We start from the raw sequence: 122380 nt of genomic DNA on the forward strand, positions 1-122380 counted from the left end.
AAACTACCACTTTACGTGGTGGACAGCCACCGTACGCGGTGTTACCGCCACGTACGTTCCTCTGACGCTTAACCGTGATGAGCAGCGAGCGACGCACGGGTTAGCCCGTCGATGGTATAACCCTCTATCTCTAATTATTTACGTTTAAAATAGTTGATTGATTGGATCGTAGAATGCGTAATTAATAATTGTGGAGTTCGCTGCGTAGTTGTGAAGCGAAATGTAGTTGTGAAGTGTTGGGCTTGAATTGTAGTATTGTGGATTGTACCATGAAGTGTGGACATGAGATGGATGCCGTAGTTGTGATATGGCATGATGTGTGAAGAGAGTACGCGTGGAGCGTATTCTGTGTAGTACAGCGACGCGTCATGTGACGTGTGATATAGTGATGTGTGGCGTAGAAGGAAGGGAGTACACGTGGAGTGTACTCTGTGTTGTATGGCGATGCACCGTGTGATGTGCATCGTGATGGTATAACCTTCTATCTATAGTTATTAACGTTTAAAGTAGTTGATTGGTTGGAAACTTTTGGAGTTAGTATGCAAAATCCTTAAGTTATGGGTAAAACGGTCATTTTCCCACATGTAGAGAGTAAAATGAAAATTTTACTCTTTAAGTTAGTATTTTCCATATTTCAAATTATTAGTGATTTAGTTCTAACTTTTAGAATCACTAATTACAGTTCCTCGTGATCGCACTTGAAGTTTTATAAGAAACGCGGAGATCGAGGTAAGTTAGCTTTTAACTTACTAGCAGTCTACTGTGTATGTGTGCTAAGTAAAGGAACTATAGTGTATGTATGTATATTATCATATATGTCATGCCATGCCAAGTTATCACGTAATTATCTATTATACAGAATTTATTCTGTCATCAATTTTTATCTGTTACATAATATATTCTGTCATGTATTACTGTACATTATAAGTATGTCATGTTAAATATGTTGTCTATTATATGTTATGACATGTTACAAAATGTTTCTATCTCAAGTTGGTCATGTATTTCAAGTTATGTTTAAATCAAGTTATGTTACGTCAGGGCTCCAGTCCTTTAGTATTCCAGTCACGTTTCATCTTGAGTACATTAAGTTTGTGTAGAATACATGGGGCCACAACAACTGTGGAGTATGTATTTACACGTAAAATACATGGGGCCACAACAACTGTGAAGTATGTATTTTTCATGTTAAGTCAAGTTTGTGTAGAATACATGGGGCCACAACAACTGTGGAGTATGTATTTTTCATGTTAAGTCAAGTTTGTGTAGAATACATGGGGCCACAACAACTGTGGAGTATGTATTTTTCATGTTAAGTCAAGTTTGTGTAGAATACATGGGGCCACAACAACTGTGGAGTATGTATTTTTCATGTTAAGTCAAGTTTATGTAGAATACATGGGGCCACAACAACTGTGGAGTATGTATTTACACGTAGAATACATGGAGCCACAACAACTGTGGAGTATGTATTTTTCATGTTAAGTCAAGTTTATGTAGAATACATGGGGCCACAACAACTGTGGAGTATGTATTTAACTGCATAGTGATGTGTAGAATACATGGGGCCACAACAACTGTGGAGTATGTATTTTTAATGTTAAGTCAAGTTTGTGTAGAATACATGGGGCCACAACAACTGTGGATTATGTATTTGCACGTAGAATACATGGGGCCACAACAACTGTGGAGTATGTATTTTTCATGTTAATTCAAGTTTCAGAGCAAGTTCATGCTAAGTCAAGTTTCAGATCAAGTTCATGTCAAGTCAAGTACAGTTCATGTTTCAATTTAAGTTATGTCAATTATGCTATGTTGTACGCTAAGTTATTCTTCAATTACTTATGAATTTGATTATGCATTTATGCTTTTACTGTCATCCATGCATCATTAGTCTGTGTGGAAGTTTTTTGTTAACTTGCTGATATTTGTAATCAAATCTCACTGTGGTAGTCCCAACTACCATTCCCCCCGAATGGTAGATCTTGTTACAGGACCTGAAGGAGGATCAGGAGCTGACCAACTAGATACAGTCGACTGAACGACGGTGCGTTGTTAATGTTAATATAGTAGTTAAATTACTACTTGTACGATGGAGTTGCATCTCCAGTACTTTTGGATCATAACTATTTTGGAATAGTGCTGTGATCTTAGTTATTCAATGGATCTTTATATATGAAGTATGTTTTAAGTATTTGGGATATTTTCAGTTTGGTGCATAGTATTGCTAAAGAAAAAAAATTATCCGCTGCGAATATTGCATAATGTTAGATGCATGTTAGGATTATTGCATCTTATATGTCATGAACGGGGGCAGGTAACTTTGTGTTGCATGTCTCGACGCTTCAAATGTCCGTCCAATCCCAAACGGAATTTGGGGGCGTCACAGGAATGATCCTTAGTGATATAAAACATAGGCTTGTATCCTTAACTAGTTGGAGGGTCTCACATATCAAAAGATGTGGCAATGTTTATGCCCATAATCTTGCCAAAGAAGCTGTATTAAGTCCAGATGATGTGGTGAAAAGTGTAGAATTTTCAGCCAATTTGACTCATGTAAACACTTGATAAGTTAATGCAAGTATAAATTTCATTTCAAAAAAAAAAAAATCCACCACAATGTCCAAAAAGTCGAATGTCCACGCGTCCCGTTTCTACTGGGGTTTGATGGAGACGTACGTGCCCCCAAAAACCACCACTCACTTCGGGTCCGTGGAAAGGAAAGGAAACACGGTAAAACCCATTCCTCAGTTCTATCGTGCGCTGTGTGACCACCCGCTCTTCTTCTACTTCTTCCGTCCTGTCAAAACCCTTACACCCAAATCATCACAATATCTGCCAAAAATGTCCAAGAAACTGGACATGTCTCTCGACGATGTGATCATGAATAGTCGGAGATCAGATGGCTACAATGGTATTTCCAGGGGCCGAGGCCGCGCATCTGGTCCCGGCCCAGACCGTCGGTTTGTGAACCGCACCGTGCCTAGAATGGCGCCGTACTACGCTCCACAGGTGAGTTAGGCTGTCGGCTCTCTCTTTCTCTCTCGTTTGCTTACCTGGAAAACGGAGTTACATTTTCATGTCCTGCTGAAAAGGAAAAGGGAAAAAAGAAGCTTAACCGAGATAAAAGGTTTATTTACGTTGTTGTTATTATAAGTGACCGTCAGATCATTTGAAAAAAAAAAAAAATTGTGAATGTAATGCAGCCAATGCAAGTGATGGATCCCATTTTTCAGCAACAAATGGTCTTGGGTGCGGGCTCTAACACGGAGGAGGGCACCAAAATATATATATCAAACTTAGATTACGGCGTTTCTAACGACGATATTCAGGTAGAAATGTAAATTGATTTCGTTCCGCAAGTGCTTTTTTCATCAATAGGATTCCCTCTCTGTTTTTTTTTTGAATATTTTGACTAGCCTTTCTTCTCTCGTTTGTGACTGTAGTACTTGGTCACAGATATGCTGTTTTATTTATTTGTTCGTGTTTAAGGCCTGGCAAAGTTATTTGTTGGAATTAGAAGATGGAATGTTTTGGGGAATTCTGGTACAGGCCCGAGTTATGGAACGCATGATGGGCCAGCGTTTTGGTGAAAGAGCGGAATGAAGATCGAGTTAGTGAGCTATGGTGGTGGAAAAAATAAAGAAAAAGATAGGTTGAAATATTTAGAGCTATCTCAAATCTTCAACTAATACGTTGACTGCAAATAATTCTCTAATGCCTTTATAAAAATAAAAAAATAAAAAAATAAAAAAAACTCTAATGCCTTTTTTCATCTAGCTAGGTAATATTTATACGTACATCTCAACTTCTACTTAAACGAGAACACACTTTCTACTGGAACTCAATCTCACAAATTACTACTACTTCAACAACTAGACACCAACTGGACTAGGACTCAAATACCACTACTCAATACTAGGACTCAAAAGTCAACTAGCATTAAGTAATTGAAATAAATAAACAATTGAATTTTGACTCTAGGACTCAATAGGACGGAATGGACAACCCCTAGGGGTTGGCTCAATTGGTAAAGGCCTTGGGCTTAGGGGTATGCTCCCCCCAGGTCTAAGGTTCAAATCTCCCTGAGTGCAAACAATCTCTAGGGGCTATCGGACTGGGGGATTTTCTTTTTGAATTACCTGAGGTGCATTTTCAGGAAACTCCTTGTCGAGGGTATGTGCACCCTTGGGATTAGTCAGGACGTTGTTCCTGGACACCCGGTACCAATAAAAAAAAAAAAGGACAAAATGGACTCTTAAATCCTACTAGACTAAATGGACTCTGACTTTTACTAGGATTCTTATGGAGGGTTATGATCAACCTCTAACAAATTTTGTGTGGTTCATCAAAGCTCTCGGAATTGGAGAATCTTTTGACATTCTTTAGTGCCAAGGAAGTAGATAGGGGTTGAATATTTGAATCATATTGGGGTTATAGCAACGTGGTTTGATGAAGTGTCTCTTGGAATCGGTGGCGAGGTTTGATGACCACTCTGGCTTCACATCTAGAGTGGGTTTTGAAGGTTTAGCTTTGTTTTTTGGGAGTCAAGGTGGGTTCTCTGTAAGAGTAACGCTTGCCAATGTACTCATTGCAGGAGAGACATGGTTGAACTTGTGTAAATATACGTTAGCATTTTTTCTTGTGGCTTGTTTAAATAATGTTTGTTTCAAGCTGGCTTTAAGAACTCATAATTTGTTTGTCATTCCTTCAGTGATTTCAGTAATTGGAGCCCACTTTTATGTCTTGAAGGGTGCATGTGTTCGTGCACATTCATGTGTGCTAGAAGTCATCATTTCTGCTTGTGAAAACATCATCATAGTTGCTATGTGCTAGTTTTGAACTATTGACAGTTTGTGTATAAAGATGACATTACTGCTCGTTGATAATTCGTCATTTCTCCTTTCTTCTTGATTCATTTAAATTTTAATGGCTACCATTTAACTCGCATGATGGTTATGAAATTCAGTTTATTTCTTACACTGAATTAATACATTTTTATATGTTTCATTGAGTATCTTTGCGTCTCCATGAATCATATGATATTGGCATCTAAATGAAAGACAGTGCATCTTTGCAGGTTCTTTTCTCTGAGGTTGGTGACTTGAAACGATATTCCATCCATTATGATAGGAGTGGAAGGTCAAAGGTATATTTAGAGCATTAAGTTGGTCAGGTTCTTCTGTTATTTCTTTCTTGCTTTTTATCCCAGTGATTTTTAAGGATTGCTTTTTTTTAGGGAACAGCAGAAGTTGTCTTTTTACACCAGTCAGATGCTGTGGCAGCTTTGAAGAGGTACAACAACATCCAACTTGATGGGAAGCCAATGAAAATTGAGCTTGTAGGAGTGAATTTGATTACTCCTGCTTTTGGAACTTCTAGTACAAGTAGCATATTAGGAAAACCAATTGGCGCCTTCAGAAGGTATGGAGTTATATGTGCTATCTCATTTTATATACTTCTTCATGAGCTCCAGATCGTTGAAAGCTTAATAGTAATTAAACAAGGCATTTCAGTTGTTAATTCTAATATTAATTAATTGGGGAAGGAAGAAAGATGGAATTTGATATATGACCAGGCTGTATCTGGGTGAAACATCTCTCTCTCTCTCTCTCTCTCACAGACACGTGGTCTTCATAATTTTTATGCAGTGGACAAGGGCAGGCTAGTCTTGGGGGTTGGGTTCACCGTGGCGGTGGTGGTGCGATTGGACATGGATCTGCTAGGGGTCGCACACAACAGAAAGATCGTGTTGAGAAGTTAACTGTAGAAGATCTTGATGCTGACTTGGAGAAATACCGCCTTGAAGCTCTGCAAATAAACTGAAGTCAGTTTATAGTTGATACTGTTTTTTAACATTCTTGGCGAATGCATCTTCCAATTACACTGGCTGTTGCTCCTGAAGTACTGCATGCTAAGATGTTGGAAATATACCAGGAATATAATTAGGTGGCATGGCTTGGTTTGCTGACGGCTTGCTGCCACTCACTCATTCAGTTGATTTTTGTCATGCAAAGCCCAGGCTGCTTGTCCATGCCATTCCTTTGAAATTAACATACATCATTTTTCTTCAGTTGTGGACCTATGGCGATGTATTTCCGAAGTATTGACAGTTACATGAGCATTGTAGGCATTAATTATGCGGGCATTTGAGACATGTGGGCTGGGTTTAGCGCTCTTCTGTTTCCCATTGAATACGCCAGTACATGAATCACAACTTGATAACTAGAAGATTACGCCCGATAACATTTAGCCGGGATATGTCCAAACCACCCTCTTACGCTTATAGAAAGCGGACCGATGCAACAACTAGTAATTCACAGTTCTATTTACAACTTCATCATAAAATAATATTATTTTGAGATTCAAATCCAACAAATTAAAACAAAAGTTAAAAAGAGCAATTTTTAAAACCAATATTTTATTAGATGGTTGTGAAGTAATTGTGAAATAGTGGTTAGTTTATCATTTCTCACGATATATAATATATATATACACGCACAGTTACTCCCACTATTATTGTAGACACCTAAAACAAAGAAAAGTGTAAAGGGCTAATAAACTGGTGTTTATATGAAAAATCAAACACTGATATACATCGGATCAAAATTTTTCTACAGCCAATGAACCTTCAAAATCATACATGAAGCAAATTTCTCAGCAGCTACTTTACAACAATCGCCAGGGATTAGGAGGAAAAAATAAAAAAGAAATAAGAGTACAGAACACATGTACAAAGTCGAATAAAAAAAAAAAAAAAAAAGATCAAAAGAATATATTAGGCAGGCTTAGGAGATGCCCCTGAAAAACAGACACTCCGTGATGCCGACGGTGGACCCGATAGTCTCGTGTGAGTCAGCCAATCTACCTTCATGCATCATTGTCCTATCCACTAGAAAATACAGGATCTGGAGAAAGGTGATCAACCTCCAAGATATAGCACACTTGAGACATTACCTCAGGATGCGCAATTAAATAAAAATAAAAAATAAAGGTCGCCTTCAACATTGACAAAAATAATAAGGCTCGGAGGAAATCTGATTCTGTACAAGTACTCTTCCACAAATTTCCAGAAAGTCTCCAGTGATTGCGTTGTACATCAACTGCTTCACAAAAAATATTGGAAATATCTCAGCACATACAAATGACAATGTGACGATAAAGTTTTCAACGTTTACTTCATACCTTGAAAACAACTTTTGAACAAGTAAATAACAAAAGAACCTTATATCATTTGGCTCGAATGTAATAATCAATTTGATTATATGTATGAAAAAAATTGATCTCATGTTTTAAGTGCAAGAGGAGTGAACAAACCCTCAACTCTGGATAGACAAACGCTGAATAGTTCAAACTGATTTAAGTTCCAGTGACATATAGAAGAGTTTGAGCTAAAAAGGAAGAGTGAACATAGGATGTCAGGGCACATTTGCTTACAGTATACAGGGTGTACAGGGTGGTTGTCTAATTGTCCGAGTAAATCCTAATTACAGTTTGAGTAAATGACTACTTAATTACAGTTTGAGTACAGATGGAAGTACCTGAAGATACATCAAGCATCAAGCTCTTGATGTAACATATATTGGAAGATTGATAGGTAGATATGTCAATGAACCAATTGCTCAAAAACATTTCCAGGACAACTGCTGTAATGTTTAATGCCGTGCCTCCATTCCCAAACAACATCTGAATATCAAACTTAATATCTTTAACAAAAGAAGGGGTCCCTGAATTAATTCATGATATGAAAGTATTGTATATTCATATGAGAAGCAGAAATCAATGTGGCTCACCATTTTGCAGTAATCTCTGCATAAAAATCTGTGGACATTAACGCCTGATTCTCAAAGCATTAAATAGACTCCAGAAAGAATTCTCTAGGATCAGGTTCCAAATTACTTTTGCACACTTATGAAATCAAGCATATCCCAGTTACAGAAATAATGGAAGGCGCTGAAAGAGCATGAGAATTAGTAATGGTGACATCAACAGCAGTGTCTCCACGCCAAGAAATATGAAGTTCCACAAAACCACCACATCAGATTACAACCCAGATCCAAAATCATTTGCTAGCTGAAGTATGCCACGCATCTGAAGATATGGATTCTCCAACAGCTTTTCATTGTTGCTCTGAACATCAGGAAGGGAAGCAAATCTTTAAGGGACATGCAACTCCAGTATCCAATTAATAGCTTTCATACAATCATAGGGATAGAGAGAAATAAAATCCACCATATCAGGAGTAAACAGATTTGCATCTGTTGACACTGAGTTTCCATAGACAATATCTTACCAGTTCCAATTACTAATGTAAAACTAGATTCACCCTAGTGAGAAATATGCACTCCTTAGATATCATATGAGAATAAATTGGTATAATTTTCCTATCACATGTAGATTCCAGTGAATTTGAAGAGTTAATATACACAAAATTTTCCAGCAACACCAAATTGTAACAGACAGATCTGATTAAAATAAAATAATTCACTAATACGTCCAAATGATAGACACATGCATCCAAAGCTATATCTAAAAAACCGGGATAGAAAATTCACAAGAAGATTGTTCCCCCTGTGTACACGGGCTATGCCTATTTCATTTGTATGAATAAAAATTTTTTATTACTTTTAAAAAAAAAAAGATTGTTCCCCAAGTATATGGAGAATGCCCAATTGAGTTCACAACAAAACAGGTTAGCAGGTTTGCTGCTCATCCAAAACACTAGTAAGTGCATAGAATTATTCACAAGGGATTCCATGTCCACGTGGCTGAATAGTAGGTCAATACACAAGGAAATCGATTCAGAGAAGACCATAATTCCAGGAATTAATCAGTTCATTACCGTACTGCCAAGATAATTAATTTTCCTAACCAATACATAGTGTTGTAATTATGTTCCATCTTTTAATATCATAGTGCTTTTCAGCCACTGTGTCCTGAACTTCAGGGTCTCTCTTCACAAAATGCCAAACTAGGCTGATCTTACATATGCATAACTACATTAAAAGTCTAAATTACCTTATAAATTAATTATAAGGAAAGTTATACATGTGTGTGTGCGCGCGTGCGCATGAGTGCGCGTGGATATTCCAAAATACTTATTCCTTGTCAAAAGTCAAAGGCTATTTTGATTTACTTTTTCATAATATCCATTGGTCTTCACATTTAGCATATAAGAGGTAAAGCACTTTTTTAGTTTTGAGTAATTGGATATCTCATAAAGAATAAGTAGGTGGAATGCATATAACGCTAGTTTCTTAAAGTTTTGTTTACAAAAGGAGACTATACATATGGGAGAGAGGAAATATTGTATTCTCAAACTATCAGTGTTCTTAATAACATAATTTGAACTTCACTGGATAAGGCTATACCTGCTGAGCTCTAACAACAAGATTCTGAAGCATGTGCTGGTACTCTTCAGGTTTTTCTGTCATCATTTGCTGAAGTCCCAAACTTAAATGAGTTAGAAAAGAATTAAAATTTAATCGCTAACCTATGCATGTTTGTTGGTGGAAAAAAAGAAAAAGAAAGTGCTCTTGCCTTTAAAAGAAATGCTGAGGAGTAATATGCCACCCTTGAATCTGTATCATCTAAAAGTTCCCTGCCAAAAACCAAAAGTGCATTGACGTATTATTTTTTTTTTTTGATAAGTAAACAGTAATGAGACTTGACATATTAAAATTCATGCATAAAGAAAAGGAAATATGTTATAGGAAGCAAAAAGATCAATAAGTAAAATCACCTGAAAAATTCTTCTCCACCAACTTCTTGGAATGCAGCAGGATCTGCAGTGCATTTACCAATTAGAAGTAACAGAAGGGTAGCCCGAATATCTGATGTGGCACCAGGGAGATTTCCTCTTCCTTTGCTTCCTACAGCAATGCCTAATGCGATGTTGTCTGTTGCTGCACCAGCAAGCTGAATCAGTGGCCAATAGAATAAGGCAGCAGGAACGCGTGCCACTAACTGCATAGGAACAATGGCATGTCCTCGAAGAAGTAGTGCTGCCATTGAGGCTGTCTCATTGTCTAGCGGATTGTTGGATCTGACATCAGCCTCTTTCATTAAATTGTCTTGGTGCACATCATCTCCATATGGCATTGCAGTTGCAGGAGGAACTCTCAAGCACAACTGAGAGAATAGTATATCACACATCTGACAAGAAGATATATCATATTAAAGATGGCACAAAAGACACAAAATCCTCTCATGAAAGAAAAATGAAACAAAGGAAGTGCAGTTAGCCATTACGAAGTCCCAAAAAAGACTGAGTTTTTCATCTCCCAAGTCTTCAATTTATCAGAAACAAGTGCAATAGAAATAAATCCAAAGTAAACGAAGCCGTTCTACTAACACACATGCCATGACTCTCGGCCTAATTGGGAGATCATTAGTGGCATGTCATGTAAGATAAGAAGATTTATTCCATGCAAGGCTAACTAGACAAGTAATTTGAGGTCCATATGAAATTATTTGTCAATATTTTATCAAGGCTGTGTTTCACCATTTTGTTCTCCAAACATCCAAAGACAAAATCTGTGTATTAAAATGTAAGGCCATTAAACAAAAAGGTAAAGGCATGCACCATCTTAGGTAGATCACATCAATTCTGCCTTTTTACCGTATGCATCTATAATGTTGCAATTAGCCAGTCCATGAGTTTTTGTTTTTGCTGCTTTAGTAGTTGAATGTTCTTAGGTGTTTCTTTTGTATACTTCCTGTGTACAGGGCTTCGCCTATTACATTCATTGAATAAAATTTTACTTACAAAAAAAAAAAAAAATTGATGGGCATGTTTTCTAAGTATACCTTCAAAATATTGATTCGGTCTGTTTCATTTATCTGAAACACCAAGGACAAAGCACTGCTCATTATGTCGATCACTGCATTAGCATTCTCAAGACGACAATCTTTGCCTACATTGCCTTGCTCAGTGCTGCTTGGGTATTGTATTTCGTTCTCATCTAACAAAAATTTGCATCGCATGAGAAGCCTCTCAAGGACAAATAGGAAGCCCCATCTTATGAAGTTGTGCTTTGACTTCAAAAGCCCACACAAAAGCCAAATGGCCAAAGGAACATCTGAAGCAGTTGAAGAATCATGCAGACCAGCAAGGGCAATTTTCTGATGCAAGTTTTTAATATTAGACCAGACACCATCATCCCTTTTTTCACTTATTTCTTCAATAAGCAGATCACCTAACCATATGTAACCATTCCGGCGGTATGCAATTCTTTCTGAATGGAGAAGGGAATGTAAATTGGTCCATGAGAGCTTTGCTCCCATGCCAACACCATTTCTGGGAACTATATCTTCAATGCTTCCCAAAAACTTGTATGATTTGGTTATTTGTATCTTATGGGAGAATTCTTTGTCTACGTGAGTGAATGAACTTACTATTGTATCAAGTTTATCTGCAACAACCTCCAAGAGCTGCAATAACAGAATGAAATTCTTATAACAGTGTCAGCAACGTTAAATGATAAATGGAAATTTTAAATAAATTTATATATAATATGATAATAAATCACAACGTATAAAGTCCATGTAAAGCTGGTGAGATTGTTAGCGCAAAATTCCATAAAAAAGACAACCAAAAAGGGTAGGCAAAACTGCAATGTCGATAACAATTTTAGAAGAGAATATGACTTAATAGTGTAAGAAGCTCAGCTTCCTCCCCAGAAGAAAATAGATCTTACCGGGCCTTGGCCTAGGTATTAGAGGACTTAGATGGGGATAGGACCTTTGGTTCAAACATCACTCCAAGAATTATGACCAAACAGAGAGGGCAAAGTGACAGTGGGATGAAAAATATTCTAACCTAGAGGCTCTCTTGGGTTGGATAACCGAATCAAGTCAAGTTTTTATCTCATCCTAGACAGTGGACGAGAGAGAAAAAATTGAAACCAGCCACATTTGGATTCAGGTAAACCAAGCCCCCCAGGTGCCCATATTCTAGTTGTATCTACTGCATACATCTCCATCACCGTATTATAAATAAGGTGGTAACTTTTCAATTCTATAAATGAGCATTGATACATGCATATACCACTTGTGAATCAGTCAACAGAAATGAGAATAACAACGAATTATGATCTTTAATGAATTCCAGCAAAAAAAAACCCAGCACCGCATACAGACCAAGCTATTTAACCCACACTTTTGAGACATTACCATATGTAGTCGTTCACTGTTGGGATATTTGGACAGCATAGAAGAAATTGATCTTCTCAAAATCTCCCCAATGCCTTCCACCCCAAGTGTAACAGATATATAGAATGCTTCAGGTGCATCTGCAAGAATGAGCAGGACAGCAAGAGGTTGAATCTCATCGTGGGTATATTCATTGTCTCCTGCAGCTATGCATGTTTCATTTGTTTGATGCAAAACATAGTCAAAAAGGACCAAATACAGATTTCGCCTTTCTTCCCTTGAGTTTGCGAGGGAATACTGCATTGAGAAAAATTATAGGTAAACACAGATTGGATCAGAGGATTTTTAGTAAAAAAGAAAAATAACATATAAACTCCAACTTAGGAAATGGAAGAGAATAGGTAAACAAAGAGATTAAGAAATATCCAACATAGCTCTAGCTAGGTGCTTACTCTCGTCTCGTCCTGTGTAATTGGACTTCACCTAGCCTTTTATTCTTATTAATAAAATTCTTATAAAGTAAAATAAATGTCCAATAACTAATAACACATTGGATTGACGCTACCCAACACTCAAAACATTTAGTACATTAGTTCCCTAAATCAACATAAGAAAAAAATATCAAACAAAGAATTATTCAAAACTTAAAATTTGTTGCTGAAAACCTTCCCTAAGTATGAAAAATTGAGAGTATAGACATCCCCCCCTCTAGGGCGTGCAAGCTCCACGCAGACCCTTTGAAAAAAGTGGGGCCCACCTGAAAAAAATACACTTTTTGTGGGGAGTTCCATTTTTTTTCAAAGAGACTGCATGAGACTTGTACAATCTAGGCTTGTATCTGGGATTACTCTTCTTCAAATATGTGACATGCATGCTGGTTGTCAAATCAATAGCAGTACTCTGATATTATCAATAAACTATATTATGCTGATTACTAAGAGCATCCCCAACCGGTTATGCATCTCTTCATTTTCCCTATATTTTGCGGTGGTTTTTAGGATTTTTGATAAAACCCTCACTCCATCCAGTTCCCTATAATGCGGTTGAGGTTTACGGGGTGAACAGAAATTTTCCATCTTTGGGGACCTACTGTACATCCCCAAATCTTATTCCCTCTTCCCTGTCCTGCGTTCATCCCTCTCGACGGTTGGTGCTCCAATAATCGCCTCTCCTGCTGACCGACCCTCTCTCGGTGCGAATCCTCTTTCTTTTTTATGTTTGGTATGTGCAAATCTGATTACCGTTTGAAGGGCATTTGGGATCTGTTTTAGGGTTTTTGAAAATTTATTTATGATGTGCTTGGCTGCTAGGAAATCGGTACATCTTTCTCATTTTCTCACCCCTGTTAATTTCTTGCATGTTTCTTGATGATGAAACATCTAATGCTTAGGAACCGATGTTTGGTTGGTGTGAAAATTTTTAGGGTTTTCTTGTGGCTATTTTCCTGAGTTATCCGTTTGGTTGCTGTGAAAATTTATGTTCGGTTTGGATTTCTTTTTTCCTGAGTTACCTGTTTGGTTGCTGTGAAAATAGATTGGAGGTTTCCTTTGATTTTTTCCTGAGCAACCCGTTTGGTTGCTGTGAAAATGTGCTGCGGTTTGGTGTCATATTTTCTTGAGTAACCCGTTTGGTTGCTGTGAAATGAGATGAGGTTTGGCTTGCGTTTTGATGAATGGTGCCTCTGTTTGGTTGGTGCGAAGTTCAGAAAATGTTCGCTGCCCTGTTTTTCCTTCTGTGATTGTTTGGGAACCCCGAAAATCATCCATGATGTTTCTGTCATATTTTCCTTCCTCTATTGTTTGGTTGCTGTGAAAATGTATACTCTTTTCCTTTGATGATAATAAGACAAAAGAATTAGTAGTTAAGATTGTAAATGGAAGAGAGAGAAAAAAATAATAAAAAAAGAATAGAGAAATATTATTTAAAAGAATAGAGATAGGGATGGGAAATGGGATGTAGGAGGTTTTTAGAAGATAAACAAATTTTAGGAAATAATTTGAGGAAATGAGTATTTGAGTTAAATTATAGAGATGAGGATGTAGAACCAGATGAGGATGCTCTAATGTCATATAGCATAGATCAAGTTATGTCTATCTCAATCTGCCTACTCGTAAGCCTGCCTTATTAGTGACTCCAAATTCGTGTTGTAGTTTGCATGAAAAGTTCTTAGAGAATACAAGGGGCTTGTATAGGCTGAAAGACATTATGATGACTCAAATACCCCAGTACTTCAACCCCGAACAAATCACCCGACAGGGGCTTGTATTGGTGGTGCACGGGACCGGGGTTTACTCTGCAGGGGTGGGTCCAAAGGGCTCTGCCTTGGAGAGGTTTTCCAACATAAAAAATAAATAAATAAATAAATAAATAAACAAATCACCCTTAAACACTGCACGTCCTCAATTTTTCATGAAAGACTTTTTCCTGTCATCAAGGCACAACCCTTGTGGGCTAAGCCCTCATAGGCAGTGCAGCCAGTGAGAAAGAGTAGTCCGACCAAAAACCAATGTCTAAAAGCTCAATCAAAGAGGATAAAATGACTACCAAAAAACAACAATCCACCTAGGCAGAAAAAGAATTTTAAACCCTAGAATCATGCTTCAATACCATGTTGTAATTTGCATGAAAAATTTTAGAGAGAAGGTGGACGCTCATTAAGACTCACGTAACCTCACATACTATAACGCATAGGCCAAAAAGTATTACAATGACTAGAATACCCATGCACTTAAAACCATTTGCAACACTCCCCTCAAGCTGGAGCATATATATCATATAAACCCCGCTAGGAATAAACAAGCAAACAAAAACCATAAGCATATTCTAATGATGATGAATGTTTTGCATACCTCAAGAAAAACGAACTCAATTCCTCCAATCAGATCAACCTGGCCTATGAGAAAAGTTGGAGTACTTGGATTGACCTCAGAAGGTTCATCAGAAACATCATAAAACATGTTTGTTAACATGCAAATAAGTTTGCAATGAACTACTTCTGCCCATGAATTCTTCCTGCTAGTTTCTAGAAGTGCTTTAACAACCTGAAAATAGACACACAATTACTGATAAAATATGAAAACAAAAATTATGTCAAACCTTGACTCAAAGATGTTCACAAAATGGCTAAGTGGATACTACAGCAGCTCTATAACCTATAATAAAACAAACATGAAAGTTTGGTGATAGTCTAAATAGGGGGGGATCAACTGCAGAAATAGAGGTAAGATACATAAAGGGAAGCAAACAAATAGTCGCGATTTTTTTTTTTTATATAAGTGAAAATGGTCATGATTTTAGTTGGACGTTTTCATTTCTATTCAAAAGGCTTTTTTTCCCATGAGCTTTTTAAGATTTTTTGCTACAAAACAATTTGGCAGAACAATTGTTCAGCAAATTGGCTTAAATGGCTTTCTTTCCTAGAGTAATTACTGTAGCATGCCAATTTTCAATCCAAGATATTAGTAAGTTAAAATCAAGTTTGTACAGGTCCCCTCTGGTACTCTTCATTGATTCAAGGTACAACATTCCCCCCTCCCCCCCCTCAACACCACCCCCAACAAAAAAAAAAGTAAAGAAAAACAGCTAAAGGGAGTAAATGACAATACGAATTTACCTTCCTGCAACCATGACATGAGTTTCTATCTAGGAAAAGTAAAGTGCAGCACCTAGGGGAGAAGGTTAACATGAAAAAGAACTGGGAAAACTTCATCACCAAAGAATGAAAAAAAATCTTCCCCACATCCCCCCTAAAGAATGAAACAATGGTTGCAGCATAAACAGAGAGCAGAAGGCATATATCCCGTATTATCCCCACAGTTAGAGCAGTAGAAACACAAAATATCTTCTCCATTTTTGTTTTTTGAATATCTTCTCCATGAAAGGAGGAAAAATCAACTCACCCTTATATCAAGACCATTTAGGCGGTTTTTCAAGATCTTCCCTCTATCACAGACGAAATAAAGTAAACAGCTTAGAGCAGATGCCCAGACAGATTCTTCATTCTCTTCTCTCTGTGAAATATCACGCGAATGAAATGGTTAAAAAATCAGAAGAACAATAGACACATCAGATTAGTTCAAGCAAAGAAGAGATGAGGACAATATCATGGTTAAAATGCATCCCAATATTAACTAGACATTGAAAACCTCTTCTTCTTCTTTTTTTTTTGATAAGTAATAAGAGAATTTTATTCATACGAATGAAGTAGGCATAGCTCGAGTACACAGGAAGTATACAAAAGAAAACACCTAATTACATTCTAGCTAAGGAAAGAAAATCATGGAACCTCTTCTTCTTGAGGGGCAATCAGGCACCACCTCACAATCCATCTTATCATTAAATGCTCACTCACACACACACAGGTTTATGTTTTATATCATGTATATAAAACATAGCTTTGGCACAAAACAAAAAATCATATACAAAACTGTGGGCAAGTTTCTGGCATCTTAAAAGCTTTTAAAGCATCATGGTCCCCATTCATAAAACACCTCACACCTATAACATCAACTCCAATGCTGAATTAACATAGCTTCTAATTTTAACTTCATAATACATATCGTGTTGCATCAATGAAGAGAATGAGATGATCACACAAGACAGCAAAAGTCATCTTCTCAAATTGTTACATCAAAAGAATGTTTGATTCCTTAATGAAACTAAAGATGAATGCCTCACAAAGTTTGTATAATGGTATTATATTAAAGTTATTATCTCCACTATTGCAGAGCGCAGTATATGATAAAATACCAATTATACCTGAACAAGAAGAAGTAGAATCTCATATAAAATGTTTAAAATCCAAGACTCAAAATTATCAATAGCTGAGAAAGCGTCCATTTTCTTAATAGAGTCTTCTTCTCCCTTTCCATGGATTGTAAGTGGACCTTCATTGTCAAAATAAGATTCTTGAGAATATTCTTCTACTATCGTTGCAGCAGTGTCAGTTATAATTGGCTCTAATAAATGACCATGAACACCAAGGTTCAGGATTAAATCAAAAGCACGAGCCCTGCAAGCTGCTTTTGGAGAACTAAGCATTTCCTGGGAGATAATTCAAGTACTTATAGGTTAATAATAAGCCAAACAAAATGAAGAAGTCAGAGAAATATATATGATGCATCACCTCAAGCATTGACAGAGTTAGAGGACCAGCGGTGCCAGAGTCAAAAACATACCTACAAAACAATTTTGTCGATGATCAGTCAACCATCAAAGATATTGAAAACTTTGGTATTTCTTCCAGAATTTTTAGTAAATAAAATGTTTCAGCATTCATAACGAAGATATTTACAAGATAATGCATCATATTCAAAGATCATTTTGCATAAACTATCAGATCATTCTAATTTATAGAATGTCAAGAATCGATCAGCGTGAAAGAAGCAGATAACTGGTTAAATATCTATGCACAAAGATACCATCTGCAGATCCAAACACACCAACTTTGGACAACAAATGCCATCCCAACTGTGGAGAACATGAAACCATATTATGATGAGCAATGAGATTAAAAAGTTTCTATTCCAACACATTAACAATACCCAATAAATAATCTTTTCAAAATTAGTTCTCTCCCCACAATCAAGCAAACTGATGATGTTTATTGGTTGCCTAAATTTTGCACATGTACAGCAGGATACAGGATCAGTCCATCAAATAACACACAGGCGCGCACGCGCGCACACACACACACACACACAGAGATTAAACATAAAAAACAGACTGAATACTGCCAGCCAAAAAATGCATCAAAACATACATGTCAATAACCAGTTTGACAAGGACGCTCACAGCCACGTCCATGGACGGCTTTCCACCGGGATTACTTAATCTAGATGATACTGTCATGAGATTAGCATTTCTTAATGATGTCTCTGAGCAAACTGCAGCCATCACATCGCATACCTCAGAAGGATTCAATCGCAAAGGTTGTTGTTCACTGATCCACATCAAAAGAGTTAATAAGAGGACAGAACAAAACAATAATAATGGATGATTAAAACTAGTGATCAAAATTCCCATTAGGTACACACAAATAAGAAGCAACAACCATTCTAAGTCATCCATCATCTCATTTTTCTTTTAGAAGTAATTAAGATTTTATTACAAGAGCAAAACCATGTCCATAGGTAGCATACTAAAGACAGCTCCCATCTTCAAGGGATGCAAGTAAAGCACAAATTCATGAAGCGTACAGAAGTAGGAAAGCTAAAATTATAATGGGCCAACGTCCAAACATAGAGGCATTTGAACATATCTAGTTCCAGCTCAAACCCTGTCCTTTCTTGTTCATTAAGCATAATGAAATCATTTGCCACTTCTAAATGAGAAACTTTTCTATCCTTTCTATCACACCATAAGCTCCACCACTCCTAGTCAAATGATTCCCTACTCTTTCTGCACATGCAACACCAATTAATCAATATAACAAGCTTCTTTCTTAGGTTGTCCAAGGCTTGGTCTTCCCTAAGGCTACTAACCATATAAAAAATGCTACTGATGATGGAGCCTTGAACTCCAACTACTTTCCAACAAAAAAAGAGTGTCATCATGAGATCAAAGAGCAATATGAGAAGTACGGAACCTCAAAAGTCCGCTTCTTGAGAGGGCCCATTGGATTTTGCCTCCACACCCCCATGCAACCGAAGGGAGTACAAAACGCTGAAGAACAAAGAAAACAAATCCACCACTCAATCAAGTGCGCAAATCCACTAGAGGTAACATTCTATTGCAAGAGGTACAACCACTTACTCAGGAAGAACAAGATAGGAGATCAGAGCTGGTCACAGAGATCGAGAGGTTGATACAGCTAGAAGAGATGTCTTGGCAGCAAAAGTCCAGGGCATTGTGGTTGCGGGAAGGAGATCAAAGTACGAGCTTCTTCCATAGAATTACAAATTATCATAGGAGAAATAATAACATTGAGAAGCTGATAGTTGACGGTGTGGAGTGTAGTGATGAGCAGGTACTTCACGACCATGTAGCTGATTTCTATGAGAACTTACTAACACAGCAGGTGGATTGGCGGCCTCCCCTGAATGGGATGGAATTTGATACCATTGGGTCAAGCGATGTCTCTCGGTTGGAAAGGGATTTTGAGGAGTTAGAGGTTTTTGAAGTAGCGAGGAAAATGGCCAGGGATAAGGCTCCAGGACCGGATGGATTCTCTATGGGCTTTTTTCAAGATTGTTGGGAAGTGTTAAAGGAGGACCTTATGAAGGTTTTTCAGGAGTTTTTCTTGGCTGGAAAATTTGAGAAAAGTCTAAATACTACTTTCCTTGCTCTGATACCCAAGAAGGTGGGGGCTATGGATTTAAAAGAGTTCCAGCCTATCAGTCTAGTGAATGGGGTGTATAAGATAATCTCGAAAGTACTTACGAGCAGATTGAGCGAGGTGATAGGGAAGCTTATTACGAAACCCCAAAATGCCTTTGTAAAAGGCATACAGATACTGGATGCAGTGTTAATTGCCAATGAATGCCTCGATAGTAGACTGAAGGCCGGGAACTCAGGGATTATGTGCAAATTAGATATGGAAAAGGCTTATGACCATGTTAACTAGGATTTCCTTCTACATTTGCTCAGGAGATGTGGTTTTGGGGAACGATGGAGGGCATGGATATACTGGTGTATATCTACAGTAAAGTATTTTGTGTTGATAAATGGAGTTTCAGTTGGTTTTTTTCAGAGTTCCCGTGGATTGCAACAAGGGGACCCGTTGTCACCTTTATTGTTTGTGATAGTTATGGAGGCCCTAAGTAGGATGCTCTTGGCTATGGTTGAAAATGGACTCCTAAAAGGGTTTCCAATCGGTACCCCGGATAAGGGCATTATTATTATTTCTCATCTACTGTTTGCAGATGACACACTTATTATGTATGAAGCTGAGCAAAATCAAATGCAAGTGTTGAAGACCCTACTCTTTTGCTTCAAGGCTGTTTCTGGGTTAAAGGTGAATTTGGAAAAATCAGAGTTGGTGCCAATTGAGGAAGTTTCTAACATTCGCCAACTAGTGAGAACAATGGGGTGTAAGATAACCTCATTCCCTATGACTTAATTGGGACTTCCTTTAGGGAGTGCCTCGAGGGCACCCTTGGTCTGGGATTCAATGATCGAAAAATAGAGCGGAGATTGGTAGGGTGGAAGAGAATGTATTTGTCGAAAGGTGGAAGGATTACATGGATAAAGAGTACAATCTATAACCTACCTACCTATTTCTTATCTCTCTTCCCAATACCAACAAGTGTGGCGGCTCGTATCGAGACGCTCCAACTTGATTTCGTTGGGGGAGGAGTTCAAGTTTCACTTGGTTAAGTGGGAGCAGGTTTGTCGTCCTATTTCGGGGGGAGGCTTGGGGGTTAGAAACCTAAGGGCCTTCAACCGTGCGCTATTAGGCAAATGGCTGTGGAGATTTGCCAAGGAACATGACTCTCTATGGAAATTGGTGATTGAGAAGAAATATGGTGGTATGGAGGGAGTGGTATACTCGAGAAGTAAGGAGGGCTTATGGAGTGGGGTTATGGAAAAATATAAGAAGAGGATGGGGGGTTTTTAACCGTCATGTCAAGCTTTGTGTGGGTACGGGATCAAGTATCAAATTCTGGAGAGATGTTTGGTGTGCTAGCAGGGCATTGAAAGACTTGTATCCTCTTCTTTTCCAGTTGGCTAGTGATAAGGATGTTTCAGTGGCAGAAGTTATGGAGTTAGCTGGGGGTCAAATTCTTTGGAATATTAATTTTAGTAAGGCAGCACAAGATTGGGAATTAAGTAGTTTCGCAGACTTCTACAGCCTCATATATTCCATAAGACCAAATATGCAGCATGAGGATGTTCGGTGGTGGACTCTAGCAGGCAAAGGTAATTTTTCAGTTCATTCCTTCTACAAGGCCCTCACCCAAGAGCCCAATTCTCTGTGTCCTTGGAGAAAAATCTGGAGACATAAGGCTCCTCCTAAAGTTTCATTCTTTGTATGGACTGCTTCCCTGAGAAAGATACTTACTACAGATAATTTGAGAAAAAGGAGGATCATTATTGCAGACTGGTGTTGCATGTGCAGAAGAGAGGGAGAGTCGGTAGACCACCTCCTTTTGCACTGTGATACGGCAAGGGCCCTCTGGAATGAGGTATTCTCGCAACTAGATATGGCTTGGGTGATGCCTAAAAATGTGGAGGCGGCGTTGGCCAGCTGGTCAAACATATGGGGTAGAAACCCAATTAAAGCTATCTGGAAGATGATTCCCCTATGCATTATGTGGTGCGTGTGGCAGGAGCGAAATAAGCGGACCTTTGAAGACCAGGAAAGATCAGTGGAGGAGCTTAAACTTTTATTTTTTAGAACACTTTGTAACTGGGCTATTGCTGTGGATTTTAATGGCATCGTCCTTCATGATTTTCTTGTCTCTAATGTGCCTACCTAGTTAGGGCATTAGAGTTGTAATACTGGCTTTGCCATTGATCAATATAAATTGTTTATTTATCAAAAAAAAAAAAAAAAAGGATGTCATTGGATAATGGATAGTTGTATACAGTCCGCCATTGAAGCCTCCTTATGCTTAGATATGCAAAGCAATCCCACAAAGGTCATCTTCAAAGGTTGCTCGCCGGTCATACATCATGCCAGAATCTGATCTCACTCTTGTCACCCACCTCATAACTGATAAACCCATAGAAATCTCCCCACCTCCGTCTTATATTTTTCCCCATATGACCGACTGACCACATTTGAGCTGCAACCCCCCTAGCTGCCATATTTGATCTCTATGACAGCCTACCGCAAAGCCTATGTTTTGTATACCAAAACCATTTGCCAATTGAAAAGATGACACTTAGCTTCTTCATCATTGCCACCCCAGCAAGAAATCTCTCTAAAGCTTTTCAATACAATTAGCCACACAGATCAAGCAAGGGAAAATACAAATTTAATAGGTAGGCATGTGCAAGAAGTACTCTTGAGTCTTGATTACATCCAATTAACCAAATTTGCATTAAATGATGCCCCCAACAGAAGGCAAAATACTTCATTGGTAGCAGGCAGAGGCAGAACCAGAAAATTACTTTGGAAGGCAAAACTACAGTGTTTTTTAGTGAGGGGAGGAATTGAATTTCATAGAATTTACATTATAAAAAAAACCTTGACAACTAATTTTTAATGATTAAAATTTGGGGGTGGCTAATGGTTATGAGTATTTCTGCGCATGGTAGTAGGCAATAGAAGTCACACATATTGACCAAACCATCACGATCTACCAGCATATCATTTAAACAAAGATGATTAGAATATTAATAAAAAAGCAAAGACGCCTTTTTTCAAATAGATCATCATGATGCAGTGACAAGGAAAATAATTATTTCAAAAGTTCCAATGATTAAAGCAACAGCCATGAGCAAATTTACTAGGAAAAAGTCATGCCTCTTAGAGAAACAAAACCCCCAAAAAAAAAACTAATAATTCAGGTGACATTGAGAATTTTAAAACACCCCCAACAAAACCACCATTGCTAGGAAAACCCAAGAAGTTATGTTGCTAACAACACAAGGGAACTCAGTCCTCCGTCAATAGTATATGCATTGATAACAAGATAAACATGGTTTTATGAGAGAAACATAAATATGCAATGACAATCTGCATTTTGTACCTGTAATGACGATACTGGAAGAGTGTGCGAGCCTTCGGACGAAATGTACTCACAGGAGATTCCTCCCTAAACATTGGAAGGGCAAGACTCAGAATGATCAATTTCTTATATTTAACTAAACTTGTGGTTTTGATTAAATTATAGATTAGTTTTTGTAAGTTTGTTAGATGAGGTTCCGCAAAACACCCTTCACTTCCATAATCATCATAGGTTTAACTCTAACAATGAATTGTTGTTGAAAAAAATTCTTATACAAAATTTAATGCATGAACGCAACTTAAATCCCATGGGCATTATATAATTCACACACATATGCAACAATGAGAAGAAAAGATAGGGCGAATATCAAAATAAATACCTCTCTCTCTCTCAATGAATTGTTGTAAAAATAAATAAATGACTCTCTCTCTCTCTCTCTCTCTCTCTCTCTCTCTCTCTCTCTCTCTCTCTCTCTCTCCTCTCTCTCTCTCTCTCTCTCTCTCTCTCTCTCTCTCGCATTTATGAATGTTTTCTGATCAAAATTTAACCTGAAACAAGTTCAAGCCTTATTATACTTCTTGTTCTTAAGCCCCCTTCCTTCTCTTTTCACTTTTATAAGATATTAGCAAGTGCCTTCATTTTAAATGAAAAAAGATGGATAAAAAATTACCAGGTATCTTGGTCATGTCTTCCCATGTCTTAAAATGCTCCAAAATGTGTCAATTAAAAATTAAACTTTGGTTTCAACATTTTTTTCTCTTGCTTTATTCTTCCTATTGAAATTTAAATTCTTATGGACACATATAAACAATCGTCTCACTTGTTTGAGGGGTGTCTAACACATTGTGCTCAGCAGTGAGTCAAACAAGGGTAAATCCACTCCAAAGGAGTTCCCACGCTTCAAAGGAACCAGATTGCCAGAAAATACTCTGACTCTACTTTAATTACCTTGACAAGCCAGCTTTGTTTGGATTCAAAATTTTACACATAATATGATACAAATTAAATTCACCCTCGCTTTCCACAAGGCAGATCGTCACAACTAAATTAAATTTAAGAGCTCAAGCAAAAGTTTGGGTTCAAAATTTCACACGAGATGATACAAATCAAATTCACCCTCGCTTTCTGCAATGCAGATCATCACGACTAAATTAAATTTAAGAGCTCAAGCAAAAGTTAAAAATTTTGGACTTCATGAACCCCAATTCAACCCACAACATGCAACTCTCAAGTCTCGTGACATCACTGCACCCAGACCATCAACAAGTATGTGGACAGAAAGGCATGTAAAATCTGGAGTAAAACAAAATAAAGTTAGCTAATATCTATCTATGTAAGGCACTAGTTAAAAGAAAATGAAGGGAAAGGATTAAGAACAACTGGGAAAAAAATACATTCAACGTCTCAAAGCAATCATTTGAGAGAGAAGGGCATGCCAATTTTGACAAGTGCCTGTGTAGCAAGTAAAATAGAAATTGTATCATGTAAAGTGCATCACAACACAAAGTAATTATATATTTTTTTATAACACAGCCACACCAAGGCAGGGCCCTTCAAACCAACCCTGGGACAAAATACATGAAAAAATTATGATATGTAAGGAATTTATTTATAAGCAAAATATGTGGGAAAAAATTACAATAATTGGGAACAACAAACTTGTCAAAGCAATTTTTGAGAGAGAAGAACATGCCAAATTTGTCGAGGGCCTGGTTTAGTGCGTTTAGATGCTGTTATTGCTCTCAAGTGGGGCCGTGCATAAACAGAATTGGTGACTGTTGTTACCGGCGAAAGCTGCAATAGTTGATCAAGATAAGGCATATCAGCAGTTCCTAAAAATTTCCAAGGTTGGCCCTTTATTTTAGCTTCCATATCTCCTACAAGCAATGATGCCGCACCAACTTCTAGGAAATTACATTTTCTCATGCCTTGGGGATTTACAGCACGATCACTGTATTATAGAACATGTCGATTAGCCCAGTCACTTATTGAGAAAAAGAAGAAAGAAGATAAATAGCCAAATTGCATTTGAAACACAAATAAACAGCAATTACCTTTCAGCTAGAAAAGATGATGAATGATGATCCCCAAGCCAACGCCATTTCAAAACGTCATGTGCAATGTATACATCATCCACCAATTCATCAACGTTTTCAATGATTGGTAAGTTTGCAATAGATACATCTGTAGCATCTTTCTTCTCTAAATATTCTCCACCAGCGGCGGGGCTTAATTGCGAATTGAAGGATTTACTCAACAGAGATGACAATGTTGGAAGCGGTTGTCTTGATGTAGAAGGCGCTCCAGCAAAAGCAGCTGGTTGGAAAGACCGTTTTGGAATATGTTTAGCCACTAGGGAGCGCACATAATTCAATGATTTCACAAGTGCTTCAGAAGCAAAACTAGATACAGGCAAAGGAGATGTATTTGAAGGTGCTACTGATGCCCCTGCTTGTTGGTCTAAAGATCGTGAACGTGGTAACAATCTTTGGTTTGGAGAAGTATCACATTCAGCAATTGTGCTCACACAAAACCGATCTATCTGCAGTAGTGTCTCCTCACTTGGTTTGTATCTGTAGAAAGTATAAAGAACTTTAAACTCATAAAATGATAAGGAAAAACCAAATTGGAAGGGCTTCTCTCCAATACGTATTGCTATAGCAGAACGACTGACACCACTTGCTTATTCCAGTGACATAAGGATAACGTCTACTACAGTAAGCACCCATTGACTCAAAATTTCAGGTGGCCCCTCAAAGGAGGTAAATCCACATCCAGATGAATCAAATGAGTAATAGTTCAAGAAGTTGAATCATCCAAAGACTTTTTCTTTTTGTTTTCTTTTTTTTCCTTTTTGCAACAAGCTAAATTGAAAGGTAACTTGACAACTCCGTAAAAGGGGAAAAAAATAGAACTGATAGAACATCAATGACGGTTCACAAATTAAGTATTGGGTATAATTGACACCAAACGAACCAAAGAACATACCGTAGAAGATGGCGTTTTAAAAGTGCTACACACCTTGCGACTACAGCGGGACTGGTAGAAAAATGGAAAAGAAAAATAAATTAGTTACAGAAAAAGGGGGGGGGGGGGGAGGGGAGGAAAGCAATATAAAAGAGACAAAAATCTGCTATTTTTGTACCTGGAATGGGATTTCAAGCCAAAAATTTGTTACATACCAAAGACACTACGTGAAAAAAAATTTTGGTTGAGAAAGCACATGCATATGATACATGTTGTCAAGTTACAGAGTTGAAAGAAAGACCGGGCCCTCACCCATCTCAAGATGGATGTCTTACGATTTTTGTCTATCACAAAAAGAGTGTTTTCTCTCATTAAATCAAAAGGCTAAATAAAATATAGTTCTAACCCTTACATGTTAGAACATTAAAATATGAGTTGTCAAGTACTGTGCCCATTTTAAGCAAGAGAATAATGTTAAATATTTCTAGGACTCGACAAAGTGAAATCTGCATGCATATAAAGACCATCAGAAAGATGGCTTTTGCTTCTGTTCTGTGCCCAACTATTGAAAATTTTATTTATTTGTGACCTGTCCACAAAAGACGTTAGATGGAAAAAAGTGCCAAAGATTCGAAGGCCATGACACTAGAAGGTTATAGTTGATTCTTTTTTAGGGGCAAAATTTGAGTCAGAGGCTTAAGAGCTACAAGTCTGCTTATGTTCAGGGGCAGAATTGCAATTTCATGCACAAAGTCCTACTTGCATCAAGTTCATAATAGTTTCTAAAAGCATAAAGCATATACATCCTTGGTACAAATTAAATTTGTAGTTCCCCCAATAAAGAATTCAAGAGGCCCAAGTGGTGAATTGGTCTTGGGGTATCACTCCCTTCAAGGTCCAAGGTTCAACACCTCATGGGTACAAACAATCCTTTGGGGCTACACCCCCTGGTAAAAAAGCCATCGATTTAACTAGTTCCGTGTAGGAAAACTTCCGAGGATGCGGTGCACAGGACCGAGGTTTACTCTGCAGGGGTGGGTCCGAAGGGCCCTACCTTGGAGAGGTTCCCCGACATCAAAAAATATAAATAAAAATTAAATAAAGAATTCAAGAGTTGAAAGCCCAGAGCTATTTGTATATGTTTCAACAATATTTAGCAATTACCGATAAATTTTGAGACTTTGGACTAAGGTTTGATAGTTCATTGTATCATATAAAGAATTTCATAGAAACGTGTATGTCTGTACTTTTGAGAACAGGTTAATTGGACTAGGGCTTGCTGATTGCTTTGATGAAGACACTGAGTAATGGCTATATGCCAGTAAATGTAGTAAACTAAGAAGTAACTAAAATGAGTATTGCCACATACACAACGATAACAGCAACCTACAACAGTTACCTGCGCTCCCTCTCTGCAATTGTATGTTCTAAAATTACATTATAAGCCAGGTCAGTTGTTGCAGGAGCAGCCAGATAGTCCTGTCATTAATAAATTTAACTTGTGATATTCGGAAATAAATCTCATACATGCAGCATATCCATGCAATAAGAAGATGACATGATACACAGATGAAATGTCAACAAAAAGCGTTTTGGGGTCAATGGGATACAACAGCCATAATTCTCAACACATTGACTCTACTTCAAGCAAACGGTATAACTTAAGCTGTGAAAGTCAAGTGAATTCAGTTGGATCCCCAACCAGTCCACATCAACTGACTACCATATGAAAGGCTTATTCTCAAACCAAACTAGGAATTAAATCCAACTCGTCGTGGCAGTCAAGCACCACATATGGCATCATTTTCATTTGAGGGTAGCAGAATTTTATCCCAACTTCACCCAAAGAAAGAAAATATTGATCCTAAATTTGGAAAAAAAACGAAAATTAATAATTCCATGACTACATCATACGTAATGGAGAATCAACTACAGAGATGTTCAGATTTGGAAGACTACGCGAAGCACTCCCATCAAACAAACTGCAACACAATTTGCAGTAAGAATACCACGTTTCAGCATTAATGTTCTGCTTCGTTGCTAAATTTGTAAGAAGCTAAATTTAGAAGTGCTTTTCTAATGCATTCAGTGAGCGAAACACATTAATTCGGCTAGTTTTAGCTGAGCTGCTCACATTTAATAATTAAAATAGATAATCAACAAGAGGCCGAGACGTTTCCCTCCTTTCCTTTTTCTAAGCAATCAACCAGAGCACAAATATTGAACTCAAACGCCGCAAAACAACCATTTGAAAATACAATTTCACGCGCAGAAGCAGTATCGAAACTCGGATTCGAAGGTGCAATGCAACCACAAAAAAGATCCATAAAATCCATAATGAAATCAGTCCCCAAATTCACAAAAATTACGAACCCGGAGATTTCTCGAAGCTTCGGAGACAAGCACAGCCGAGGTACCCCCATGGTGCGGGGTAGAAGCCGATGAGGCAGAAGATGAAAACGAAGAAGACGACGACAGGCAATCGGATACGGCTCGTCGTAGCGGCTCCGGCGGCTTCTTGAGCGAAGAGGATCTAAGGCGTGAGACCCCGCCAACACCGCCCAGCTGTAGCCGCGAGCTCCCGGGGCTCCGCGAGGGACTGAAGCTCGAAGACATGGATTGTGTTGGGATACCGAAGGGTGGTGGGAATCTCACGGAGAATCTTGCGGTGAACTTTAGAATTGCTCAAGAAAACAAAGCCGGTTGTTGTCTCGGCGCCTTTCTGCCCGACATTTGGAACGAAATTGAATATTAACTGTTGGTTGTACTGTGCAAAACTGAGAGAGAGTAGAGAGAGAGAAAGAGGGGGGGGGGGGGGGGGGAAGGGGAAGCGTTTCTTGAATTTCGCAAGTGAGAGTATTGGCTGTACGTATCGGCGTGGTTTTATGAGGCTTATTAGCTGGCAGGCGCTATAATCTGTCACTTTTTTCTTTTTCTTTTTTTGTATTTTTAAATAAGAGGGATCAATGGGAATGGGCAATTTTGGAAGGACAATTCAGGTTCCCAATCCACGTCTAGGGCTGAGTGGGAGTGTGACTGTCACTGACGTGGGATTAGCCTATAAGAGCAGCGGCTTAGCCAAATATCACTGTATCTTTCGGTATAGTTAATAGAGAAATGACATTTGCAATCGTGATTGTACAAACGATGTATAATCGCTTTAAAAAAAATAAATTAATATGGAACCCATACGAAAAAAAAAACTAACTTTTTAATCGTAGACCCCACTCTTTTTCAAAGTGATTGCGCGGCATTTGCAATTCTACGACTGTATGTAGCATTACTCTAGTTAATATCATCCATATTTAGCTCATCCATACGAGCTACACTAATTATATCCTACAAATTAAATATAAAATATACTGTAGCAAGGTTAAATGTATTTTTTTATTATACTCTATAAATCATCTGCAAGAAGGCATCTTTCAAGCGACTCTTTCTTCTTCTTCCTTCCTCTCTCGCACAACTCCTTCCCCCTTCTCCTTCTCTCCAACATGGCAAGCCATGTCGCTAGCTTCTTTCACGCACGATTTTTACAGTATCTCTCTATTGGTAGCTTCTCTCCAGCATGACAAGACTCCAACTTCTTCTCTTTCTCACCAACACAGCAAGGCTCGTCCCTATAGCCATTGTCTCTTCGTCTGGAACTCTTCCCTAACATTGCTCATACTGAAACCCCTTCTCAAAATCGAATCCCACAAGTATAATTTTCTCTTATTCTCTTACTCTTCAGTTTAATTTGTTGGAGTGAAATTTGGGTGAAAATGATAATTTTTTTTCTCAATATTCACTGCCTAAGGGTTGTTTTTGGAACATGTATGCACAGAGTATATAGAAACTCAATCTTATACCTTGATCTTGTTGTTCACCGTGGTGGCTGCTTTTTTGAGCTTCTTTATGGACTCGAACAAAAGGGATAAGCTCTACATGTTGTTTACTTATCAAGGGCTAGGCTCTACATTTTGTGCCATATGTGTTGTTATATAACATGTATGTTGATGTTGGACAATGGGATGATGCAGCAGAAATTAGAACGTTGATGGAAAAAAATAATATCATAAAGCAACCGAAGTTTAATTGGATAGATTCTTTGAATTGATGATAATCTCAGTGATTAAATGACCTGATTAATTGGATTCAGTTGGGTATTTTCTTTACAATGTATTTTAGTTCCTTCTTATTAAAAGAATACAAAATCAGTCTACAAGATTCAATAAAATGGTTGTTTGTATAACCTGGACTTGCAAGAGAGAAAATTAAAATGAAAATGTAGAGCAAGATCAACTTGAGTGTAGTTTTTGAGGGGGCAAACCCTGTGAATATGGAGTATACATATTGCATAAGGGATGTGAGCTGCACAGACTGCTCAAGTTAGATCCATGATGCAGCAAACCATATAGATGAAATCAGAGCATAATAAAGCATGACAGGGATAGCTATTATAGAGTATATAGAGTTTATGCTTCTAAAAAGTTGATAGGGCTAACTATTGGTCTTAGAGTTTTATGGGGCTAACTATTCACCCAAAATTATGTGTTGTCTTTTACTTTGTTAATAGATAAATGCTTTGGAGTCTTCAATAATGCTCAAATGTACATAAATTTGTTCATTTTCCTTATTTTGGGGTTATTATTAGATTTATATACTCAATTTTCTTAACACTTTACTTTAGGATGATTTATTTTGAATATGTATGTCATCATTGTAAGGTAAACACTATAGTACATATTTTTATTTTTGGATCAGTAAACAATAACTGATAGTACAAATAAGACGATTTACATTGAATGCTATAAATTTTGTGTTGCCTAGTTTGAACTTCACGTTGTTATCTAATATTTATGTTGGTGAAATTCCTGTTTGTTTGTTTGTTTTTGTTCTCTCTCTCTCTTTCTTTCTTTTTCTTTTTTTTTTTTTTTGCCTTGTTCATCTATATAATATAGTGCTTGTGATCATGTGATTTTCTCATATCGAATGTAAGAGGCAATGTTGGATTGTAGCAGGCAACTAATAGTCTACCGTGTGCATGAAATAGTGGGTGGGGATGGGGATTCTAAATAATACTAGATTCAATTCATTCACGTTATAAGTACTAGAGTTAGCTTTTTCAAAAAACAAATCTAATTCTTACTGACACATTACTGATGATATAAAATAATTTATATGTTTTAATTAAGTTTTTAATGCTTTATTAGCAAGTCACAATTAATGATTGTTAGAGACTTGTGGGTAGGTATGTGAAGGTACGGTTGAGAAAGAAATGGAGAGAAAGAGGAAGGTTAGAAAAGCTTCTGATGCTGAATTTGTTAATGCCTTAACTCACATAAGAAATGATAAAGCCATATGCACTTTTGAGAGAAGACAAGTGGTCAGCAATTTTCATTCTAATAGGACTGAATTACTATTCAAGAAAAAGATCAAGAATGATATGTAGAAAATGAATATTGATATGGAGATGGCATTGATTGTCAAAAGTCGGCGATTTTGGGTCAACAGATTCTTTGTGTATATCTACCCAATTATCTGCATGTTTTTACCCTTGATCAATTCTGACATTTTGTATATGATCCTCTTAACATGACTTTTTCTCTCCGTACACTTTTTCTCCCGTGATGGTTAGCTTTCAGTTTCTTTAGTTGGGGTAGTTAACGACGGTTCTCACGACGGTGCTTAGTTAGGTTCTCGTTATACGCTATGCAGTGGTGTAAGGAGGTTGTGATTGATTCAAAATGCTTGACTCTCGTAAAGGAGCGGGGCATGGTGGTTATCACAGAAAAAACTTGGAGGATGGTGGCAAAGATAGCTCTGGGTCCATCAGCGGTGCGGTGGTTGGCAAAGGCCATGGCGGTCTGTTCAAAGGAAGAACAAAAGGAATTTTATACCTCAAAAAGGGAAGACAGCAGTAGTTTCATTGCTCAACAGTGTTCAAATTCGAGAGATCGTTATCTGGCAGTGGTAGAGTATGGAGTTGGTGGGAGGAGGAACTTCATATTCATACCAGAGGAGGAGGGAAGTGGGTGGAATAAGATGGGGGAGGCGCTGTGGGATTTTGTTGATGAAAGGAGAAAAGTGCAAACTGAGGACAGTAGGAAGAAGACGATAGTCAAGCAGTGGTTGGTGCAGTCACAGCCTCTGTCCTACAAGGAGGCACTGATGGTGGAGCAACGAAGGAGCAGCGAACTGAAAATGAAGAAGGTATGGCGTTGGGTCAGGTCCCTGACAAAGAGACGTGCCCGGTTCAGGGGCAGAGTAGTAGCAGACAGCTAGGTGGCGTGTCTAACGGGGAAACGTTGAAGTTGATGTGGGAAGCAAAAACGCAGATTTTAGACTTACATATAAAAATAGAGTTCTTATTAAAGAAGGAAATGGGGCAGGCTTATATTGGGCCTGGAGGGGGAGGAGTCTAGGGCCACGAGGCCTTTTAATCTTGGCAGCAAGGGGCCTGCGGGTAAAGGCCCCTTCAGGAAGCCTTATGACCCGGCCTCATCTCATGGGCCGATACCTCAAAAAACCTGGAGGATTCGAAACCCGAGACCCGACCCCTCTACGTCGGCAGCACAGAAGTTAACGTCGACCCAATCTCAGGCCGAACAGATAACGACGGCGAAAGTTTTGCCGGCATCACAGACATCACCGGCGAGAAGGATGGAGCAGATTTTACCGCATCGTGTGGAGGAAAAAGAGGAGATTCAGCCTCTGATGGTCCTTTTCCCAGATATTGACACACAGAATCCACCGATAGGTAATATGGGGGAGTATTTCTCTCAAACGGAGTTACATGGCTCAGAAGGAGAACACATAGACCTTCTCTTAGAACACAGATTCGAAAGGAATAAAGAGAACTTGGAGGAAATCGAAAAACATCATCTCCCGAGAGCTTTTCCACTTGCTGTTGGGGGACAGAACAGTTCGGAGATCATAAGGGAGGATCCTACGACTCAAAGTGATGAAATAATAATGGTCCCTGACTCTCAAGAATTAAATCAGCCGATGACCTTAAGGGAGATACCTGGTATTTCATCTGAAACCATCTCAGATGGAGTGGAGATAGTGAACACAATGGTGGAAGGGGAAGGCCATAATCAGTGTGAAGGGTAGGGGGACAAGAGTCCATTTCCTTTAAACTGTCTTCTACCAAATGAGTGTGAGATGTCGGATTGGGTATTCAATAAGGTTAAAGACATTCAATAGATAATGGGCATGAAGTGTGTAGGCTATGAAGAACAGTTTTTGGCTCTTCTCACAGCCATAGAGGTGGGCCACTCGCATTCTAAAAATAAAGGAGCCAAGAAACGAAGGAAGCTTAAGAGATTGGATTGATCCTTGAATGAGGGTAGTTCAAGCCGTGATAGGGTCAAAGGGAAGGGTACATTTGTTTCTTTATGAAGTCAAAAATAGTGTCGTGGAATGTTCGGGGGCTAAATGAGAATAATAAGTGCTCTCGCATAAAAAACTTGCTATGAGAATGGCGGGTGGATATTGTATGTTTACAAGAGACCAAACTGAAATTGGTAACCAGAAAAATAGTGAGAAGTGTATGGCATTGCCCATACGTAGACTGGGTCTATTTGGCTTCGAATGGGGCTTCGAGGGGTATTCTTGTGATGTGGGACAAAAGGGTGATGATGAAGAGGGAGGAGTTCATAGGGGAATATACGGTGGCCGTCTCTCTTAAGATGGTGGAAGATAATTTTTTGTGGATTTTTGCATGAATTTATGGACTGAATGTTGATAACATCAGACATCAACTCTGGGAAGAAATTGCAGGGGTACACAGCTGGTGGGATCTCCCGTGGTGCATAGGAGGGGACTTTAACATCACAAGGTTCCCAAGTGAAAGATCGGGGGATAGTCGTATACGTCCAGCCATGACAGAGTTTTCTAACTGCATCTTTGAGTTGAATTTGGTGGACTTACCACTTATCGGTGGCCCATTTACTTGGTCCAATAGTCAAACATGGTCACGGTTGGATAGATTCTTAATATCGCCAGAATGGGAATGTCAGTATCCAGAGGTTTGTCAGAGAAGATTGCCGCATCTATGCTCAGATCACTTTCCAATTCTACTGGATGGCAGAGGCATTCAAAGTAGGCGTAGGTACTTCAAGTTTGAAAACATGTGGCTTAAAAGCGAGGGTTTTGTGGATAGGGTAAGGCGCTGGTGGTCCTCTTATCAGTTTAATGGCACTCCCTCCCATATACTTGCAGGCAAACTAAAGGCTTTAAAGGAAGATTTAAAACTGTGGAATTCTCAATCTTTTGGGGATCTAGGGGAGCAAAAGAAAGACATGATGGGAGAGTTACAGGTTCTTGATAGCATCAATGAAGGTCGAGCTCTCACCGTAGAGGAAAGATCAAGAAAGGCAGAATTGACTTCAGAGCTGGAAAGGGTATTATATTGTGAAGAGATATCTTGGCGACAAAAATCAAGAGCTTTGTGGTTAAAAGAAGGGGATAGAAGTACAAAATTTTTCCATAGAGTGGCAAACTCTCATAGGAGAAATAATACCATTGAGATGCTGAATATAAATGGTAGAGAGTGTACTGAGACCCCTGTGATACGAGAACACGTACTGAATTTTTATGAACAACTATTTACAGAAAGGGAGGGATGGAGGCCTAGAGTGGATGGTCTTGTTTTTTATTCCATTGAGCCACAGACAGCAGCAAGGTTGGAAAGAGCGTTCGAGGAAGATGAGATATACGAAATGATCAGACGAATGGGGAAAGACAAAGCGCCAGGACCAGACGGTTTTTCGATGGGGTTCTTCTACACTTGTTGGGAGGTGATAAAAGAGGATTTGTTGAATGTCTTCCAGGAATTATTCTCATCTGGGAAATTTCAGAAAAGTTTGAATACGACTTTTATTGCATTAATTCCGAAGAAGACCGAGGCTGTGGAAGTGAAGGATTATAGGCCCGTTAGCCTTATTAACGGGGTCTATAAAATTATTTCAAAGGTACTAGCAAACAGGTTGGGAGAGTCCATTGGTAAGATAATCTCAAAGCCACAAAATGCCTTTATTAGGGGTCGTCAAATTCTGGATTCGGTTTTAATAGCCAATGAATGCTAGGATAGTAGATTAAAATCCGGTATGACAGGGATTATTTATAAATTAGACATGAAAAAGACATATGATCATGTAAATTTGGACTTTCTTATCTATCTACTAAGGAGGTGTGGATTTGGGGAAAAATAGTGTAGGTGGATTAGATGGTGCATTTCAACAGCAAGATTCTCAATTTTGATTAATGGCAGTCCATAAGGTTTTTTTAACAGCTCGAGAGGTCTAAGACAAGGTGATCTGCTATCCCCACTTCTATTTGTTATCATCAAGGAGGCCCTGAGTAGGATGTTAATGGCTCTAGTTACCAATGGTTTGTTGGCTGGTTTTTCTGTGGGTGATCTGAATAGGGGCATTATCTCGATCTCTCATTTACTTTTTGCTGATGATACTTTAATTTTCTGTGAGGCTGAACAAGAACAACTTAGAACTCTGAAAGCGTTGTTGTTATGCTTTGAAGCAACATCAGGTTTGAGAGTAAATTTTGATAAATCAGAATTAGTACAAGTTGGGAATGTGAGTAGATCTCGACAGTTGGCTAACACGTTGGGGTGTAAAGTAGCCACTCTTCCTATGACATATTTGGGTTTACCGTTGGGGGCGGCTTCACGAGCCATAACTATATGGGATACAGTTATCGAGAAAATAAAGAGAAGATTGGCTGGATGGAAGAGATTGTACTTGTCGAAATGAGGCTGAGTGACCCTGATAAAGAGTACTCTTTCTAACTTACCCACTTATTTTCTGTCTTTGTTTACAATTCCAGCTTCTGTGGCGGCAATGATTGAAAAACTGTATCGTGATTTCCTTTGGAGTGGTTTGGGGGATGAATTCAAGTTTCACCTAATCAAATGGGACAAGGTTTGCAGACCAATTTCTTCAGGAGGATTGGGGATAAAGAACTTGAGAAAATTCAATCGGGCTCTCCTAGGGAAATGATTTTGGAGATATAATATAGAGCCGGAAGCTTTATGGAAAGTAGTAGTTCACAGTAAATATGACAGCCTATGGGGGGGATGGTGTACTAGAGAGGGGATTGGATCGTATGGAGTGGGGATCTAGAAACAAATAAGAAGAGGATGGAGTTTGTTTGCCAACCATACTAAATTTTTTGTTGGGGAAGGCACACGTATAAGTTTTTGGAGGGACATTTGGTGTGGGGAGGAGGCATTGAATGATGCTTTTCCTTGTGTATATCAAGTGGCTTGTGACCAAGAAGCTTCGGTCGCGGACCTTTTGGTTCGCTCAGGGGATCAGGTTCACTGGAACGTCACTTTTTATAGAGCAGCACATGATTGAGAAGTAAACAGTTTCGCAGATTTTTTCAACCTAGTGTACTCTATGAAGCCGAATGGATTGCATGAAGATAAGCTGTGGTGGAAACATACAGGTAAGGGTAGTTTCTCGGTTCGCTCTTATTATAAGGCCCTTACAGCTATACCGAATGCTTCGTTTCCATGGAGAAGATTGTGGAGGAATAGAGCACCGCCCAAATCACTTTTCTTTATTTGGATAGTAGCCCTGGGTAAGATTCTGACTACCGATAATCTGTGGAAGCGGCGGGTAATCATTACTGATTGGTGTTATATGTGTAAGAGAGCTGGTGAGTCAGTGAATCATCTCATGCTATATTGTGAGACAGCTAGAGCCTTGTGGTGTGAAGTATTCCATAAAGTAGGGTTAAATTGGGTGATGCCGAAGTCAGTAATTGAATTATTAGCCAGTTGGGCGATGCCGGGGGGAGATCTACATATCAAAGCTGTGTGGAATATGGTACCTATCTGCATTATGTGGTGCATTTGGCAAGAGCGAAATGAACGAACTTTTGAAGACAATGAGAGGACAACAGAGGAGCTTTGTATCTTATTTTTCAGCACTTTATTTCTATGGTCTCTAGCTATAGACTTTAATGGCCTAAATGTACACGAGTTTCTAGTGACTATTGTAGCTACCTAGGTAGGTCTTACCTCTTGTATACCATCTTGTGTACTTGAGCTATGCCTATTATTATTAATACTACCGTTTACTTATCAAAAAAAAAATAATGAAGTTAAATCTTGCTTGCATGAATGGAATACAACAAGAGTATTTCTTGAATCTTCAAAAAGAGATTTTCGAGGATTCAAGAAGCGATTTTCGTCTACATCTCCATCTCCATCTCCTTCTCAACCTTTTGAGAATGTGCAGCCTTTTGTTGGTGTAATGTTGTGGTGTTGTTCTTATCCACTTAATATATTAATTAAACACTTTACAATTGGTTTTAGTATCTAGGCAGCCACATGTGGTAGAAATACATGTGGTTGGGCAATAACTACTGCCTATGTTATTTTGTAGCTTTTTGTTATTTTGGACTTTAAATACAGGTGTTTGTGACTGTGGGCAGCAACTATATGTGAATGTTGTATTGAGCATGTTGACAAGATACTTAAAAAGAAATAGTTGTAGAGAATGGAAAATGTTGTCTAGTTTTTGTGCCTGTAATCTCCTTTGAACCTGGTGAAGTTGTTGGTCTAAGTGAGCATGAAAAGTAAGAGAAACTTTGTTGTTATATATTTGTGGTTCAAGTGATGAAACTTTATTTTGTTATTTGTTTGGTTATAATCGATTGAGTTGTTGTTAAACTTGTTATATGTGTTGTTTAACAAATATGTGTAGCTGTTGTTGTTTGGACATTTAGACTATAAAACCTGGATTAAAAATGAACTAGGAGTTGGTTCAATATCATGTAGACACCTCGCTTTTTTATTATATACGATGAGTACTTAACAATATGTTGAACATGTATATTAAATTTATCCAAGACTGGTTTGTTACAGTTTCTAAGTGACTATATACCTGGTTTTTTTTAGTTATACTTTTGTCTTTCATGCTTGACAGTAATATGAATGGGATAATAAAGTCTTATTGTTAGGGGGAAAAATTTCCCCCAGAAGTTTGGCCCAACCAAGGCTGGCATGGCACCCAGCTCAAGGATAGACCTAAGCCCTTCCGGCTCCAGGCCACATAACAGCAGGTACCCCAGCCCAAGAGGATGTGGGTCAAGCCAACGAACTGGGTGGACCGTGATCCAGAGGGCACTCAGCACCCCTATCGCCAGAGAAGAAGCAGCACGCTACCTCGATGGGATAGCGCAATCTGACACCCTCCTCAGGCCAAGTCGCATTAATTGGGCTCTGGCAGTAGTCACTCAGGGAGGCAGGGCATGGAGCTCCCAACCCTTGAGACAGGTATAAGTATCCTCTCGAGCACCATATAAAAGTAATCTAAAAAAAGAACTCATCATCTCCTCTAGAGTTTTCTTCTAAATGAGGCTGACTTAAGCATCAAAGGCTCCATCCGGTGACCCCCCAGGCTGCTGGAACTGTGAGTGATTTTGTGTGTGCAGATAAGAGAAGGCCCGAGCCCCCGAGAAGTTCGATCCAAAGACATACGAAACACGACACTAACACTTATTATTGCTTACTTATAAAGTCCTTTATTGTGTCATAATCTTCGATTTAGTTCAATAAGAATTTGTTACTAGAACCAAAATAAATGCTCCAAGTTTGTGGGTGGTATAGGTTGATGATGTCATAAACCTTAAACACGATGTTACATAATGAGACATACCATAAATAATATAGCAACTCTAGCTTTATGTTTTAGGTGAAATCAATCCACGAATGGACATGTTTCTATGGTCAAGCTTCAAGTCCTTTGGAGAAATTAGTAACAATTCGAAAACCTTCCGGCAGATCTTGATTTCCATTCCTGTACATTATAGTTGTGACGCCCCCAAATTTCGTTTGAGATCGGACGGACATTTAAAGCATCGAGACATGTAACACAAGGTTACCTGCCCCCGTTCATGACATATAAGATGCAATATTTCTAACATGCATCTAACAATATGCAATATTCGCAGCGGATAAATTTTTTCTTTAGCAATACTATGCACAAAATTGAAAATATTCCAAATGCTTAAAACATATTTCATACATAAAAATCCATTGAACAACTAAGATCACAACACTAGTCCAAAATGGTTATGATCCAAAAAGTACTAGAGATGCAACTCAATCGTACAAGTAGTAATTTACGTTAATTACTATATTAACATTTATGTCGCACCGTCACTTAGTCAACTGTGTCTAGTTGATCAGCTCCTGATTCTCCTTCAGGTCCTGTAACAAGATTTACCATTCCGGGAGAATGGTAATTAGGACTACTAAAGTGAGATTTGATTACAAATCTCAGTAAGTTAACAAAAAACTTCCACGCAAGCTAATAATGCATGGATGACAGTAAAAGCATAAATGCATAATCAAATTCATAAGTAATTAAAGTATAACTTGGCGCATAACATAGCATAATTGACATAACTTAAATTGAAACATGAACTGAACTTGACTTGACATGAACTTGATCTGAAACTTGACTTAGCATGAACTTACTTTGAAACTTGAATTAACATGAAAAATACATACTCCACAGTTGTTGTGGCCCCATGTATTCTACGTGTAAATACATACTCCACAGTTGTTGTGGCCCCATCTATTCTATACAAACTTGACTTAACATGAAAAATACATACTCCACAGTTATTGTGGCCCAATGTATTCTACGTGTAAATACATACTCCACAGTTGTTGTGGCCCTATGTATTCTACGTGTCACAATTGCTGTGTCTCACGTAGTGTATGCGCCACAATTGTTGTGACCCCATACATAAATAATCAAGATGAAACGTGACTGGAATACGAAATGACTGAAGCCCTGACGTAACATAACATGACTTGAACATAACTTGAAATACATGACCAACTTGAGATAGAAATATTTTGTAACATGGCATAACATATAATAGACAACATATTTAACATGACATACTTGCAACAGTGAATATTACATGACTTGACATACATGTAATAGATGACATACTTAACATGACGTACTTGTAAGGTACAGTAATACATGACAGAATATATTATGTAACAGATAAAAAATTGATGACAGAATAAATTCTGTATAATAGACAATTACGTGATAACTTGGCATGGCATGACATATATGATAACACACATACATACACTGTAGTTCGTTTACTTAACACACATACACAGTAGACTGCTAGTAAGTTAAAAGCTAACTTACCTCGATTTCCGCTTTTCTTATAAAACTTCAAGTGCGATCACGAAGAACTGTAATTAGTGATTCTAAAAGTTAGAACTAAATCACTAATAATTTGAAATATGGAAAATGCTAACTTAAAGAGTAAAATTTTCATTTTACTCTCTACATGTGGGAAAATGACCGTTTTACTCATAATTTAAGGATTTTGCATACTAACTCCAAAAGTTTCCAAAATTTACATTCCTCACGTAAATTTTGTCCTAAACTTAAATATCAACTCAGAAAAATTTAAAACAAAACACAATTATGAAGAACACACTATGGCCGAAACATCCATAGGCCATTTCCCTTTATTTTTGTTGCAATTCATTCCAACTTCAAAACTCATGTTTAAACCAAAATTTTGCAACAAACATCTTCCAATCCTAAGTTCAAAACCATACTTAAAACATCCATTTAGAAAAAGCTAATAATTAACACAAAACTTTTTTATAAAAAGATCCAAGCACTTGAATCACAAGTTTTGACCTTAAATCAAAACATTTCCAAGAATTTCAAAAATCAAATCTTACTTCTAACATATTCATAATATCATCCTAACATCAAACATGCTTTAAATCATCAAACTAAAGTCACCAAAATCACAAAATAACATTTGGAGTTTTTGGTTTTACACTTAGTCCAAAAACAGAAACTTTTTCCTCAATTAATTTTGATAAATCTCTTGATCTATGACTTATAAATATATGATCTTCAAACCAAACCATCACATGGTTTAAAAAGATGTCCTAAAATATATATAAGCTTCTAATTCAAGATCACATGGTTAGAAATTAACCAAAACATAAATTTAGCCAAGAATATCCACACTTTGGCTTATCTGAATATCTCTTTGCATAAAATTTCATATCTTTGAAACTAATATCAAATATCTTCAAAATAATAATATAACATGTATATAAGATGCTTAGGATCCTCCAATAAAATTATTAAAGTCATTAGAATAGGTTTAGACCACCAAAGAGTTAAACTTTCTCAAAACAGAAACTGTTTTTCTTCTTCCAGTTTCTAAGTTTCTAAATCTAAGAAAATCTTTCATCAAAACCTTTAATCATGAAAAAATCCTCAACCAATAGTCACATATACATGTTAAAAATACTCCATAAAAATTTTGGACCAATATCTATCCGTTAGTTTGGTCAAAAACTTCAAACTATAACATATTCTCCAGTTTATCTTCCAGAATGACCTTTCTATAGTTTATATAATATTTAACTGACCAAATGATCTTCAAATGGGGCAAATAATATATCCATGTAAACTAGACTAAAAAAGGAACAACTTATATGAAGGAGATTTTATGATAAAACACTTACAAAAACTTTGAAATGGGCATGCAAAAGAACTCCTAAAAGTTGTCCGAGAGAAAGTATTTGATATTCTTTTAAAATAACGTGTAAATGAAGATAAGTTTATAGGTGATGGCTGGAGCTACTTATGGACGAGATAAGGAAGATGATAAGGCTGGAGTTGAGAGTTGAGTGTAGTTTTCTCCTACCCAAAATATCTATAAAAGATTATCTCATAATATTCTATCCAATAATATCTACAAAAAAACAACTTAAGATATTTTTATCTAATAATATCTATAAAAATCAACTCAAAATATTTTTACCCAATAATATTCACGAAAATTACCTCAAGATATTTCTTTTTATCCAATAATATCTACAGTTTTGAACAGACGTTTTGTCCGAAAATATGATAAAATGTTATTGCGCCATAAGATTTTAAATAACCCTCCGAGTCTAATAGCACAAACCATAATACATTTTGACACTTCTAACTATCTCCAATAATCAAAAACACACTTCTGATACCATAATAAATAATAACACTATGTAGTTAGACAAAAACCTATACGATTAATGGATTCGTGAAAACTTATGGGGTTTTCACGAGATTCCTAAAGTTAATAGAAATTTCACAATTGAATTTCTAGCGGGCTGTTACAATAGTGCCATTGCTAGTGCCATTGTTTGTGACTGTTTGAAGCCAATCCAAAATTTTTATGCAGCCAATAGGTTGTTCAGTGCCTGAAATTTGTGTATGTCTGTTATTGATTTCATGGATTCAATTCATTGCATTAAGAGTATATGCTGAACAGGCTTATAACAAGAGTTTATGGTCGTAATAGCTTATAGCAACTATAGTTTTCTTAATTAATTAAATAGATGCTCAAAAATAAGTGTTCCTGAAATTAGTGCTTCTTGGTTGCAATAAAATTGATGATAATGCTTCTTTTCCATTTCCCGACTTTTAAGTGCAACCACTTAAAAATATATTGCCATCAAGGGCATTGACATATATTTTCAAGCAAGTGATATATTTTCAAGCAATGAGGTTATAAAGAGCATTGATAAAAAAAATAAAATAAAATTGTTAACATCTACAAAAATTATCAACTAGACATGCTAATTTTATAGATTGCTTGATTCAACTGATGAAAATGAATATGATTATTGGAGACTATTGGAGATTATGAAAATAAAAAAAATATATATTTAAAAATTAATTAAAGAAATATAAATGATAAAAAATAATAATATTTTTTATTATAGAAAGTGTGATGGCGATTACATAGTAGATTTCAAATTTCGAGTGATTAGCTAAAAGTAAAAAAGTTACTTATTAGTCAAATTTAAAAGATTGGGATGACTAATCCAATATCAATGCCCAAATGACAATTTTTTTTTTTTTTAAAGGAATAGATATTAATGTTCCAATCTTTCTTTCAACGTTGTAAGTTGGAGGGCCTGTATATTGTAGCACTGCCCGGGATTGGGAGAGCCGGACTCATGCCCATCTCTTTGCTACTAGATGATTATTTATTAGATGATTATTTATTATTCAATTGTGATAAATGTACTATATCTTATATAATGAGATGAAAGTAGAATAACATTATAGTGTATAGCATTACTCTTTGAATATTGTAATTCTCAATAACACTTATCGATATGACACATTTTAATGGTTTCATAAACTCATAAAATCAAAGTGACAGACTCGTACTATACTTATATCATAAATTTTCATAAAAATTAATATTATTATATCTTCTTCACCCTAAAAATTTAAAAAGAAAACATCATACATGATCATTCTTATAGAATCATAGACGAAGTAAAGTCATACGAGATCATATTGATGGATGGTATTTACTTGCTCTATAAACACTTTTTAAATGTGCTCGTGCGAGTTTTTTTCCTATAACATATTGTTTCGAGAAGCACCTTTCCAAAATCATACAATTTTGATAAGCTTTTTTCATTTAAAACTGTACCATTCTTAATCGCATATGGTAATACTGCACATTTGTAGTGATTTCATACAAAGTAGCATATATCGTTCTATCAACTTCAGCCCGAAGCTTATGAAAAAATAATCGAAAAAATAATCTAAAGCATCATCATACTTAATCACTCTTATAGACGATGTGGAATCATATATATATATATAGTCGTTTTGATAGATGGCATTTATTTGTTGTTGTTAACACTTGTTATAATATGCTCAAAAGAATTGTTCTGTCCTATCAATTTAGAGAAATTAAGAGTTCGTTTAACAACACAATTATTTTCAAATATTTTCATATAGTTCATTCTCAAATATCACTCAAACAAAAAACACATTTATTTCCTTTTTTCATGTGTGCTCTTTTATTTTTTCCTTCTAGAACCCTATCTCTCACTCCAACATAAAATAAAATAAAAAACCTTCACATATGAGTTTCACCGTAGGAGGCCTCCTCCTCCCCCCGTTTCCCCTCTCCTTCCTTATTTTCTAACCTCTCATCCTCATTTTTCATCCCATTCTCTTATTTCTTAGTTTATTTTTCTTCATTTAAAGTAAAAAAATGTCAGATTTATAGTTTTTCGACAACTCTCGAGAGACACGCGTTACACAAGAAGACTCTCAGACTACAAATCATTAAGAGGATAATGGCAGCTTTGCATAAATCATTGCGTGTGATCCTTACTCACCACCCCTTCCGGTAACTCTTCTCACCACATGTGCATGATCACCATAATTGCCACCACTAGATATTTTATGTAACAGCCCGCTAGAAATTCAATTGTGAAATTTCTATTAACTTTAAGAATCTAGTGAAAACCCCATAAGTTTTCACGAATCCATTAATCATATAGGTTTTTGTCTAACTACATAGTTAGTGTTATTATTTACTATAATATCAGAAGTGTGTTTTTGATTATTGGAGATAGTTAGAAGTGTCAAAATGTATTATGGTTTGTGCCATTAGACTCGGAGAGTTATTTAAAGTCTTATGGCGCAATAACATTTTTTCATATTTTCGGTCAAAACGTCTGTTTAAAACTGTAGATATTATTGGATAAAAAGAAATATCTTGAGATAATTTTCGTGGATATTATTGGGTAAAAATATTTTGAGTTGATTTTTTGTAGATATTATTAGGTAAGAGAGTCCTACACTCCACTCTCACTCCGGTAAGAGAGTCCTACACTTAACTCTCACTTCGGGTAAGAGAGTCCTACACTTAACTCTCACTCCAGCCTCATCTCTTCCATATCTTATCCACAAATATCTCCAGCCATCCCTCCCCACGAAATTATCTTCATTTATGCTTTCCATTGAAAGAATACCAAACACTCTCTCTCGGACAGCTTTTAGGAGTTCTTTTGCACACCCATTTCGAAGCTTTTGTAAGTGTTTTATCATAAAGTCTCCTTCATATAAGTTGTTCCTCTTTGAGTCTAGTTTCCGTAGATGTATTTTTCGTATCATTCCATGGTCATTTGGTCTGTCAAAAGTATTTTTAACCATAGAAAGGTCATTCTGGGCGTGAATCTGGAGAGTATGTTATAGTTTGGAGTTTTTGACCAAGCTAATGGATAGATATTGGTCCGAAAGTTTTATGGAGTATTGTTAACATGTATATATGACTATTGGTTGAGGATTTTTGCATGATTAAAGGTTTTGATGAAAGATTTTCTTAGATTTAGAAACTTAGAAACTGGAAGAGGAAAAACAATTTCTGTTTTGAGAAAGTTTAACTCTTTGGTGGTCTAAACCTATTCTAATGACTTTAATAATTTTATTGGAGGATCCTAAACATCTTATATACATGTTATATTATTATTTTGAAGATATTTGATGTTAGTTTCAAAGATATGAAATTTTATGCAAAGAGATATTCAGATAAGCCAAAGTGTGGATATTCTTGGCTAAATTTATGTTTTGATTAATTTCTAACCATGTGATCTTGAATTAGAAGCTTGTATATGTTTTAGGACATCTTTTTAAACCATGTAATGGTTTGGTTTGAAGATCATATATTTATAAGTCATAGATCAAGAGATTTATCAAAACTAGTTGAGGAAAAAGTTTCTGTTTTTGGACTAAGTGTAAAACCAAAAACTCCAAATGTTATTTTGTGATTTTGGTGACTTTAGTTTGATGATTTAAAGCATGGTTGATGTTAGGATGATATTATGAATATGTTAGAAGTAAGATTTGATTTTTGAAATTCTTGGAGATGTTTTGATTTAAGGTCAAAACTTGTGATTCAAGTGCTTGGATCTTTTTACAAAAAAAGTTTGGTGTTAATTATTAGCTTTTTCTAAATGGATGTTTTAAGTATGATTTTGAACTTAGGATTGGAAGATGTTTGTTGCAAAATTTTGGTTTAAGCATGAGTTTTGAAATTGGAAGGAATTGCAACAAAAATCAAGGGAAATGGTCTATGGATGTTTCGGCCATAATGTGTTCTTCATAGTTGTGTTTTGTTTTAAATTTTTCTGAGTTGATATTTAAGTTTAGGACAAAATTTACATGAGGAATGTAAATTTTGGAAACTTTTGGAGTTAGTATGCAAAATCCTTAAGTTATGGGTAAAACGGTCATTTTCCCACATGTAGAGAGTAAAATGAAAATTTTACTCTTTAAGTTAGTATTTTCCATATTTCAAATTATTAGTGATTTAGTTCTAACTTTTAGAATCACTAATTACAGTTCCTCGTGATCGCACTTGAAGTTTTATAAGAAACGCGGAGATCGATGTAAGTTAGCTTTTAACTTACTAGCAGTCTACTGTGTATGTGTGCTAAGTAAAAGAACTACAGTGTATGTATGTACGTTATCATATGTGTCATGCCATGTCAAGTTATCATGTAATTGTCTATTATACAGAATTTATTCTGTCATCAATTTTTATCTGTTACATAATATATTCTGTTATGTATTACTGTACATTATAAGTACGTCATGCTAAGTATGTCATCTATTACATGTAAGTCAAGTCATGTAATATTCACTGTTGCAAGTATGTCATGTTAAATATGTTGTCTATTATATGTTATGTCATGTTACGAAATGTTTCTATCTCAAGTTGGTCATGTATTCTAAATTATGTTCAAGTCACGTTATGTTACGTCAGGACTTCAGTCCTTTCGTATTCCAGTCACATTTCATCTTGAGTACATTATGATGTGTAGAATACATGGGGCCACAACAACTGTGGAGTATGTATTTAACTACAATTGTGATGCGTAAAATACATGGGGCCACAACAACTGTGGAGTATGTATTTTTCATGTTAAATCAAGTTTGTGTAGAATACATGGGGCCACAACAACTGTGGAGTATGTATTTTTAAATGTTAAGTCAAGTTTGTGTAAAATACATGGGGCCACAACAACTGTGGAGTATGTATTTAACTACAATTGTGATGCGTAAAATACATGGGGCCACAACAACTGTGGAGTATGTATTTTTCATATTAAGTCAAGTTTGTGTAGAATACATGGGGCCACAACAACTGTGGAGTATGTATTTTTAATGTTAAGTCAAGTTTGTGAAGAATACATAGGGCCACAACAACTGTGGAGTATGTATTTACACGTAGAATACATGGGGCCACAACAACTGTGGAGTATGTATTTTTCATGTTAATTCAAGTTTCAGAGCAAGTTCATGCTAAGTCAAGTTCACTTCATAATTCAATTTAAGCTATGTCAAATATGTTATGTTGTACACTAAGTTATGTTTTAATTACTTATGAATTTGATTATGCATTTATGCTTTTACTGTCATCCATGCATCATTAGTCTGTATGGAAGTTTTTTGTTAACTTGCTGAGATTTGTAATCAAATCTGACTGTGGTAGTCCCAACTACCATTTCCCCCAAATGGTAGATCTTGTTACAGGACCTGAAGGAGGATCAGAAGCTGATCAACTAGACACAGTCGACTGAACGACGGTGCGTCGTTAATGTTAATATAGTAGTTAAATTACTACTTGTACGATGGAATTGCATCTCCAGTACTATTGGATCATAACTATTTTGAAATAGTGCTGTGATCTTAGTTATTCAATGGATCTTTATGTATGAAGTATGTTTTAAGTATTGGGATATTTTCAGTTTGGTGCATAGTATTGCTAAAGAAAAAAATTATCCGCTGCGAATATTGCATAATGTTAGATGCATGTTAGGATTATTGCATCTTATATGTCATGAACGGGGGCAGGTAACCTTGTGTTGCATGTCTCGACGCTTCAAATGTCCGTCCAATCCCAAACGGAATTTGGGGGCGTCACATTTTAGATCTAACTTTTGTAGCTGAAAATAAACAAGCTTGTTGCCTTTACGCACTGTCAAAGTTTATTGGAGTTGGTCAAAACTATAATCCATCATTTTTTGTTATTGTTTTCCTTATTGTGTAGTAAAAATAAAAAAGGAGTTTGTCTCTTGGACGGTTTTCCATAGAGGTTGAGTTATCTCTTTCTATGAAGGGCGAGGTTGAGTCTCTGTTTAGACAAAGCGTTGTCTCTTAGATGTTCGTCTGTATAGGATTTCAGCAGTAACGAAGTCCAAACCAATCCAGTAATGTATTGATGAAGTTCCAAATAGCTGATATGAGTATATTCTCACATATATATAGCCATGAATATATGTTTCTCTTGATGAATGAATGAACGATGACATTTTCTTTAAAAAAACCTAAAACATATTTCAATTTCAAATATTTTATTTTTTATCTAATCATTATAACATTGATAAATCTCAAACCAAACACAACAGATAACATTATTTTTTTAAATTTCAAAATAAAAATTATATTCAAACAATTTTTTAATTATATAATATTTTTATTTAATTTTTTCTATCTCATTTATCAAAATTGCATAAAACATATTAAATCAAACCTTTTAACTACTATTTATAGTTATACTAAAATATTTCAAGTATCGGAAGGAGCCCTTAAACATGTTAACATGCTTAATTAATTAGATGGATCGAGATCAATAGTAAATCGTTGTCTTTATTAAATGATGTTTTTTATTCTCAATGTACCCGATAAAATTTAGAATGAACTATTTATCCAATTTATCTCGATTTATTAAAGTACTCAACGTGAGAAATGTCTTAAACTATGTTAAACTAGTTCATGATTGGAAATGGCATATTAGTTTTCTTTTGCTCGACGAATGATATATGGTTTTGCTTTCTCTCTTCTTTTTTTTTTTTATGTTTTCATTTGTTCATTTATACGAGCTGGAACTTATGCCAGTGGACCGAAGCTCAGGTCTTAGTATCTTACTCAAGCTCGAGATCTTTTTTATGAAAAATTATAAATGTGTGTTTAAAATAAGAGAACGTAAATAGTGTTATATATATATATATATAAAATTTAAAGCCCGAGACGAGTACATTATTCACGAGCCTGGGCCAATGCAAGCCCGATAAGCGCAATACCCAATGACAATATAGAAGGAAACGACTCGTAGACCGTAACCTCGTAACTTTCATTCCCCGTAAATATACAATTGAATACTTTAAAGGAGAAAAAAAATAAAAAAGGCATGACGTTCAACGTAGCAATTATTTTTGAGCGTGACCTTATGAGGCCCTCTCTCACTGTAAAATATTTGGTTTGTGTCATAATTATTGCCCTCATGGATGACTCTGTCAGTGCCATCAACATAGCAATTTAAAGTATCCAACTGGTCAAAAACTTATCTTATTGTTTAAAAGTAAAGTTTTATTAACATAAATAATTTAACTTATGTTCTTATTCAAATTTCTGTTCTCGAAACCATGAAATACCGGATCATATCAAAGAGTTACTACCTTAGTAGTAATACGATTGACTACTTAATATGAAAGAGCATAGATTTATTGTAAGAAAAATTATATTTATCATCATTACACAACATGTTATATATAATTTTTTTTATATCAAATATATGGTGTATAGATGATGAGTAGAATAAATAAATTAATTTAGAAATAATAAATTAAAAAAATTAAAAAATATCAAAAATAAAAAAAATATAATATGTGTGGATGATAAATAGCAAAACTCTTAAGTGTAGTTTGAATAGTAAGATGAGATAAGATGATTTTAGATAAAAGTTGAAAGTTGAATAAATATTATTATAATATTATTGTTATTTTAATATTTTTAAAAATTAAATTATTTATTATATTTTATGTAAAAATTTAATAAAATTATAAAAATAAAATGAGATGAAATCAAACCGTTTGTATCCCAACTGCCGTTGTTATAAAAGCGTTGCAAGGCTCTCTTAACTATCTGGCACGAGTGGCACCTTCAAACGTTGAAACCACTTTTTTTGTTCCGCTCCCAGTCGGTTATTTCGATAGAGGATTTCTGGAATTGATCTGGCTGGAAGTAATTTTCATCAGACAAGAAAAAACTAGAAAGAACCGAGAAAATGAGGAAGTTTGAATGGCCAGTTTTTGTTTGATCCATGGCCTGTGTTCTTCAAGCGAGAGTGGAACAGAAACTAGCCATTCCTCGTTGGCTTCACCATCACCGGGACTATCATAACCCTATACCATATTTGGTTATACAAAATTAAAAATTTCATCTTAACTCATAATTATAATTTTTTTAAATTTCTATATAAAATATAATAAATAATTTAATTTTTTTAAATTTTAATATAAAATTAATAATAAAAAATTATATTATAACAATATTTTATTTATTATTATTTAAAATATCTTATCTTATTTTATCTATGTAACTAAACAGAGCCTTAATCTTACCCGTATCTCTGTAGGCCTCGCTCACAATATAGTGACTTAATTGATTTACTTGATTCTGTATGTTTTGATTTGAAATCGTTCGCAGGGGAGGATGCAAAGAAATCTCCGTTCGTGCAGAGGCACCATGGGTTGAAGCAGAAGAAGTAGAAGTACGTTCTAATCCCTACTTTCGCAACGGTCATCAAATGCTTATATATGCGTGTGTAATAGTTATTACTATTCTCTCTTCTCTTCCAACAATGGAATTGAAGAAATCGATTTACTTCTTATTATCAAGCTTTATATCGGATATGAATTTTAGACACCTAAGAATAAGGATTTGACAATTCAAGGCTAGGTGCTCGGACATCGCTGTGGCTTTAATTGATAGCAGTTCATTATCAAGGTGCTACTTGTTTGTTTGTTGATCAATACCTTTTGAAGGAGGAAGAGCTTTCTGTGAAGTTTTTGTATTTTGTTTTTAGGTAAATTTGTCTGTTCTATTTTTAGTTTAGTTTATCCTGAACCTTTACTTTGTTAGTACGTTTGTATTTCTGACGACGGATAACAGAGAAAATATTAACTAAAGTGATTTCGGATCGCTGTTTGCATATGCCATCCGGTCCAATGGTATAGATTTCAGTAAGCGTTTGCCAATCGTAAACACGCTAAATGTGGATCCAAGGCAACTTTATTATGATAACAAAAATATAAAGATGCTCTCATATTTTATGCTGCCATGGTAATTGTTTTACAGTCCGGACACGAATCTTCCGAGAGAGTGTTGTGAACTCGTTTTGAGATAGAGTCAGATTTATAATTAAAAAATTAGTTTTTTAATTTATATTTTATATTTACTTATTTGTTAAAAGGAGTTTGACGAGACGTTTATATAATTTATGATTGTAAATATGATTTATCTATAAATAAAATTATAAACACTATTTATTGTTGTTTGTGATATTTTTTAGATAATTTTTAGAAATACCATTTATTATATAATTTGTGTTAGGACTATTCATCCAGAATTCGATAAAGACTAAAATTCGAATTACAAAACTCGGACCTATGCGGTCCGAGTATGGATTTAATCCCTTTTATTCCCTTGAATCTCACCCCCCCTCCCCCCTCTCTCTCTCGTTCATTGTGCGAAGTGTTCTGTCTCTTCGTGTTGATTTTTTAAATAATATTTAAATGCTCAATAAATATATAAGTTCTATTTTATGTATTTATCCCTTTCACTTAGAGGCTTCAAGTTGACTAAGAATTTAAAAATATTTTTTGGTTCAAATTATGTATGAACTTACATTTTAAACTATATCTAAAATTATAACTGAAATCTCTTAAGATGACTAAAAAGGATTTTTATTTTTATTTTTATTTTACTAGTATAGAGAGTACAAAGTAAGGGTTTTTTTTTAAAGAGTAACGCTATAATTATACAATTCGAAATATTTCATTAAAAATAACCCGAGGAGGTAATATCATTCTATCAAGCCACATACCAACGCATCTGAAATTGCTGAACCATGGTCTCATTGTTCCAATTTTATTCCATCTTCCTTTTTTCCTTTGTTTTTGGTTTTGTTCAGCTCCTTTTGTTTTGGATGAAATCCAGATTTTTTAGTAGACAAGCCAGATATATATTTATTCATCGTTTAAGTATTGATGTTAAGTTAATAAATAAAAAATTGTTTAATTATAAATAGTAGTATTATAATTTTAAAATTGCGTCATAAATTTTTTCTTTCCCCTAGGCAGCTGATTGTGGTTTAGGTTCGCTCGTTTTGAAATGGATAGAAACCCCCAATATAAAATCCTTGTTTCAACGTTTGAGACTTTGAGTAAGGAGAAGAAGGGGGAAAAAAAAATGGCAGCGAAAATGAACCAGTCGATACAGAACGCTATCTGGCTCCTAAATCCTCTACATCATCATCCCCTCAGTTCCAAAGTCAAGCCCCGTCTCCATTTTCGTCGACAGCCCTTCTTCGTGTCATCTACTTCTTCTTCTTCTTCAATGTCGTCTAAAAGAGCTTTATTCTGCACCTGCACCAGCTCAAGTGCTGACAATAATGGTCTCCACGATGGCGGGCCCTTTGTCATAACAACTCCGCTTTATTATGTGAATGCCCCTCCCCATATGGGCAGTGCTTACACCACTATCGCTGCCGATGCCATTGCCCGCTTTCAGGTTCCCTTCTCTTCATATTGTCTGTTATCATTTTCAATGCGAATTAAGTTTTCAAAGTTTCGAATTTGGATACGATTTTTGTAAGAAAGTAGGATGTAGAAGGTTTCTTGTTATTTTAGGATTCTAAAGTCAAGTAACAAACAATATTTAGCTCCTCCTGTTAATTCTAGTCTTTTCTTTTTTCCTAAAAAATGTGTTTTTCATGAATTGAGAAACAATGATATAAAAATGTCTCATTTGAAATAGAATCAACTAAATATTAAAAGCGCAGCCAGTTTACTTTTCTCAATATGTGCTGTTTGATAGCATATAGTGCCTTTTCTTCTTCGAAAATCACAGAAAAATATGCAATAATTTGAGGCGGTTGATCGATTCTAGGATGTAGAAGGTAATTCTTATGGCTCGTGTGTTGTGGCAGAGACTGTTGGGAAAGAAGGTCGTATTCATCACTGGCACGGATGAGCACGGAGAGAAAATTGCTACAGCTGCGGCTGCCCAGGGTTCCAACCCAAGTGAGCATTGCAATGTCATTTCACAAGCTTATAAGACTCTCTGGAAAGATGTAATATTTATCCACCAGCGCCATTTGCTCTCAGTTTACCGTTAACTGACTCGTTGAATGTTAAAATTCATGTGGTCCTTTTACATTTTTTTGTACTTGCTGCTGCCTGCAGTTAGAAATAGCTTATGATAAGTTCATTCGGACAACTAATCCCAAGCATGAAGCAATCGTGAAGGAATTTTACTTGAGGGTTCTTGCCAATGGTGATATATACCGGGCTGACTACGAGGGACTATATTGCGTCAACTGTGAGGAATACAAGGTAGTGTTTGCATATGAAGTGGATGTAGCAACCATAAAAGTGTCCTTATTTTTTTGTGCTGATATATTTTTAGAAAATCATTTTTTTTTTTATAAGTAAATCAAAGTATATTAATTAAAAGAATAGGCAACAGCCGTGTTCGGTACAAAGAAAGCCCTAACTACGTAGGAGCAATAGATACAAGAAAATCATGGAAATCTTGGCCATTAAAATTCACGGCAATAGCTCAAGTACAAAGAGTTTTAAAAAAGAAAGCTTTTAGTTCCTCCATCGATTTCTCTTTGTCCTCGAACATCCGTTCATTGCGCTCCTGCCAAACACACCTCATGATGCAAATATGGATCATCTTTCATACAACCTTGATCTATTGATTGCCTCTTAGATCTGTCCAACTAGCCAGGACTGCCACTACTGTCTTAGGCATAACCTAGCTCAAGTCTAGTCTATTAAAAACCTCGTTCCATAACCATCGAGCTACCTTGCAGTATAGTAGAAGATGGTCTACAGATTTGCCCCCATTCCTACACATGCAACACTAATCTGCGATGATCACCATTCTTTTTTTCTCAAATTATCCGTTGTGAGGATCTTACCCAAAGAAGCGATCCACATAAAAAACGCTGCTTTGAGAGCCGCCTTATGTCTCCAAAGCCTTTTCTAAGGAAACTAAATGGGAGGTTCATGTGAAAGAGATTTTTAGAAAATCATCTTTGAAACTTGCAATAACTTGACAATAAAACTCAGTATCTGGGCCTCCTTGTTTTTACGTTCTCTGATATCCATTTTCCGTTTAACATATGTATCAATATATGCATCATATTGTTTTAATGAAAGCTTTTATGTAGTTGTTGTGGTCATTGTGCTCAAGAGTAGCTTTGTGCTACTTCAGCAGTGTAATATCGTGACTCAAAATTAAAAAAAAAAAAAAGAAAGGCTGTGCAATGTTATTATCTCTGTGAATATGCAGGATGAGAAAGAATTGCTGGATAATAACTGTTGCCCTATGCACCTTAAGCCATGTGTTTCGCGGAAAGAGGATAACTACTTCTTTGCCCTATCAAAATATCAAAAATTATTGGAAGCAACTTTGACGGAAAATCCAAATTTTGTGCAGCCTTCATTCCGTTTGAATGAGGTAAGATAATGGTAAAATTTGTAGTTAGTTAGGGTACGTTTGTTTGTGGAAAGGGTCTTGGAATGGAATGACTATACCTTATTTTGGTCACATCTTTACAAGGAATGGTTACACTCAAAAATGAGAGATTCCTAATGCATTGGAGTAGCTAATTTTTTAAAATACCCTTGTTACTTTAGTATAAAAAAAATGGAAGTGCCTTGGGTGGCTGGCTACCCAATCCACAGCAACCCACGGCCACCCCTGTGATGGAAACTAAACCACCTGGGGGTTTTTGGAGGTGGCTAGCCACCCACTTGGGTGTGGGACTTGGGTATTTTAGGAATTTTTCTCCAATTCAATGGAACCCTATGTTTTGTCACCCAACAAAAGATTAGGAGTGCTCATTCCCATTCTTTTCTGAATGGGTCTTGAACCAAATATGCGCCTAGTCTAGTGAACCCCGTATACTTTGAATCAGGCACTATTGTAAGATTTATGCAATTCTTGCTCTCAGTATGACTGATTTTCCTGCTAAGGTCTTGAATGTGCTTATTGAAAATGTTGTAGGCTTCATAAGTGAAATATTGTGTATATATCATCGTAGAATGTAATAGCTATTGCTGTAATCATAGATTCAGGAGAGAAATGCAATTTAACTGTTACAACGATGCATTTTCTAGTACTTATAGTTCGGGATATTTAATTTGAAGTATTTATCTATGATTGTAATGACTTATCAAAAAATCTATGATTGTAATGTGCAATTCTATCTTAAATTAGTTCTTTTTTCCAAAAGAATTTCTTGGAGAAATGCCCGGTATTGGTGGTGCTTCTGTTAGAAGTTGATTCTGCTACCACCCAAGAGTGGGCAGGAATACTTCGACTTTTCACCCAAATTCCCTCTCTTCACACACACACACACACACACAAACACGTTTTTCTGTTGTTACCATTTCCTTCCCTAATTAATTTCTCCTACAAAATATCTTCAAGGTGCAAAGCTGGATCAAAAGTGGGCTGAGGGACTTTTCCATTTCCCGAGCATCGGTGGATTGGGGCATCCCAGTTCCTAATGACAATAGGCAAACTATATATGTGTGGTTTGATGCTTTATTGGGGTAAATCTCTTTTCTTCTGTAATTTTGAAATCTTAATATTTTCTAAGCTTCCAATTTCCTTATTTGCATGACTAATATGTTTTCTTCTTTTGTATATATCACTGCAAATTGTAACTGACATCAGTTACTGCTAACTAATGAAAACAGATGTTTATAAATTGTTTAAGACAACAAAGAATTATCATGGCTCCTGCTTTACATATCACCAGATACTCTTATGTTTATGGGTGGTAATGTTCCTTTGGTGAATATTTAGTTGTTGAATTTCTTCAGTTACTTTTTCCCAGTTATGTATCGGCACTAGCAGAAGACAATGAGCAATCTAATTTGGAAAGTGCCGTTTCTTCAGGTTGGCCTGCGTCACTGCACTTGATTGGGAAGGTAGAGCATCTTCTATGCATTTTAAGATGCATTTTTTTCCCGAAATATTACCCTTTGTGAAGGTTTTGTAGAATCAGCATGGCAATCAGCCACCAAAATGTAATCTTGTTTTCCATGTTAGTAATGCCAATTATGCATTACTAGTTTCCTCTCCATCTTTGGAATGTGGTTTATGGTGTCATATTCTCCTTAAAGATGCTTAGTTAGAAAGTTTGCTTAATCGATCGCCTAGTAGCTGTGCTAAATTAATTATCTTTGTGCTAGTCATTACAACCTGAGATAAGTCATACTACCCCTTATTCTTCCAGTGTTTTTGCACATAATTCTCTCTCCAGGATTTGATTGGCTTTCCTTGTAAGTGGTATATTTAGGTTGTGTTTGGGTAGTGACTAGTGAGATCACTCCCCTACTATTTAATATGTTATCATTACTTTTCACTACTATGCACTACTATTTAATATTTTATTATTACTTTTTCACCACTTTTTTACTACTATTCACAAATCATCTGAGATCACCTTACTATCGAAATGTAGCCTTAAGCAGTTGACTCCAGATAATTGATGCTGTGAGCATCATATATTTATGTGAACACGCTCACAAGCACAACCACACCTTATACGGATCGAAATCAAGAAAGAGTCGATAAGTTTGATTGACAGGGGTAGGGTGTATCACTTACTTGAACATGCTTTGCCTCGATAAGTTTGTATCTGGTAGAATTGTTGCAATGCACATTATTCTTGTGCTTATTCTAAACCCATGCAAATTTTGCTGGAATGTGGAGAATTCTTGGAATGTTGGTTTTTATAATTTTTCTTATTTTATATTTCTCTGATCCTCTGTTATTTTGATGAAGTTGGGTGTTTTTTTTAGTGCTTTCTCTCTTTCTTTTTTGTTGTCAGGAGCCTTGTCTATTCTAATGGCCGTTTCAATTCTCCTTCTTTACTATTACAAAGAGTTACTATTATACTTCGTTAATGTTTTTGTTATTCTTCTGTAGGATATTTTGCGATTCCATGCAGTTTACTGGCCAGCTATGCTAATGTCTGCTGGACTTAGCCTTCCAAAGATGGTGTTCGGCCATGGATTTTTGACCAAGGTATTTGAACCCAGAGTATAATTCATTTTCCCTCTGTAGCTATATATATAATTTCATTGTGTGCTGTGTGTTCCCAGAGGAGCTATTGGTTTTGAATCTAAGCACATATTTGGATCGTTTCTTAACTTTGTTATAATCATCTTAAATATACCATGATGCCTGCGGAGTTGTGCTTTTCTGCACTATATTGGAAAATTCGAAATTTTTGGAAAAATTCTCTTGGGTAAATATATTGATCTGATGTATCTGAACAAGAGACGTGAGATTGATGGGCTCAATAGAAATCACAGTTTATGTGCATACAATAATGGACATTTCAATAGCGATCCAAAGCAAAGCATTGCATCAAATTAGACTTAAATCAAAAGAGATTGTTCAAAGTAATGTGTTAATAACTGTTTTAATCTGTTTAGCATATTGATGACTTTTTTTTTTTAAATTTTTTTAATTTTTTTTCTAGTTGATAAGTAGAATACTTTGTTTAATATTCTCTTGGTTGCTGTAGTCTCATAAAATACCAGTTATCTCAAAGTAAGCTTTGTAGAAGTGTCTCTCTTGAACATGAAATTCTGTATGCTTGTTCAACTTGAAAAATCAGCAGTCATGCGCGTGAGGTAGAGTATTTAAATGTCTCATATGCCTAATTTTATTTTATGCAGCAATGCTTTTTTATTTTTAAATTATAGGATGGCATGAAGATGGGGAAGTCACTAGGAAATACACTGGAACCAAATGATCTGGTTCGTAAATTTGGGCCCGATGCAGTCAGGTACTTCTTCCTTAGGGAGGTGGAATTTGGTAACGATGGGGACTATTCTGAAGATCGTTTCATCAATATTGTCAATGCACATCTTGCCAATACAGTTGGTATATCTTCTCTGGCTTCTTATAGGCAGTCTTCTGGATCATTAAGGTTGCTTTATACTTGTTTGAATTGTGAAGTGAAAATGGATGTATATGATCTCAACTATTTCTTGCAGGAAATCTTCTTAACCGTACTCTCGGACTTTTAAAAAAGAACTGCCAATCTACTTTGGTAGCTGATTCAACGATTGCAGCTGAAGGAAATGTATTCCGGGACACTGTAGAGAAGTTGGTAAGATTTGTGTGGAATCATGTCTCATACAAGCGTGCTGTTAGTTTAGTGGAATGACTTGATAAAGTGTCTTTAATTTTCAAACCATGAATGCCTGTGTACTTGGGCTATGCCTATCAATATTTCATCAATATAAGTTTTGTTTACTGATCAAAAATTTTTTCCAAACCATAATTAGCCTTTAGGGGCTGGTGCATTTCTTGACCTAGTGGGTCTTCTTAACTTGGCAGCTGCTCAGCATCCTGGCAGACTATTCTGGATTTTGACATAGCAAGCGAATTCCACTAACCAGCTTTTCCTATGTGTCAACATTTTTGCTAAACCACTTATTAAAAAAGCTATTATTGCCAGACCAGATTTAATTATATCGTTCTGATATTGGCTTTTTTCCGGAAGCCTCTTCATGTTCATAATCTTCCTGGTTGAACTGAGGATATTTTCCTATATGTATCTATGAGAGGATATGGAATTCGGTTTCCTCACATAAAATATGAGTATCTATCCCTCATAGGGGGTTCTCTTCTTGTTTGGTTTGGATTGTTGTCTGCCATTAACTGCTTTAAACCTTTATCCCAGGCCTTCTGACTTTCCCACTGTTTACTTTTTGTAGGTTGAAAAAGCCCGGGTTCATTATGAAAGGCTTTCATTATCATCAGCTTGTGAGGCTATTTTAGAGATTGGCAATGCCGGTAATTCCTACATGGATGAACGGGCACCCTGGTCTCTCTTTAAGCAAGGGGGTGAAGCTTCTGAAGCAGCTGCAAAGGTTTTCCATATATGCTCACTATAAAATCGTAGCTTAATTTGAAGGAAAATACTTTAGCCACAAAAAGATTATACAAAATTAAACTCACAAACTGATGTGGCATACTGGTGAATTAATTTATCTACTATAAATGGTATGAATACAGCTGCTCCGTCGGTATGAAGGTCAATTAACCGTCATACTTACTAGATGCTTGTATTGGACCTCATAATCGGTGAGTTTTTGGTGTTGGAGCAGGACCTTGTGATTATATTGGAAGCATTGAGGATTATAGCAATTGCATTATCCCCGGTGACACCAAGCTTATGCTGGAGAATATATGGACAGCTTGGCTTCTCAAAGGACGAGTTTGACTCTGCAACATGGGTCTCTCTCTCTCTCTCTCTCTGAAAGTATGAATTCCCATGTGTTCTAGCTGATGCATCATCAATTCATTATAAACTAAGCTAAAGGTTTTGCATTGTAGACTGCGACCAAGTGGGGTGGGCTAAAAGGTGGTCAGGTCATGGCTCAACCAAAACCAGTCTTTGCAAGGATTGAAAACCAAATGGAAGACGAAGATGGGGGTGAAGCAGCTAAAAAGGTAGTGAAAAACAAGGACAAAGTACCTCAGACCCAAGGGGTTGCGGAGGCGTAGGGAAGGATACACATCTATCTTGTCCTTACCGCATTTAAAAAAAAAAAAAAAATCAGATTTTGTTGTCAATTGTAAGATTAAATTACCTATTTTTAGCAATAATTTCGAGACCGATTGCTCTTGAAATATCCAAAAAATTGCTGCTATATAATATATATCTTGTGTTTATATTCGGTGACAGAGCCGGTTACAAGTTACAACACGTCAAAATGCTTAAATGCTCTAGCCATTAAAAGTTAATTCGTAAAAGACGTTATCCTTAACCAGCAAACTGCAAAATCCATACAAACCACCATTTAAGTCAATACCGACTCAAAAGTTAGCGACATTTGTTAACCATCAAAACCATATTTTCTATTGGTTAACATTCAAACTTTCAAATATCTTCGTATAATTAAACAAATACACAACCGTCAAGCCTTCAATGCTCCACAAATCCTCGAAGCCTGCTATCAAAGATCGACGTGAGCAAGACTATCAAAAAGTAAGTACATCTTTCTTCGCCTCTCTCATCTTGCACCCAAAACTCAAAAAGATAAAAACGCTTAAGAAAATCCAATGGGAGTGATGCCAAAATACGAGCTAGTATAAGGGACATGAGTCATGACCAAGCCAATGTAAATTTAAATAAACAAATAGCCAAAGAAGCAAAGGTACGCAAGATACCACAGACTAGAAAGTTTCTTCTGAATATCAAATCAAAAACCGTCCAAATCCACAAATACAGGTTCTTCAACAAACTACGCTACGCAATAAGGGGCTCAATACCATTTTATTCTATATCATGAATGCATATGAAAATAGAGAGCATTTAATATCTGCGGAGGAAAGCCAGATGTCAAGAATTTCTCAAATGCTCCTGTTGCTCGTATCACCAGGTAATAAATGCGCCCGCATTTTAGCAGTTCCTTCGCTACTATACTGGCAGTTTTCATTTCTTAGGGGGGACCCCAAGCCTCGTCCGGAAATCCTCCTCCATGAGGGGAAGGCCATCACGCAGCTTGATCTTTGGTTCCCATCCTAACAGCTCCTTGGCCTTTGTGATATTTGGCTTTCGCTGGCGAGGATCATCAGGTGTGTTCTCCACCATTGAGATCTCCACATCAGGATTGATGAGCTGCAGGCGACACAATGAAGCATTTTAGTTTCTACTATGATTATCTATTCCAAGTTAATATATTGGATACAAACAGCCTGTAAAATAAATTGTTTCTGGGTCAAAGACTACCATAGATTTAGGCCTCCTTTGGATGTTGAGATGAGATGGGATGAGAAATTTGTAAATAGTTGTAAAATAATTTTGAGTTAAGATGTTTTATGAGATTTTGGAAAAAGATAGAAAATGTCGAATAAAAATATAATAAAGATAAAATATTGTTATAATATATATATTTTTTTGAATTTGAAAAAGTTGATTTTTTGTTTTGTTTTGTTTTGTTTAGAAGTTTGGAAAAATTATAATGATTAAGTAATCTCTAGATGAAAAATTTGAAGATTTGAAATTAAAAAGTGTTTGTGTTTGTGGTTTTTGGATGTTGAGATGAGATGTAATGAAATAATATCATTTTGCAATCCAAACAAGGCGTTATACTCTAATAATGCGTAATCAGCAGAATTGATGGATATAACATTTGCTGGAGTAAGAACGCAAAGTGATAACACACCTCTTTACTCAGATCTATACTGATTTCAAGTATTGGTAAGCAAAGGGGAACAAATATTAAAAAGAACACATAAAAAAAAATGTAAAAGAAAAACAGACCTCCTTGACAGTCTCTGCAAGTTCAGTCATTGTAAATTCACCTGAAACGCATAAACCCGAGTTAACAGTGAGAAATCTAAATTTCATTGTTGGAATGATACCTAATGGAAACGAGTTACAAGATTTTTATAAATAACCTGGGTTCCCTATATTGATGGGCCCAGTGTTCTCTCCTTCCATAAGTCGAATAAGGCCATCAACCTTCAAAATCGGAGATATAGAGTTGTGGGTCAATAATCAAACCAAATCCCAATGGGTGCTCATATTGAAACTTCACTGATAAGACAGCTCTAGCATACCATGTCAGAGACATAACAGAAACTCCGTGTTTGGGTTCCTGGCGCTTGAACAGTCAGGGGCTCACCACTGGAAAATAATAGTTGACACATCCAAAACATTTCATATATCATAAATGAAATAAATGTCTGTTGATCTAACCTCGGGTAAGGAACAGTGATGGAAAATCTCGTGGAAATAATGGAAATGCAAAAAGGTCAGTGGGAATTGGCAGGGAAAGGGGAAGAAAAGAGAGGGGGGCGAGCAAAAAGAAAACTCAAAACATGTCACTGTTAATACAACAAAATTACCGGATTGCTTGAGCTATGAAATTGCTGACAACACGCCCATCATCAATATTCATGCGGGGCCCATATGTGTTAAAGATCCTAGCAATCCGAATCTCTGTCATTGAATTATTAAAGATCAGATGACATGAGCATTTGCTCACTCATATGGCAGAGCGAGGGAAGAAGAAAAAGACGATAAAATTTTTTACCAATCCCATGCTGCCTATGATAATCAAACATCAAAGTTTCAGCTACACGCTTTCCCTCGTCGTAACAACTCCTCACTCCTGTACATTTATGCAACCCATAAGACAATTGGAATGTGCTCAGAGTTGGCCTAATTAGTATGCGTTGAATATGAACTTTACTAATTTATACAGATGACATTCATATTAAAATGCAAACAGATTAAGCCATGATAAAAGTGCAACTTCAATCAAATGTCCTCTGAGGAGAGTTCCTAGAATATAAACAATGAAGAAGCATGAAAAAGTTGCCTTGAATGGTGCAGAGACACCATGATTAATATCTTGGTTGGCAGAACGGCAGACATACCAATTGGGTTTACATTTCCCCAATAGCTTTCCTCCTGGGGATGCACAAGGGGATCTCCATACACCTCTGAGGTTGATGTGAGTAAAATCCTGCACGCCCATTTCATATCTTGAGTAAGATGAATATATTTGTAATGGCCATATAAAAAATATGATATAGAAGTCTCAGACCTTGCTCCCACTCGCTTTGCGAGTCCCAGCATATTCAATGTACCGATCACATTTGTTTTAATTGTCTGTCAAAGTATCACACGATTACAATTCAGATGACCTCTATATGCCCACAATATCAAAGATATTCACATTAAATTAGTGATAAAAGGCAAAAACATCTTATGAGAAACAGGCACACAGAAAGAGGAAGAGAAAAGTGGATCTTTTTTTGGAGAGAGAAGAGGGGGGGGGGGGGGGGGGGGGGGGTTGAAGATCTGCGCTTAAAGCACAAATTCAAGAGTCTGTTGCAACTTCTATCCTTGAGTCCTCCCAACAGCTACACCTGGCTGTTTGTGTTCAGAAAGAAATAGGTACAGATATACCCACCTTCACGGGGTTGTATTTGTAGAAGATTGGAGAAGCAGGGCAAGCAAGATGATATATTTGATCAACCTCTACTAGCAATGGCTCAGTGACATCTGCAAGAAATAAACATGGAATATAAAAATATGGACACCCTCTGGCAGAAATTATGACATGAAATTTTGAACAGATTTGAAACTCAATTCAGAATGGTAAAGGTGGCCAACCAATAAAATATTACAAAAACCTCAAAAGAAAAAGGAGAAATCCCAGCAGTAAAAATTGACGGCATCAATATACTTCTTAATTACCAAAAACTTGGCAGACATTTGACCTGTTCTTCCATATTTACAATATGCCAGCCCTAGTCTCCCGCACTAGAGGTCCCCACTTCGAACCTAGGCTCAGAAAACTTATTATGTACTTATAAAAAAAACATTGATGCCAACAAATTTCACACTAACCATTATGCACGTCTATTCCAACCTGTTCAATTTGTCCATTTTCAACTCAAGTTGGAATTTCTACCGATCAAAAACAAAAATATGTTGGAATTTCTACAAATTTTTTCTTTTTGATAAGAGACAACACACAGAGTGAAAAACAGACTGACATTATACAGAGTGAAAAACATGAGAAAACAAACCATGACGAATAAGCTCAAATCTTGGATGGCCAATCCACTTCTTTAGGTTGTCCTTTGAGCCAGTGAAGTAGTTGTCCGCAACAATCACCTGAGTATATTTGGAAAGTAAAAAGGTAGGCAACACAAAAGATAATATGAATTATAAAACTTCATCAAAGTGCACCTACAGACCTATATATATATATTTATATATATTTCCATATCTACCAAATGACGGTTCGATTTCTAGCTTTCATACAACGCCCTATTTACAATCCTATCATCATTTATATCCTATTTATCTGACTGCTGGATATAGCGGGGAGAGGCTTGGTTGGTAAAGGGGTTGATCTTATGATTCAAAGGAACAACAATGGAAATAAAATAAAATTTTAGCCAGCTACGAATGCTTACCTCATTCTTTTCATTTTCCATCAACTTGTCCACAAGGTGAGAACCAATGAATCCAGCTCCTCCAGTGACCAAAATTCTCAAATTGGACTGCCATCAAACGAATGCTTAACATCATATAACAATGAGAGACTATTATGAACAATTTGAAAATAAATTAGTGTAAGATCGTGCCAACAAACCAAGCGTATAACAGTTTTTTTAAAAGAAAAAAATTCCATTACCTGAAAGAATTTGGAATTTCTTAAAGGAGATGGGGTTGGAGGTGGTTTTGTAGCTGCATGATTGTCTCCATTTGAGGCTTCCTTGGCCATTGCTATCAGTTTCGTCTTGAATTCCTGAGCCGCAAAACAAAACTCTCAATTAACCGTCAAATTCACAAAAACCCACAAACTTTACACTCATTTAGCTGTAGACAAACCAACCCAAAAACTCAACTCCCATAACTTTCCCTAGAGTTATAGCTACATCATGAAAAGAAACTGCTAAATTTGATTTCAGAAGAAAAGAAAATCAGATCACCTGTGAGATATGAGTTTTCCGAGACACTAACTTATTTTCTGATAATGTATCTGAACGACGAGAGCTTTATATAAAGAAAGGGATGGCACCAAAATAGAATTTTATAAATAATAAAAATAATAATGTGTCACCAACTTGAGAAATCGTACCCACTGAAGATAGAAGGAGAACAGAGAATTCTTCAAAAACACGGAAAGTAGAGAGAAATGAAAGCTTCTCACCAACAAAACCTGACCCCACACCTAACGATCTTTCAGATCTGAATCTCGCTCTCCAAGTGCCCCAAAAAAAAAAAAAAAAGACCCAACAAAATAAAGAAACAGTGATTACAGATAAATGTTAAGACTCTTGACTGGGGTAAATTACCTATGAGATATAGATACCCGGGCTTATCTTCTTTCTCGACTGAAATTCAGAGATTCCTTTTTTCTTTTTGTTTTTGAGCTAATTTGAAGGTTCCTTGAAATGTATATAAACACGTAGTTGGTGTTTTATTAGTAACTGAACTACGAACATTGCGGTTCCTCTCGAAACATTTGGATTTGACGGAGTGGTACGCTGGGAAAAACTCTGAATCTGGTTCGTAACCATCCGATTTCACGAGCTTATTTATCTTTACTAGACTCGGATTCATCTGATAATCTCTGCCGAGCATAGGATATACATGACATTACTTGCCCCTATCGTGAGGGTCTTGATCACCACGTCAGACACAGCTCAGGCTTAGGGAAAAAATGGAAGGTCCACGTATCACAGTTATCCTATGCGTTGGATGGTTTGACTTTAAAGAGTGATAAACGCTCGTAGATGTTATCATTTTAATCTTTCTATTTTCAAGCAAACTTTGAATATCGCATAATTCCATTTATTCTCCCCTTGCTTTATATGCGATCAAAATGAAAGATCATCCGCTGTTCATCTTTATTTAATGTGGTCTAATAGGATTAAAAATAAGAATAGGAGAATGAGAGAATTTAGATTAATGATAATGATAAATAGTACGTTTCTTGATTTTTATTTAACTCACGGAAAAGAAAACAAGAAGTGGCTGTAGTTTAGTGGTAAGAATTCCACGTTGTGGCCGTGGAGACCTGGGCTCGAATCCCAGCAGCCACATTTCTTCGTCATATGTTTTCTATATTTTTCCAGTTACATATACTTGTATTACTATTCAACTTGTGGCGGTAGTTATATGTTTTTGTTCAAAATAAAGATTTTCTGAATGCTCTAGATTTTTTGAATGGCTTGTTTTGTTTTCCTCTTTTTCGGGTTATAATTTTCAGAAATGATTTTTACAGTCGATAAATGCAGTTGGCGTGCAGTCGCTTTGAAAAAAGTGAATTAATATGGGACCTACATGAAAAAAAATTATTTTTATAACTTTTTTTTATTCATTCTGTACAATCATGAAAAAAAAATATTTTTATAATTTTTTTATTTATTCCATACAATCGTTTGCATCCCAATTATATTTACCGACTGCATTTAGAAAAGCCCTATAATTTTATAGTATGAGGCATCAAAACCATTCAACACATATAGACACGTGAGTAAAAATGGATCCTTTACGGAGGGATTTCTTTTTTCTTATAGAATTTATTGATTTAAAAAAAAAAAAAATCTGAATACCTCGTACAATGAATTCTGAAAAAAGAAAAAGTCTGTTTGCAATTGAAAAAGTCTTCTAAAAAGCTCTGCTTTTGAAAAATTATCCTGATGGAAAAGAAACAAATAAATCAAGGCCCTTGGGCAAACAAAACAAAGGATTGTGGGCCTGGCCCGGATAGCAAGAATGGAGGCGTATGGGCCTGCTCTTCAGGAGCATAAAGGGCAAACAAGTGCATCTTTGCCTCGCGTTTGGAAATTTTCGTCACCACTACAGTTTGTCTTCGTCTCCAAGATCTCATTACTAGCCTTGGGGTGTTCGCATCCGCAGATCTGCCAACAGGTATACTCTCTCTCTCTCTCTCTCTCTCTCTCTCTCAACAGGAATTTGTGGGGATCATAGGCATTTAGCCTGCGTTTGTTTTCTGACATGCGGATTGGGTGATTTTTGTTTTTTTCTGTCCTGCCAACGATTTCCTATTTTTTCTTTGCCGTTGATCTGAAATTCTCGTAATTTTGTCCGTGTCTTTGGTTCGTTTTCCTTTAGTGGTTGTGCGTATCTTCGATATAATACGAATCCCGTTGGGACATAGAGTCACAAGCGATCGCATAGCGGAGTGGATATCGCGTTAGACTCCGAATCTAAAGGTCGTGGGTTCAAATCCCACTGCGATCACTGTCATTCTTCTTTTGAATTAATCCATGCTTTTTAACCCCTTTTAAGGGTTAAAAGGGGTTAATTAATCCATGCTTCAGTTCGTTATGCACTAGCTGCTAGTGCCCGGATAAGGTTAAGCGCAGGAAAAATTAGTGACATTATTACGTTTATATCAAGCTGTCGTAGTTTCCTTTCCTAGGTAGGTTCTTCTAATTTCTAAATGCTATAGCAAGAATGGTTTAATTTGCCTTTTTTTTTTTTTTTCCTCTCTCGTTTTATTTTTTTTAAATACGCCTCTCCTCTTTCAGATGCACTATCCGTTTCAACCACTCTGCCTTTTCTTTTTATCTTTGCCATCGCAGCCTCCGTCCTCTCCATTACTCCCCCTGATTCAATCTCTGGTAAGTCTCTTTCTTTTTGGTAGATTTTCTACTTCCAGAGAGTTTTGACGGAAAGGGTAAGGAGTAAGAGCTCTTTGAATGAGACCCGCTCAGATTGTGAGGCCTAGCCAGCTCTTTGAATGAGACCCGCTCAGATTGTGAGGCCTAGCCCAATCTAGGCCCAAGAGTCAAGACCCGTTGAACCCAGCCCAAGCCCATCCCTCACCAACTACGTCGTTTTGGAAAAAAACCCTAACTTCCTCTTCCCCCCCCCCCTCTCTCTCTCTCTCTCTCTTCCCTCCCCGTCGGCTTCTCACCCTTCTCTCTCCCCGTTGCCCCTTGCCTTCCTGTTTTCCCTTGCTCACCCCGCCGTGCATGACCACCGCAACCCTCCCATCTCTGGTTAGCTCCTCTCTCTCCATCTCTATCTCCAACGCCCCCTGTCTCTCTCATTCTCTGTGAGTTGCCGCCGTCGCTGCCCCTCCCAACCTCGAGCACGCTACCGGTAAGCCTCTCGGCCTTTCCTCTCCCTCCGTTTCATCTCTCGGCGCCACTATCCTCGGTTAGATTTCTTTCCCTCTCTCATTCTCTTCTCCGTTTTATCTGTGTTTGGGCCACCGCCGTTTTCCACACCCCGGCACCACTCCTAAATGAGTTATGTGTGTTAGTTTAATCCATTTACGTAAAATATATTTAAATGGGTCGTGTTGTATTAATTATTTCTAATTAATTAATTAATTTAAACAGGTTAAAACAGATGACATGACATGATTCATTATCTAAATGGATTGAGTTAGGGTTTGAAAGTTTGAAAAATGATTAGTTTAACCGGTCGGGTTTAGGTTGAGTCAACTGTTTATGACTTGGCACAGCACAAACACAATCCGAAAACATGATTTGCCACACCTAAGTAAAACCAACTGAGACCTAGAGGGCGGAGGGTATAAATGTTTCAGGTCCAGTGTGTTTCTTGAAATTGTTTTACAGGGTATAAATGACTTAGGTCCAGTGGGTGCCCCTTGACTGGTGGGGGCTGGGCATGGTGATCTGGCACTGCGGATTGAGGATTGGGGCTTCCCCCCATTTTGATTAAGTGCTATCTATATATTAACTTTACAAAAGGAATGGATGAATGTATTATTCTTTTGATCATGGGTTTGTGATAAGTGACTTATGGATATTGTTTTTGGGATGTAATTTAGTTTTTTTTGGGTACTGTTAGTGAGAATCGATTATGACTTTTTTATTATTATTATTATTTCCGCTGCAAATATAACTGTTCACCATTTATTTTAAGCATGCATGCACACACGGGGGCGCCACACTGATATTTGGTTTCAACGCCAAATTTACTCGCTTTCTGGGTTTTACTTGCTCTCTGGGTAGTAGCTGGTTGGTGGGGAGGTGTGGCTCAATTTGTGTTCAATGCGTCTGGTTGAGTGGTTTTTTTTTTGAGTCTGTAGAATTTGATTTAGGTAATATGCTAGGAAGTTGAAAAGCTGCTGTGGTTGCTCTTTACGCCGTAGAAGAGGAAGCTTAGCGTGAGTGAACCATGTTTGGTGGGATTCACCAAAGGGTATTGTTCAAGATCCAGAGACAGTTGCACACACTGTCCCATGAAAGCCCCTCCCAGACCTTGAAGAGCAAGATTGCAGAGTTACAGAAGATGAGGAAGATGAGGAAGAGCCTGAAGAAGGACCAATTCTTGGTGGAAGTTCCTGAGTCGAGAGCCTACCTTGACACCGCCACCATGCCCATGATTGTCACTGGTGTTGGTATTGCCTTCTTCGCCAAGCTCCTCATGATGTATGATGACTCTAGGTCACAAGAATTGATTGAACGGAAAATAAGGAATGCCCCCGCGGGGCAGGGCACTGTCAGGATGCTGTCTCGTGAAGAGTGGGAAGAAATTAGAGAAGTGAGGCCTAGGACTCCCTTTGAGTCTAAGCTTGCTCGTCCAAATGCACGAATTCGAACTGGAGAACCGCTGCGCATGGAGGATTTGAAAGACTGGACGATTGATGTGCTCACAGACGCATTCACCAGAGTTGAAGAAACTGTTAGACAAAGCTCCGATGACTCAAGACTTTGATTGCTGATACACATAATGATAGATACTGTTTTACTAATTCGAACTGGAGAAACACTGTGCATGGAGGATTTGAAAGACTGGACGAGTGCTCACAGACGCATCCACCAGAGTTGAAGAAACTTTAGGACAAAGCTCCGATGACTCAAGACTTTGATTGCTGATACACATAATGATATATACTGTTTTGCGTGTAACGCTGGAAATGGGTTCCCATGTTATCCATCTACAAATGGCATCTGTCAGGAACTCTAAAAAAGGTTCAGTCACATGACGTGCTAGGCCTTTTCTTTTCCTATTCCCCCTCTTGGTAAGCAGAATTTTCAAGTGGACTTAGTTGAGAAAGGAAAGGATGATCGGATGGGTGTAACATCTTCAGATTTCTTATGTTCATACACCAAAAAGAAGCATAATTTAATTTGCAAACGATAATAGCATTCTTGCTAATGCCTCTATTTTTTCCCCGTTTAATCATTGTGTACTCAGCATAATGTTTGTTCTGGCTTCCAGAACAAAACTCGCCAAATATTTGCACGCAAAAGTGCTTGCTCAGGTTTCCATTTATTGTTTGGCCCAGGAGTGCTACCCTCAAAATCAATTGAATTGGCTTTCTATATCATTTTCAATTTTTATAAACTTTGTTGATAAAAAGCGTAAAACCAACACATTTATGAATCCTTTCCAGTATCTATATTCTTATGGGATAAGAAGTTAAGAACTGGGCTGGAACTCGAATTGTTCACTATACGTAAATCAAGTGGTTAGATTTGATTTGGAAAACAGAAATCAGGAATCCACGAACTTTTGTGTTGAAAAAGGGTGTGTAATTGCTGTCTCCGATGTGGCAGATTATTACCCCATTATGGAACTTTGATGAGTTATTTTGTAGTGTAGTGCCAGCATACTTTATCTGACTGCTTTCCTGCATGTGATTGATGATCAAGACTTGGGACTTTTTGCCAATTGTATTGACATTTTCGTATACGTTTCGCTGTCATTGAAGAGAGACTTAGAAGCAAGTTTCCTGGAAAATTAGTGGAAGATACAAGTACCATAAGATTTTATGAGCATAACTTTTGTTTATCTTGTTATCATTTGACGTCTTCATCCGTGAGCAACATTTTTTATTCTAGGAAAGTTAAATTGTATGTGCATCATGTCGATTTTGTTGGTGTTCAGCTATCATTTTCCTATGTGCAATAATCTCAACAAGTGCGGTGGAAAGGATGGTGAAGTATCGTGGAAGTGACCTCGTATTCCTCACGCCTTGTAGCATTACTTTTTTAACTAGTAGTGCACATCTTTCTTTTTTTCTTTTTGCCTAAGCCAATATATTAATACGATATGTTTTATTCAGGAGTTGTAAAATCCCTCTCCATCCGCGAAGTCTCGAGTTCTCTCTCTCTCATGTTATCCATAAATAATAATGAATCGGATAGAAAGTAAAGGGAAAAAACAAGAGTCCCATTCGAATTGATGGACACAATAGATGAAATTGATGGGTTTGTCCTGTAACCAAGGCTTCCCAATCTAATCAAGGATGGAATTGGAGACAGTCGATCCTTTAAATCAAATTCTTAAAGAGAAGTGGGGGAGCCTGCATTGGGACAAATTGCCGAAAATGCATAGACTGATTGCCTTTGATCGTGGTTTTAGTCTTTTAGAAATGACAGGGCTTGGTGCTATTTTCGGGCTATTGTAAAAGGCATTCTCATTCGTCCACACTCCTTGGCCAATTTTCTTTACAAATCAAATATATATTGACGGAGACATACCTCCATATTGTGACTGCTGTAGTAAAAATTGTTTTTTTTTTTTTTTGAACAACTCTAGTCAAAACACCTCTCGTTTTTATTTTTAATATAAAAAAATCTCTGAATTATACGCACAGACCTCAAAATCATAGGACGCATCTTATATCAATCAAATAGTAATGTAATACGGTACACGATAAAAAAAACAACATCCCGATACACACAAATATTGCCGTATCTTATCCTCTCCGTTCAAAGATGAACACGAGAGCCGTTGATTATGAAACTGACGACGCGAAATCCCGAGAGCAGGGATGAAAACCCTAGGAACAGGAATCCGGCGAATCCCAGGGCGATCGAGATGTCCGACTGGATGCAGAACGCGCTCGTGGCCGTACACGTGTCCGTCCGTCTCAGTGCTTTTGCCAACGCTGTTCCCGCCGAGTTCGCCGACAGTAGCAGGTACGCGAAGACCTAGAGGATCACACCCCATACATACAACACTCGAGTTCATACTTCAAAGTTTCAATTTAAGATTAAACAAGAAAATTTCATAACATACATATCAGAGAGAGTCAGAGACAGAGAGTAAAGGGTAGGGAAGTTTAGGGTTTGGAGTTTGGACCTGGTCGTGGCCGAAGTCGAACCAGACCTGTAGGATTTCGGGTAAGAGAGTGGAGCCTCTGGAGATCTCCCAAACAGAGACTACCATTTCGAATAGAGAGTACACGGCCACGATGGCATTCGCTGCGAACACGAATCTGCAGGAGTTTTGATCGTATGTTTTTAATTTCTTTGAAAAATCCATTAAGAAAATTGAATTGAAAAAAATTCTTTCTTTTCAATTTTCTGTATGTTTCGCTGGGGAAGCTGAGTCGCGGAATTTACTTCCAGTAAAGCGCTTCTATTTCTTCCGTAACCGGAGGTTTTTGTTTATACAGTGAAATAGTATTCGTTCCCGTTTTTGAAACAGTTTGCCTCTGAAAAAAAAATACAGAAAATTGTTTCCAGGAAACATGTTCTTCTCTGTTAATTTTCAATTTTTGAAATGAAACAGAGCAAAGGTTTTTTTTTACTAGAAGAAATCAATCTTTCGTCCTGTTCTTCAACATTTTCTAGTACACCAAACGGAGAAGAGAAAAAGGGTGGTTACGGGGATACCTGAAGGCGTCGAAATCGTACCAATGCGGGGAAGAGGAACCACGGGAGTTGGTGAGCATGAAGATAGAGGAGGCTAGGGAGAAGCAAAAGGCGGCGAGGCGAAAGACGAGGATCAGTGAGTTGAAGCGGCGGAGCTTCTGTTCGGAAACTGTGGAGTGGAATTGATGGGTGGCGGAGGTCGGGATACGGCGGTGAGGGGAGGGGGTCTCGCCGTTACGGAGGGCCTGAGGGGATAGCATGGTGACAAAATACTACAAGGTGGAAGATCATTAGGAGTAGGAGGAGACAGACGGTCAGAGATGATGATGATGATGAAATAGGGTCTGGTGGTGGGAAATTTTTTGAAAATTTTCTGGTAGGAGCGATTTTTTGGGGAATTTACTTTTAATGGTGGAAGGTTCAGGTGGGAGGCGGAGTCACGGGGAAGGGCGAGATTTCCATGAGAGTCGAGAGAGAGAGAGAATGAGAGGGAAAGTGCGGAGTTAGAAAGAAAGCAGAAGATGGGCAAGAGAAATGGGGATCTCTATTTCTATAAAAGTGAGAAAGCGACTTTTCTCTCTTTCTTCCTTTTGTATGCATATTATTTATATATACAGTTCCTTTATAGTGCTTCCTATATTTTCTCTGAGTTGTGCGAATTTGCGTTTTTTTTTTTCAGCCTCGCTTTGTTGTTTTCCCAATTCCATGCATTCCTTCATCTGAAGCTCCTTTTTCTCATGTAATGAACTTGTTTAAACTGAGCTGCCATCTGTTATTGTTCTTGACAAGAAGATGGCCGTGCAAAGCCCTTGTTATGATTTACTTTACATCTTCTAAACATCTTTTGCATGGAATTTGAGGCACCCGCCCACAAAGGCAACCTTTTGGAGTTCACACGCACTTGTTAAAAGCCCCTATCTATCTATCCTGATTCCCTCGGAAACACGATGAATGTGATCAAGAAAACTGCTTCACAGCCGAAAGATCTGTGTCTGCAGGCAAAGTCAATGTCAAATAAATACTCTTCAGAATTAGTGAGTTTACTTTGTTTTCAATAGTCAACTAACTTATGCAATACTGGTCTTTGGCCGTAATCCCTGGTCGCTATTTTTGACTCCTTTATATTCCCTTTCTTGTCAATAGATCTTTATTCATCATCAGTAAAACTAGAGTCAGCAGGCAGTAAATATATTAAGTTGGATACTAAATAGATGCTAGTACCATGTGTTTTGATTTTTAATTTCTGCAGCATGATAATATGGGTGAATTGTGAAACCATTTCTCTTTTCATTGAATATATATATAAATTAATACAATAACAAAAGATTTTCTTTTTCTTAAGTGAGATTTGTATTTAAGAACACAAGATTCAAATGATGGGATGGGATATCCCAACAAAAATACCATAACATCGATTAAAAGTGGATCAAGGAAAAGTAAATGAAATGGAAAACGGAACATCAAATTGATATGATCCCATGTTTTCTGGATCAAGTAACTGTCAAGAAATTATCCTCATAAGAGAGATTTTTAGAACATTACATTAAGGTGAACATTGAGAGTCATCGATTGTGGTTGGAACCAGCATGGGGGGAAAAATGTTTTAAAATTAATTGCATTAAGGTTACCATTGAAGAGTTCAATTGTCTTATGTACGACTCTCAGATAAGAGAGCATTCTAAAACAAATCTACGGCATTTTCTTGCTTGATAAGTCTGGTTTACCGTATTTTTCGATTTAGGAACTTATTTTTAGATTTGTTCCAATTCTATGTTATACAGAATAACTTTTGTATTTTGACTTAGTTTGAATACTTGTATAAGTATGATTTACAATTTTCTTAAAACTTTGATTTTGGAATTTTTGTAACCCTAAACACAATTGAATATTAGATGAGAAAAGATATGATGCCATTGTATGGGATAGAACATGAGCTTCATATGTTGATGAGAAATGAGGGATGGATGATGGCACCTGGTGGATTAGTAGTTAAAGAATCTAGCGGCGGGGTGTGTGTTAGAGAGTGGTCGGGCGAAGGAAAATAAACAGTAGAAAAAATTTGAGAGAAAATTAAAGGGAGGGAGGGAGGGAGGGGAAAGGGTAGTAGAGAGAGAGAGAGATAAGCGGGAGAAGCCCGACAATGGCGTTCAATATCGGAAGATGGCACTGGCCAGAATCCCGTGAAAACTATTAAAGCAGAGACAATTTATCATGAAATCTTTGCTTTGCAAGTGCACCTCGTGCAGCATATGCCACTAAACTTTTCACGATCTTCTCTCCTATCGAAAAAACAAAAATCCCCCCACAACGAAAAAAATGGGGGCCAGATCGAGATTCTGAATTACTTATGTGTAACGGTTGACCGTTGAGCCCTACAGCCTGATAATTCCTCTCTTATTGTTTGCATCATCAAGTTCTTTTTTTTCCTCTCTTTTTGTGGATAAGTCTCCCCGTTTATATATACCGTCTAACACGTGATAATGATACAAGTTTTTGTACATCATGTAGATACCATCAATGTCGAATGATGATTTACAGGACAAGTAGCATATATATGTGAATAAACTTTATTTTCTGGGTGGAGCATATGACTAATGTGGATGTGCCGAGCGGAACGAGTCGTTCACTTCATCATGGTTGTTAAGTGGTACTGCCGGTGGTGCTCTTTTCCCTTAAACCAGCCTTCATATTGTTTTTTTCTTTAAAAAAAAAAAAATCCTTATAGAAACAGAGGAAAACAAATGTTTTCAGTGCTATGAAGTGCTTGAGAAAAGCATTTTGTTTTCCTTCCCCAATAACAAAGCATATCATTAGATCTCTCTGTATGTGGAGCTTTCATGTATCAAGTGTGCTATCTGTTCAAGAGCAATTGGTTAATTTGGTTAGATGGTTAATTTCAGTTTTTTTTAATCATCAACTAAAGTCGTGGGTGCTATCATTATATCAGAATATTGGTTAGTATGGGGACTTGTTTCCTTTTAAACCCAGGTTTTATCGATTGGGGGAAAATGAAAATTGAAAAATGAAAAATTTGGTTCTTAGCTGGTTAAGAGTTGAGTGGATATAATTTATAAATGTAGCAGGAAAAAATAAAGGATGCAGAGTGATGGGCCTGACCCAGAAATAGACTATGATGGGCTTCGGTCCATAGATAAAAATAAAAGATGGGGCATTCCGAGAATTGAACTCGGGACCTCTCGCACCCTAAGCGAGAATCATACCACTAGACCAAATGCCCAGCTGTCTCAAATGCCTTAAATCTGAACTGATCAATATATTTATTCCCGTCTATCCAATGATCACAAATTTGAAAGCCCAAAATTGTAGGCTTCATTTGCGTTCGTTGCACGCAGTTGATCATCTAGTAATGAAGCATTGATTCTTGAGATTGATCTTACAGTTTGGCTTCGTGAATAAGGGAGGTCAAAAGATCACAGGCAGGACAACCTTGACCACAAGCGTAACAGGAATCCAAAACACCCACCCAACTTTAATAGAAAAAGTGACTAAAAACTCAAAAGCTTAGACACAAAATCCAAGATTAATCCAAATACAAAATTCGTATTAACAGTACTGAAAGCATCATTATGAATTGTCTCACTAGGACTGGAGTCAACGAAGCAAGTTTCATCATTAATATGGTAAGGGTCATATCTTCTTTTTATAGGTGGTGCTCTGGGTAACTTCTTCTCATTTGACAAATAAATTAGAAAAATAAACAACTGCAAAGACTTTTGACTTTTGGAAGCTATCTAGGTGGAGCACATAGGCAGTTGAACTTTAATCTAAACATACCGACACTAGAATTTACCAATATAGGGCTTCAATGAACCTTGAAATGGCCATAAGGCAAGCATATATATATATATATTGTTTTAAGTGCATACCTACTTTAGTCACAGGATTGAGGCCAATATATACATGCATCTTTTCTCTCCCCCCAAGCATCTCTTATTTAGAAAAAGCCCGGGAAAAAAACAAGCATATCTTGCTCAGTCTAGACCTGTAACAAGTACAAGACATTCATCTGCAATCATGTTCTGTATGCAGTTTACAAAATGAGCTTTTTCACGAGCCATTAAAGAAGAAGAAGGAGAATATGATTTCAATCTGTGTTCTTGAAGAGCAGGCCGGGGTTCCATAATCACCCTCATGATGTTATGGGCAGCGCGCGCATATTAGATGTGGCAATCTTTTGATTATTTCTGTACAGTTTATAATGTAGACATCTTATCAGCAGAATATCAATTTTAGGAATATGTTTAAGCAAAATAAAGCCGAAGTACTTACTGTACTCGATCTGCTACAAAAAAGTTTTATCCGCAACGTCAGATATTCAACTTGCATATATCGGCACGTACCGATAGGGAGCAATCTATTTTCTGATAATTTGCAGATACCAACATTTCAGGAACCTAAAGCTGTTGTAAGGATCTTTATGTTGGGGTCATGGAGGACAACAGCGTTGATGGCTCTATTATATGGTACTGACCCAACAGTGGTCAACGGACGATGACAAGAACCTCACCTTTATACCCTCATTAATTCTAATCTAATATAGCATTGGATTCCCAGGCACCTTTAACATGATGGCATTCCATAATTTCAAACAAACAATGATTAGGTGAAAAATGATCAACTTATATAACATATACTTCTCGTGCCTAGCTATATAAACCCCACAGCTTAAATACCCACACTTACTCCCACCCTGCACAATCCCATGCAAAAGATGAAGAGGAAAGATATTCAAATATGTCTCCTTTTGGCCTTCGTCTTTATTGCTACTCGAAGTTATTCTGCCACGGCCATGAGGATTCGCAAAGCAGAACCAGGTAAGTCCCTAAGCTGGCCTTGCTGACACAATAATGCATGCTAAACTGGTATCTTCAGAATTGAGTAGAAACAGACAGATGGTTAATTTCTTTGATGCTTCCCTAGGTGGCTTCAAGCTCAAACCTGCACAATCGAGTGAAGGTTCAGCAGCTGGATTCTTGTCTGCTACTTGGGTGAGTAGAACTTCTTCCGGGTGGCATCTATTTGTCACAATAGTCTTACATTCAATATGACGGAAACTGCTTGTACATGACTTCTCTTGTTTCATGAAAAGAACAAATCAGGAATGCAGGTCATAGAAAATTATCGTAAGGTTCCTTCAACACCTAATCCCATTGGAAATCGGCACCCACCAGCCAAGCATGACTGAAAGGAGGCACTCAATGCTCAGCAAAGCAAAACAAATATGGTGAAGATGCATTTATCTTTGTGGCTTCTTGGTTAGAAATTATGTATAAAATTTCACTGTCTCGTACTTGCAGAAGGATGTTTTATGTTTGGGATGTAAGTCATATAAACAGGGGGCACCTACCTCTAATACTAACAGTTTGAGATGATTTTGCGTACTCGAAGGACCTCAAGACTATGTCACATATAGCTACTAAATTTTAGATTGGAATTAAATAGGTACGAACATGAGTTTGCAGGAACATAAGGTACAGCTGCCGGAAGCAATTTCCTGCCTGCTCTGCTGTGCTAGTCTTTCTTATATACCAAGCATTTGCATTTTGCAATTAAAGACCAACTTCAAAGAACTACCCTAAACTATACCTGTCTGACAAAAATATCTTCATCTGGCATATGGAACCAAGTGTGGAAGGTTGTCTTGTCACGGATTTTTTCCCTTAAGGCATACAATTTCTTTCTTGGTGTCCAAACTCCAAAGTATATCGCTTAAGAGTCATCCTGCTTCATTAAAAAGGTTATAAAAAAATTATTTAAAAAAAAAAAAAAAAAAAAAAAAAGAAGAAGAAGAAGAAGAAGAAGAAGAAAGAAGGAGAAAAAACATTGGCGGCATGGAAACATGATCGTGTCTATTCAAATACCCAGCTAATTTTTAAATGGACATATTTTGTTCAAAACCTTTACACATATGATTGGCCAATCATGATTTAAAGAAAATTCTCCCGGAAATCGCCATTTTTGAAGGAACTACGCGGTTATAAGGTTGAAAGATGTGCCCATGCACCGTTAAGGCCCCGTAATTCTCGACAACGAAGCAGGCTGCTATCTTAATGGAGGAGTATTTGAAAACATTTGCTCGATTCATTCCTTCTTGTACAACCCAAGCCCATGTTCCAGAGCCGTCAGTCCGGTACTCCGAAACACCTAGAAATATAGAACGATGTGGAAAAAAGCGTGCCTATTTAATGCACGAGTCATGTTAAGTATCATCAAAACATGGCCGGTGGCAAGGTGCAATGCAGCGGCATTCGATTCTTTTTACTGTTTTTCATTCCAGAAAGAAATTTAATAACGTAGAAGATTGTCACATGGATCTCAAGCCCACCAATGTCTAAGCTGTAACCTTATCAATATTGTCTGTATTAAGTATTTCTTAACACAAGTTACGTACGCATAAGACAAGTATAACCTTGCAATCCCCGTTGCAGCTGCGTTGTTTCATAGGAATGACTCGTTGAGGGCACTTTAAACTCTAAAGTCTCTCAGAATTTCTACCTGATTAATCTCTTCAAATGATGGCCAACGACTACTATTTCTTCTCACGAAAATTCCTGTTCCGTCTAGCTACAGTGGGGTCAGCTACTATCACTGTCATAATTTACCATTGTATAACCGTTTGTTTTTGTAACCGGCACCTGGCGGCTGCTAACCGAAGCCCTCCACAAAGACTCAGGCGATCACGTTTTGTGTCTGAGACAATGGAGACATCTATCGGTGGTACCAGCGCTTCTATGGTCCAACTCATCCCAGCGCGCAAGTATCAGAAAGGTGTGGACTCGATGGGCGAAGATGGCACTTGTGCCGTGTGCTTGAGCGAATTTGAAGATGGTGAAGAATTACGTACCTTGCCAGGGTGCATTCACTCGTTTCACGTCCCATGCATCGATATGTGGCTCTACTCTCACTCAACTTGCCCGATTTGTCGCTCTGATACCACTCCTTTGTCATCAACATTTCATCGTGCAACAAGTTCAAGTTCCGACGAGTCCGAGGCACATTCAGAAACGCTGCAAGATATTGTTATACATTTTACACGGGCACTATATTTGCTCAAGGTTTAGTCCTAGGAATATTTACCTTACCTCTGATGTTTTCAATACATTTATCTTGGCTCGGATGTTTTTCTTTTTCTCCCGTCTCTAGTATGATGGTGAAAGCTTTTGCTGTAGGGAGAGAAATATTAATACAACAGGACACCCGCATCACATGTGGGTTTGATTCCATTCAAAGTGTGAGCAGGCAATTAATTAGCCTTTAACACCAATAATATGGGCCGATTAAATTTGACTGTGGGTTTGGAGCAGCCCAGTTGGATAGGCTTTTAAACAAAGGTTTAAATTACTGTTAAATTACATGCATTATTAATTTATTAGTCAAATACAGTCTTTGATCATGCGCCATAACCTCCCGATCGATATCTGTCTATAGGGCCAGGGGGGGCCATGTGGATGCACGGTTTGGTTTGGCATACTCAGAACTGGGCCTAGAAAGGTGGCTTATTAACTGAGGTTAAAACCCATCAGAATCTTGGGCTTCACATAAATGCTAAAAAGGCACATCTGCAATTTATTTTAGTTGGTTTGGGCCACTGGCGTGGAAAGCTGGAGCCTTTCATTAGAGTGAGAACTGACTCGATAGTGAGCTGTCATACTCAGATTTCAACTTTTTTTCACCCTATTTTTACGACAGAAGATATCAACGTTATTTAGTTGGACATAACTTTATTAACACGGGGATGGAAAATGTTGGGTGGGGTTGGTAACTTGGTTGTGGGTAAATGCACTGTAGGACAAAGTTTTGAGTTTACGTCGCAGACAGTATGATTAAGAGCACGATGCCACGATCTATTCCTCGATCGACCAAAATGGCTTAAGATTTATGGGACACAAATTCAGTGTCGTTAACAATAATAAAAGTAGTATCTTACCAGATATCTCTGATATTTTGTGCATCAAAACTACCCAATAAGATAAGCCGAAGTCCTTAAGAAGTCCAAGGTGCAATGATGATCGCTATTTCCTTACTGAGAATATGCAGTCGAGTTGTTTGGTACGCAAAGAGTATCAATTTGTTCTTGCTATAGAAAAAGTATTCGATTGTGGTTTCAAGCTGTGATTTTGCACGACTTCCGTATAAGCCCAAAACCTTGTTTGTATGCATATATTTATATTTAGTAGGTCTGGTTATAGCCATACTTTATTTGTTGAGTCAAGGAAAAAAAATACAAAATGTCTAGGTTGATGAAAGATTCTTGCTTGTCCTAAATTGCCATTGACCAACATAAAAACGTCGACCATTGCTTTCAAGGAGTAAAATCTTAAACAATGGGTATTTTAGTACATTAGCCACGACAGGATTATTAAATGGTATATCACTTTCTTCTGTGATCTCATGTGAGCATCCCTGGAAGGACGCGACAACTCTTATTAACCATAACCAGTGAGGCGTTTGCCAATTGCCGACTTCTTTTGCTCGGTCCATTAGTGATTCTTTGAGTTTGAGCTACCAGTTTTTTTCTTTTTGGATAAAGAGAATCTTTTTATTTTATTTTATTGTCTGGTTAAAAGACTAGAGTGTCCACCGTTGGATGGTTTAGCCGTTTGGGTTTAAAGTGAAAAGGGGTTTACAATCATGCTTCATGATTCAAGAGTGTGATTTTCAGAGAGAAACAGAGCCTTTGGATATTGATTTAGCAGGTGGTTGTTTTGGGCTTGTCTTCACAAATAGGAGTTGGGAAATACTTTAAAGGTTTTCACTAAAGAGAGGCTGCGAGTTTGATACCTCTTCTCAGTTGTAGTGAGAGTTCATGATCTGGGTTTTTGGGCTTCTCCGCTGTTCATATAAGATCGAGACCGTTCAGAATTCCCTAGTAAGCTTTTTTCTCTCACTTCCTTGGGTTTTTCTTGCAGCGGAAACAAAGGCGTTTCAACTTTTCCCGTATAGTTTAGTTCGATGATTTTACAACTAAGCTATTGCAGTGGAAGTTGATCTTTTTATGTTTAATTTGAAGTAATATCTAATGTGATTTGAATGAAAAGATGAAATCATTGAGTAGTGTAGGACTTGCTCTGAGTGTAATTTTTGGTTGCCTCTTCTTGGCTCTTGTTGCGGAGCTTTACTACTTATTGTGGTGGAAGAAGAGGTTAACCAACAGAGAGATGGAAAATGATTACAGCGGCCCAGCAAGTGATCTGTTCTACATGTTTTGCTGGAAAAAGTCGACTTCTTTGAGGCACACAGCTTTGGATCCCCAAGAACTCCGTTCTTCAATGGGAATCACAGGCACCCTTGTCCATGAACCAGAAGGCCAGCCTCATATGCAGTCAAACAAGGATTTTTTGCTTAAACCCTTCGGAGATGATGATATGGAGACAGAGTTCATGAGGCTGCAAAACCTCTCAGGCCCTCCGAGATTTCTGTTCACAATTATAGAGGAAACCAAAGAGGACTTAGAATCTGACGATGGCAAGCCTAGGGGTGACAAGAGTGGAAAGGGTTCCAGAAGTAGAAGCTTAAGCGATTTGCTTCTACCATCGGAGACTCCGTATTTGACCCCCCTGGCTTCCCCATCTTTTTTCACTCCCCCTGTCACTCCTATGAACTCTTACAATCAGCATGGATTCAACCCTCTCTTTGAATCAGCAACAGATGCAGAGTTCAAAAGCATAAAGTCCTCACCTCCTCCAAAGTTCAAGTTCTTAAAGGATGCAGAAGAGAAACTAAAAAGAAAATTAATGGAAGAAGCCAAAGAAAAGGTTCATAGCACCGATGAGGTTGTCCAAGAAAACAGAAATCCAGCTTCCCCATCAAAGTTTCATAAAGACGAGGAAGATGGGCCTTTCATCACAATCATTGTTGATAAGAATAAAGAAAGAGATGTCAATCACCATCCACTACAGTACCATTCAAGCACTTCGCAGGTACTTCCTCTAGCTTCTTCACCCTCATCATTCCAATCACCGATTAACAAGAAGCCCAGTTTACGTTAAGAGTTCCATTAACCAAAATGAAATGGGTCTGTCCTCACAGGCACTTAATCTAATTATCTTTTATTAGATGTTTTCATCTGTCAGGTTCTTGTGTTTATCTCAATTTCTTTTAAGGGGTTTGGGGATGCAGTTACAGGTTAAACCTTCTTAACCCTTGTGCTCTGAATCTTTTGTTTTTGGGGAGGGGGGCACATTCTCTGCAACTTTGACATGGAGAAGTGGGTCTGATGCAAGTGGTGGGGGACCTGTGGAGTTATTTGTTTTATTCAATCTCCATGTCTCCTGAGTTGTCTCATAGCTGTAATTCTTATGAGTGATGGTCCAACTGATGCTATTGTCGAAGCAGCTCTGTAAAACTCTTTTTACGGCCAAGCTTTTTTCCCCGCTAAATTTCTAGCCCTTATTCGTTGTTTATCCTTTTTTTTTTTTTTTCAAGTTAGAAGGTAAATTTAGTAAAAGCCAAGAGGCAATCGAGTACCAAGGAGCCCGGTGATAGCATAAAACCCCCGGCATCTGGTGAAATCACAGTTACCAAAGCAAGAAGAAATAGGGTTTTAGTGGGCCAAAGGGTAGGTTAGGGTTTGCATGATGAACCATTCAACAAAGTGACAAATTTGGAAAAGGGCGGTTTGTGAGATGCGCCACCTTCGGCTTTTCCTAAACAACAAAGGAGGCAAATGCCCGTGAAAACGTAGTAAAAGCCAAAAGCTACAGACACTGTAGAATCATCATACACACCACCCTTTATCAGCTCTTTTAAGAGTATGCAGCAGCATGATTTTATTATTGCCATACGACCAAAGCTGACCCAGACCTTGTTGCTACTTGCATTCTTTACTGATCCGACCTGACACTCCTCGGACTTCCCTTGTATGACCTTTAAATAGCAACCATTATGTCAATGGGAAGGATTAATTTGAACAATTACTAACAGTTCATTAGTATAAGGGCATTCCATATGCTGCAAACTTCATATGTGGATTGAGATTCGGACTGCGTAATCGTGCTCAACTGCATCATTGTTGAGAGCAGCTTTAGAGCATTAAAAAAAAAAAAAAAAGAACAAGAAATATCAAGGTTCACGACGAGCAGCGCGATCACAAACCGTATTTTTCATTTTATGCTTTACAAAGAAGAAAAAAGTATTTTAGAACATACAGATGCAAGGTGATTATATTTCATGGGAAACCTATATTAAATGAAGTAAAGAGTTAGTTAGATAATTTGAATTTGAATTCAATAACCAACGCTGCTTGCCCAATTTGGCAGGAGAGTGCAACCAATTCCTTTTTTTGATCAAATTCCATATATATGAATGTTACAGAGCCAATAAAATGAAAAAGAGTTTCAAAGTTAAGAGCCCTGCAGCCAGATCTGTTATTCCTAGCTGAACCCAGAGCGAATTCATACTGGATTCTCCCAAGAGGCTGAATGAAGTGAATCCACAATAGGAGTTGTAAAGCTTACTCCCATCTGGCTGTTGGAGGTTTCTCATTGATGTCAACATTGTCTCAAAGTCGATACTTGAGAAGTTGTAGCCAACAATCTTTAGTATGGCGGGCACTCTATGTGCTTGCCATGTGACTGTCGTTGTGACTCAAAACCTTAGATAAAGTCATAGAACAGAATGCTATTATAACAAACAGAGCAGAAAACAGAACGATCGAATTGAAATTTAAGCGCACGAACTGTTTGTTATACCCCATTATTGTCTGGAGGAAATTGAGAAGTTCTTGAACCATGGAACGCCTAAAGAGTAATGCTTAAAAGGGAAGGCTCCCAGAAAATATAGATATTATGTGCGCTTAATATTAGTAAGCGAGCGCATGCATCCTTGCATGGATAAAACCCGGCAATTGCATCCTTGCCATTTGCCAACCTAAAATGCCTATAAAATAACATGTAATTAGATTTGTTTTCTAAAAGTTGTTTGGTTCAACCATGTGGTTGTGAACATAATCAAGTGCCTATCATTATACGAACATCACTCACTGTCCACACTATGACCTCGGGAGAAGGAAACATCAGATTATGATTCTTGGCTGCAAGTATGAACAACCCACCCTCCCGCGGGGGGACCCAGCACATTCGAATGATTTATTCTAAAGTCAGTAGCTAGGATCAAAACCGAACATTGAAATCAGGACACTCAACCATGGTTAAAAAAAAAAAATCCGAAATATCTTAAAAATTCAGAAGCAGACGTAAGATGGAGCAACAATAATCCAATTTTCCAAAGCAAAAACGCAAAAGCAATGCTCAAACCCAAAAACAATGAATATATGGAAGTAAACTAAACCCTGTTTCTTTTCACCCGCGAAAGCAAAATGTGAGAGAGAGAGAGAGAGAGGGGGGGGGGGGTGTACGCTACCGAGGGCGGAGAGGAGGTGGAGACCGGAGATGACAAAGTAGGCGAGGGTGAGGTGGTTGATCACCTGGTCCTGGTGGGGCGACGATAACAACAGATGGTACTACATCATCTTCGGGTAAATCACGTGCCTATCCCCCCCGAACACCGACGAATGAGACGACGGGGGTTCGATTCCTTTTGAGTTTGTGTTCGCTTCTTGTATACATAAGATCTATTGCGTTGTAGGTATACCACTTTTTTTTCGCCCTTTTTTGCTAGATTGTAGGGATCCTAGCTCAAGAGTTTTCGCGAGGTTCCCGATGCAGCCACATCGGATACTCGGGACAGGACGTAAAGGAGTGAAATACACTGTTCACGTCACTAATGAGTAAAATTTTAGTTCGATTATTTTTGGGATAATGCTAGATTGCCTATTAAATTATCTATTAAATGTAAATATTAGTATAAATGAGTTTTTAATTTATTTATTTTTCTTTAATAATTTTTTAAATAATCTTAGTTATTAAAAAAGTAAAAAAAAAATATATAAATAAACATATTTGATAATCATATTATTATTTTTTTTATTTTTTATTTTAGTATTCAGATTTAAAATTAAATATTTTTTTATTAAAAAAGTTAAAAAAAAATCCGTTATTTTTTAAACGAATTCGAATGCATTCACAGGTTATTTGATTTTAATAAAATCGATTTTATACAATATACTTTGATAAAAACCTTTAAATAATTTATATCTATTCTATTCTTAAATAATATGTATTATATCAGAAATCGAATTTCATTTTATTGTTTAAAAATGATATATTATTTTTTTTCTAAAAAATAAAAGTTTTAAAAAAATTAATTTTAATATGAAAATAAATTTATACAAGTTAAGTTAAGTAAAGTAAAGTTTTACATGAAATATATTATTTAACAATAAGCATAGTTTATGGTCAGGAACAGTTCTTTTAATAACGATCAAAATCTAGTTTGTTCAGACTAATTTGAAATACCTTATTGAATAGTTTTGTTTATTGAGTAATGCTACGTACAGTCATTTTTGCACACTCTCTGCGCACTCCATTGATATGATTGGCTGAATTAATTTTTTTTAATACACAACCAATCATATCACTGGAATGCACAAAAGAGTCCGCAAAAATGACTACACATAAAATTTTCCTTGTTTATTTTGAAACCTTTTTTTCTCACAAATTTAAGGAATTGGATTCGGATAACGTGAATACAATTACGAATTTAGCTATATCGGATGATAGTTACTGCAGTGTTTTTTAATAAATGGTAGAAGTGGTTATCATTATATTCTCAATCTGAAAAGTAGACAATACATCCATGATTTCATATTATTGATTTGATACGATTTAATTTAATAAATTTAAATATGTGAATTAAATTAAATTCAGGCACATAACTTTTCGAGAGATGATATCCACACAATATATAAATATTATAAAATAAAAATATCTTTATAAAATAATATTAATTTTATAAAATAGTCTATAAAAACATTTTTTTAAAACAATATTATTATATAAAATATTGTGAGAAGGGACATTTGTTTGATCATTTTATACTGGAAAAATATAGTTACAAACATAATTGTGCACTAATCTGTGCATCAATGTGATGTGATTGGTCCAAAAATAAATTTTATTGAAAACAGTGTTAATTTAAATTTTAAGTATGAATAAATCAGTATTGGTACATAAATTAGTGCGCGACTGTGTTTTTATATAGCAAAACTCTTTTATACCGGCTCCGTCTCCTTGCTTCTCTTGTCCCAAGAGTATTGATAATGGCTTATGCATTTTTATATTTATATAATATCTCTTTAAATTGATCTACACTAGATTATGTATTTTTAAAATTTTACATAGTTATAAATAGTATTTTTTCAAGTTTGAAGAAGTACAATTCACTATTCAAATATTATTTTACTATTTTCTCTCTCCTATTCATTAAAATCAATTTTGTAAAATTTGTATTAAGATGATTTTGATATATTAAATTTATATTAAGTTGATGATACAAAATGTTTTTTTAGTATATATTAATATTTATTGATAAAAGTAATCATTTTGATGTATAAAATTAGTAATATTTAGATATATGGAATTTGTATTTTTTAGTACATTGTGCTAATTGTAAAATATATAAAAATAATAATTTTAAGAAAAAATAAAAAATAATAATATTTTTTTATTATTTGGTTAAAAAATGTATAATCCAATGTGAGAATTTTTTTTATATACAAAATCAATCTTCAAAAAATGTGATTTTAAAGATGCATACAGAAAAATTAATACTGGTGCTCTAACTCCCTAAGAGCACTTTTATTGGATTATCTATATCTAAAACTAAAGCCCATTTTTACCTATTAGACATAAAAGTCACTTGCAATGGATTATTTATAATCAAATTTCTTAGTTTTTAGTTACAGTACACGTAAAGATTAATAGTTACTGTTCCACAAGTAAATCTTTATTTTATTATTTTTTAAGTCTCTCTCATTTGATAGTTACTTTTTTAAAATTTTTATTATTTTTTAATCCATAATTTAATTATAATATGATTAATAATTAACATATAATAGATAAAATAGTAAAATATGGTAAAATAAAATAAAATAAAAATTAAAAAAATTAAATATTATTTATTTATTTATTATTACTATGTAATAATAAATAAAGAATCTAATGTAAAAATTTGATATAAACAGTTAAAATCAAATTCATCTTATATTATTTTATTATTATATAACAAAAAAATAATTATTCTAATATAAAAATTTATATAAATAGAATAACTAATATTTAAATTCATCTTACATTCATTAAAAATATCCTTTACATATACATAATACAGTAACAATGCTCTAAGAACCTGACCGATTTCCACACTACAAGTCATAAACCACAGCCCCGCCCTCTTTCTAACACACCCGTGCATATACAAAAGTAAGAGAGTCATTTCGTCGAGCGCTTGGGTTGCAAGATTGCGAAATCAACGTGGTCATGAAGGGCAAGAAGGCAACGGTTCTAACGTTTGCAGATAAATGCAAGGTTCCTCGCTAACTCCCTCGCTAACTCCCTCCATTCCCCCTTCTCTCTCTCTCTCTCTCTCTCTCTCTCTCTCTCTCTCTCTGCGAATCAAAATTTGATATAATTTGTAACCTACTTTAGCTTGCTGTTTTCGCAAGATGATATCTGTAACTTCTGGTGGCTTTAGACTGTTAACATTAAGATAAAAGGTATTGCAGAACATATTGGCTTCAAATTGGCAAGGCCACCTTAATACCATTAAAGCTGACGCCAAAGGAAGGTATCCTTATTATGCTCAAACGATTTGTATTTTTTTCTTCTTAACTATATATAACTTCGTAAAGCCTCTTTGTGGACTTTAGCTTTGCATATGCTTGGTTATTAGGGATTAAGTGAAAACGGAAAAAAACTAAGTAAAGAATCATGTTAGAAGTCTAATACAATCTTACAATCGTTTTGTTTTTAGTAATCGATCGGATTATTTTATAAACCAAATGACGTATTCTTGTTGAGAACTTGATGAATAGCAGAGAAAACTAAAAACAGAGGAAGGATTGTGTAATCTGATATGAATTAACTCGATACTTGATGATTAATACATGAAGGTCTATGTAATATTTATACTACACAGAGGAATAAATGTATAACAGAAATGTAACAGAAATAACTGTATTTTAAATCTTCTCCTTCTCTTTTTCTGCCTTTAGCTTTTCTTCTTTAGACTTCAACTCCATGCTGTCAATGTGAGAGGCTATACTCCAACACCCCCCCTCAAGATGAGCATGTATATTGATAATGTTCATCTTGCGCAAATTATGATGGAAAGGCAGTGATCCGAGAGGCTTGGTAAATATATCTGCTAGTTGTAATCTTGAGGGAATATAGAAAAGCTTTATAACATTCTGCTGCAATTTCTCCCTAACAAGATGACAATCGATTTGAATATGTTTAGTCCTCTCATGTTGTACTGGATTAGTTGCAATAGACAAAGCTGATTTGCTGTCAGTGTAGAGCATTGTAGGCTGAGAGTGATCAACACTGAGATCTTGAAGGGCATATAATAACCACTGCACCTCACAGGTTGTGGCAGCAAGAGCCCTATATTCTGCTTCTGCAGATGATCTGCTAACTGTGGCTTGTTTCTTTGATTTCCATGAGATTAAAGAATCTCCTAGAAAAATTGCATATCCTGTAACACTTCTCCTGGTGTCTAAGCAACCTGCCCAATCACTATCAGAAAAGGCTTTTAATTGAAAATCTGAAGATGAAGAGAAGAACAATCCTTGTCCAGGTGTAGCTTTTAAGTGTCTAAGCACACGCATAGCAGCTTGATAATGAGAAACTGCTGGTTTAGCAAGAAACTGGCTAAGGACTTGAACAGAATAGGCCAAGTCAGGCCTTGTAACTGTCAAATATAGTAGCCTGCCAATTAACCTTCTGTAACCTGAGGCATCTTCATAGAGATTAGGATCATCTGTACTAAGTTTAAGAGTAGATTCCATTGGAAATGCAGCTGGCTTGGAACCTGTGAGACTTGCATCTTGAAGTATATCCAAAGTATACTTTCTTTGACAGAGAGAGATGCCAGATTTTGATCTGGCTACTTCCAATCCTAGGAAGTACTTCAATTGCCCCAAGTCCTTGATTGTGAACTTATCATGCAGAAATATCTTGAGTTGCTGAATCTCAATTAGATTATCACTAGCTAGTAGAACATCATCTACATATACTAGTAAAGTAATGAAAGAAGTGGCAGTTTTCTTGATAAAAAGTGAGCAATCAGAATTGCCTTGAGTAAAGCCATATTGAAGAAGAGCTTGAGAGAGTTTGGCAAACCATTGTTGAGATGCCTGCTTCAGGCCATAAAGACTCTTTAACAGTTTACAAACTACAATGGGATGTTTAACATCCAAACCAGGGGGCACTTCCATGTAAACTTCTTCATTTAATTCACCATGTAAAAAGGCATTATTTACATCTAATTGGTGAATATACCATCCCTTAATAGCAGCAACAGCTAATAATAACCGAATTGAATTAAGTTTTGCCACTGGGGAAAAAGTATCAAAGAAGTCTAATCCTTCTTGTTGAGTGTAGCCTTTGGCTACCAACCTTGCTTTATGTCTTTCTATGGTTCCATCAGCCTTGTATTTCACTTTAAAAACCCATTTACAACCTATGGTCTTTTTATTTTTAGGTAAAGTAACAAGTTCCCAGGTTTTATTTAACTCTAAAGCAGTGAGTTCATTTCTCATAGCAACTTGCCATTCATGAGATTTTGCAGCTTGTTGATATGTTTTGGGTTCTTTGATAATAGAAATTGAAGCTAAGAAAGCTTTGTGTGAAGCTGAAAGTCTACTGACAGAAATAAAAGAGGATATAGGATAGGGATTACCTGTGTTAGAGGAACAACCAATGGAAGCAGATGAGTTGATTGCATGAGGAAACAATGAGGCAGTACCACAATAATAATCCTGCAAAAATTTTGGTGTTTGTTTAATCCTTGATGATTTTCTGACAGCAGGGATAGGATTTGCTAAGTCAGTTTGATGGTTGCTGTCAATATGAGATGATTCTGAACTTTCTAAGTCATTTTGGTGCATGCTGTCAATATGAGAGAAATCTGAACTTGCTAAGTCAGTATGATGGAAGCTGTCAATATGAGAGGAATCTGATTCATTAGGAATCAGTGATGTAATATTTTGATCAGAAGAGATAGGATTGTTTATATGAGAGGAATTATATTGGAATTCTGAAGGAGGAAACAGAAAATTAGGTATGGCAGAATTAACTGGAAGACTTTTGAATGGAAAGTTGGTTTCATGGAACACAACATTTCTGGAAATGATGATTCTATTAGTGTTTAAGTCCATAAGTTTGTAACCTTTGACAGCAGAAGGATATCCTAAAAATAGACATTTTGTTGCTCTTGGATCAAACTTTTGTCTGTGACTAGTAATTGTAGATGCAAAGCATAAGCATCCAAAAATTTTTAAATGAGAAAGATTTGGTGATTTGTGAAATAACATTTCAAAAGGTGTTTTATTTTGGAGAAGAGGAGTTGGAATTCGATTTATGATATGGGCTGCAGTCAATACACATTCACTCCAAAAACTTAAAGGTAAGTTTGCTTGAAACATCAAAGCTCTAGCTGTGTTTAATAAGTGTTGATGTTTTCTTTCAACCACTCCATTTTGTTGTGGAGTTTCTACACAACTTCTTTGATGTACAATTCCATTGTCACCATAAAATTTTGTAAGGAAAAATTCTGAACCATTGTCTGTTCTTATGGTTTTTACAGAGGTATTGAACTGAGTTTTAACCATGTTACAAAAATTTGGTAGTAAAGATGAAACCTCAGATTTAGTTTTAAGCATATACACCCGAGTGCATCTTGTAAAATCATCTACTATAGTGAGAAAGAATTTAAAACCAGAATATGATATAGTAGCAAAAGGACCCCATATATCACAATGAATCAATTCAAATTCTTTATTAGAAATACTTTGTGATACAGGGAAAGAAAGCTTTTTCTGCTTTGCTAGTGGACAAATTTCACAGACATTTGTACAATCAAATGTTATTGAATTGTCTATTTGTCTAAGAAAAGGTATTCTAGAATTTGAGACATGACCTAATCTGTAGTGCCAAAGGTTTGGCTGATTTCGAGTAATGATTGATGCAGAGATTGGTGTAGGATTAAACTGATTGTGCTGACAAGAATTAGCTTTTGAAGAAGCTTGAGGTAGGTAATAAAGGCCTTGTTTCTCATAGGCAATCCCAATCATCTTCTTCATTGATTGGTCCTGTAAAAGGCAATGTGAATCAAAGAAAGATAGACAAAGATTAGATTCTCTGGTTAGTTTAGAAACAGATAATAGGTTGAATGAAAAGCTTGGAACACACAAGACATTATGCAAATGTAATGTGCTAGAAAGACTTACAGTTCCAATATATAATGCTGGAACAGTTTGACCATTAGGAAGATTTATAGAATTTGTAACTGGTTTAGGAGTAGAAGAATATAGCAGTGGTGAACAGATCATATGATCTGTTGCACCAGTATCTAGGATCCAAGAAAATTCAGATTTTAACTTGGTAGAAACAGAATTGCATTGACTGAAAAGATTACCAGAAAATTGAGTGGTGGCTAGATTTACTGCTGCTGTGGATGTATCAATGTTCTGAGTATTTGAACTCGAATTGGCAAGTGCTATGAGTTTATTGAATTCTTCAGCAGTTAGACTAAACCTTTGGCTCTCATTACTGTTTTTAATAAAGACCTCTTCAGTTGAAATGGCTGCATGTGCAGAAGGAAGATTTCTTTTTCCCTTAGGTCCAGTCCATCCAGGAGGATAGCCATGCAATTGAAAGCACTTGTCAATTGTATGACCATTATAACCACAGTGAGTACAATGCAGTGAGGATTTCTTCAGCTTGTCTTTGATGAACTTGGACTGAGTATTCTGATTGGACTGAGTATAATGCTTGGCCAACAAAGCATGTGTGTCATTACTTGTGAAGTTGGTCAATTGCCGTTGACTTTCTTCTTGAAGCAGCAAAGAAAACACTTTAGCCATGCTAGGCAATGGAACAGCAAGTAACAATTGACTTCTTACTGAAGCATAAGAATCATTCAATCCTACCAGAAATTTCAACACGTAATCTGACTGTTGCCTAAGAAGCAAGAAATTGAACAGATCACAGGTGCAAGAAGCCATCTTGCCACATGTACAAGTTGGAAGTGGCCTATAATTGACATACTCATCCCAAAGGGTCTTGAAAGCACTGAAATATTCTGTAATTGAGGATGAACCTTGGTTTATACAGCTTAGGGATTTTTCAAGATGAAAAACCCTTGGTCCATCACTTCTCAAATATCTTGTTTTTAACTCATTCCAGAGGTCTACAGCAGATGCAACATAGAGTAAACTATTTCTAATATCTTTAGAAATAGAATTCATGAGCCAAGAAAGTACCAAATTATTGGCACGAAGCCAAGCAGTATGATTAAGACGCTGAGTAGTAGGAGGAGCAGTAATTGAGCCATCAATGAAAGCTATCTTGTTCTTCACAGTGAGGGCAATGCTGATTGAACGACTCCAAGCAATGTAGTTGTCTCCTCCAAAGATTTCTGACACCAAGAGAGAACCCGGATTATCACTAGGATGAAGATAATATGGGCTAGAGGAATCATCTGAAGGGTTAAGAATACGAGATGAAGCTGAAGAATTAGGGGAGTTTTCTTCTGCCATGTTTCCAAGAATTGGAAAGAAAGTGCAAGAATTGAGAAACAAGATTCTTGAGGAACAAGAATTAAAGATTCTTGAGCAGAAATATGTAATCGAAGTAGAAAGATTGTAATTGAAGTAGAAAGATCAGAGTGTGCAATGCAGATTGCAAGAATATGCGGAAGCAGTGTTTGTGAATTCTCAATCTGATACCATGTTGAGAACTTGATGAATAGCAGAGAAAACTAAAAACAGAGGAAGGATTGTGTAATCTGATATGAATTAACTCGATACTTGATGATTAATACATGAAGGTCTATGTAATATTTATACTACACAGAGGAATAAATGTATAACAGAAATGTAACAGAAATAACTGTATTTTAAATCTTCTCCTTCTCTTTTTCTGCCTTTAGCTTTTCTTCTTTAGACTTCAACTCCATGCTGTCAATGTGAGAGGCTATACTCCAACAATTCTATGGATTTGGATATTGTAGTTTATTTTCTTTCTTTGTTATTTTTCAAATTTTTTGTATGGCTACTGTTATTTGAGGAGAGAAGACGCTACTTTGTACATTAGTAACTGGGGTTCTTCGCTTATACTTTGTATGAATGTTTAAGTAAGGAGGATATTTACACATCAAAGGTTAAATACATACTCAGAAGAGGGAAGCCATACATTTGGGTGCCTGAAAAGGATCTGCATAATGTGGTAAGTCCCTCTCTGTGGTGCATTCGGTTTTATATGCCCCCAAAAAGTATGATATCCTTAATTCATTTCTTCTACTTAATGTAGAACACAATCATCGATGAGCGTGGTTCATTTGCTGTGTCCAGTCCCATCCCAGGACCACTGCCAAGCTTACTTGGATCGATGAAAAAGGTTGTTGATGATTTGGAATTGCATCGCTTCTTTTTCCTTGTTCAACTAGTCTATGAAGATTTCTTTGTTGCGCTCCTAAAATGTTTTTCCCCCTCGAGTGCTTCCATTCACAAACTATAGTAACAGGGCATGTAGCCGTATTTTATATCTATTATACAATTATTCTGAATAGTAAGAGGCGATGTTGATTTATTCACCTTCTGCAGCTACCAGCTCGGGTTGCTCTGACTGGGGATGTAGAGCCTCTTAAAGATGGAAAGGTATTCTAACTCCACTTAATGATAATGGAACATGCTGGCTCAAAATTAATGGCTTTAATAGATTGATATTGCCTTTTCTTTTTGGAAAAAAAAAATGTAGATTCTATAATCTATTAATTCTGGTCTATGACTTAATATCTGCACTTATTTAATGTGTGTTTTTAATTTGTTCTTTGCTGTTGTCGTTGGTGTGTAATTTAGCTCTGATAACTTTTCCTCGAAAGTAATTGCAGTTCAGTATCTTACCTCAATGTGGAGCCACACCTTGATTTGCCATACTCTTTCAAATTGTTCAACCTTAATATTTTTTAATGTGATATTTATACCATTTCATATTTGACTATTTTTTTTTCCTCGTTCTTGTTATAGGCTCAGTCTGCAACAGAAAGCCTTAGAGAAGTCTTATTATCCGAACAAAAAGTAATTAGTCAGTGCAGCTATACAGTTTCTGGTGTATTAAGTTCTTCTAATCTTAGTTATGCATCTCGAAGTGAAAGCCTTAAGAAGTTACTGGAAGGGGATGAAAAATATGTGGTTTATAAGTTTAATTTCAGGTAAACAACATCCTCTCTGGATTCCTTGTCTTGTACCATTTGTGTATAGTTGGTTTAGCAATTGAATGTCCTCATTATGTCAAAAGGATCTGGAAAATTTATATCACAAGCCCCGAAAGAAGTTCAAATTCTGCAATTATTACTAAGTGCAACTTGTCAATTGTAACTTTTCACTTATACCTTGTTTACGGAGTCTGTAACTTTTGATGTATACGTGACTTTCCCTGTATATGTGATGCACCTTCAAATGGTAGTACCCACTCTTACAGAGCACGCTGTGAAAGTTATATTTGGAGCATATGAAATTATATGATTATGCAATTTGATATTGTGCTTGTCCTTTCTACAATATGGCTCAAATATACCACATTTGCTGCTCTCATATACCGCTTACATTTGACTCAAGATCTCAATTGTCTAGATCCTCCATGTTTATTGATGGCAATGGAGGCGCTTATGAAGTTGATTTTGAAGACATAAAAGCGTCTAAAGCAGATCCACTAGGTCAGATCATCAGCATAAGTTCACCAAGAAAATCATTATCATCTTCAGCATAATGGCGAGCATATACTTGCACGAGAGTAGAATCATTTTTGTGCATCCATAATTTTTTTGATAGCATGAATTTTCTAATTACATGATAATTTTTTTTCTTGTAGCACCTTTTTCTGCAATGCTAATTGACGGGATTAATCAAAATGGAGCAAGGCGTAGAGCTTTGATACTGTTTTGTTTCATATATTTGAATGCACATGCAAGGGTAAGACATTGATGTATTGAACATTTACCATACTACAAATTACTAGTGTATGAAATGCTGTGATGAGCCCATTATAGTTGATGCTTATTTAATTCGAGTTGCTAAAGGTTGTTTTCAACTTGTGTTCCTTGCTGCATGTTACAAATACTAGATTAATAGATTAGCAAATGACTACGATTTTAATATCAGAGTTCTTGTTGGTGAATAAATAATTTCTTGTGGGGGTAATTAACTGTTATTCTGAGGAGACATTACGTTGTTTTTTGTAGTTTTGCCACAGGACTACAGGCAGTCTAGGACAGGATAAATCTACAGCAGAAAAGTTTATTGCTATCAATTAGTTCACTAATTTACTTCTGTTATTTGCATAAGTTTACTGCTAATTAGTTTTAGATGAGAGGCTTAAGGCGTTTAATTCTATTGTTGGGTTTACATAGTCTATAATCTTTAAAAATGGCATATCCTCAAATCCAATAAGCAGCTGCTCTATATTGTCTTGTTAAGGATGCATACATGCTCTCCATTGATCGCAAGGGATTTAGTGTGCTGGGGAAGGTCCCCAGTCCATTATTGAAGGATGGCTTTAGCCAGTCCCAATGGAAAGAGTTCAGGTTCACGTTGAAGGAAGAGGCAAACGATGTTGAAACTTTCTGTCGTCAACTTGTGGAAATGGAAGAGGAGACTGTCAAAAAAGTATCAAGCTACAGCGGTCTACAATAAGGTGAATGATAGATCTTATCTAAGATGTGTTCCCGGCACATCTTTATATTCATTTGTTATTTTCTTTTGCTTTTTAGATGAAATTGTATCAACGAATGTTATATGGTTTTTGGCGAATCTATGGTTGATTATATTACGCAGTTTCATTACATTGGCCAGGGCCAAAATTAGGTGGCATCGACTGCCGTGCGAAAATGGGCACAAATTGTACCATGCAAGGTTGAATCTTGTTGACCTTGGCATTCTTTTGCTCCTTCCATTGCGTCCTGGACTCCTTTTTTCATGTGAACTTTTTTTCTGAAGACAGATGGTCTGATTTTGTTTTTGTAAGTTCGTAGTTTTCCTCTGCGCGTAGATGCAAGACGTTCACATTTACTAGGACTTTCACGTTTAATATGCTTTTCTTGTGGTAAGTGTGATTGCCCATGCCTATGTTAGACCACAATTTTTATGGATAGCATGAAACCGGACGAAGGCACGCAGCTCAAGCCGCATATTGCATTACTAACGCTGAAAACTCTTCCGACGTGAAAGCCACAATTTGCAGGAAATGTGCGAGGCACCTTTCTTGCCGCTAAGAGTGACGATTTAACTCTTTAACCCACAGAATATATCTTGAATCAGAGGATAAAATATCAATGTGACAACACCATTCGAATTCAATATACCAAAATTCCATGGATTCCTAGTACGCCAAGAAGCCCCAAATTTAGAACTGAAATTGTAAAGGGTGGGTGCCTTACAGCCACCCATTTTGGGTCCCAATTAGGGGTGTTCATCTGGGCCGGATTTTTTTTCCGGCCCGATCTGGAACCGGATAACCGGATTCCGATTCAGGTTTTCGGCCCGGATTTGATCCGGGCCGAAACCCGCATTACAAAATCCGGACCAATCCGGTTCGGATACGGTTATGAAATCCGGGTTCCAGGTTTTAAACCCGGTACTCGGATTATATATATAGAACAACCGGTTAACTTCTAACCCTACCCTTCTCTCTCTCTCTCTCTCTCTCTCTCTCTCTCTCTCTCTCTCTCTCTCTCTCTCTCATAAGCCGCTTCTTCTCTGTCTAACTTCCCTCTTTCTTCTAAGTCCCAGCCAGAGCAGCAGCTGCAGCACCGATTGACTCCTCTTCCATACTGCCGCCGTCACTCAATCTCACTCTGGGGCTCTGCTGATCGTGTGGGGATCTAGCGAACTCGAACTCGGATTCGATGATCCTTACCCTCCATTGCCCTTCTCCGTCACTTCTCGGGTCAGTTTATGATTCGTTTTGCAAGCATCTAACTTTCTCGGATCAGTTCCCAGTGGCCTTTCCCGTGGTCATGGCTGTGTGTCGGATCGACTTCTTCAACGCGTTGTTAGTGCGTGAGTGGTCTTTGGGTTGGCCAGATCTACCATGTTTTTTTTTTGTATTTTTGAGGATCTCCTCAAGAGCTTTTTTTCTGTTCATGTAAGGCCAGTTTTTTTCTTGCTTCTTCATAGATTGTGTTAGTTTGTAAGCACTATAACTACTTTGATCTTGAATTTACCTTGTTTTCTTTAAACCAGAAGCTGCTGTAGAAATGGGTTTGGCACTATCTCGAATTCTCGATTCGTGAAGATGCTTTTTGCAAGGAAAGAAATGAGGATCTAGGTCTGGATGCTGCTGGAAAAACCACCATCCAGGTTCATTCCGGAATTCAAATTTTTGGGTTGTAAAAATCCGGATTCATCTGAGTTTCAGCTCGGATTAAAACCCAGACTAATCCGATCCAGAACCCGCTCCGAATTTTAGATCCGATTTTTGGGCCGGATACACCTAGATATCCGGTCCGTTACCCGTTTGAACACCCCTAGTCCCAATTAGTGTAATTCATATTTTTCTTTTTCTTTTTTTTTTTATGCATTTTTTTAACTTCAAACATTTAAAAAAAAAATAACAACATCATTAAAAATAATACTTCTTTAATCACTAAATAAAATAAAAAATAACAAAAAAATGTGTCGGGAGAAAAATCTCGGGACACAGAGCATTTCCCAATTGTAAAATATGGTTATACAAAGTCCACTGAAATTAAAATTGAGAGTTTAACTACGATATTTAAATACTTGAAAACCTCCTATAAACAGAACCCCATACCAGCATTATAAAAATCAAAGAGCAGATTAAGGCTCTTAGTCAACCTCCTCGATCTTAGGACCAGCACCACCACTGCTTCCAGCAGGAGGGCCATCCTCGTCCATGTCACCACCACCCATGTCAGGCCCAGCACCCTGATACATCTTGGCTATGATGGGGTTGCAGATGCTTTCGAGCTCCTTCATCTTGTCCTCGAACTCATCTGCCTCTGCAAGCTGGTTGCCATCTAGCCATTGGATGGCTTGTTCAATTGCATCCTCAATCTTCTTCTTGTCCGCTGGGGCTAGCTTGGAACTGATCTTGTCATCCTTAATAGTGTTCTTCATGTTGTATGCATAGTTCTCCAAAGCATTCTTCGCCTCGATTTTCTTCTTGAGCTCCTCATCCTCAGCCTTGTACTTCTCAGCCTCCTGAACCATCTTCTCAATTTCTTCCTTCGACAGTCTTCCCTTGTCGTTGGTGATTGTGATCTTGTTCTTCTGGCCAGTGGTCTTGTCCTCGGCAGAAACATTCAAGATACCATTGGCATCAATATCAAAGCAGACATTGATCTGAGGAACACCTCTGGGAGCAGGAGGAATGCCAGAAAGCTCAAACTTGCCAAGCAAATTGTTGTCCCTGGTCCTTGTTCTCTCACCCTCATAAACCTGGATCAAGACACCTGGTTGATTGTCCGAGTAGGTGGAGAACACCTGCTCCTTCTTGGTGGGGATAGTGGTATTTCTTGGAATCAAGACAGTCATCACACCTCCAGCAGTTTCCAACCCAAGCGATAAAGGGGTGACATCCAATAGTAACAGATCCTGAACCTTCTCGTTACCCTCGCCAGTCAAGATCGCAGCCTGAACAGCAGCACCATAGGCGACTGCTTCATCTGGGTTAATGCTCTTGCAAAGCTCCTTTCCATTGAAGAAATCCTGCAACAGCTGCTGCACTTTGGGAATCCTGGTAGAACCTCCGACAAGAACAATGTCATGGACGGTGCTCTTGTCCATCTTTGCATCCCTTAAACACTTCTCCACAGGCTCCATACACTTCCTAAATAGATCCATATTGAGCTCCTCGAATCGAGCACGGGTAATGGTTGAATAGAAGTCAATACCCTCGTACAATGAGTCAATCTCAATGGTGGTCTGCGCAGTGGATGATAGTGTCCTCTTTGCCCTCTCACATGCTGTCCTCAACCTTCTAAGCGCTCTGGGGTTACCACTAATATCCTTCTTATTCTTCCTCTTAAATTCCTGAACAAAGTGGTTCACCATTCTATTATCGAAGTCCTCTCCTCCAAGGTGAGTGTCACCAGCTGTGGCCTTTACTTCGAAGATACCCTCCTCAATGGTGAGCAGTGATACATCAAAAGTACCACCACCAAGATCAAAAATCAAAACATTCTTCTCGCCAACGCTGGTTGCCTTCTTGTCAAGACCATAAGCAATGGCTGCCGCAGTCGGTTCATTGATAATACGCATGACATTGAGGCCAGCAATGACCCCAGCATCCTTAGTAGCCTGTCGCTGAGAGTCGTTAAAGTAAGCTGGGACAGTCACAACAGCATTCTTCACTGTCGAACCAAGGAAGGCCTCAGCAATCTCACGCATCTTTGTCAGGACCATAGATGATATTTCCTCAGCAGAAAACTGCTTCTCCTCACCCTTGTAGTTGACCACAATCATGGGCTTGTCAGCAGGACCAGCAATGACCTTGAATGGCCACAGCTTGATGTCACTCTGAACAGAGGCATCACTGTATCTCCTACCAATCAGACGCTTGGCATCTGTGGACACCCGGAAAATATAGAGTGAGCACACAACAACAAACAGATACGTCACGTATCAAAGTACGGAAGTCTACCAAAACCATTAAAGCATCCACCCCCAAAAACAAAAGCACCGGAATCAATTACAGTTAAAGCTGCATTAAGTCTCATGCACAACCATAAATCGTGGAATTTACCAACGCCAAACAAATGCAAATCCAATGGCTTTTTAATCTGGTTAAGCCAAACTTTATTATATCTATCTCAACCACCCGCCCTCCAAAACAAATCCCAGAAAAAAGACGTTATATAAATTCTGCAAATGCATAATACCAGCTGTTCAATCTCCAGATATTAAAAAAAAGATGACAAGAATATTACTGCAAATCGATCCAGAAATATTAAAAAAAAAAAAAATCCACATAACCATTCCACAATCACGCTTTATTGTTCTTCTAAGAAATCCTGAAACAGTATTCAAATGGGACTGTACCGACCTGTGTGCACGTTTAAGAATATCAATGACGACAGTTTGTTTTCTAATACCACTGTGACGGCCCACTTGTGGCTATAAATACAGTACACGTAAATGGATCTTCCGCACGCTCAGACCTAAAATGAAAAGATAGAACTTACCGAAGACGGTGTTGATTGGGTTCATGGCGACCTGGTTCTTGGCCGCGTCTCCGATCAGCCTCTCGGAGTCTGTGAAAGCGACATAAGAAGGCGTCGTCCTGTTCCCCTGGTCGTTGGCGATTATCTCCACGCGATCGTGCTGCCACACTCCGACGCATGAGTAGGTCGTGCCGAGATCGATTCCAATGGCGGGACCCTCTCCTTTTCCGGCCATAGTTTATACAAAAATCGGGAGTCTCAAGAAGCTTTTGAGAATAGAGAATTAGTGGTGATGAAGAATATGAAAGACTTCAGATCCCTAGGGTGGCTGTATATACATGTTCTGCGTAGCGAGAGGATCTAGAATTTTCGATTCTTTTTTTCTTTTTCGGTTAGTCTAGAATCTTCGATTGGAGCAAATGGCTGTCGGCCATAGATGAGGGTTTGTACGTACGGAGAGGATTGACTCGCTTGTATCTGAATATCTCTTGAGACTCCGATTCCTGGCTGTGGTTTTTAGTTCCATATCATATACCAGTTCATGCGAATATTACGAATTTCAGTTTCGGCCGTAACATGCACGTGGAGAACTGGTCATATTTTCCCCTGCCAATAAACAAGTAAATAACTTACACAATTTCTTACTATTTACATAATTTGTACACATTATAATTTTTCAAATTTATATTATTTTTTTTCTTTTATCAAATCTTTAATATATAGATAATAAATAAAAAAATTCAATTAATGTAAAAAAATATGATACGTGGAAGTTAAAGAAGTTAAGTAACGCGCAAGGCTCATCTAAGCAAAAGGATCAAACAAGTCAACGACTCTTTTATTTTTTATTTTTTTCCTTTTTCTTTTTTAAGTTCCTATGATATTCACCATAAGTAAATCTGCATGTGTCTCGGATTTTTATTATATAAAACCAAGATAAGAAGTAAACATATGTAATTCTTTTCGGATTAATAAGTTTTTTTTTTTTTTTAAATCGATATATAGAATATACCATTTATATTACTTAAATAATAATATTTGATTATTAAAATTTAAATTTTAAAATTTATTTTTTCAATTAGATCGTGTTATATAAACACTTTACTAAATGTATTATCAACGTCTTTAAAAAAAAGTGTTAACCACAATGATTTATAAATAAGATTTTTATTTATTAAATATTGGTTGAAATATTTACATAAATAATAATAAATATTATAAGACCCACTTTATACATCACTCTTTTGCAGTTAATGGGATTTTTTTCCAAAGTATACTTCTTGCATGGCATGCCACTAAAGTATTAAGTATTGGATTCAAAATTAAACATGCACACCCCTTAAACTATTAATATTAATTCACGTATCTAATTATTTATTAGTGGCACCGACGGCAGAATAATACAATCACCTTAAAGGAAAAAAAGAAAAAGAAAAAGAGAAATGATATTTATAGTTATAAAATATGCAAGTATAGAGCAATTATTTAAAAAAATAAGTAAATATGAAATACACGTGATAAAAAATTAATTTTTTTAATAATTTACCTTATGTTTTTTTAAAATAATTATAAGATACTTGCGTACTTCACAATTGTATATTATTTGAAAGAAAAAAAAAAGGCACACGAGAAAGGGTTGAAATGGTTCGAGCCGCTTATGTGACATTAGGCAATTGTTTAAATCTATCCGATTAGAAAGATTCTAAAAATAAGCTCACAAACCAAATATTATATTTTTTTTATCAAATATTTAGTATATGAATAATGAGTAGAGGAATTTAATTAATTTAAAAAGGATAAATTTAAAAAAAGTTTTAATTTAAAAAAAAATGATGTGATGTGTTTATGTGGAGGAAAACTCTTCCAATTAACAGGCTTAGGAACACAATCCCATCAGGCAGGAATCATAGCATTAGACCGCCCTAATTAGGCCTAGAAGCCTAGAGCCATCCGCGCCTTTCCTGAATGGACTTTGTCACTTTGAACAGTGTGTGAGGCTGTGAGCATTTTACATTCGGTAACAATTTACTAGTGGGGATGATCCTTCTCTCTTCCTTCGTATTGTTAAACGCTTCGGGATGATGACTTTTTTAAAACTGTTTTTCTTCGTCAGCTTTTCGGGTGGGCTTAACAATTTCTTCAATAGTCCATCAACTCCTCCTTCTAGACACATTATGATTGAATGGAAATCGATGAAATGAAGTGAAGTAAGGAAAAAAATTCGTAATAGGATCAGATCAATTTTACTGGAAATAATTGATGCTAGCCATTTACTTGAAAATATTAGGTTTATGTCCTTTCACTTATTAATTTAATAACTATTCAAAATTGAAATCAAGGAATAAAATAACAGATATTACCATTATATCCGAAGAAATAAGGAGTGTTTTAGCCCAAATTACCTCAATAAGCCCAACTCATCTAAGAGGGTGGACCTAAGAGCCCACAGATTCGTGGTTGAGCCGGCCCATTCCGAGCTGGCTGAACACACGGTAGCCCACATGTGGAACCAATGACCTCATATATATGGGTCCCACATCTGGTCCATATCGTGTGAAAGCACCATTAGTTAATTACTGATGCAGAAAAGGAAAGGACCACAGTACCATCTTTGATGTCTAAAAGCTTCTGAATTATGATAAAGCTAGGCATTCTACACTCTGGCACGCGGGTCCAACGGTCTCAAACAAATAATTTGGAATCTCTCGTTACAATCTGCACAGACTGCACTAGCTCAGCACGTGATCGAACACGATGGACACTCAGATTTTTCTGCTTCTTTCTTTATCTTGATTTAGATAGGGAGTGTTGATTTGTTGATATATAATATGATAGTCATGCATCGGTACTCTTCAATGCATGCGGTTCTTTATGTTATCGCAGCTTCTGAGCTGTGAAAATATGTGAAGGCCGTGGGAGGTAACAGCAACTGATCAACAAAATAATGGGGGCAAAAGCTGCAGAGCAAGCCCAGCTTTCCTTTCCCACTTTGTATGCATTACATCAAGAAGAAGAGCTGCTTTTTTGCGGAAATATGGGTTAAAGATTTATGTTCTGTCAAAGATTGAGTAGACAGACAGGGGAATTAGATTCCCATACCACCAACCGTTTGTAATTGTTTCGTGCATCCTCCATCCAAACAAATTAAACAGCATTTTTTATTTGCTTAAGAAGAAACACAAGCTAAGGTTTGATTTGTCATATGTGTGGGGCTGTGTCCTCGAACACATCTAGTTTTAATTTCAGATTGAAATATTACCCAGAATGAATTCGTGGCCCTATATGCAGTAAATCAAAGGTGGTCTTTGGCGACAATGTTTTGTCAGTTATATATATATACACACATATATTTATATTTATGTAGACACAAGCGTACAGATTCTAGAAAGGGATGGACTTGGAATGATGCTACAAACAGGTCTCATCATTGCAACAAGATTTCAATATGAAGGAAAGAAGAAAATACCTAGCTAGCTAGCTAGCTAAAGGAAATAAAATAAAAGTTCCATATTTAGGCAGGTTTGACAGATCATATTTATTCATTAACCTGTTCAAAGCTCCAATTATAAGCAACCAGAATTGACTAGGCATTAGTTTTGCGAGGGTTTCTCGGACAATATTATTCTAAGTCGGTAATTTCGATCCATATATCAAGTTTACACGGAAGATCATCAAATCAAAGCGGAGTTTGACAGTTATTTAGATATATAATTTGTGGATAAGTTCCATTCTAAGAATAGAGTAAGATAGATTTTTGAAATTGGAATACTGCCACGCGGGATGCCTAGTCAGCGCATCAATCAAAGTTGGAAAGTGGGAAATGAAAGCGAGAGGGGTCAAGGCCGTGGAACGAGCTGCGAGACTGAGAATGCATGCAGCACAGCAGCAGATCATAAACCTACATGATATGGATACGACAGTTTGCACTCCATATATAATATTAGGGTGGGCAATTACACGTACACCAAAGCACACTTTTTTATTATTCAAAGCCCTGGCCGGGAACATGCGGTTACGAGGAAAAAGTGTCAACTATTCTCTTGAGATTTAATATTTTCAACACTACCATCAAGTAAAGGAGTAACGTTCATTGGTATATATGATCAATATATATATATGCACATATGTATATTTATGAAGATCTGCTATTTTTGCTTTAACTTTTATCAGTATCCACTTTAGAAGAAATGGCCAGACCCTATATATTCATGGTTAATAACTTAATGGTTCTGTGCATGCAGGCCGCAGCCTCATGAAAAACCTGAGATATTAATTTGGACCCCCATCGATGGGGTAAGCTAGATCAATCACGTAAAAAATTTCTGGGCCATAAAATCTTGAATGTCGCCCATGTACTTGTATGCATATAATATGCAGATGCATGTCAACATTGTCAAGCAAAGGATCATTATCGCCCAGTCTTTGGTATAAGCTCGCTCTTGATCAAGCTGTCTCTTTTTAGTGATCTTTTTCAAATTCAATATATATTTATTGTTCATGTACTCAAGTGAATATATATTTATTATTATTGAAAAAAATAATAATAATGGTAAATATGGTATTACATAAGTTTTAAGGAAAAAGCAGCAGGCCGAGACTCATATGTCGTTGGTTTTGGACCACAGTACTAGTGCATGCATGTTCCATCTTTGGCAATGGAAGATGTGAATCGGGACAGCATCATGGAACATGTTGATCTTCTTTTCAGCTTTATCAGTTATCAATGACAGCTCATGTACTTAACAAAGAGCTATCAATATGACGAGAATATTTGCTCATTCGGGAAATTAGAAACCAGAATTGACGATTTTCCCAATTCAAATATATATATATATACATACATACATATATTAACGTACGTATATGGGTCTATATACACACACACACATATATATACATACACATACATACATACATACCTACATATATATATATATATGTGTGTTTGCGTGTGTATAACGTCCAAGAAGCCAAAACCTGTGTTGAAAGGCGTGCTTTAGGAAATTAGCTGAAAGAAGTGAAAATAGACCTGGTACTTTGCGTGAAATGGAGGTGCGTGAAAATAGACCTTACCCGGTTATGTCCATGAAAGTGAAACTTAAACGAGTCCTCGTCATTCGTCAATATACATAATTATTTCAATTGCCCAAAACCCAAAAGCTGGGATCTCCCCTTCATTATTGACAGCAATATTACAATATTGCTGACGACTTAAAGTTATAATATATTCAACGTGACAACAGCTTGTCAAGTACTCTTCCAATATCCCAAGACGTCCCTTTATTGGGCATAAACCTATTTTAGTTTTTAGCAAAAATACTATACTTCACATTTTAATAACTAACAACTATATATATTATATATATCTTCTGCATGAATTTTTAAAATAGTACAAATGTCTTTAAAATTGATTTGGGATCACTAGCTTCTAACATATATGCGTTGCACACGTCGGATCAAGTACCCATGCATAAATGCAAACACACACACAAATATAAGCTATATATATATATGCATGTATGAAAAAGATGGTGGCCGAGACAAACATGCATGCCCACTCGCCTAGCTCTTTTTCTTTTTGGTTAACATGAAATGCCTATCAAGAATCTTCAATTTGGTGCCACCCTCCTGATGGGCCATAGCCCAAGAATTATTGGTAACTGAAGGGATATATGCATGCAGGGAACAAGATGCAAGAAATAAAGCAAATGCGAGCACACCCATTTAATCATGCATCATGGTGGAACCAGCCGATTTTAGGCCTCACATCATATATACATGTATACGGTGGGGGACATGGGGTACACAGTTTTGGAATCGATCCAATGACAACAATAACCTCAAAATACTTTGTTTCACATTGCATTATGGATGTGATTTGGTCTAATGATTCGTTCAGTGGAAACTTATCGCCAAAACCTTGGCCTTATCTTTTCATGCGGGGGACCTTCAACTTCAGATGTACTACAGATAATACCTGCTTTTTCACCGAGAGAGAGAGAGAGAGAGAGAGAGAGAATCTGGGTTGGCAATTGACAGGAAGGTGGTGTGGGACCGGGTACAATATGACGTGCCACATGCATGCATGGAAAATTGAAAAAAGGGTTGCCCGACCTTTAGCATCTGAAGACGACCAGTACTCTATATATTCACCCAACATATATCCGGCGGCTTGGCCATATAGCGAATTAAGCAGGTTACTTAGTCATGCAATGGAATTTCTGGTCCGACTTATATATAGTATATTGCATCTGTGTGCTATATATATATATATATATATGTTACCTGACGTACAGGGAAAGAAGAGGATGATTCTTATCCATATACATATATTTTACTACTTTAAAAAAAAAAATGCAATTATACTATATAGCATAATTGTATTTTTTTTTTTTTTTTTTTTTTTTATGTTTTATATCTTTATCTACTATACTTGTGCAATTTATTTGTATCATGCATGTCCTGATTCACAATCAATTAATCAGATCAACTCATTTCAAGCAAAAATATATCTCTTGAACTGAAAATTATATCAAGCAGGCAGTAAATTAGTACGTAGTATTATATCGTCATGTGAGATCTATTTGGGTAATTGTAATATAATCATCATCATCATGATTTCGAATTAGGTTGACTTTCATATATACCTTTTTAAAAAGAATAACTCAATGCTTAATTTAATATGATAGAGGGGCCGGCAGTTGTACCACTACTGCCCTTAGCTTCACGATGATCTTCAAGGATATCATGTATTACATGCCAACCAAGATTCTGTAGTTGAACTCTATGTTTATGTTTTATAATGAAAGAAAACAAATTTTCGTATATATAATAATTAAGCAGTGATAGGCATACACCAGCTTATAATTAATTATAGCCCATTATTATTTCAAGTGATATATATAGGTCATGACTTGAGAATCAAAAGTAGTAGCACTACCTACGTACGTACTGATCATCTCCTGATCCAGTACTACTTAATATTTCTCAAACTATCTAGACCTTAATTTGTTATTAAATTAATGACTTATTCATATTTAACTCTCGTTTTCTGATAAAAAATAGTAATTTGGTGGTAATTAAAAAGGGACAGAAGTGTGTTGAACGAGTTATGGATTATGACTAGTTGATTAGGATTTGCAGCAGCTTGCTACTACTGGAGATCATCATCAGCCATAATATATATACTGGTTCGCAAAATACAAATGTAGTAGCTAGCTAGAATATCGCTCTTTGCATGAGTATGGTGTGTTTGTGTGAGTACATGATGACACATGACAAGATGGATCGCATGGTGTGTTTGTGTGTGTGTACATGATGACACATGACAAGATGGATCGCGTCTTATAATTAACATGATTAATCTATTTTGTCCTTGAAAGACGGTAGGCAAGAAGAATTTAATGTACTAATTAATCCCAAATCCTTAATGGCCGGTGAAGATGATAAGATAGAGATAGGTATACGAATCTTAATTTCTTCCTGCCTCCGAATATTAATCTACGTAAAGGGGCTTCATGTATTAATTATATATAGAGAAAGCTTTACATATTTGCATGGAAATATATATATAAAAGAACCCTATGGGGAGCAGAACAGAGAAACAAAGATACATGTGATTGTGACACCTCCACTTAAGACCAATCAACCAACACTCACCTTCTTCTTTTCTTTAGTTTATTAATTTCAGAATTATTCGCATCGACTTTTCATTAGGGTTTCTCTCTCTACATATGCATGGGTAGTAAATCTATTTTTGGCACAGTTAAAAGGCATCGAGTAGAAGCTTTTGGATTAAAAGAAACTTGTTCTCTTCTCCTTCAAACCCTAAAATTTTAATAAAACAAAAAGAGAGAGTGGGGATGAGAGAACAAAGAACAGAATAAATAAACACCCCATCCTTTATCTTTCCGTCTCCTTCTGATCTCTTTCTCTTTCTCTGCAACTCCCTTGTTGATGTGATTCTCCACCAACACCACTAAAAGAACCCACCCCTTTACAAAAGAGAAAGCTCTAGCTAATTAGAGCCATGGTTTTCTCATCCGTTCCGCTCTATCTGGATCCACCCAACTGGCAACAACAGGTAAGAGTTTTCTCAAAAATTTTCTTTTCTAATTAGCTTCTTCAACAAAAAGCTAAAAATAAAAGATAAATATTCCTATCCTTCTTTATCTCTTCTTGAATATACCAGATATTTCATATTTTTTCCTTTTTTGATTTTACAGCAATCAAATTATCCGCAACCAACTGGAGTTGGAAGTGAGAATCTCCAACTCCCACCTCCGCCGCCTCGGACAGACGTTGGAAGTGGAGGAGGTGGAGGCCCAGGCTCGATTAGGCCGGGTTCCATGGCTGATCGAGCCCGGCTAGCCAAGATTCCGCAGCCCGCAGAGGCCAACCTAAAATGCCCGAGATGCGAGTCCACGAATACTAAGTTTTGCTACTTCAACAACTACAGCCGTTCCCAACCTCGTCACTTTTGCAAGAACTGTCGGCGCTACTGGACAAGAGGAGGTGCACTAAGGAACGTGCCTGTTGGCGGTGGTTGTAGAAGAAACAAAAGAAGCAAAAGCAGTAATAGTACTAGACCGAAGTCTCCCGCCAAAGCCGCTGGCTCTAGTTCCACTAGTACCGTTTCTTCCAATTGCTGCGCCACTGATATGTTAAGTCATTTGCCTCCTCCACCATCATCACAGTTGCATTTTTTGCCTCCTTTGCACCATCTTGGTGGATATGATTCCGGGGACATAATTGGATTAAATTTCGGGGGATTCCAGCCTCCCGAGGTAACAACCGTTGGGGGGAGTGATGGCGGTGATGTTGAATTTCAAATCGGTACAAGTTCCGGTGCTGGAGGTTCTATTTTATCAACTGGCCTTGCTGAACAGTGGAGACTGCCGCAAGTGCAACAAATACAGCAATTTCCTTTCTTGGCTGATTTGGAACCACCGAATATTGGGTTATTTCAATGTGATCAGGGTGATAATGTTGAGCAGCCGAGCTATGTGGGGGTACCTGGGCAGCTTCGATCAAAGCCATTGGATTCTGCGGTTACTGGCTTTAGTCAGCTAGCTTCCGTGAAAGTGGAAGACATTAACAAAGCGTTGATGTCAAGAAATAATATCTTGGGTACTGCAGGAAATGATCAATACTGGCCGGGGGGTGGCAGTGCATGGACTGATATTTCTGGTTTCACTTCTTCTTCCACCAGCCATATGTTGTGACTTTGATCTGATCTATTTTCATCCCCAAACCCGACGTACGCATCTTTGCCTTTTTTCGGCTGATCAATTACTACAGGTTCCTCTGAATGGAAATAATCGTATTGGAGTTCCACTCAAACAACCCTAAGAAGGTGAAATGGGAAGGCTTGAAATTCCTTTATAATCTGCTCAAACAACTTAGAAATGGTAGGCTCCTCGATCGTCTGGATTTTCTCTGCGTTTGCTTAATTTTTGGTTTTTGGGTTGTATTCTATTCGTACGTTTACAGATCGAAGGAGAAGTTTTCATTCATTGAGTTTATGCTATATACCTGACACGAATGTCTAAATGAAATGCAATAACTTGATCAAAATGCACTGTAGATATATATATAAAGTAATTTTCCTTGAAATGATATATGAAGATGGGTCCGTTTCTACTTTTTTCACTACATATCTGCACTTACTTAATTCCATTTATGTGACGAAGAGAAGTGGGCCGAATAGCCATTACACTGAAATTATTTGGCTGATTTGAACATTGATGTGCGAACAAGAACGTACTCAGCTTGTTTCCAATTCAGGTGTTAAAGAGAGGAATATTTGAACTTAAAATTACATCGTTCAAATGGCTGAAGGTTCAATTCTCTCATGCACTTCTTGAGCAGAATTTGTGTGAGAAGTTCCTGCCATTTTTGCCAATCGAAGCCATCTTCAAAAGTAAAGTGGTAAAGAAGTCAGTCTCCATGCTTTGGCTTTCATGAAAAATGTTAAGATCTGTACTCTCTTATCTCCTGCAATCCTCTCTCTCTCTCTCTCTCTCTCTCTCTCTCTCTCTCTCTCTCTCTCTCTCTCTCTCTCTCTCTCTCTCTCTCTCCCCTGCCCCCCATGATATGATACACTGTCACCAACCATGAATTATGCAGATAACCCGGCCCGGGAAATTTTTGAACTACTTCCACGCAAATTTCTTTTTCTGGTAGGCTCTCGGTGGTTCAGGAATGCCTTTTACTCTCTCTCAGGCTCGTGAAAGTAGTTAGTGATCTTACAGATGATCACTTGCCACGATCAATAGAAGTTAGAACCCTCGAATTCATTACTCATCTATGTGGCAATTCCAAGCTCCTAAATGAATCTATTGCTCCCATAATTTTAGTTTTTTTTTTTTTTTTCTACCCTTGAAAAAAAAAAACAGTTTGAAAAAGTATAATTATTAGTACGTTCATGTGATCCATAATAATATTGTAGCTGGAATTGTTTGCCTTACTATTTTTTTTTTTTTGGGAGCAAGTTTGCCTTACTAATTTGTTGGTTTGTGTGAAGACTTGGAAGTTTATGTAAGTATAAGAAATTTGACTTAATCTGTGAGATTGTACTAGCTAGCTAGTTTGTTGCATGTAAACTGAGAATGGTTGAAAAAGGAAGGATATTGTGTACTTTATCAAAGAAACGCCGAAATCCCATCAAAACCACGCAAGGACTCAAGTATGTATGATTCTCGGGTAAGGAAAGAAAACCACACAAGATTCAAAAGCGTAACAAGGAAAAACAAAAAAGAAAAACCCTTATATGGACTTTGTTTGGTTTTGGTTCCATCCTTTACTTTCCAGCCAAAAGAAACCAAAACTTTGACCCGTTTTTTATTATTGCTTATTATGTCATCATTACTTCAAAAAAGATAATTATGTCATCATTGTAATTCTAATGTGATTAAAAGATTTTAAGAAAATGGAATCTGGACTTTAATTTGAGTTGCTTTTGCAATAAGTTAATAACCAACAACCACGGAATAAAGCGAGATAATATTGTCAAAAAAGTAAATCTCTCTCTCTCTCTCTCTCTCTCTCTCTCTCTCAACGTGAAGGTGGTTTTTGTTGGTCGTAGGTCTCAGAGATCTGAAGATAGTGATCCGAAATTGAGGATGGAAATGGGATAAAAAGAAGACAGTGAAAAATAGAAACAGAAGAACAAGAAGAAAGTCACAGCTCGGAATTCCAAGCTGTTTATGTACAGTAGTATTGATGCCCGCGTGCGGCGTGTGTAGGCGTGAAGATGTTCTCTCTATTTTCTTGGCAGCTTTCACTTTGGTGACGTTCTTACTATCTCTCTCTTTCTTACTTGATTCTGGCCAGTCCATGCACTTCTTGGTTCTCTGGCCGCACGTTCCTTCACATGATGACGTTCAATCTCATTTGGTAGTGTTAATATGCCCCTCAACTTGTCTAATATTACAGCTTGGTGCATGTGCTCTTAATGTAAATTGTAATTGTTTTTTACTAATTTTTATTTCAAATATTTTTTAAACATATTTAAACATTTTAAAAAAAATCAATATACTAATAATCAGTACTTCTTTAATCAATAAATAAAAAAAATAAACGGTGAGACATATTAACATTATTCATTTAATTTATATATGTATATAGATGTATAATTAAGATGTGGTAGGTTCTTTGTCATTTCTAGAAATCCTCATTGGGAAAGTATTTAAGAATTACGTGCATAAAAGGTTGAAAAAAATAGGTGGTTTTTCAATTTACCATTTCCAAAATTATTTTCTTCAGCCCCTCTTCTTTCATGTGCGGAGGCCCATCAAAGATTAAAAAAAAAAAAAAAAAAAAAAAAGGAAGAGAGATAGAGAAGCAATTTGAGGATGCAGAACATAGAAGAAACGGTATTTATTTTAGTGTCCCAATTTGATCCAAAATTGATTCTTCTTATGTGGCTCTTCTTTCTTGTGATCATGGGATCCACTAATGAGGAAGTGGAACACAAGATACCGTACGTACGTGAGGCCGCGGGGGTTTGGAGGTGGGCCGGGGGGGCACAATTAATTTAAGTACTGCTACCATAACATTTGTCAAGAAAATTAAAAATACTAATTTGGAGATATTAAAATATTATGCTCGAGCTTTAATTAATCTAAATAGTTATCTTTTCCTTTTCCGGATGTCTTGGCTCGATTAGTGCGTGGCGTGAAACACGCAGTCAACGTAAGATTAAGACAACGTCGATGTAGGTACGTAGGGGCGATATGTAGCAATTGTGCCAACTACGAACAAAATTATAATGTTATAATAATATAAGAAAAATGACTTTTTGTAATTAATTTATAGTAATAAAAAGATTATTAAAAATTAATTTTAATTATTAATAATCTTTTTATTATTATAAATTAATCATAAAAAGTTATTTTTTTTGTAGTGTAATTTTTTTACATTTAAAAATATAAAAAACTAAATAATAAAAAATAATTTTTTTTTTTAATCTTATTTGGTAGGTTCTTAGGCTACATCCTCCGAGAAACGTAGCACTACTCATGATCATATCTTCATTTATTCATTTTTTATTAACAAGCCCAACATATTCACTTGACAGAAATGATAGAATATCGCTCAAGTGTACTGTTTTAATTGGTCGTTCATTAATTTTATTTTATTTTAATTTTTTTAACTTAGTAATTAAGAAAGTTTATTGATATTATTTTATATTTTTTAAAAATATTTTATAATGATAAGAAATATAAATAAAAATATTATAAAAATATGAAATAATAAAATAATTCTGTTTTTTAATATAAAATACTGTGGATGCCGGCCTTCTATCTGGTACGACGGCGGCTAAGCTGTTAATTATCTGATCACGAGAGAGAAGAAAAAAAAAAAAGAACTAATATTACAGATCAGATATATACCTGCGCGCAAATGGATCAAATAACATTCTGAGCTAGCAGCCTTGCAGGTAATAGGGTACTTCATGGGGGGAAGGCATATATGCTAGCTTTATAAGTCACCCAAATTATTATCGAACAAATTCTCAAAGACATCAGAAGTTAAATCACCTAGAAGAGTATAGGCAATAGTCTTGAAAATCACCTTCGCTATCCTCCTCTAGATGCCACCTTTCCCACCGTTTGTATTCAAGTCTCCTATTGCACGCAGCTTATCTTCTTGATCGCTACCAATAATATTATCCTTCCATCCACCACCCACCATCTCCGTTACGCAATATACATGTGAATGATACATCTCGCACTCTGACACGTACGACCACCCCTTAGTGCTCGACGGAGTGCTATCTTCGATCTCTCTCCTTCTGCACCATATGCAGTACTGTGACCGGACAGTCCCACAAAGACGAAATTTCACGCCGTCAATCTCTAGCTCATTGATCTTGAGGTTGTGCCATGAAACTGCTTATAAGCTGTAGTTTAGGAATGCTGTATTGAACGGAGAGTATGTAGAGAGAGTGAGAGGGAATGAGGGATGATATGAGAAACAAGAGAATGAAATGGATAAATGGTGACAGTAGTGTCACGCTGGGTTTTGTTCGAGGCAACCCTTCCTCCAAATAACAATCTTTACAATGATTCTGCATGCCTCTGCCATGCACCCTGTCCCCCTTTTACACCCACTACCTGGAGAATATTCTTCCACGCGTAAAACACACATGGGTTGGAGCATAACAGAATTTGGACTATTCTAGAAAGGAAATGCATACAAATGGTAACATAAAATTTAAGAAATAAAACTAAACGACATCGTTAAATCAGCAATCTCTAAACGACATTGTTGAACTGGCATCCCTTTTGGACTGGAAACGGCACCGTTCCTCCCTGGTTGAAACGGCATCGTTGTGAGATGCCCTTATTGACTCTTCCTACTTGAAACTTCCTGAAACCACCTACCCTCTTCACTACCCAATTGATGTTCTTCCTGAACCGGGGTCTCCTGAATCGTGCCCTTGATTCGGAATCACAACAATCTCCCCCACTTAGAGGACCTTGCCCACAAGGTGAGGATAAAGCCCTCTTAATTGATCCAAGATTTCCCAAGTGTTTCCTTCATCCGAAGCCCCAATCCACTTCACGAGTACCTCTGTCACAACCCTTTTTCCCAGCCTTTTGAGTCTTCGATCCACTATCATTTCGGGTTCTAGCATCACATCTCCATCGTCATTTATAGGGGGAAGAGTCGGAAGTGGAATGATCCGCTCACCTAGCTTCTTTTTTAGGCTTGAGACATGGAATACCGGGTGGATTCTTGACGTTGGAGGCAAATCCAAGCGGTACGCCACGGTTCCCAACCTCTGAGTCACCTGAAAAGGTCCGTAGAACTTGGGAGCAAGCTTCATGTTGCGGTTCATGGCCACTGTCTTCTGTCGATAGGGTTGAAGATGGAGGTAAACCCAATCCCCTACCTCAAATTGCCTTTCGGTTCTTTTCTTGTCTTCGAAATGTTTCATCCTACCTTGTGCTTCCGTTAAGTTCTGTAGTACTAGTGCTCTGATTTGGTCTCTTGTCTTGAGTTCTTGATCGGCTAGTTCATTGATTGTCGTACCTGGTATGTATGAGACCAACTTAGGAGAAGGATACCCATAGAGTACTTCAAAGGGTGAGAGTTTTAGTGAGGTCTGGAAGGATGTATTGTAGCTCCATTCTGCAATAGATAGCCATTTAGACCAAGTCTTGGGCCTTGCCCCTGCGTAGCTCCTGAGGTATCATTCCAAGCATTTGTTCAGTATCTCAGTCTGACCATCAGTCTGGGGATGGTAGGCTGAACTATAGTGGAGACTGGACCCTTGCAATCTGAACATTGCCTTCTAAAAGGAACTTAGGAAGACCGGGCCCCTGTCAGAGGTGATGGTCTTAGGTAACCCGTGTAGCTTAAACACCTCATCAAAGAATAGTTGGGCCACCTTTTGAGCTGTATAAGGATGAGAGAGAGCCAGAAAGTGACCATATTTCGAGTACCTGTCTATCACCACCAAAATGACACTGTACCCATAGGACTTAGGTAATCCTTCTATGAAATCAAGTGATATATCCTCCCAAGCTTGTTGAGGGATCGGAAGGGACTGCAGTAGACCAGCAGGGGGCAGGTTTTCATGTTTGATAACTTGACAAACATCGCACTCTCTTACAAAGGCCTTGATGTCTTTTTTCATTTCAACCCAAAAGAAATTCTTCTTGGCTCTTTGATAAGTCCTGAGATACCCAGGATGTCCTGCTTGGGGGTCACTATGGACAAACTGTAACACCTTATCCTTGAATGGACTTCCAGGAGCCACCAGTAACCTCCATTTCTTGAGTATTAGATCATGCCTCAGGGTATATCCCTTTGGCACTTCCAGCTGATTTTTAAGTCTGGTCCAAAGATTTAGAACTTCGGGGGAATCCGAGTAACTCCCTTTCAATTCCTCAACCCATTGGGGGGTTGGGAAGGTAACCACTGCCAAGTTCCCATGTATCACTTCAACCTGTTCCTCTTTTCTGGAAAGGCCATCTGCTACACGGTTTTCCCTTCCTTTCTTATACTCAATGACAAAGTTGTACCCCATGAGTTTAGCTATCCATTTCTGCTGAGCTACTGTGCCAATTTTCTGCTCCAAGAGGAACTTTAGGGCCTGTTGGTCAGTCTTTATCACGAAGGACTGCCCTAACACATAAGGTCTCCACTTCTAGACTGCAGTGACAAGGGCAAACAGCTCTTTCTCATAGGTAGAGAGTAGTAAATCATTTCCCTTCAAGGCCTTAGTAAGGTAAGCTATAGGCTGCCCATCCTGCATTAGGATAGCCCCAACCCATCCTCCACTAGCATCACACTCTATTGTAAAGGGTTGGGTGAAATCAAGCAGCCTCAAAATAGAAGGTTGGGTCACAACCCTTTTTAGTTCACTGAAGGCCACTTGAGCTTCATTATCCCACTTAAAGGAATTCTTTCTTAATAAACTGGTTAAAGGAGCGGCAATTAATCCATATCCTTTAATAAATTTTCTGTAATATCCTGTCAACCCTAGAAAACCCCTTAATGACCTCGGGTTCTTAGGGACAGGCCAGTCCAACATGGCCTCAATTTTTGTGGGGTCTGCCCTTACCCCCTCTGCATTTATTAAGTGACCCAGGTAACCCACCTCCTCTATTGCGAACTGGCACTTAGTTTTCTTTGCATATAGCTGGTGGTTGACTAGAGTTTGTAAGACCTGCCTCAGGTGCCCCACATGTTCCTCTCCTCCCTTACTGTAGACCAGTATGTCGTCAAAGAAAACCAACACGAACTTCCTTAGGAAGGGTTTAAAAACAACATTCATGAGCCCTTGAAAGGTAGATGGGGCATTTGTGAGCCCAAAGGGCATCACCAAAAATTCATAATGCCCTTCATGTGTCCTAAATGCAGTTTTAGGCACATCTTCTGGTGATACCCCGATCTCAAATCCAGCTTAGAGAAGATCCGAGCCCCATGTAGCTCATCTAAGAGCTCGTCGATGATTGGTATGAGAAACCTATCCTTTATAGTCTCCTGATTTAAGGCTTTGTAGTCAACACACAGCCTCCACCCTCCATCAGCCTTTCTTACTAACAAAACAGGAGCTAAAAATGGGTTGGTACTAGGTCTTATTACTCCAGTACTGAGTAACTCAGAGACTATTTTTTCTATCTCTGTTTTCTGGTAATGGGGGTACCGATATGGTCTTGTAGAAATTGGAGGGGTTCCTTCCTTAAGAAGGATTCTATGGTAATGAGTCCTCACAGGAGGAAGTCCTTGAGGTTCTTTAAAGACCTTAGACAGTTCACTCAGTAGGTCAGACATCTCCTTACTTTTAGGTTCTTCTCTAACTTGCCCTTCCATGGATAATAGTCGGACCAGCAGCCCCTTGCCCTTGCAAACAGATCCCAGAATCAACTTGTTATCCCCTTCAAAGGATATCCCCATCCTCTCAAGCCCCTTCAACTGGACCCCTTTTCCTTCCCACCTAAACTCCATTGTTAACCTTGCAAAGTCCCAAGTAATGGGCCCTAGCTTCTCAAGGCATTGGACCCCTAAGACTGCATCATAGTCTCCTAATGAAAGAACATAAAAGGCAGGGAAGAATTTGATACCTTGCATTTTAAGTTCCAGCTGCACAAAGCCTTCACCGGTGATGATTTCTCCATTTGCCACCTTGACAGATATTTTCTTGGACCTGTCCATTTCACATATGCACTGCTGCAAAACTGAGGGATCCAAGAAGTTGTGGGTGCTTCCTGAATCCACCAATACCACTACTCTTTCTTCCGACACCTTTCCCAATATTCTCATGGTATTGGGACTAGGAGTACGTGTAATGGCATTTAGGGATATCTCGGGTTCCACCTTGGCCCCTCCCGGTGTTTCTTCTTCTTCCTCAATCAGTTTCGGTCCTACATTGTCATCCCCTCCAGAATCACTTGCCATGTCCTCCACTACTTATAACACATAAACCCTGGGATTTTTACAAACATGCCCCGGGTTCCATTTCTCCTCACAGTTATAGCATAACCCCTTCTTCCTTCTTTCCTCCATTTGGACAGATGTAACTCTCGGGGCTCTTGGTACATTTTTCTGGCTCCACTGGGTAGATGAGTTCCCTAGTAAGGTTGTATTCCTCTCCCCCATTGGTTTGACCCCTTTTTTTGAGTTATTCAAGTATTCTTCCTGCATCTTAGCCAGCCCAAAGGCTGCATTAAGGTTGATAGGGATTAGCATTCTCACAGGTAAACGTATGTCATCTTTTAAGCCACTAAGGAAGCAGCTGAGTCTGTGGTTGTCGGACAAACCCCTCAATCTATTAGAGAGGGCTTCGAACTAGGCCTTGTATCCAGCTACGGTGGTGGTCTGTTTTAGTCTAGTGAGGGCCTCCATTGGGTCATCATAGGCAGTAGCCCCAAACCTTAGTTGGATAGCTTGAGCAAAAGCTTCCAAGTTTAGGTTTTGACCCCTCTCCATGGTATCTTGATACCATATCAAGGTTTCTCCTTCCATGTGGTAGGAGGCCATAAGTAGCCTCTGTGCAGGAGGTGTTTGGTGATAATCAAAATATTGATTAGTCTTAAAAACCGACCCAGCAGGGTCTTGGCCAATAAAGTGGGGAAACTCTAATCTGACCCCCTAGTCACATTTTGTCTATTATCATGCATTTCAATATTTTCCCCCCTGCATTCTGTTGAGCAACGATGGTTCTTAACATGTCAGTTAATTGCTCTAACCTTCCTTTAACTTCTTGCAGGCCTTCCTCGTGGTGGTCAATCTGGTTTTGCATGGCTTCTTGCTGCTGCTGCTTGGATCTAGTTCCTTCCGCCATTAGAACCGAGGTCTCTGATACCAATTGCTATGAAGCTGCTTATAAGCTGTAGTTTAGGAATGTTGTATTGAATAGAGAGTATGTAGAGAGAGTGAGAGGGAATGAGGAATAATATGAGAAACAAGAGAATGGAATGGATAAATGGTGACAATAGTGTCACGCTGGGTTTTGTTCGAGGCAACCCTTCCTCCAAATAACAATCCTTACAATGATTCTGCATGCCTCTGTCATGCACCCCGTCCCCCTTTTACACCCACTACCTGGAGAATATTCTTCCACGTGTAAAACACACATGGGTTGGAGCATAACAGAATTTGGACTATTCTAGAAAGGAAATGCATACAAACGGTAACATAAAATTTAAGAAATAAAACTAAACGACATCGTTAAATCAGCAGTCTCTAAACGACATCGTTGAACTAGCATCCCTTTTGGACTGGAAACGGCACCGTTCCTCCCTGGTTGAAACGGCATCGTTGTGAGATGCCCTTATTGACTCTTCCTTCTTGAAACTTCTTGAAGTCACCTACCTTCTTCACGACCCAATTGATGTTCTTCCCGAACCGTGGTCTCCTGAATCGTGCCCTTGATTCGGAATCACAGCAGGTTGCGACAACACGGATGCAAATCCGCATTTCTTTCTTCGCAACTATAAGCGAAACCCAGAATTCATTTTCCACATGCGTCGCAATGTAGTGTCTCGGAACGGGGTTGATCGAGGAACTTGAAGGCAGATGTCTGGAAGAGCTCGTGCGAAGTGGTTGACATGGTGAACATGCAGTCTTCGTGAAGATCAAAGTGACACTTTTCGCATCTGTATCTCTTTCCAATTCCTTGCTCCTTGCAGCCGTTGCATTTATAAGGTTTTGGACTGTTTTTTAGCTCTAGCTATGTTGTGTGAAACGATGATAATGAATTGAAAGATAATAACGAACGAGAAAAACAATCACACATGCAATCACACTCGACACAAGATATACGTGGTTCGGCAAATTGCATACGTCCACGGGAGCTGCAGATGATTTTATTATTGAGGAATAAAACACTACAAGATGGATCTCAACACTGTTCGTCCACAGTGTTTTCATGTCTACAGTAACCGACCACATCAAGTAAAATATCATATATATAGTTTAAGAGGTAGAAAACCCTAAAATCCTATGTTCGCTCGAGCGGCGTGTCGAGCGCGCGTCGAGCGAACTTCCCTTCCGCATCCCGCTCGAGCTCACTGTCGAGCTGACATCGAGCGTTCGACTCTGCCTGACTTCGCTCGAGCGGCCAATGCCTCCACTCGAGTGAAAGCCTCCCGCTCGAGCTCACTGTCGAGCTGACATCGAGCGTTCGACTCTGCCTGATTTCGCTCGAGCGGCCAATGCCTCCGCTCGAGTGGTGTGGACCAGACTCCACAGTACTTAACAATTCTCCCACTTGGAGACTGGTACACTCGCTGTATCGCCATCTTCCTCAAACATGATATCCTCCACCTCTGCAACTCACTGCTCCTGTCTTCATGCTAGAAGACCAACTGAAGTTGCGCACAACTTCAGTTTCTCAAGCGTAACACCCTTTGTCAACATATCAGCAGGGTTCTTGCTTCCACAAATCTTCTCAAGTAACAACTGTCCGTCATCTAACAATGACCGTATGAAGTGATACCTGATCTGAATGTGCTTGGTCCTGGAATGGAATGCTGGATTCTTGGCAAGGAATATGGCACTCTGACTGTCACTGTAGAGAGTGCCTTTCTGATTCTTCTTACCTAATTCTTCCAAGAAGCCTTGTAGCCATACCATCTCTTTTACAGCCTCTGACACTGCAATATACTCAACTTCTGTTGTAGACAAAGAAACTGTTTTCTGTAGATTAGAACCCCATGACACTGCAGTACCACCAAGTGTATAAACAAAGCCCGTGGTACTCTTTCTGCTGTCAATATCTCCAGCTAAATCAGCATCAACATAGCCCTTCACCTCCAAGCTCTCTCCAGAGAAACATAAACAAGTTTCTGAGGAACCCTTTAGGTACCTCAAAATCCACTTCACTGCTTCCCAATGTTGCTTTCTTGGGTTACTCATGTATCTACTCACAACTCCCACTGTATGGGCAATATCCGGTCTTGTGCAAACCATAGCATACATAAGTGAACCAATAACTGAGGCATAAGGAACCTTACTCATGTAATCTTGTTCCTCCTCTGACTCTGGTGACTGATTCTTGCTGAGTCTGAAGTGACTTCCCAAGGGTGTGCCAACTGGTTTGGCCTTGTCCATATTGAACCTGCTGAGTACCTTTTTCACATACTCAGCCTGTGAGAGTCTCAACGTACCTCTGACTCTGTCTCTGACAATTCTCATGCCAAGGATTTGCTTTGCAGCTCCCAAATCCTTCATTGCAAAGTGCTCTGACATCTGCTTCTTCAGATTATTGATCTCATCAATACTAGCCCCTGCAATAAGCATGTCATCCACATACAACAGCAAAATAGTGTAAGAATTGTCAAAATGCCTGACATAGCAACAGTGATCTGCCTGACATCTAATATACCCTGCACTGTGCATGAAGTTGTCAAATTTCTTGTACCACTGTCTAGGAGCTTGCTTCAGGCCATACAAGCTCTTCTTCAGTTTGCAAATTGAACATTCCTTTCCCTGTACCACAAATCCCTAAGGCTGGTGCATGTAGATGTCTTCTTCAAGGTCTCCATGAAGAAAAGTTGTCTTCACATCTAACTGCTCAAGAAATAGATCTTCAGTAGCAACCATAGCCAGTACCATCCTGATAGTTGTGATCTTCACCACAAGAGAAAAGATCTCAGAGTAATCAATACCCTGCTTTTGCTGAAAGCCTTTTACAACAAGTCTAGCCTTGTACCTCTTACTGCCGTCATGCTCAGTTTTCACCCGATACACCTACTTGTTGTGTAATGCCTTCCTCCCTGATGGAAGTTCTGTCAACTCCCATGTCTGATTCCCTAGCAGGGAATCCATCTCGTCTTTCATGGCCAGCTTCCACTTGCTAGAATTCTTATCTTGTAAGGTATCTTCATAACTCTGCGGTTCTCCACCATCTGTCAACAAAATTTAATTCAAAGTAGGTGAGAAACGCTGTGGAGGATGTATAGTCCTAACTGACCTGCGAACTGCAACTGTAGGAGTAGACGGTTCAGAAACTGCCTGCGGAATAATAGGAATGGGTGCACTAGACCCACTCTCCCCGTCACTCACATCTCTACACTGCACTGTGACCTCTGGTAGGTCATCCAATCCTACAAACTCGGACTCCTGAGGAGCTACTGCAGAAGCTGTACTCGACTTATCCTTGTACATCATTTTCTCATTGAAAATCACATTCCTGCTTCTTATGATTTTCCGACCCTGATCATTCCAGAAACGATAGCCAAATGCCTCGTCTCCATAGCCAATGAAATAGCATTTCTTTGACTTAGCCTCAAGCTTACTACGAGCATCAGAATCAACAAGCACATAAGAAAGACAACCAAAAGTTTTAAGATGAGAAAACTTAACCTCTTTCCCGCTCCAAACCTCCTCAGGCAATCCACAATCTAGTGGAACTGATGGCCCTCTGTTTATCAAATAAATGGCAGTGCTGACTGCATCTGCCCAGAAAGTGGGTGGTAGTCCGGCGTGCAACCTCATGCTTCTAGCACGCTCATTAATAGTCCTATTCATATGCTCAGTAACTCCATTTTGCTGTGGTGTCCCAGGAATGGTCTTCTCCATTCTGATACCCAGAGCTGCACAATACTCCTTGAACCCGCCATCAACATACTCACCACCATTGTCAGACCTCAAACACTTCAGTTTCAAGCCTGTCTCTGTCTCAACCGTGGCTTTCCAAATTTTGAAAACATTAAATACTTCAGATTTATGTTTCAAAAAATAAATCCATACCTTCCTACTATGGTCATCAAT

General features: G+C 37.4%; 11 protein-coding genes, 3 long non-coding RNA genes and 3 other non-coding genes across 44 annotated transcripts; 11 read left to right on the forward strand and 6 right to left on the reverse strand.

Moving 5' to 3' along the window:
* Positions 1-2638: 2638 nt before the first annotated feature.
* On the forward strand, positions 2639-6157 carry LOC122290636 (THO complex subunit 4A-like). The gene is made up of 5 exons (XM_043098309.1): positions 2639-3012; positions 3207-3332; positions 5081-5149; positions 5240-5424; positions 5652-6157. Exons 1-5 carry the CDS (start codon positions 2668-2670, stop codon positions 5824-5826), a joined length of 900 nt encoding a protein of 299 aa, XP_042954243.1. The 5' UTR covers positions 2639-2667; the 3' UTR covers positions 5827-6157.
* A 411-nt stretch (positions 6158-6568) lies between these two features.
* LOC122290600 lies at positions 6569-28568 on the reverse strand. Of its 3 annotated transcripts, none has more exons than XM_043098306.1 (19): positions 28110-28568; positions 27136-27215; positions 25758-25808; positions 24824-25342; positions 24463-24720; positions 22791-22856; positions 17915-18094; positions 17279-17330; positions 16912-17196; positions 16053-16163; positions 15003-15194; positions 12175-12450; positions 10810-11433; positions 9743-10155; positions 9541-9601; positions 9372-9440; positions 7794-8130; positions 7542-7686; positions 6569-7103 (listed from the first exon to the last, which is right to left on the reverse strand). In XM_043098306.1, the coding sequence occupies exons 1-17, from the start codon at positions 28350-28352 to the stop codon at positions 8044-8046; spliced, it is 3567 nt and encodes a 1188-aa protein (XP_042954240.1). In that variant the 5' UTR covers positions 28353-28568; the 3' UTR covers positions 6569-7103; positions 7542-7686; positions 7794-8043. The 3 variants fall into 3 exon arrangements, with proteins under 3 accessions (XP_042954240.1, XP_042954241.1, XP_042954242.1); XM_043098307.1 differs by having other exon boundaries at positions 6569-7106; XM_043098308.1 differs by having other exon boundaries at positions 7542-7706.
* Positions 28569-29171: 603 nt separating this feature from the next.
* On the forward strand, positions 29172-38445 carry LOC122290652. The gene is made up of 2 exons (XR_006236517.1): positions 29172-29437; positions 37679-38445. It is a non-coding gene; the product is annotated as an uncharacterized LOC122290652 (long non-coding RNA).
* Positions 38446-51795: 13350 nt separating this feature from the next.
* On the forward strand, positions 51796-59410 carry LOC122290663 (methionine--tRNA ligase, chloroplastic/mitochondrial). Of its 2 annotated transcripts, none has more exons than XM_043098311.1 (12): positions 51796-52201; positions 52620-52763; positions 52876-53025; positions 53993-54160; positions 55136-55260; positions 55548-55641; positions 56645-56743; positions 57430-57610; positions 57724-57839; positions 58450-58605; positions 58843-58997; positions 59072-59143. In XM_043098311.1, exons 1-11 carry the CDS (start codon positions 51803-51805, stop codon positions 58993-58995), a joined length of 1785 nt encoding a protein of 594 aa, XP_042954245.1. In that variant the 5' UTR covers positions 51796-51802; the 3' UTR covers positions 58996-58997; positions 59072-59143. The 2 variants fall into 2 exon arrangements, with proteins under 2 accessions (XP_042954245.1, XP_042954244.1); XM_043098310.1 differs by having other exon boundaries at positions 51797-52201; positions 58843-58971; positions 59072-59410.
* A 502-nt stretch (positions 59411-59912) lies between these two features.
* Positions 59913-64749, reverse strand: LOC122290689 (UDP-glucuronic acid decarboxylase 6-like). 4 transcript variants are annotated; one of them, XM_043098313.1, is made up of 14 exons: positions 64348-64364; positions 64199-64248; positions 63901-64014; positions 63680-63766; positions 63287-63374; positions 62665-62756; positions 62296-62360; positions 62126-62214; positions 61780-61857; positions 61592-61685; positions 61304-61370; positions 61142-61205; positions 61005-61045; positions 59913-60359 (listed from the first exon to the last, which is right to left on the reverse strand). In XM_043098313.1, exons 3-14 carry the CDS (start codon positions 63988-63990, stop codon positions 60174-60176), a joined length of 1041 nt encoding a protein of 346 aa, XP_042954247.1. In that variant the 5' UTR covers positions 63991-64014; positions 64199-64248; positions 64348-64364; the 3' UTR covers positions 59913-60173. The 4 variants fall into 4 exon arrangements, with proteins under 4 accessions (XP_042954247.1, XP_042954246.1, XP_042954260.1 ...); XM_043098312.1 differs by lacking the exons at positions 64199-64248; positions 64348-64364 and adding an exon at positions 64565-64749; XM_043098326.1 differs by lacking the exons at positions 64199-64248; positions 64348-64364 and adding an exon at positions 64420-64438.
* A 493-nt stretch (positions 64750-65242) lies between these two features.
* Positions 65243-65314, forward strand: TRNAH-GUG. Its single transcript has one exon. It is a non-coding gene; the product is annotated as a tRNA-His (tRNA).
* A 702-nt stretch (positions 65315-66016) lies between these two features.
* On the forward strand, positions 66017-69401 carry LOC122290724. 18 transcript variants are annotated; one of them, XM_043098453.1, is made up of 3 exons: positions 66070-66146; positions 66770-67403; positions 68368-69401. In XM_043098453.1, the coding sequence occupies exon 3, from the start codon at positions 68394-68396 to the stop codon at positions 68931-68933; it is 540 nt and encodes a 179-aa protein (XP_042954387.1). In that variant the 5' UTR covers positions 66070-66146; positions 66770-67403; positions 68368-68393; the 3' UTR covers positions 68934-69401. The 18 variants fall into 18 exon arrangements, with proteins under 18 accessions (XP_042954337.1, XP_042954321.1, XP_042954409.1 ...); XM_043098467.1 differs by having other exon boundaries at positions 66770-67346; XM_043098378.1 differs by having other exon boundaries at positions 66072-66146; positions 68317-69401.
* On the forward strand, positions 66407-66479 carry TRNAR-CCG. Its single transcript has one exon. It is a non-coding gene; the product is annotated as a tRNA-Arg (tRNA).
* Positions 69402-70817: 1416 nt separating the features above from the next.
* Positions 70818-72354, reverse strand: LOC122290722 (CASP-like protein 4C1). Its single transcript, XM_043098331.1, has 3 exons — positions 71846-72354; positions 71310-71445; positions 70818-71158 (listed from the first exon to the last, which is right to left on the reverse strand). The coding sequence occupies exons 1-3, from the start codon at positions 72082-72084 to the stop codon at positions 70937-70939; spliced, it is 597 nt and encodes a 198-aa protein (XP_042954265.1). The 5' UTR covers positions 72085-72354; the 3' UTR covers positions 70818-70936.
* LOC122290819 lies at positions 72260-74765 on the forward strand. 2 transcript variants are annotated; one of them, XR_006236560.1, is made up of 3 exons: positions 72260-72382; positions 72504-72858; positions 74333-74765. It is a non-coding gene; the product is annotated as an uncharacterized LOC122290819 (long non-coding RNA). The 2 variants fall into 2 exon arrangements; XR_006236561.1 differs by lacking the exon at positions 74333-74765 and having other exon boundaries at positions 72504-72938.
* A 225-nt stretch (positions 74766-74990) lies between these two features.
* TRNAP-AGG lies at positions 74991-75062 on the reverse strand. Its single transcript has one exon. It is a non-coding gene; the product is annotated as a tRNA-Pro (tRNA).
* Positions 75063-76523: 1461 nt separating this feature from the next.
* Positions 76524-77226, forward strand: LOC122303681 (CLAVATA3/ESR (CLE)-related protein 46-like). Its single transcript, XM_043115572.1, has 3 exons — positions 76524-76659; positions 76766-76833; positions 76935-77226. Exons 1-3 carry the CDS (start codon positions 76548-76550, stop codon positions 77028-77030), a joined length of 276 nt encoding a protein of 91 aa, XP_042971506.1. The 5' UTR covers positions 76524-76547; the 3' UTR covers positions 77031-77226.
* A 1055-nt stretch (positions 77227-78281) lies between these two features.
* LOC122303689 (RING-H2 finger protein ATL52-like) lies at positions 78282-79156 on the forward strand. The gene has a single exon (XM_043115583.1). The coding sequence runs from the start codon at positions 78358-78360 to the stop codon at positions 78904-78906; it is 549 nt and encodes a 182-aa protein (XP_042971517.1). The 5' UTR covers positions 78282-78357; the 3' UTR covers positions 78907-79156.
* A 3846-nt stretch (positions 79157-83002) lies between these two features.
* LOC122290830 lies at positions 83003-84547 on the reverse strand. The gene is made up of 2 exons (XR_006236564.1): positions 83536-84547; positions 83003-83438 (listed from the first exon to the last, which is right to left on the reverse strand). It is a non-coding gene; the product is annotated as an uncharacterized LOC122290830 (long non-coding RNA).
* Positions 84548-87082: 2535 nt separating this feature from the next.
* On the forward strand, positions 87083-97525 carry LOC122290863. Of its 4 annotated transcripts, none has more exons than XM_043098541.1 (10): positions 87083-87270; positions 87459-87529; positions 93102-93192; positions 93277-93363; positions 93570-93623; positions 93993-94177; positions 94599-94681; positions 94837-94937; positions 95442-95658; positions 97206-97525. In XM_043098541.1, exons 1-9 carry the CDS (start codon positions 87223-87225, stop codon positions 95655-95657), a joined length of 936 nt encoding a protein of 311 aa, XP_042954475.1. In that variant the 5' UTR covers positions 87083-87222; the 3' UTR covers position 95658; positions 97206-97525. The 4 variants fall into 4 exon arrangements, with proteins under 4 accessions (XP_042954475.1, XP_042954483.1, XP_042954467.1 ...); XM_043098549.1 differs by lacking the exon at positions 97206-97525 and adding an exon at positions 96753-97201; XM_043098533.1 differs by lacking the exon at positions 97206-97525 and adding an exon at positions 95817-95987.
* Positions 97526-97625: 100 nt separating this feature from the next.
* Positions 97626-100650, reverse strand: LOC122290834 (heat shock cognate 70 kDa protein 2-like). Its single transcript, XM_043098503.1, has 2 exons — positions 100169-100650; positions 97626-99550 (listed from the first exon to the last, which is right to left on the reverse strand). The coding sequence occupies exons 1-2, from the start codon at positions 100380-100382 to the stop codon at positions 97812-97814; spliced, it is 1953 nt and encodes a 650-aa protein (XP_042954437.1). The 5' UTR covers positions 100383-100650; the 3' UTR covers positions 97626-97811.
* A 7291-nt stretch (positions 100651-107941) lies between these two features.
* On the forward strand, positions 107942-109798 carry LOC122290852 (dof zinc finger protein DOF3.6-like). Its single transcript, XM_043098524.1, has 2 exons — positions 107942-108230; positions 108373-109798. Exons 1-2 carry the CDS (start codon positions 108177-108179, stop codon positions 109369-109371), a joined length of 1053 nt encoding a protein of 350 aa, XP_042954458.1. The 5' UTR covers positions 107942-108176; the 3' UTR covers positions 109372-109798.
* Positions 109799-122380: the final 12582 nt, after the last annotated feature.

The sequence above is a fragment of the Carya illinoinensis genome, chromosome 1 (genome assembly GCF_018687715.1).
Source record: "Carya illinoinensis cultivar Pawnee chromosome 1, C.illinoinensisPawnee_v1, whole genome shotgun sequence".
Classification (NCBI taxonomy): Eukaryota; Viridiplantae; Streptophyta; class Magnoliopsida; order Fagales; family Juglandaceae; genus Carya; species Carya illinoinensis.

Bases quoted from the DNA above. Each gene is read 5' to 3' on its own strand.
- LOC122290724 (XM_043098403.1), top strand. From the start codon at position 68,394: ATGTTTGGTGGGATTCACCAAAGGGTATTGTTCAAGATCCAGAGACAG.
- LOC122290722 (XM_043098331.1), bottom strand. From the start codon at position 72,084: ATGCTATCCCCTCAGGCCCTCCGTAACGGCGAGACCCCCTCCCCTCAC. The intron at 71,446-71,845 runs GTATCCCCGTAA...AAACTCCTGCAG, and splicing joins TACGATTTCGACGCCTTCAG to ATTCGTGTTCGCAGCGAATG. The intron at 71,159-71,309 runs GTCCAAACTCCA...GTGATCCTCTAG, and splicing joins TCGACTTCGGCCACGACCAG to GTCTTCGCGTACCTGCTACT.
- LOC122290636 (XM_043098309.1), top strand. From the start codon at position 2,668: ATGGAGACGTACGTGCCCCCAAAAACCACCACTCACTTCGGGTCCGTG. The intron at 5,150-5,239 runs GTATATTTAGAG...GCTTTTTTTTAG, and splicing joins ATAGGAGTGGAAGGTCAAAG to GGAACAGCAGAAGTTGTCTT. The intron at 5,425-5,651 runs GTATGGAGTTAT...ATTTTTATGCAG, and splicing joins CCAATTGGCGCCTTCAGAAG to TGGACAAGGGCAGGCTAGTC.
- LOC122303681 (XM_043115572.1), top strand. From the start codon at position 76,548: ATGCAAAAGATGAAGAGGAAAGATATTCAAATATGTCTCCTTTTGGCC. The intron at 76,660-76,765 runs GTAAGTCCCTAA...ATGCTTCCCTAG, and splicing joins GATTCGCAAAGCAGAACCAG to GTGGCTTCAAGCTCAAACCT. The intron at 76,834-76,934 runs GTGAGTAGAACT...TTTCATGAAAAG, and splicing joins GATTCTTGTCTGCTACTTGG to AACAAATCAGGAATGCAGGT.
- LOC122290600 (XM_043098306.1), bottom strand. From the start codon at position 28,352: ATGTCTTCGAGCTTCAGTCCCTCGCGGAGCCCCGGGAGCTCGCGGCTA. The intron at 16,164-16,911 runs GTATAATTGGTA...GATATTTCACAG, and splicing joins TTCTACTTCTTCTTGTTCAG to AGAGAAGAGAATGAAGAATC. The intron at 9,441-9,540 runs GCAAGAGCACTT...TTGGGACTTCAG, and splicing joins CCTCAGCATTTCTTTTAAAG to CAAATGATGACAGAAAAACC.
- LOC122290834 (XM_043098503.1), bottom strand. From the start codon at position 100,382: ATGGCCGGAAAAGGAGAGGGTCCCGCCATTGGAATCGATCTCGGCACG. The intron at 99,551-100,168 runs GTAAGTTCTATC...GGGTGTCCACAG, and splicing joins CCCAATCAACACCGTCTTCG to ATGCCAAGCGTCTGATTGGT.
- LOC122290863 (XM_043098541.1), top strand. From the start codon at position 87,223: ATGAAGGGCAAGAAGGCAACGGTTCTAACGTTTGCAGATAAATGCAAG. The intron at 87,271-87,458 runs GTTCCTCGCTAA...TTAAGATAAAAG, and splicing joins CGTTTGCAGATAAATGCAAG to GTATTGCAGAACATATTGGC. The intron at 94,178-94,598 runs GTAAACAACATC...TCAATTGTCTAG, and splicing joins GTTTATAAGTTTAATTTCAG to ATCCTCCATGTTTATTGATG.
- LOC122303689 (XM_043115583.1), top strand. From the start codon at position 78,358: ATGATGGCCAACGACTACTATTTCTTCTCACGAAAATTCCTGTTCCGT.
- LOC122290689 (XM_043098312.1), bottom strand. From the start codon at position 63,990: ATGGCCAAGGAAGCCTCAAATGGAGACAATCATGCAGCTACAAAACCA. The intron at 63,375-63,679 runs GTAAGCATTCGT...AAATATACTCAG, and splicing joins TGGAAAATGAAAAGAATGAG to GTGATTGTTGCGGACAACTA. The intron at 62,215-62,295 runs GTCTGAGACTTC...ATGGGCGTGCAG, and splicing joins GCAAAGCGAGTGGGAGCAAG to GATTTTACTCACATCAACCT.
- LOC122290852 (XM_043098524.1), top strand. From the start codon at position 108,177: ATGGTTTTCTCATCCGTTCCGCTCTATCTGGATCCACCCAACTGGCAA. The intron at 108,231-108,372 runs GTAAGAGTTTTC...TTGATTTTACAG, and splicing joins CACCCAACTGGCAACAACAG to CAATCAAATTATCCGCAACC.
- LOC122290663 (XM_043098310.1), top strand. From the start codon at position 51,803: ATGGATAGAAACCCCCAATATAAAATCCTTGTTTCAACGTTTGAGACT. The intron at 52,764-52,875 runs GTAATATTTATC...TGCTGCCTGCAG, and splicing joins ATAAGACTCTCTGGAAAGAT to TTAGAAATAGCTTATGATAA. The intron at 57,611-57,723 runs GTATATCTTCTC...TATTTCTTGCAG, and splicing joins ACATCTTGCCAATACAGTTG to GAAATCTTCTTAACCGTACT.